This window comes from Dryobates pubescens, chromosome Z (assembly GCF_014839835.1).
Source record: "Dryobates pubescens isolate bDryPub1 chromosome Z, bDryPub1.pri, whole genome shotgun sequence".
In the NCBI taxonomy this organism is placed as follows: domain Eukaryota; kingdom Metazoa; phylum Chordata; class Aves; order Piciformes; family Picidae; genus Dryobates; species Dryobates pubescens.
Window position 1 is genome coordinate 114,038,567 of NC_071657.1, and position 121,896 is coordinate 114,160,462.

General features: G+C 40.7%; 3 protein-coding genes across 5 annotated transcripts in view; 1 reads left to right on the top strand and 2 right to left on the bottom strand.

Annotated features, from left to right (window-relative positions):
• Positions 1–16,927, bottom strand: part of SEC61A2 (SEC61 translocon subunit alpha 2) — a 17,539-nt gene extending 612 nt beyond the window's left edge. The window contains exons 1-12 of the mRNA XM_054178155.1: positions 16,825–16,927; positions 15,449–15,516; positions 11,551–11,616; positions 9,477–9,555; positions 6,319–6,450; positions 6,066–6,175; positions 5,337–5,490; positions 4,246–4,406; positions 3,047–3,244; positions 2,064–2,255; positions 1,838–1,914; positions 1–625 (exon numbers count right to left, since the gene is read on the bottom strand). The exon at positions 1–625 is cut by the window's left edge and continues 612 nt beyond it. Coding sequence (XP_054034130.1) covers positions 439–625; positions 1,838–1,914; positions 2,064–2,255; positions 3,047–3,244; positions 4,246–4,406; positions 5,337–5,490; positions 6,066–6,175; positions 6,319–6,450; positions 9,477–9,555; positions 11,551–11,616; positions 15,449–15,516; positions 16,825–16,831 — 1,431 coding nt within the window. The 5' untranslated portion in view covers positions 16,832–16,927 and the 3' untranslated portion in view covers positions 1–438. The remainder of the gene's footprint in view (positions 626–1,837; positions 1,915–2,063; positions 2,256–3,046; positions 3,245–4,245; positions 4,407–5,336; positions 5,491–6,065; positions 6,176–6,318; positions 6,451–9,476; positions 9,556–11,550; positions 11,617–15,448; positions 15,517–16,824) is intronic.
• A 3,015-nt stretch (positions 16,928–19,942) lies between these two features.
• On the bottom strand, positions 19,943–40,329 carry DHTKD1 (dehydrogenase E1 and transketolase domain containing 1). Its single transcript, XM_009900262.2, has 17 exons — positions 40,162–40,329; positions 36,529–36,684; positions 35,585–35,796; positions 33,740–33,934; positions 33,199–33,468; positions 31,686–31,857; positions 29,879–30,077; positions 28,719–29,031; positions 27,605–27,689; positions 26,821–26,960; positions 26,334–26,484; positions 25,015–25,121; positions 23,786–23,950; positions 23,382–23,464; positions 21,981–22,150; positions 21,388–21,473; positions 19,943–20,807 (listed from the first exon to the last, which is right to left on the bottom strand). The coding sequence occupies exons 1-17, from the start codon at positions 40,313–40,315 to the stop codon at positions 20,706–20,708; spliced, it is 2,760 nt and encodes a 919-aa protein (XP_009898564.2). The 5' UTR covers positions 40,316–40,329; the 3' UTR covers positions 19,943–20,705.
• A 6,176-nt stretch (positions 40,330–46,505) lies between these two features.
• Positions 46,506–114,129, top strand: UPF2 (UPF2 regulator of nonsense mediated mRNA decay). 3 transcript variants are annotated; one of them, XM_054178130.1, is made up of 22 exons: positions 46,506–46,669; positions 51,770–52,149; positions 53,134–53,913; positions 58,512–58,672; positions 59,581–59,778; positions 61,496–61,645; positions 69,160–69,263; positions 69,780–69,865; positions 76,438–76,546; positions 77,707–77,820; positions 78,902–79,018; positions 85,473–85,658; positions 86,158–86,361; positions 86,930–87,205; positions 87,483–87,666; positions 91,240–91,379; positions 93,098–93,202; positions 94,058–94,156; positions 95,327–95,494; positions 100,512–100,653; positions 104,259–104,379; positions 113,876–114,129. In XM_054178130.1, the coding sequence occupies exons 2-22, from the start codon at positions 51,788–51,790 to the stop codon at positions 113,883–113,885; spliced, it is 3,816 nt and encodes a 1,271-aa protein (XP_054034105.1). In that variant the 5' UTR covers positions 46,506–46,669; positions 51,770–51,787; the 3' UTR covers positions 113,886–114,129. The 3 variants fall into 3 exon arrangements, with proteins under 3 accessions (XP_054034105.1, XP_054034106.1, XP_054034104.1); XM_054178129.1 differs by having other exon boundaries at positions 46,507–46,666; XM_054178131.1 differs by lacking the exon at positions 113,876–114,129 and having other exon boundaries at positions 46,506–46,666; positions 104,259–104,383.
• The last annotated feature ends 7,767 nt before the right edge of the window (positions 114,130–121,896 follow it).

Sequence of the window (121,896 nt, forward strand, 5' to 3'; positions counted from 1 at the left end):
AACTTAACATCAAATACAGGCTACAAATTCATTTTGTCAGGAATACTGGCATGTGGCAAATCTGAACTCAGATTTTGAATTATTTTTTCCTGTTAAGGACAGGGAATTAAATTTGACATTTTAATGCTGCATGCAAAAATTTTTAACTGTTACCAAACTGATACATTTTACCACCTCACTGTAGTGTTTGAACAGTAAGGTAGATGAACTGGTTTCCAGCATTACAGGCAACACCAGATAATACTTAAACAAGATAATGTAAACTTGATTCTTAAGGCAGCTGGTACTAATGCTGCACACAGGCATTGCTCGATGCCCATTACAGTAATGGGACACGTAGCACTTAAAACCAAGTAAAAAGAAGAGCATTATTTGACTAAATGATGCATATTGTCAAAATACCTTCTCTTTCACACAAACCATGAAATATTTGGACACCTAGAAAAATAATGCACCTACTCCTCCAACTTCAGCTTGTTCTTTTACAAAGATTTCAAAATACTGATAAATAATAGTGACCGCCAGCAGAATGCCAGTGCCTGACCCAATGGCTCCTAGAAAGTCAGCCAGTACTGAAAGTGCACCAATGCACAGACCACCAAATGCAGCTGCTGTAGGGATGTACCTGTACCAAAGACAAAAAACATTCATAAGCATTAGTTTTCATCCAAGTGTTCTAACTATACCTATACTTCTAGAACAATGAGAATATAGAGCAAGAAATTCAGTGCTGCACACACAATTCTGCCATTAGCTATCACCATCTTCTGTATTTACAGAGTCGTAGAATTGCTTTGGTTGGAAAAGACTTTTAAGATCATCAAGTACAATTGTTATCCAACTCTACCAAGGCTGGTGCTAAATCATGTCCCTTAACACCACATCTCTGCATCTTTTAAGCACATCCAGGGATGGGGATTCAACCACCTCCCTGGGGAAGCTATTCCGGTGTTTGATAACCCTTTCAGTGAAGAATTTTCTTCTAATGTCCAATCTAAACTTACCCTGGTACAACTTGAGGCCATTTCCTCTCATCCTATCACTTGTCAGTAGGGAGAAGAGACCAACACCAACCTCACTACAATCTCCTTTCAGGTAGAGAGTGAGAAGGTGTCCCCTCAGCCTCCTTTTCTCCAGACTAAACAACCCAAGTTCCCTCAGCTGCTCTTCAGAAGACCTGTTCTCCAGGTGCTTTTACCAGCTTCACTGCCCTCCTCTGGACCAGTTCCAGGATCTCAATGTCCTTCTTGTAGTGAAGGCCCCAAAACACAGTACTCAGGGTAAGGCCTCACCAGTGCCGAGTACAGCACACAACAGAAGCTAAAATAAATACTCACCAAAAGGTAAGCTGTGTGAATACCTGAAGACTGGCAAAGCTTTTCCATTCACAGTGTAACGATTTTATGTATAGGTGTGCTATGGAACCTCCACAGGACCAAGAGTAACTGCTTTGATTACAAGGGATAGGGATAAAACTACCTGTCTACGTAGGTCGGCAGGCTTTGCCCACTGCATAAAATCCTGCTTTCATAGTGTCATCTTAGTAACGGTAAACTGAACACCTACAAAATAACCAAGGTATCTTCCTTTTACAAACATGGAGGAGATTCAACCCAAGTTCCTTCATTATGCCACTTAAACAACAGGCACTACAAGTTAATCTCTTGCCTACCGCTGTAAACATCTGCATTGCTAGGAAAGGCAACAAGCTAGGACAGGGGAAGAATCTTGACATTTGGCAGTCAAAACAAGTTTCAGATTTTTCCACAAACACCTCTTCCAGCTAACACCTCCCCAGCATCCCTAACCACCCTACTGGAAGACACAATTTCCTTACCTGTTAAGCTCATGCACCATTGAAGTATCCCTGTGGCCTCTCATCACCATTTGCTGTTCTTTGAGTTGCTTGGCAACCTGCAAAAAACCATGATTTTATGTAACTGCTGTGGTGTTTCATAGTCACCTGATGCTTAGTCAGTGTAGTCACTGGTCAGTTAGCAGCTAGTCAGTGCTCAATTAGAGGCAGCTTGAAAACACTTAGGCACGTTTAGCAGAACACCTACATCCTTTGCTGATGAGCCAGACACCTCAATCCAAGTCTTCGAGAAGAATGCACAAGATCCCAACATAAATATTATATAAACTATTACATGGACGGGATCCTCAAATATTGCACCCATGGATTCTGGTGGGGACAAGTAGTAGCACAGGCCACCAACAGGGTAAGAGCGAGCAGGACCACCACCACTGACGTCCTGTGAGAGAGGAAGAAAAAGGCAAAGCAGTTATTTCTCACGGATCTCTCTCATGCCTGTCCTGTATTTACAGAAGAATTCTCCTTCAATATTTGAAACAGCTTTTACACACCAATGTTAACAAGTTTAGCATTCCAGTTTCCTGCTGGCAAAATACTAAAGGCCAATGGCGTCCTGGCTTGTATTAGAAATGCTGTGGACAGCAGGGTCAGGGAGTTGATCATCCCCCTGTACTCAGCACTCATGAGGCCACACCTATTGTGTTCAGATCTGGGCCCCTCACTATAGGAAGGATACTGCAGAGCTGGATCATGCCCACAGAAGGGCTAGGAGGCTGGTGAAAGGCCAGGAGCACAAGGCCTACAAGGAGTGTCTGAGGGAGCTGGGGTTATTTAGTCTGGAGAAGAGAAGGCTTAGGGGAGACCTCCTTGCTCTCTACAGCTACCTGAAAGGAGGCTGGAGTGAGAAGGGGGCCAGCCTCTTCTCCTTGAAGACAAGCAACAAGACTAGAGGAAACTTTTACAACCTGCACCAGGCGCAGTTTGGGCTGGATGTTAGGAAATATTTCTTCGCTACAAGAGCTCTCAGACATTGGAATGGGCACCTGTGGGCATTCAAGTGATATGAAGACCTGGTGCTTAGGGACATAGTTTAGTGTTGACCCTTCAGTGCTAGGTTGAAGGTTGGACTGGATGATCTTCTAGGTCCCTTCCAACCTGATATATTCTGTAATTCACGACAAAGCAATATAGCCAAATTCTGTGATGGTAGGAATGTGGCGAAATACTTACTGCCCACTGTCCTAGTAAGTTCACCAAGAAATTGCCACTAAACCGAACAGACAGCATCTGGGAAATAACATAGAGGTTTGAAACTAAGGCAGACTGCAGAATGATGGGAATGTTGGAGGTATAGAAGAGCTTGATAGGATAGCTGCTGTACTGTCCACGGTATCGTGCAGACTTGATGGGTAAATCGACACGAAATCCCTATAGGAAAGAACACAAATACACCAAGTTAATTTCCAGGACAGAAGGTATTCCTGCTATGGCTAAAAGCTATTCCTGACCATAAAGTTCTTGCCAGGTAAAAGAAGGAGTATGAGGTTGGAGACAGAGAAACCCAAAGGCTTTTGCTACAGTCTGGATTACAGATTTTAAGGGTTTATTAGTGTTAGGGTGGTTCTATTACTTTCTTTTTACACAAGCATTAGCTCTCATCTGTGAAATGATATTCCTTTAAAACACACTATAAAATAGGGTTTGAGAAAAGCCTTTAATGGCTTTTAACTTAACTTGCCAGTTAACAACAAGCTGTTGTGTAGCACACCCTGCCTTCTGTTTTCTGAGGCAGGCTTTTATCTGAGTAGAGCCAAGAAAAGCCATGTGGATTTGAAAATCAGGGAAGTCAGTTTTTTCACAGCACTCTTAACTACTCAACAGCTTTAAAAAAAGAAAACAACAAACACACACACATTTTAGCCACAAAAAAAGCCCCAACCATATGGGTCTCCTTCAGTGTCCATTTTAGTAAATGGACAAATTTTAGAAGAAATATTAGCTGTCTAGATTAGTGAAAACCCAGTAAGCTCTGCATTCATTACACAGTTCCTTTCTAGAACAAATCTGTATCATGCACACCTCAAAGCAGCAAGGCCCTAAGCTCTGCCCTAAGGTATTAAGTCAACTATGCATGGCACTGGAGATCTAGAATCCATTTTCAGTAAATATACTCTCCTGATGTGTATAGCATTTAACAGAATGTGGCATCACTGTCTGAGGGGCTGGCTGTAAAATGGAACAGCTGGACTGCCACAGAGGTATGTTACTGAAATAACAGCATGGAAACAAAAAGGGTTTCTTACTCAAAGCCAAGATACTTTGGTTACTCTAACTTCTGCATTTTTTGCCCCCAGGGACTGCAGTGTCTAAGGTCCCTGCACTTCTACTTTTGCAGCTGCAGAGCTGCTGTGAGGAATTTTTCATTTTACCTGGAAATAAATGACTACAGCAAATACAAACACGGTAGCAATCAGATTCATAAGATTGGGCAAATTCTGTCGGTAAAATGCTTCCCGCAGAGCCCGCACTTTGTCAGTTCTTGTAGCCAGAAGATGAAATAATGCAATGACAGCACCCTCAAACTCTGTTCCTGCATGAGGCAAAAAAGGGAAAATAAATTTTAATCTGTAAATTTAAAGTATCTGAAAAATAGCATCTTTCTTTTGGAAAGAAAAGACATCAGATTAAATGGGACATAAATCCTATTACAACAACTATATCACAGTACAAGAGGCTGCTTTATTTCATAGAATGTAGAATAGGCTACCAAAGCATCATTCCTGGTTAAAGAATAAACAACAAGAACAAAAAAGCCCTCCAAGCACACACACAAAGGAATATTCTTTTTCTCTCTCCTTTCTGAGGGCAGGAAGATGAATAGAAGAGAAAATAAACAAGGCAAAACATAGCTTGAGAAAAACAGTCAGGTCCAATAGCCAGAACTGGTGAACACCATGTGAAAATGATAGCAAACTGAAAACACCCCAGGATTCCAAACGTATGCATTAAACAAGTTAACTTTTTGATGCCAACAGGCTGTAGCTTAACTTGGTATTTGTATGGTGTCAGGACAAACAGATGTTGTCAAGGACTGCAGAGATGGAAACCTCTGAAGAATCAAACTAGCTTAAAGTCATCTAGAGACACCAACTATAGCCATCAACAGCAGCTGGATCACAAATTGCTCCTCTGAACATAGAGAATTTCTTATCTTCTCTACTTCTATAGGCTAAATGATACTAAAACAAGACTATTTTAGTTTGGAAATCAAAAAATCTTCAGTCAATGGGCTCCAAGTCCCGTTTTAACTACCACAATTCAAATCAACATGAGTAAACTTGTAGGTTATTAACCTTCATGTGTCAGACAACACTTTCATCTTCAGTTGTAGACAACCAACTTCAGGAGTTAATCGTGACACATTAAAACCTTTATATTTTTAATCTGATAAACATCTGATATTTTATGTATAGTACACTTCCACTGAACATGTTATAATTAACTGCAATCACACACATACCTCTGCCAGTGTTGATGGTGGTGGGACTGAAAGCCTTCCAGACGATGGTTTCACAGATATTGGTAGCAATGAACAGGGAAATCCCAGACCCCAAGCCATAACCTTTCTGTAGCAACTCATCTAAAAGCAACACAATCAAACCAGCAACAAACAGCTGTGGGGAAAGAAACAAAACTGAGCAGAAGCAAGAATAAATCAAGCTGGAAATTATGTATTAATCCCCTGCTTCAATATTTTCATTACAATGGTGAGTGATCATTATGGTTTTCATCTAAATATCACTCATGCAGTATTTTTTCCCTTTCATGTATAAATACCTGTGCAGCTCACCTGGCAATGATCTCTTGTGATTTGTCAGCACAGATGAAAGTAAGCATTACTCAGCAAGCGCTTTTTTCAACTGTTTATGTTTGTGTATTTACAGCTCTGCTCCACAGCTATAGTGAGAAGTCTTCCACAGTACTGCACAGCAACTACTGCTTTCGAAGTCCATCAATTCCTCTATTTCAAAGCAAACAGCCACTCCTATCTGAAACATTTCTGCTATTAACTATCCCAACTTTCTTCTCCTTTATGGATATTTAGAATTTTTCATATAGACACAGAAAGCTACATAGGATGATGCTTTTACAGCATTAAATAAAAGGCAACCAGACATAGGAATATTTTTCCTTCTAGCTATACTGTATCTTATGGCCTCAGTTACACACAAAATAGCTCATTACAAACCTGAATTATAATAAGAAGACAAATTCCAGCACCCATTTCAGCAGGATCTCCATACATTCCAGTCATAACATACACAATGGCTTGCCCAATGGTAATAATCATCCCAAATACTAAAACAAAGAGAGAAAGCAAATCCTTTTAAAATTCTGCTGAAATCACCTACCAAAGAGAGCTCACATTTACTATCACCTAGGTGCACTACTTTCCCCAAAATGAAACTATGTTCATTAATTTTAATTGGAACACTGCTTACATTTCTGAGCTCCATTGAACAAGGCTCTGTCTTTTGGCGTATCTCCAACTTCAATGATCTTCGCTCCAGCTAGCAGCTGCATGATCAAACCAGATGTCACAATGGGTGAAATACCTAATTCCATCAAAGTACCTGAACAGGGAAAAAAAAATAAAAATCAGCACAATTGCCATTCAAGCATCTCTCTCCTAAAGAATTATTGTCTGAAGATGTTGGATCCGTGCCCTGCTTTGGCTGGGATAGTATCAATTCTCATTCAGGAAAGCTGCATTTTTGAGAAGACTGCAGGACTCAGTTGGGTGAGAACAAACTTGGCAAGGCACTTTTTTTTTGTTTTGTTTTTTTGTTTTTGTGGCCAGCCATGGTATGTGAGTTGCCATAGTGACCAAGGACTTCAGCAGTTTTGGAGTTAATCAAATGCTAAAGCCAGGAGGAGAAAAAGCCAGGGCAGCTTACCCAAGCTAGCCAACAGAAGTACTCCATGCCATAAATCAGAAATTTTACTGAGGATGGTCTCTCATCCTGATGGCTATCATCCCTGGGTGGTCTCAGCTGTCATTCTGCTCCTGAGGCCAACTCTCCTGTGGCCATGACACTTTCTGTGGGACTGTAATGCTCACAGTATTTGGCATCCAGCAATCACCGCTGGCACTGTGCAGCTCACAACTGCTACATGGGCTGGGTCTGATTTTTGTGTACTTTCTATTAGTATTAAAGTAATCATACCCCCCCTAATATTATGTTACTAAATGTGTTTCCATAGAAAAACAGGCTAAATGACAACAGTCTGTTGAAAGGTTTCTGACCTTAAACATTTTTCATAACGCTTCAAATGTGTTCCAGCACAGATATGATCAAAACAAAGACTGTTACCTACTCACAAAAGAAGGTCGCTGTCCTTTCAAAGGCAACATAAAAAATCCTATTCACATCTAACTTATTTATCTTAATTTATTATCTTTGCTGGTGTAACAAAATTTTCCATTCCTAAATAATTCATACCTTCGCATTAGAGGGATTGGCTGATTTTCCTACTTTCAGCTAATTTTCCAAGACACAGATGAGGTCAGTGTCCTCATTTAGTGTCATGCATGCCATGTCACTCATCTTAAGTTTCAGTCTTCTAGCATTAGTTTAAGTCTTCTTACATATTTGACCAGGATTCACATGTCTATTCTAAAATAAGTTAGTCTGGCTTTGCTAAACCATAAACCTAATTATCTCATTATGAGGCATTAAATTCATTGCACATGTTTAATAGAATAGAATAAACCAGGTTGGAAGAGACCCTTCAAGATCATCACGTCCAACCCATCAACCAATCCAACCCACCTAAACAACTAAACCATAGCACCAAGCACCCCATCAAGTCTCCTCCTGAACACCTCCACCCTGTTTCTTGTCAACATTCTGATACTGCAAATAGTGCTGTTTATAAGAGGATCTTCTGCCCCACATATTCATCAGAAAGAGAATGCTCTATAATTTGAAACAGAATCATCCCAAAAATTGAGAGGCAAGATTAATCTCATCTCCACATCAAAGGAAACTCCATTCCTAGGACGAAGTAGTCATAGAATGGCTTAGGTTGGAAGGGACCTTACAGATCATCTACTCCAACCTCCCCACCATGGGCAGAAACACCTCTCAACTAGACTCAGCTGCTCAAGGCCTCATCCAACCTGGCCTTCAACACCACCAGGGAGGAGGCATCCACAGCCTCCCTGGGCAACCTGTTTCAGAGTCTCACCACCCTCATACTGAAGAACTTCTTAAGATCCAGTCTAAACCTATTCTGCCTCAGCTTCAAACTATTCCCCTTGTCCTATTGCTAGACGCACTTATGAAAAGTCTCTCTCCAGCCTTCCTATAGGATCCCTTCAGGTTTTGTAAGTGTTACCATGTGCTCCAAACCCTCCTTCCCCCATTTCCATCAGGAGAGGTTTGAATGGGGAAAGACATGAAATTTCCTTCCAAGGTGCAACATTGCCTGGGGACAGGTAATTAGTGCCCATTCTTCCTGCCACTGCAGAGGTTCCTTCCCCATGGGGGAAGTCTGCTGTGTTTGGGAACTGTAAGTGGGGTGCTTCACACCCATTATATATTGGTCTTGGACACATTGTCTAGAAATGCCTTAAATAGAGTGACCAGAAAGCAGTCTGGGCTCTCACCATCATCCTGCTCCTGTCCTGCTCTGGCTCTCGCCATCACCTTGCTCGCTCCACTCTGACCTGGCTTCTCCCCACACCTGCCTGCCGCAGAGTGGACCTGTCTGCCGTGAAACCTGCAGCTTTCTTGCACTGTCAGTGCTGCGGCTCACAAGTTTCCCCTTGCAGCAGCCATGTCTACAGACACTAGGATTCTGGTGGGTCCTTTTCCTTTGGATCATGCTGGATTATCCACGAATTGGATTATAAAACCTGCAGTTCCTGGAGCCTGCCACCAACAAGACACTGGGGACCGATGCCAAATTCCCGCTCCGTCCTTGTGAGTACAACCTGGCGTTCTCATCAGCTTTCCCTAAGGTTCCTGGCTTGCCTCTGATTATAAGTGGGGAAAACCTATTTTGTAGCTTAGCCTTTTCCATTTTCTGAATTCTCTGAATTGTACTAAAGTTGCCCATAAGCATCCTGGTGGAATTTGCGACCAAATAGAACCTGTATATAATTTAGTAAGTTTTATACCTAATTTGGGGGTGGGGGTTCAGGAAAAAAATAAAGATAACTGTATTTTTATAATTCAGTTAATTCAGTCTCTATCAAATCAGTAAGGCAGCTATAAGGATCCCCGGAGTCTTCTCTGCTCCAGGCTGAACAACCCCAGCTCACTCAGCCTATCTTCATAGCAGAGGTGTTCCAGCCCTTGGATCATCTTTGGGGTCCTCCTCTGGACTTGCTCCGACAGCTCTAGGTCTTTCTTATAATGGGGACACCACAACACGACACAGTATTCAGGATGGGGGTCTCACAAGAGCAGTGTAAAGCGGAAGAATCACCTCACTACTCCCAAGTCTCAGTCAGTTTCAATTGTGTGTGTTAAGAACTTCACAAACTGTTGCAACATGCCATCTGGGTTTCATGAAATTTAGCAGCCAACCATTTTTCTCCTGGTCTGTTTACACCACCGCAAAACAGAGAAAAAGAAAATAATCTACCAACCTCTGTTTGACGCAAGAATGACTCGCATCCAATAGAACGGATCTGCCGAATCCGACGACATGATTCCAAACAAAGGTATCTGTCACCACGCACAGCAGAGACACAGAGAAAGCTTTCATTAATCCAAACAGCTTAACATGCAATGAGTCAACTGTTTAATATAATTTATTCCAACTTTTTATTAAATTACAGCAGAGCATAACAATAACAGAGATAATGGCACCACTTTATTTCAACTCTCCAACTGGGGTATGACTCAGAGGACTAAACTGAGTAAACTAAGACCCTTCTTTGGCAAGAAGCAGAAAGCCCTAGAAAGAAGAGGCAGTTCAGATAAACCAGATTGATGAACATGTAGTTCAGAAGTACTACAATCCCCCCCAAAAGAACAGAGAAGTCATAAAATAAACAGGTTAGCCATCAGGAATCATTAACAGAACTGGGAAAATATCAGATGATCATCTAATTCTTTCACCTAAGTTATCTCAGCAATTTTTAGGGGTTTTTGGTTGGTTGGTTTTTAAATTTAAAAAAAAAAAATGTATCAAGATCTTTGAGAAGACAGAAGAAAGCAGGGTTTATGTTTTTCAAATAGTCCTCAGAGTTTGTTTTCAGTGCAAACTAAAGATACAGAATGAACTACAATGTAAATGTCTTCTTCCAGCAAGTTTAAATATTCAAATTCTACAGCTGGAAATTTGTTTTAAAACATCTCATATGGAACTGTCAAAGTTAGCCACATTTATAAAAACCCTCCAATGTTCTGTATGCCAATACTGAGAGATTTTGAGCTCTTTGAAACTCTTCTTAATCACAAAACCAGTAAACAAAGAATGCAGGCAATTTTAGAGATTAATCTCTAAAAACTCGAATCTGCACCAACTGATTTCCTACTCAACTGCTATAATCTTATGTATAGATTTAAAACCTTAATGATGTATATATCCCACAGCTACAAAACACAGATGTTCTTCTAGTTCTGGCATCATTCCTGCCTCCTCCTCCCCGCCCCAAAGGAGAAAAAAAAACAACAGGTAAAAACAAGAGCCAGGTTTTAGCCTTTCAACAGTCCCTCAGAGTTTTAAAGGAAGATCATTAAATTACTGCTCCAGAGTCTAGAATGGGTAATTTAATAAATACAACATAAAAAGCCCACTTCTGACGCTGTAGGGTTCATCTTAAATGTTCTAGGAGGTCTAGAAGCTCTAAAAATATACATATGAAGTAAACATGGATTCTCATCTTCTGTAATATCTACGTACTCATTAAAAAAACCCCAACCCGGTCTGTTTACAACCCAGGTACAGGGTACAAGAACTCCTGCAATTCTGAGTAATAAAGACCACGTAGATGTTTACAAAGACCTGTGTTTTGGAGGGGTTTTAGCTAACATTTTGCCAGTTCTAAATGTCAACTTAAACATCTCAGAAAAAACACTTTGCAGCAGGTCACGACTCACCAGCTTGCTCAAGAGAACTCAGGTCAAAACAGTAATTTGATTTCACTTTTAAGATTGTTATTGCTGAAATTTAAACTTATCTATGAACAGAAGGTAAAGAATGCATAATAGTGTTCAATTTTAGACTACCAAATAAATAATTAGCTTGGCTGTTTACCCTACAGCCAGCATCAGAGTTTGGCCAAGTGCACTGGACTGGGATGCCCAGAGAGGTGGTAGATGCCTCACACCTGGAAACATTCAAGATCAGGTTGGGTAGGGCTCTAAGGAACGGGATCTAGTTGTGGATGTGCCTGCCCATTGCAGGGCAATTGGACTAGACCACCTTTAAAGGTCCCTTGTAACTCAAAACATTCTATGATTCTATAATAGCAAGAAAATATATGATGTATTTTAGACTGCATAAAAAGCACTAGTTTCTGAAAATATTCAACCAATAAAGATTTTTACAGAGAATCACATTTCTTTAGCTGAACTTTGAGAACTTAGCCATAAAAACACACATTTCAAACTGGTAGGTCAACATGGAAACAAGAACTACTCACTCTTTGAGCATTCTATTTTAGATGGACAGAACACACATTATCTGAAACACAGATGACATCAATGACCTACCTGGCAGCATACTAAGAAAATGAAGAGCGTGATGGCCGTCCATAGCACCTTCTCTCTGAACTGGATCTACAGAGCAGATTGTAGAGATTCATGTGTTCATTGTATATAGAATTTCCACTGTGTTCTCACATTAGTACTAAACACTGCATCATTCAGAATTAAACACAAAGATACCAAACCAGAAGGCATAATTTCTCATTAAAATTTGTTTTTAATATGATTTCAGATTTGAGAGAGAGAGAGTCATGGGCTTCCGTACAAAGAGCTTATATGGGATATGAAAGACAGCATGGTCAGCATTCAGTCAGTAGAGTATCTTTTCCATATAGTGTTCTAATACAGTGTGTATTTACAAAAAGCAACAGCATGGCTAAAACCATGGACACAGCAGGACAAATATGAAAGATTAATCCAAAAAAAATCTGTTGAAGTCTCAAACACTAAGACTGGAAGCACTGTTTTGTAAGGATGGCAGTTATTAAACTAAAGCACTAGGAAGTTTTAAAAGAGACTTCACTGCTGTGAAGAGAACTGATAAAAGAAATTCAGAATATTTAGAATAACATTTTTTGAAAGGTGATAAAGGAAGCTTAAATTCACCATTATGTGTTATTGACAAAGACCATAAAATATCTTCTAAAGACTCCTTTCCTTCCAAAATATTTCTACCCATGCATATTATGCATTCCTTAGAGAAGAATGTCAGAACACTGAGGTTCACAACACTGGATGCAACTGTAACTTCTGCCAGGTGCAAAAATAAAAGAATCACAAGATTTAAGTTTGAACCAGAGGATTGCTCCAAGCATGAGAGAGAAAGAAATGCACTTGAGCCCACAGAGAGCTAAGATGCAGTGTTATGTTAAATTGCCACCTCTCCTCCAAGGACCACAAACATTAGAACAAGTGTGTTCACTGTAGACAAGAGTACAGCACCTACTAAAATATGATGTGACCTAACTGTAAGATAGCACGGAAACAGTAGCTTTTTGCCTGCAACCACTGAATTTGTCTGTAGAGAGGTAACAAGAAAAAGGATTAGTGCCTGATTTTATAGGTGCTGAACACCCACGAGATAGCACAAAGCAGTGCGGCAGTACAGCTTCTCAAGCAAAAGAAAACCCAGAAACAGTCTGTATCTTTGTATGTGAAAGTATGCACTTACCTAGAAACAAAGTAATCCCAGTAACTGAATTTACTGATATCACCTCACTCTTTTAAAAGAGGCCAGATGCTAAATACACTTTCACTACAAAGTTAAAGAAGAAAAATGTGACAGCAGCAAATAAATCCAAACAGTATCTTCTGTTCGACTTTATGAAGTGCAGACCCACTTTACTAGGTGCTGTTTGAATTTATAAAAATCAGATTTTCAGCAGAGACTTTTTAAAAGAAAACTGCTTAACCAAATTTCTCTGCAGTGCAACAGTTAACCGTGGCTTCAGTCAAGCTCTACAACTGCCCTGGCTTGCTCTGTAAATGCCATGAATGCCAGCATCAGAGAAATTCTGCATCACCCAAATCACAGCTATTCACAAGGAAAACAGTCTCTGTGACTCAAAAAGAAAAAAAAGGCAAAAGAAGGCATCCAAATTCCTATGCCAGGAACAGCAAAATACAGATTGGTACCAAAATATTCCAGCCACAAATGGTAACAAGCACAGGGACAGTACATTTCATCATTTGATGAGATTCACTTGGACATTTTATTCCTTTGACATTTTTCTTAAAACTTGTGAAAATGAAGGGACTTAAGCATCATCTCAGTGTTCTGAACAGTGTGTTCTACACAGGAAAATCTGTGCATATGAAGGAAATGTGAACTGATACTACTAACTACAAAAGCAGCAATTGCTTCTGTTATCAAATTGGCCAAAACACAACAGCAACATTCCCCAGTGACAGAAAAAGCTCCTTTTCCTCATCAACAATAATGGCAAAGTGATTCAATGAGAGCCCAAACTTCATCTTCACCTAATCAAGAGAGAAAATAGATTATTTGTTCTTTTCTATTTTGTTATCTTCATTTCATATCCTGGCCTTTACCAACCCAATAAACCCATTGCTAATAATGTCTGCCAGTGACAGCTTGCAAGACAACAATTAATAACAAAGAATTACAGTGATACAGAACGATCTAGGTCACTTGATAAAATATGGGTAAGGAATGTAACTTTAAATGGTCAAAGGGCTCTTCAGTCTAGGAAAGATCTTCTCAATTTTATTTTCACTTCACATTTGTACAATGCTGGCAACTGGCAGCCATTGCCTAGACAGTGACCTAGATAGTAATAAAGACAAAGTGACCCAAATAAAGAGGACAGGCATCTCGGCACCTCTCTAGTCATCCTTCATCTGCTGATGGAGGACACAGATCAAGCCCCTCTTCCTCTCTGGCAAATAGAGAGAGGAGGCAAAAACCAACCAACCACACACCAAAAAAAAAAAAAAAAAAAAAAAAAAAAGAGAGAGAGAGAAATCACAACTATCAATGAGCTTTACAGAAACATCAATATCTGTAGATTTGTCCCAGCTTCTTCATCTCCTCCCACTTCATTAGACAAAGCAGGATGGATGTAGCCAGCTAATCAGAGCACATAAATCAGCAGCAGAAGACTGCACTAAGGTTCACTGCTGCAGAAAAAAAAACACAATTGGGTACCTTCCACTTACATATGGTTCATCCAAATCTTAGCACAAGGCATGGCTCTGCAGGTTCCTGCTCTGAGGATGCTTTTGTCTGATCTAAATAATTTGTCTGGAAACCTGTCTCAAGAGGAAAGATGCTGGAAAGCAAGAAGGAAAAATAGAGGGAGCAAAATGCCAGGATTAGCCTCAACCTTTTCAATAATCAATTTCAGAGGGGAATAATCAGCAGTTTTTATTGCATCTTCTCCACTCAATCCACCAGGCTCAGCTATGGGTACTGGCACAAACCTCTCTGCATCCAGTTCTAACCTTAAGGAATCCGTCATCAAGTAAAGAGGATTCTCTCATATGGTGTCATGTTCCCAGCTACACATTCCCTTGTAAGAATATAAAAGTCAGCATTTTGGTCTTCAGGAATTTTCATGTCAGTCAAGACAAGGAATACTAAGTAAATTTCTTACTCTAACTAAATTCTTTGTCACCTAAGTGCTATGTGATACCTTGAGTTCTGGAAGTGAAAACCAGTAGTTTGTTCTTTTTTTGACAAAGGAGCTCTCTTCCTATCTGTAGAAATTAACCAATTTTAAATGGAAATTGGAGGAAATTCTAGGGCTAGCAAAATGGAGACATCAGCTGTAAATTAACTCAGTTCATTGATTTCATAACAAAGAAAAGTGTCACATCCGTTAGGTGAACAGGGAGCAATTACCTGAACTATATTACAGATCATTTTCCTACTTCAAAGTGATTGACTGCTGTGGGAGTGGAAAGTATTTTGTGGGAAAGCAAGAACTAAATTTCTGTTTCTGAATTACAACACAAGTCCTTTCAAAGTAATATATAAGCCAGTTCAAAGCCCAGAGTTGTGACCAGTACTGAAAGCCAACACTAGTATCCAAGAAGACAACAGTGGTATCCACAGGGAAGAAAAAGAAAAGGGAAAAAAAAGGCAAAAACAAAGAAAAGGAGAGGTAAAAAAAAAAGTTTGAAAACTTTTTTCAGGTATATCAAAGTAGATTCATTCACTTAGAACTGCAACTAAACAAACTACTTAAAAAAAATAGCATAATTACCAAGTGGATCACCTTATCAGAGGCTGTTAAAAATTCATCCGCATGGCAATCTTCCACCATAACATGGATTCCCCATCATCCAAAGAATACATCCCACTTTGGAGCACACTGTCTGTATATTGGAGCACAGACTTGAACATCTGTGAGCAAGTAGAGTAACACAATGTGGCACTCACCTTTCTTTCTGGTTTCTGGATTTCAGGTAACACTGCACAGAATGGCTTAATAACTTCTAAAAATTTAACTGCTCCAGAAAAACAAACACATGCAAAAGAAAGGAAAAAACACATTAATGAACCTTCTTTAATTTCTAAAACTTCACACAACTTCAAGGAGAAAAGTGACAGTTTACGAGTGAAATGTCTGAAAACTAATGCCCTCTTCTTAAAACAGAAAGAGAATTCTTGTTCTAATCAGATTTGGCCCATTCTTTTTTCCACAGCTGGAACCATTTTAAATGAGAAGCAGCACTGTGTATTTCACCAGAAATGAACTAAATTGTATTCTATCTAAAAATAAATGACCTAGTATCAGTCTGTGCTAGTTAAACACAGACACTGACATCCAAAAGCGTCCACACAGAGATTAGTATCTTGTGTTTTACAGAAGCATTTAGCTGAGAAAATAATTCAATCTCTAAATATGTTTAGAAACCCTAATTTAAATCACTGCAGTCCTAATCACAACTTTGGAGACAATTCTCTTCACAGAATCGAAGAATGATGGGGATTGGAAGGGACCTCTGGAGGTTATCTAGTCCAACACCCCTGCTAAAACTGGTTCACCTAGAACAGGCTGCACAGGATCATATCCATGAGGGTTGGGAATCTCTCCAGAGAAGAAGACTCCACAACATCTCTGAGCAGCCTAGTCCAGTGCTCCATCACACTCAAGGTACAGAATTTTTTTCCATAAAAAGACATAAAGGCTCAATAGTTTGAGCTCTTTTTCTGGAATAATATTTATTTTTTTTTAATAATAAAAATCAAAGCATATATGCTTGGTGCGGAGTACGTCCTGCAAGGCTCCTACGTTACTCCCAGCCCCGGGACATTTGGATGGCCATAGAACATAATTACCAGTATCTCCTCAAACCAAAAAGCACTGAGCGCCAAGTTAAGTAACATTTTGGTCGAAATGCTACGTTTACTTTCACACTTTGCTGGGACATCTTTCTCCGTTGTTAACTCCAAGCCGTGAGGCATCTTTCTCCCTGACTACTCCAGTCCCTCAGACAGCACACCAGAAGGTACGCCTTGCTCCACAGAAGGCGGCGCGTCTCCCATGTTAAAAAACTAAAGCCAGAGGAGAAAAAAATAGCCCAGCACAAAGACGTGTCAAGCGGCGACTCGTCTCACCCTCTGCCCGGGAGGCGAGTGCCCCGCTGCCGCCGTCCCTACGGCCCTCCTGGGGCGGCACATCAGCCCCGCCGCCACCTCAGCCGCCGGGCCGGCGACCAGCTACATCTTCCCCTGACAGAGGCAACGACCCCACGGCCCGGGCCCGCTTCCCGGCCCGCCCCCGCCCGCGGAACGACACTGTCCGTACTCACTGCCCATGGCGGCGGCGGAGCCGGCCACTGCCTCAGCCGCTGTCACCGCTGCTCCCCTCTGCCGCCGGCCGGCGCCGTGACGTGCCGCCGGCCGCAGGGCCCCACCCCCTTGCGCGCAGGCATCGCTCCGGACTCCTATTCCTGCCCCGAGGGGACGGCGCTACCGAGGAGGTAGGGAAAGCAATAGCGCCGCTCCGCTGTCTCCTCCGAGGCGAAGGGAGCGGGGTACGAGGCTCGCATGGGAAATAATCACCACCATGAGGCAGATCAGGCTGTCAGCGGACAGCCACAACTGGAAAGGACCCGTAGTAGGCCGTGTACCCAGAATGCTCTGCGAGCGCTGGGGAGGAGGCGGCGGTGGTTGTCGCCCACGGGCTGGCGAGGTGTTACCTCGGCGGTGCATCGAGGTGTTCTTACTGCCCAGCGGGTCCTTTCCATCGGAAATGATCTTTAAGATCATTACCAAACTCATCTACAACTTCTGTCCCTGTCTCTGCATCTCGAGTCACACTACCTGTGCAAGTGCAATCACCCTTTCTGGCTCACAGCACATAACGCCTCGGTTTTATTTTCATGTCCCACAAAATTCTGCCCAAGGACAGACCTGCAATGTTACCACTCACACAACTTGTACATCATCTCATCTGGCTCTGTCCTGAATTCCGTTTCCTGCACACATAGGAAACTTGCTCACTGTCAAGCAGCACCCTCATGGGTTTTTGAAATTTGTTTCTCCTTTTTTTAAATACTTTTTTATTTTTCCAAAAGAATTGGCACTCATGCAGCAAGAGCCCAGTCTGCGTGCAGAGCACAGCATAGCACACAGGCTGAAAACAACCAGTGGTGTTTAGTGTCTTCCCCAGTGACACGGTGGGATCAAGTGAACCCTCAGCAGGTTTACAGGGGACACCAAGCTGAGTGGTGCAGTTGACACACCTAAGGGAAGGGATGCTATCCAGAGGGACCTAGACAAGCTCCAGAAGTAGGCCCATGTGAACATCATGATGTTCAACAAGGCCAAGTGCAAGGTCCTGCACCTGGGTTGGGTCAAGCCCCAATATCAATACAGGTGGGGAATGTACTGATTGAGAGCAGCCCTTCAGAACAGGACTTGGGAGTACTGGTGGATGAAAGCTGTGTGGATGAAAACTGAAGCTGGATGTGAGACAGCAATGTGCACTTGCAGCCCAGAAAGCCAATTTTATCATGTGCTGCATCAAAAAGAGTGTGGCCAGCAAGTAGAGGGAGGGTATTCTGCCCCTCTACTCCACTCTGGTGAGACCTCACCTGAAGTGCTGTGTGCAGGTCTAGGGCCCTCAGCACAAGAAAGAGATGGACCTGTTGAAGCAAGTCCAGAGGAGGTGACAAAAATTACCAGAGATCTGGAACCCCTCTCCTGTGAGGAAGGCTGAGGGAGTTGGGGTTGTTCAGCCTGAAGAAAAGAAGGCTCTGAGAAGACCTTATTGCAGCCTTTCAGTACTTAAAAGGGAGGCTGTAAGAAAGATGGGCCTGCTGCAACAGGACAAGGGGTGATGGTTTTAAACTACCAAAGGGGAGATTTAGACTAGGTATAATGAAGACATTTTTTACAAGGGTGGTGAAACACTGGTACAGGTTGCCCAGAGAGGTGGTAGATGTCTTGTCTCTGGTAACATTCCAGGTCAGGTTGGACAGGGCTGTGAGCAACCTATCTATTTGAAGATGGCCCAGATTGCTGGAGGGAGTTTGGACTACATGACCATTAAAGGTCCCTTCCAATGCAAGGCATTCTATGATTGTATGCATCCAAAATTGGTGGGAGAAATGGCATTAACTCCTAACTCAGCAAGTGCTAAGACTTGCTCCTGGTATCTGTTAGCCATTGTGGAACAGCAGTGTTCTGCAGGCCATCTGCATCAGCAGTACCAAGGAGAGCTGTGTTGGAGCCACAGCTTCCCTGGAGGGCTCCATGGCACAGCAGTGCTGGCCTGGGGACATCTTGCTGAGTAGCACCACAGAAATAGCTGAATCTGCTACTGGGAAGATAAGCCAGGCTCTGAATACTGGACCATCCTTTATGTGGTTAGATAACCAAACCTGCAGAGCCTGTGTGCAGGTGGTGCAGAACAAGGTTTGGCTCAGGCCACATGAAACTCAGCATACTGGGTATGCTTTTCTTCCTTTTTGTGTATTGTCAGCATGACAGAAGCGTGGGTTTATGTAATCACCAGCTTGGAGTCAAGGCTGATGATTGTGCTTTACAATCTCCTTAGCTACAGCTGCAGCCAAAACAACGTTACTCCTTGGCCTCCTTTTCCTACTTACTGAAGTGGAGGTTCGCTGTGAGCAGAACTTTTACTGCACCTGACCTGTTGGACCTAGATGGGGTGAATCTATCTAGAAAGGACAAGAGGGCCCTAGCACTAGCGTTGGTAGGGCTCATTGGGAGGGCTTTAAACTAGGTTTGAAGGGGGTGGGTGGTGAAACCAGTCTCTCTGGAGAGGAGAGAGAGGGACATAAACTAGAGTTAGTTGAGAAATCAGCAGCCCAGCTGAACTGCATGTACACCAATGCATGCAGTACGGGTAACAAACAAGAGGAACTGGAAGTCTTGGCTCACCAGTAACACTATGATGCAGTTGCCATTACAGAAACATGGTGGGACAACTCACACAACTGGAGTACTGCACTGGATGGTTACAAGCTCTTTAGGTGAGACAGGCGAGGGAGAAGAGGAGGGGTGGCCCTGTACATTAGGGAATCTCTTGATGCCACAGAACTCGAGGTAGAGGATGAAAGGACTGAGTGCCTGTGGTTTAAAATCAGAGGAAAGGCTAACAAAACTGACATCCTGGTTGGAGTCTGTTATAAACCACCCAATCAGGATGATGTTGCTCTTACTTGGTCACAACTTCAGCTTTCTTCCAGCAAGATTGTGGCACTAAGGATCACTGAAGGAAGTAAAGTCTCAACACATGCTTGAGAACTGGTGAAACAGAACAGCAGCCTGCAACTGGAAAAGAGGGTTTATTAAATACACTTCTCTTTGGCTTTATTGATGAGAAGCTGCACATTCCTTGTCAACACAGTAGACTAAACCAATGCAGAAGACTGAATACAACCCTAGGATTAAGGAAAACAAAAGAAAATAACAAACCAGAAGGACAATGAAAAGAAGACCCTCTTCAGGCTAGCCTCTAAAAACTGGTTCAGCCTCAATAAAATATGGTTTGAAAATATGGCACAATCCCTGCAGCAGGCTTCCACTCTGCAAGCTTCATGTGAAAGCACACCTCCTCCTGGCAAGAGAAACAGTGGTGCCTGAAGCTTTCAGGAGCCATCCTGAAGCTCTTCTGCCACCCCAGGAATTTTGCTTTAAGAACTACTATGTTGAGAAGAGCAGCAGTAGCTGCAACAGATCCATTCCTGGTACATAGGAAAAGAAAAGAGAAAATCCACAACACTCTGTTATAGAAATGGCTCATTCCCAGGCATGGGGAAGCATTTATTGAACCAAACAGCACTAACACTTCTGTGGAGAGAAACTGTCCCCACACATGCATTACTCCAGAGAACTGTCAGGTGCAGATAAGTAACATGTTACAAGGTACTTTATAGCCACCTCACTGATCTGCCCCATGAACTGGATTTTTTTTCCCACTCTTAAATGATGTTTTGTAGAAAATACTAGAAGAGAACAAGAAGTATTTAGAGTAAACAGGCATCAGTGTTCATTTTCAGGTGTTCTCCTACATGAAAAAATAGCTTCATCGTTACAGAACTTGTTCCAAATATTTTTTTCCATTTTGGAGAATTAAGAGTCTTAAGGGTCTGGGTTTTGTTCTTCTTCTCAGGAGGAGGCACCAAACATGGCTATCAGCAGAAGTCTGTCCATTGAAAACTTAGGTAAATGTGTTGGTAAGAACATCTTCCTGCTGCTGGTGGTGTAAGGTTCCAATGCCAACTGCTGGAGCCGGTAAAGGAGGTCTACTCACAAGACGGAGCTGAAATTTGAGTCAGGAGGAAATGATTAATGAGGTGCAAGCACAGGACTGTACCTTGAGGTCCTCTGATGCCATGGTGACAACTGCTGTCATATACTGGGCATTCCCAATTGGAAGTAATGCAGGAAGTCATCCTCCATCTCCCAAAGGCAATGTCTCCAAGAACATTTTAGTGCATGATCCTTGAGAAACCTGGTCTAATAGGACATGTCCATGTCCATAGCAGGGAGGTTGGAACTAGATGATCTTTAAGGTCCTTTCCAACCCAAACCATTCTGTGATTCTATGATCTGCCAAAGTGAATGACAGCTTTGCAATCTCCAACTACTCACTCTAAGCATGTTGTTTCCCATCTGGGATCTTTCATCATCCTGTCTATTTTGACCAAACACTAGATAAGAGAAAGCTCCAGCTCATCACCACTAAATAGTGCTGCAAAGAACTTAAGTAGCTTAAATTAGAAGACACATTTGGTTATTGCATCAAGATTAGTTATTTTGTAGAAGCACCAGACAATTTTGCATTCAAGGAGAACTTAAAACTTACTTTTAAAAACTAAAACACCATGGGGACATCTTACCTTAACCCCCAGCTGCTTTTCAAACCGTGGTGACACAAAGGACCATGGCCCCATGTTCTGTGGTTCTTCCTGACTCCAGATGAAGACTAAAGGAAGAATAAGAGTACATCACAAACACACTCAGCAGCTCCAGAAAAACAAGGTTTTTTTACTTTTGTAGCACCTCTACCTTTTTTGTTTTGGCACTAACTTTGAAATGAAGGCTTTCCAGGCTGAATTCCCTTGCAACCACAGCTTGCTGAAGTCAAACTAAAAGGATGTCCACCATTAGGGTATACAGTGGGCAGATTCTGCTTTTCTACTGCTATTTATCTGTTTAAAAGACTGGACTGCAAAAACTAATGCAGGAAATGCCCCAAATGGTTCACTCTGACTTTCACTAGTGCTTTATGGAAGCTGACAATGGCCAGGAGACAAGTTCTTTCAGCAGAAGTGGTAAACATTTGTATTATCCCACCTTAGAAACACTACAAGTACAGGGGGAAGTGCAAAAAGGAAAAAGCCACTACAAGTCTTCATCCTAAAAGGCAGGCAACAGATCTGGTTCGGTACTTCAAAGAGTCTAGAAACACAAAAGTTGAAATCTGGCTGACCTTTCACGTGGCTGTATTTGCTCAGCTCTTGCTGTAGAGCTTCCAAGGGGAAAGGACACAGTTCTTCAAGTCTCAGAATAGCTGTATTGTGCTGTTTCTCTCCTAGTGTCTCTCTCTGCTTCACCAAAGCATAGTAATGTTTACCAGAACAGAAAACCACCTGGGTGACACTAAAGGGAAAAAAATTAATGTTTCTAAGTTCAGTGTTTTAAAGAAACTCTGAACAGAATAGTTTCAGCCTTCAAACAAAAACAACCAGCAACAACCAGCCAAACTTTAAAGACAACTTTGAGAAGTTAAATTGATACCCTCGACCATCTTTTCTCTTCTCTCTTCCACTCCCTCCCACCTCTCTCCCACTCCCCTCCATCAGGTGGCAGAGCTCAGAGGTCCTGTTTCTTCAGTAATCCTGGGAAAGTTACCTTTCAGTGGGATTCATCTCTCTCATCTAAAATCATCTACATCATCTAAAATCATCTTAATCATCTAAAAATTAAACACCTAGTTGAAGCAAGTCATCTGTGTGGTCTGTACAAAATACACCAGAGAGGGACAGAAGTATCTCCAGAGGACAGTTCTGTTCCCTGCCCAAGACTGCTTTCTGGAGATATGCAATGCCCTCCAGCAATCAGAGAGGTCTTGGCTGCCTAACCATACTGGAGATAAACCTCAGCAGAGATAAACCTCACCCCTTGTGCATCACCATCTGATTTTAAAAAACCACAAGATGCTAAAATGCTTCTAGCCTTTCAATTGTGAATGAGGATGCAAACATCAGGGATGCTGTCAGACTCTGATAATACTGGGACAAGGACCAGACAAGAACCTTAGGAGGGAAAAAAACATGGGACAGAACTGCCCCTTGTGAACAGGATTCTCTAAAACACCTGAAGGGATTGAGACAGACACACACCATTTATTACTACCCTAACTTCACTTCATCAGCTCAGGTGTTTCAACAACAGAGCAAAAATTCTGCATCTCTTTGGCAGCCAAGTCTAGCTGAGGGCCATCCTTGTCCATGGTAGGGAGGTTGGAGTAGATGACCTGTGAGGTCCCTGTGCGAGCCATTCTATGATTCAGTTAACAGCTGCTCCTAGTGACTGTGAGCTAATGGGTATGACGCAGAGTAGCACCCAACAGATCAGTAACTATGGTCACAGCCTCCCTGTGGGGACAAAGGATGAAAGCCTGAACGCTTTACTATTATGCAAAGAGATATAACTACCAACAAATAAACAGATGAAAAGGAGAGAAACAAATAAAACTTTAAGTTATCCAGCATAACACAATGTCTTCCTCTTTAAGTCACCTCTTTCATATTACCTCAAACTTGAGCCCTTAGGCAGGAGAAAGGGACAGGACATCCTTTCTGAGCTCTTCCTCTGAGAAAGGAGTTACCTTTTAGGATCTACAGAGGAGTCACCAATGACAGGCTTAAATGTTGTTCTTGGAGCCATTTCTTGAAAACTTGATACAGCAGCCTGCACAGGGGAGAGTTGGAAGTTACAAAACCTTGCTGCCTTTTTCCTTGGGCCAGTTAGGAATGGATAGAGACAGAGTTTTCTAAGTACAAAAGACACAACCTTCCCTCTTCCTCCCATTCCCACTCACATGAATGAAAGGTAGTATGGTAAGATTCTCAAGAAGACCACCAGACTCTGAATCAACTCTACATCTACCTCACGTCCACCCAGCTTTAATCCTCAACCTACCCTGCCCCAAACAGACAAAGCCCCATCGATCTGACCCCAAAAGAGAGAGAGGAAAAGTAAGAAAAAGGAGAAGATAGTTTTTCAGCTTACAGGTAGTCTGAGTAGCACTTTGGGAGAAGCAACAATGAGCGGTTTCCTGAAGTTTCGGACCATTTGCCGACGGAGTAAATGGAAATATTGTGCTGGGGTGGTGGGATGCACAACTGACATGTTGACCTGGTCCCCATCAACTCCTTCTTCAGAGCTGTCACACATCTATATCAGGGGAGCACAGCAACACCTTGTCAAGAAGCAAGCAGTGAGCCAAATACAAGACAGAATCCAAGCACACGAGCTGACTAGAATGAGAAGAGCAAATATACCAATCCAGACACTGCAATGGAAGAACAACTTCAAAGAAGAAATGGCTTTAGCTTTTGACTGCTAAGATTGTATCTGAACTGCTTCCTAGCACACAGTAACCAGGGCATGACAGTTTGAATTTTTCTAAGAGTGGAGAGGTCATAATTCCATCGGAGTGACAGCGCCTGTGTTGCAAACCCCTCCTTAAGCCACTCCTCAGATGCAAGGGCTTTCATTTACTTACTACAGTCATAAGGGCACAACAATGGATTTTTTTTTATCCCTTTTTTGGTAAAAATGTGCCACAGATTTACTACCTGATATTTCATAATGTCCAGCATTCAATTTGTGTGCTTTGCGCCTAGTGGACAGATCTGTGGGTGGTTTGCACAAGATGGTGGCTGCCTGCTTCAGATGCCAGCCCTCCAGGTATGTTCTATTAGAAGTCTGCTATTTGCAGTTCAGCAGTTTTGACTTGCTACTGGACTCACTCTGGTACAGTGATGTTGCTGAGGAGGAGCATCCAGAAAACAGCAGGAAGTAGTGAAGCATATCCTACCAAGGCTGTCTGCAGAAAGCATAGGGCCTCTGCAAACACCATGCAGATCTCACATTAGGAAATTCCATGTTCCCAGACACTCACTTGGGCAGGTGACAGAGATGCAAGAAGAACAGCAAGCATTTATTACAGGGTTCAGTCAGAGTCTTGCATCAGAGCTCTTGTGGCAGCATTCAAACAAAACCTCCTTCCTCACCATTTCTAGATCAACACATTCTCATCACAGTCCCCTTTCTTCCTCTAATTTCAGCCCAGCCCATTCCTATCTCATCATGATAGATGATACTGGTATGCATCCAGCTTCTGATGTCACTAGCAGGTACATAAAGAATGGGGCATTTTGTGGCAAGACTCCCAGAGCATTGATTTCCAGTGCTGTGACGGAGGATATGTGAATCTGAGATGGGTGGTGGAATACCTGTAAGAAGCGTTCCATCCGGCAGGATGAGTGCTCTGGGCCTGCACCATCATAGCCATGGGGAAGGAGGATTACTATCCCACTCTGCAAAAGCCATTTGGCCTCACCTAAAAACACACAAGGAGGAATAAAATAGTAATTTCCACAGGACATAAAGCACACCCTCCCCCCCCCCAAAAAAAAACATAGTACTTTGCATGAACTCCACAGGAAAAAAAGCCTAGTTGATTTCCACACCATTAAATACAACCCTAAAACCTGCTACTGGCATTTAGCCACAAGATTCACAACATGCAACATTATGCACAAGATGACCTGAAGTTTCTGACATTACCATATAACTTTGGGCTTCCACAAATCATAAACTTCTATGTGAAGCATGTGAAGCAGTGAAGGTTTCAAATCATTCCCTAAACCACCATTGTATGCAAGAATCCTCTAACAGAATTGTCCTCTTAACTAATAGGCGTGCTCAAAGGTAACTCTCTTCAGTAAGAAAGTACCTGACCTCATTGCATATTTTCTGTGTCCCTTGTCATTTGGTCCTGTGCAGGTGTGACCCAGGGAGCATCCTTTAAGGCAGTTCTAGCTAACATGGCAGTACTAGCCACAAACTAGTTCCCCTGGGCTCCACCAAACCTCCTATACTATTTAAGGGATTACAGTTAAGCCCTAAAGGTAATTCATCTCAGCATGAACTATGTGTTGAGGAGGCGTGGGATAAGAGGGCCTCTGAATTTCCATTTATGAGTACAGAGAAAGTGCAGAGGCCTAACAGAGGCTAGATGCCAAAACTCTGGACACTTGCCTACAAAGAATCCCACTCTAGAAATCCATCTCAGCATTATCTCAGCATGCTCCAGCTCAGAGAGGTCTTTTGCCAGTATCTGAGCACTGAGAAAACAGCAAACTTAGAGGATGATTTTAAGGCATTGTGGTAGGCTTGTTTGTTTAAAATAATCACTATTTTCTTTCTGCAATGCTTCAGGAATTTTTCAGATACCTCATGAAGGAAAGATACAACCTAAAAAGCTATCAACTATTTATATAAACAGTAAAATAAATGGGGGGAGAGGAAGAGAGGTCATTAATATAATCAAGTGTCCTTTTGGAATGACTCGTCTTCCAAGGGTGGGATGTCTTTCATTTTAGATAGTCCTCAGAGAAAATCTCCCCAGAAGTCAGGCAAAGTCACAAGACTTATTGAGAAAATAGAATTCTTTTCTCAACATGTTACCCTTTGAAAGATGAAGGATTTGCTAAATATGTGCCAGTACAAATGATTCATTTTTAAATATATTAGCTCCTTGTACACTCACCTCCAGAAATGAAAGTGTCAAATATAATCTGGGCTCCGTTAAAAAAGTCTCCAAATTGAGCTTCCCAAATTGGCAGTAACTTTGGGCTCTCAATACTCATTCCATATTCAAAACCAAGCACAGCTTCTTCAGACAAGGGACTGTTACTCACCTAACAAAAGGAAATTATTGGGAGGGTTGGGTGAGGAAGATGACAACCCAGGGTTAAGAACCTTTGGAACCAGGCACATCAGTGCTAGGTACACTGAGGACATGCACTCCTAGAGGCAGCTGATGGTCACCTCATTCTTTGCTTTCGAATGAAGACACTGAGAGGAAAAGAATAGCAACTGATCTCTCCAGGAAAAGCAAACTCCCCCCTTATTAAATTTGTCAAGTTTTTACATCTGTATCTGTGCTGTACCAGAATATGTCTCAGCAGCTTTAAAATATATGTTCTGTTTCAGCACAGTTTGAAGAAGGTTGTCTTGTGGATCACAGAACCTACCTCTAGGAAACCTTTCTGGTCTGGGGACATATGATTCAGAGGAATGTAGGTATCATCTGTCTCTTGGCAAACCAACATTGCATGTCGCTGGCTAAAGGTTCCTCTGCCAACATCTTGTCCACTTAGTCTGATATTAAACCCTTGCCAAGCAACAAACAAAACACTGGATCAGCAATTTGTGTGAAAAGAAAACATGTAGGACATCATCTCCTCTATTCTAAAATGTTACTTCTCCTGTTATGTCTCTTCTTGGCTTTCCCCTCATCAGCAACGTAAAATCTGATGGAATTCTTAACCAGAAGTGGCTCCAGCTCACAAGCACAGAAATGTTCAGACATTTCTCTTTTCTCCTCTTTGCAGCCAAGAGTTATTTTGTGGTAAACGGTTCCATTTACCAAAGCACACTGCAAAAGATATACATTCTGTACCATAAGTAAATGGAGATTTGAATTCATGCTAGAGAGGAGGGGAAAGAAATAGTAGCATGAAACACACTAAGTATTTGTGAGGCCCCACTGATGTCAGCTGCATTGCTTATGTGCTTAGCTCCATGCACAAATGTTCTGGAGGAGTTGGAAGGAGCAACAACTCCTTGAAGACATCTAGTACACAGTCTACAAATTGTAGTGGCATACAGGATTCCTATTTACCTTCTCTGCATGCTACTAACGCAAAACCAAATTGTCAATTTATACATCATATCAATCTTTAGAAACATCTAAGCCTAATGTTATACTTTATTGACATCAGAGTAAATATACTCTGCCATCCAGTTGCTTCTTACCTTGACTCATCAGGGAACCAAAAGCTAAAGTTTCAGCTGTTGCCCAGTCCAGCTTTGTTCCTTCCTCCATTTTTTGAACTCTTGACTAAACACATAAACAACAAGCAGAAGTTACTATTTTGCCTTTTTCAATCTGTGGCACAGATCAGTGTTAGAAGCTAGGAAAAAATAGAACACTAGACAGAGAAATGCTCTGTTTCTGCAGCCAGATTAGGTTGGTTTGGAATACACATTGTCTTGTTTCAGCACATCCTGAAGAAGATTGCCTTGAGGGCCACAGAACCATGGATAACCCCTGTGTTCACTTACCAGTCAAGACACTGTGGAATGACAAATTAGATCATAGTCTGAAAATAATAAAGACCTTGACAGAGCACAAAGTATACTCCTGACAGACTCCTGGTTCATCTGGTTAGCAGTGACGGAAGATACTAGGTCTAAGTATTTCAGTCTCCAGATAAATGATCATACTCAGCAGTGGTGTTCTTGCTTTGGGCTGGGAAGACAAGAACGCCAGTCTTCTGAACTATTCAACTCAAGGCAATAGGGCTGCCAACTAGACAGCTGCACATGGTCATCATTCATCAAAGGGAAATGTTCACAAATCCAAACCAGTCCAGTTATCACACACAAACTTATGAGCCATCAAAATCTGTCAGACTTGGCCACATGTGCGTACTTATGTTTCTGTATATAAAATATAAACATTCACTGCTGGTTTTAGAAACTGTGTGCACAATTACCAAGTTCCTGACTCGTTCTCTCACAAGGTACTCATTATAATCATAAGGTACATAAATGACAGTAATTTTTCATAGTAGTTTCCATTATTTGTAAAAGTTAAAAAATGTATTTTCTGTAAGCTTTTTTCTTCATTGCAAGAGAATATTGTTGACATACCGAAATTATATGGTCATATTTAGGGGAGGGGGCATGTCTGTCTTCAAAATTGAAATAAAAATGGCATAATCTTAGGCCTGAATAAGAACAAGCTGCTTTCCTAGAGAATACTACATTGTTCTTTACCTGGCAGCCCTGCTGCATTTGGAGTTTTTCCTGCAGCAGGTCACATCTTTATGCAGTAAGACTAGAAGCATCATTACGTTCTACTGACCTGTGCATAGGTCTTCAGAAGATGGCTGTGCATCTGGAGTTCTTCAGGCACCTCTACAGACTTGACTCCGATAAACTGCAGAAGTGGTACAGGCATACCTGTGTCCCAAGTGGTGATTTTAGCAGAGGGCTCGACGAAGCCTTTCCAGTGAGCCTGCAGGTTGGTAGGAGGTGGACTATACAAAGTCATGTTGGCAAGATGGTCATTCAACTTAGAATAGTATGCTGTCTTTATCTCAGACACTTCAGCCTCAGTCATGAGTCCAGCAGCTATTAGGTGTTCTGCGTATGTGTCTGGGATACTCTTACGGGATCTGTCAGAGAGGGAATCAAACCCCATAGTCATTAAGCCTGAAAAGTGTCACTGTAGAACAAGGAAATCTCATCTTACTACTGTTGGTACCATGGGCAACTAAAATAAATGATGTCCTGGTGCATTGCATTCATTTGTAGTATTTACTGTCCTGGCATTTCCAGAACAACAAAAAGTCTCTTGGATATCTGCTCTACAGTCTTTTTTTTTTATTTAATTAAAAAAGTGCTTGCAGTTGGCAGGTACAGGTTAAAGCAAGTCAAACCCCACTCCTAGTCAGACTGATTTTGTGCTACCATGCATATTTTCTTCAGACAAATGAACTGTAGGACTTCAATGTTAGCTGAGAACCAAGCCATCCATTCCATAAATGCTTCACCTAAAACAGTAGAATTCACTGGCCAGTAAATTTTATGTGCATTCTTCTTTGAGGATAAAGATAAATTCTGAATACATAAACAATGACTAAGTCCCTGCTGGAACCAGTAGGACCAGACAAAGAAAACACAAATATCACAGTGGCTTCCTGCCCATTCTCCCACATGATCCCATTGGCACACAGAAGACAACTTTGCAGTCTTATTACTACTGATCATGAATATGAAATCCAAGGTCTATGTGCAAGATTGTTCTCTAGAAGGCATCGAGCTGCATATCCAAGAACCAGCATTAGTGGTTACCTTCAGGTCAAGGCCTGCTGACAGTGTGGCTGCAGTTACATAAAGACTTGTTGGTAAGCCATGGGATCTTCATTATGACTTCTATGACAGTAGCAGGCAATACTGAGTTGGTACAAACACAAGTACATTTTGGGTTTCCCCATCAGGGGGTGTTAAAGGTACCATTACCTGATGATTTTGTACATGGTGGGGTTGGTGAAGAATGGCTCATCAAGCTCATTGTGGCCCCACTGCCTGTAGCACAGCAAGTCTACTATCACATCCCTGCGGAACTGGCGTTGATACTCGACAGCCAGTCGTGTGGCACGGACAACTTCTTCAGGATCATCCCCATTCACATGGATAACTGCACATCCAACAATTTTACCTGCCCAGAGATTCAAAACAACATCAATAATCACATCCAAACCCTTCCAAAGAAAGGGGGATGCACCAACTCTGCTGCAAACTACAGACTCATCTGAAGTGCATTTAACAACAATAAATCTATAAAAGATGCTCTTTGTGATAAGAGCAGGGGTACGGTGTAGGAGTCTTCCCTGAGACAAAGGCAACTTGTTGTGTTTGTCACCAGTTTGAGCACAAATTCCTTGGCAGCACTAAATTCCCAGAGGACTTTCTATACACAGTTCCTGCATCTCATTAATCTGGATAGAAGTCTGCAGGGAATAGGAAAGAACTATTTGATCACTTGTCTTTCAAACAAAACCTGAGTTTTGTTTCCTTCTTATACTAATCTGTCATTACTATGAACTCCTACAGGCTAGAAATAATCTTCTCCTTTGTCAGTAGTCATTCCATCCACTGAAAGAAAGATTCTATTCTCCAGACAGAAAGATCGCTTCATTAAAAAGAACACTGTAAAATTCAAACATCTTAACACTGTCTCCTTATAAGACAGTTTGGGTGCAAATCTTCCCAGCAAGAGAATGCTGCTGCTCCTGTGCCTTATCCTCCCAAATTCTGGGAAATTAAGATATTCAGCCATTCCTAACCCACACCAATTTTTTTCTCTATAGTAAAATCCTGAAGCTCACATGGATCACACACACCGCCTTACTAGCCAGAAGAAAGAAAACTTAGAATGCAGGGGCAGGGGGAGGAAAGAAAAGAAAAGGGAAAAAAAACCAAAACCACCAAAGCAAAAAACTTCCCACAACACAAAACCAGCCCAGGGAAAAAGTAACAATAGCATAGTCTATCTACCTTATTACCTTATCAGATTGAACAAATCTACCTGTTCAGTTTGATGAAACTATAAGACAAACAAAAACACTTGATGTCATCTTGAAATCATGTATTAGTGTATTTTTAATTATAGGAAACACACACAATGGAACTAACTACTACATCTCTGATCTTGCTGATTGTAATACACTTTATCACTAGGAAAGAACAGTCCAAAACAGAAGACTTCTAGTTTAAGCATAGAAATGGCATGAGCCTCATCTTTCAAATACAAGCTCAACAAACTCACTTGACAACAAAACAGAAAAATAAAGGAGTATCTGACTTATAAACCTTGCTCAGAAAGCACACTGGAATGACTGTGATTAAATTTAACAAGACAGATTTCAAATACATCTATTATACACTCTATCACAACACATTTTTAAAAGCTGTCAATGACATGGAAGAAATGAGATGAGTAATAAAGACTTCACATTAAATCTTGCAAATATTTTATTACATCCTGTAAAAATGTGACAAGATTTTTTCCTCACTATTTAGTCTTTGCCATAAAGCAGATGGGAGAGGGCATATTTTTAGCATCTGAATTTTTGCTAGTGGCAGGTAATAATCAATAGTAATTTTCATTTCTACTCTATCATGAAAATGGTGCTATATTAATCTAACCCCTAGAGTTGGTAGGAACTTGCTATAAAAAGCCCATAGCAAAGCAAACATACACACTGGAGTTGAAAATCCTTTCTGACACAACAGGCAACCTCCCTTCTGATTCAACCATACATACCAATATCACTGCAGTACAGAGATGATCTTCCTCGCTCTGGGGGAGTGGTATAGCCTAGCTGGTTATTAACAATCAAATGGATGCTACCACCAACTCTGAAATGTGGTAGATTAGAAAGGGTCAGTGTTTCAGGAACAATCCCTTGCCCAGAGAAAGCAGCATCACCATGAACCTACATTAGGGAAAAAGATGGAAAAATCTCATTAGAAAACACTGGAGAAACAGAAAAATCAAAATCATAACTCATTAAGCAAGACCTTTTAAATTAAGTAGTTAGAAACATAGAATCAGTAAGGCTGCAAAAGACCTCTAAGATCATCAAGTCCAACCATCAACCCAACACCGTGATGCCCACTAAACCATGTCCCTCAGCAGCACATCTACACAGCTTTTAAATACCTCCAGGGATGGTGACTCAACCACCTTCCCAGGCAGCCTGTTCAATGCCTGACCACTCTTACAGTGAAGAAGTTGCTTCTAATATCCAATCTAAAACTCTTCTGGACAAACTTGAGGCCTCTTCCTCTCATCCTGTCACTAGTTACTTGGGAAAACAGATAGCTTCAGTTGGATCCACTTCTCCCTTTCAGACCACTCTTTTCATGGTTTGAGAGTTTACATAGCTTTACTGCTCACACAAAGTCATAACAGCCAAGACTTGTGTGTGACTGCCTGATGTAACTGGAATTCACCAATCATCTCTTAAAACTGACACACCAGAGCGTAGGTGACTTTGCGTTCCCCAAAGTTGGGGTTCTCATTTTTAAAAAATGAGAACGATAAGGACTTGCCTCATGTTTTCTCAGTAGTTTGTATTCTCCTTTTTGCTTTCTCTCAGTATCCACAAAACATTTGTTTAACTGAAACATGTTTTCACTTCTATCTGTAGCCTCCTTCATGTTTTTTACACTTCAGATGAGAATAGTTCTGCCCCAAGGTACTTTTACTCCTGGCTTTAAAAATGTTTAAGAGATTGACTCATTTGTGTTTCCAAGTTGAATACAATACAAGAAAAGAAGATTTATCAAGGAACTATTGAGGATTGCCTCTACAGCTATAAAAGACAGTTCAAAGAGCAAAAACTGATTTCAGCAGATTCTTAAACAGTACCAAGATAAAATAACAAAATTTTAAATCCTCTTGCATATTTTGCAACATTGTTGATAGCTCTTCTCCAAACTCTTTTAATTTAGAAGGCAGCTAGCAGTAGTGGTTTAAATGCAAAAGTGGGCTGTGAGGAAAGGCACACATATCTCTCTAAGCAGAGTATTATAAAAATAAAGGGTATCAATCAGTTCTTCAGCAATCTTAGAACTGGAACTGTTTAAATGCCAAATCACATATGCCACCTGGAAATCTTTCTTGTCCTCCTTCTTCTCTATAAAGGGGATCCCAGATCTTGATATACTACATTAATTCAATTTTGGTTGATTATTTCTGCATACACCACTTCTCTTCACATGCTAGTCTGGGAAGTCCTATAAAGATCAGTTTGGTATTACAAGCAAAATACCTGCAGGCAAATAACTTTGTCCCCAGGCTGCGCAGAGCTCTCTGGGGAGTAATCTCCATCAAGCAGAGTCTGTTGCCTTCCTCGCGTCTTGCCCACAGCCACTGGATTGACTGCTTCTAAGTGTGAGGGGTTAGGTAGCAAAGTGACGTGCACAGGCCTGTGGGAACCGAAGTCAAGATCTACAGAAGATGTCAGGTGGGAGAGAACATCCCCAATGGCTGCTGAATTCTCTGGAAACTCACTCAAACCACGCATCTTACGGAACATGAGCTGCATGGAAACAAATTTGGTTAAAACTTCTTTCCAATTCATTGCCATACTGAAAGAAGAATATTTACTGAACTGTATGCTCTCCTAGTCCTGAAATTACAAGGATGCTTATGGTAACAGCGCATAAAGCCCTTCACTAGAGTTCTTCTACCAGTCTCCTGCAGACACATGCACACAGGTAACCTTTTTATTGCTCCAGCATTTCCAATATGACAAGCTTTGGTAGTTTTATTTTATTTCAAACCAGGCATAAAGATTATAAATCTCTCACCTCAGGTGGCAGCTGAAGTAAACCAGTGAGAAGATTAAGTCTTCCACGATGAGGCATTCCAATAATGATATCTGTCACACCACTGTATGCACACATTTTGAACAACTCATGGAAGAAACCCATCATACTCTCTGCTCCTTCGCCACCATACCGCTTCACTGTGGCAAACTTTGTGGCTAAGAAGCGATCAAACTCCTATTGAAAACAGAAGAACTTCAGTATTAGGCTATTTTAAGCAGCAATCTTCTGTTTATAAACTTGAAATGCAATTTATGTTTGTACCTTCAAAGTCTCAGCTCAGCCTTCACCCACACAGTCCGAGACCAAGAAATACAGCACCGGAGCAATTCGCAAATTCCTTGATAGTTTGCCTTGGAAATCAAGGAATGGTCTTCTTCTACAGTATAAACCTGAACTACCCTAAGATGCAAAGTGCTAGAGAAGCAGAGTGTTTCATTTTGATAACTGTTAGACACAGTCCTTAGTACACAGGCAGAGGAAGGCTTGAGAGAAGGAAAATAAACAAACCTATATTCACTTTATTTTCCTCTCACTCCTCCCACTTCATCTACTCCTAAATAGCTCTCATAAGTCGCAAAGTTTTGGAAGTGCTGAAGTGTCTGTAGTGTTTTGCAGCTAACAACTGAAAATAAATGAAGTCTGTAACTGAGAACCAACTTCTGAATACATTGTAGTTAAGCAAAGTTTAGTGCTAAGGATTAATATATACAAAACTATTCATATAGAAGCGCCTTTTTTTTTGCCTGTCGGGATTGAATTCAACACTTTAAGTATAGTTTTGGTCATATTGAAATTAAAATAGGGTACATCAGAGTCCCAATTTCAACCTCCTGTGTCACTGTCAAATTCCTCTAACTGCCAAAGAGGCAAAAACACAAAATGTGCCATATACTTCCATGTGGTCATTGGTAAATATTACACTTAACACTTCTTCCACTTGTAAAACTGGAAACAGGGACACTTCCACAGATCCTGCTCTTCTACCTTTCTGTCCTTCTGGATAACATGGGGTGAAAAGCAGTGAGGGTGGGAAGAGAACATTTTTCACAGTATAGATGCATTAGAATACATTTTTTCTATACATTTTGCAAGTACATAAATCTTTCACTTCCTTACAGAGTGCATTGTACAAAGGTTCCTTTGCTGAAAACCAGCAAAGTTAACTATATTATACAGCAAACACTCAGTCCAGATCTGTCCTGTTCTCCCAAAACCTTGAAAGATACATTTTGAAGCTAGTAACACAGACTAACGTAAGTCTGAAAGGGAAACACAAAACGTTTACAACAGAGCACAAAATTTCATAGAGCTCTGTCCAAGGTAGCATTCCCAGCGGTAACATTTAATATAAGCTGTCATATCATTAGCCTAAGAGAATCTCCATTTTGAAGAGTAGATCTGTAGGGTCATAATTTGTGTTGCCAGGTGATAAAAGAATATATGTTACAAAAGGTGATAAAGAATACATGTTACAAGGATATATATTACAAACAGTCTATGTTCTATTTAGTTGTAAAAGCCTTTAGAGTTCAAAACAGGCTGGAAATATTTTCCTAGAAATAATTTCCAAAGTAGTCAATCCAAATTAAAAGGTTTGCTATTTGTTTCAATAACAGCTGCTAAGTAAATTCAGCAACAACCTCCACTGAGATTTGTGTATTCAACTTTTTCAGGTAAATCTTTGCACTGTTTCCTTTTGCACAGTGTGAAGACCTTTCAGGATAAGCAACTGTTCTTTTGCTGCATGAACAACATCTAGAACAGCAGAGGACTCATGACAGACTCCACAACTCTATTACAATCCTGCAATAGTGAACAAGGTACCTGGGACTCCAACATCAGTTTGCACAAGTGTTTTTTCTCTTCAGGTGTAAATGCTTCTTGTTTTAGCTCTTCGAATCTTTTAGTGAACCATTTTCTCTCCTCCAAAGCTGGAAGCTGGCTTGTTTCTATGGAAATATGCCCGCAGTATATATGGTCAAGGTAAGCCAACACATCCTCTAGGGAAGCTTCTTCTTTTCCCATGTTTAGAAGCCCTGGCGGGAAACAGATATTATTAGCTACTTTGGGGAAAGACAGGAAAACACAAGACCTATACTGTTGTCTTGCAATTACGCTAATATTTTAAGAGTACAGTTTCATGTCTTGTTTCCTTCACTTAAAGACAAAACTCAGGAATATTTTTCTAAGCACAATTCAGTGTTATTAATACAAGAGTCTCAGGCTTATTTTTAAAGTGCTCAAAATGCCTTTGTGGAATGAATGTCACTGTTTCTGTGACTTAGCATAGCATTCAGTATCTTGTGGTTTCAGTCCCAGATGCATCACAAGTAAATAAGCATCTGTTTGGCAGATGGAGAAAATAAAGCACAGAAAGAGACCCTCCTTTGTTAAAGGCCATAGCAAGTGTTCAAGAGATCTGAGAAAAGCCAAGTCTTGACTTCTGGCCTTGAGCCCTGGCAGCTTCACAAGTATTAAAAGTACTATGGTAAATCAGAATGTTACAGCAACAGGAGAAATTAATGTATAACCTCAGTAGTTTTAAGAATAAGTAAAAATTGTTGTGGCTTCCAAAGGTGCTAGAAGGTCACCAGCCATCCATTACACGATGATTTCTCAACAAACATAAAAGTAGGCTGAAGCAAACAATTTTCTGTCCAACAGTTCATTACTGATTGAACTGCCACTCAATATTTGACTCTTACCCAGCAGACACAGCCACTCAATCATTTCTGAAGACAACTGCTATGATAAGACTTCAGACTTACCTGTAGTAATGAGAGGCCCTTGAAGAACTTCAGCTAACTCTTGGATTTCAGGTACCATGTTCATAACAGCTTGGCCAGAGTACAATGGGTTTATTTTGGCTGCTTTGTGGCCATGTTCAGCATATGCAGTTATTAAACGAGCAAGAGCATGGTCAACTAAAACCAAAAAGAAAAGAGAACAGTAAGACAAATGCTCACTTTCAATCCCTTCTGAGCACCAACACAGTAGTGTTCTGTCCATTGATAATCCTCAAGGTTCTGTCTGGACAGATAATTTTTCTAAGCACTTGTTTTTACCTTATCACCCCACAACAGCTCCCATCATTAAGTCCTAAATCTCCTCACTCATCAAATTTTCAAGCACATGCATGCTAGATTTCTCCTAAAGCTTCCCTTAGATTTAGACTCCTATAAACATACGCAAAGCTACTGAATTTTTACAGAATCACAGAAACATTCAGCTCAGAAAAGACCCTTGGGAAAACCATGTCCAACCGATAACCCTAGTCTACAAAGTTCACCCCTAAACCATATCTCCAAGCACCACATCTAAATCTTTAAACACATCCAGGGCTGGTGATTCAACCAGCTCCCTGGGCAGCACATTCCAGTGCCTGACCACTCTTTCTGCAAAAAAAAATTTCCTAATGTCCAGTCTAAACCTACTCAGTCACAGCTTGAGGCCATTCCCTCTTGTTCTATCATTAATTACCTGTGAGAAGAGACCAACACCAGCCTCTACGCAACATCCTTTCAGGTAGTTGTAGAGAGCAATGAGGTCTCCCCTCAACCTCTTCTTTTTTACACTGAACAGCCCCAGCTCACTCGGTCATTCTTCATAAGATTTATTCTCCAGGCCCTTCACCAGCTTTGCTGCCCTCCTCTGCACTTGCTCCAGCACCTCAAATACCTCTCTTGTATTGAGGTGCCCAAAACTGAATAATAATGAATAAACAATACTTGAAGTGTGGCCTCACCAGAGCTGAGTACAAGAGGACAATCACCTCCCACCTGCCTGGTACCAAGATCAGACTGATAGGTCTATAATTTCCTGGATCCTCCTTTCCTCCTTTCTTGTAGGAGGGTGTTACATTTGCTACCCTCCAGTCCATTGGGACCTCCCCAGTTAGCCAGGACTTCAGGAAAGTGGCTTGGCGAGCACATCTTCCAACTCCTTCAGCATCCTAGGGTGTAGCCCATCCAGCCCCATGGACTTGTGTGCACTAAGCAGCACAGCACATCACTGACCGCTTCCTCATTTCTTGTGATGACTTCATTCTGCTTCTCTTCCCTGTCACCTAGTTAATGAGGCTGGGTGTCCAGGGAACAGCTAGTTCCAGTGGTAAAGACTGAGGTAAAGTAGGCATTGAGCACCTCAGCTTTCTCCTCATCCTTAGTCACTATGTTTCCCTCTTCATCCAATAAAGGATGGAGATCTTCCCTAGTCCTCCTTCTGTTGTTAATGAATTTATCAAAACATTTTTTATTATCCTTAATAGCTGTAGCTAGGTTGAGCTATAGCTGTGCTTTGGCTCTCCTAATTTTCTTCCTGCATATCTCCACTAAATCTTTATAGTCCTCATGAGAGACCTGTCCCATCTTCCAAAGGTTTCAAATCTCTTCACAACAGGTGGCATGTCCAACTTCACAATGGCATAGTACCAGTGTGCAAAGTCTTATTACCGCAAGACAACTGAAGTTATACCACATGCTTCTCTGTGCCTTGCTGGAATGACAGGAAGACAGAGTCTCAACACTTGAGGTCCTACAACCCCAAAACACGTCTGTGTCTGCTGGAGCCACAAGGCAACAGCATGTGCACAAGCTGAGACAGACATACTAAAAATTTAACTATGTGAACTTGTTTTCCAACAGACATCAGAAACATGCTGCTGCAGACATTTTGTATTGAGGTAAAAAAATGATCAACATTAACAGAACTTGACCAGCTGAAAGGTTGTGCACACGACATTACTGTCATTGAGCACATGCCACAGTCAATAAATTGTACACCAGTACAATATATTTGCAAGCACAATCTGCTACGAATTAATTCTATGAAACAGTTTATAATGCATTTCTAATGGGAGGAGGGGGTGCCCTAATGAAGCTGCAGTGCTGACATTTTCCAAAACAATGCAATTTCTGAGACCACTTCACAAAGTTTTTTCTCTGACATTCGTATTTCCATTGCCAGCAGCTGCAGCTGTTATGTTCACACAGTCAGCCTGTTTAAAACAGGCCCTTTTCTCTAAGGGGTTCCACAACAGAAGAGTATAGCCTTAACATCTCCCACAACACTCTCAGCAAGAAAGCCATTTAAAGCAATATTAAAAATCACAGTATCATAGCATAGTAGGGTTTGGAGGACACCTCTGGAGATCATCTAGTCCAACCTCCTTGCTAAAGCAGGTTCACCTAGAGCAAGTAGCACAGGAATGCATCCAGGTGGGTTTTAAAGATTCTACAAACTCTCTGGACAGTCTGTTCCAGTGCACGCTCAGTGTCAAAGGAAAGAAGTTTTCCCCCGTGTTCCTGTGTTCTAATTTGTGCTTGTTGCCCCTTGTCCTGTTGCTGGGCACAGCTGAAAGCATTTGGCCCCATCCTCTTGACACTTGCCCTTCAGATATTGATAAGCATTGAGATGATCCCCTCCCAGCCTTTGTTTCTCCAGGCTAAACAGCCCCAGTCTTGCCTTGTGGTCCCCTCATCACCTTTGCAGCCCACAGCCGGGCTCTCTCCAGTAGTTCCTTGTCTCTCTTGAACTGGAGAGCCCAGAACTGGACACAATACTCTAGATGTAGCCTCCTTAGGGCAGTAGACAAGAAGCAGAATCTCCCTCAACCTGCTGGCCACACTCTTTTTAATGCGCCACAAGGGCGCATTGCTGCCTCATGTATTGTAAAAATATATTAAGCGGACACTACTACTTCAGGATGGGACTCTATGTCCAGCACCTAACAAACCAGTTTCACTCTTGCTTCTGTGAGGCAGGATCAATTCCTACTGGAATCTCCAGAGGTGTTAATGTCGAGATGACACCTCGAGTTTTCTGCCTGAAATTATTTTTCTGCGCCACAAAACCAAGCTAAAGGCCACGCAGTTATTGCTACAGTAAACTGATCTGCACTTAGCTAGTTCAAGCGGCATACCGAGCAGTAAAACTCTACAAGAGCACATCGCTGAAGTAACTCCAGTAGTCGATGCGCTCACAGTCACTTCGGCCCGTGGAGCTGTACCACATACCAGCGGGCTTTCCGGGGAACCGAAGAGGAGGATTTTGCAGTCTCAGCCCCCGCAGAGCTGAGGGCAGGCTCTGCCCTACGGCGAGAGAAAGACAGCCAGGAGCCCCGGGCAGTGGCGACGGCTCCGGACAAGAGAGCAAATTATAAAGCGCCTCAGATCGACGCCCTCGGACTTTGGGCCCCCCCCTCAGTGCTCAGTAGCCGTCGCCGTCCTGAGGTGAGTGTGGGGCTGCCGAGCAGAGCCCGAGCCGCCGCAGCGGGAACCCAGGCTACCCACAAGCCGCGGCGGGACCAGGAGCCCCTCTGCTCCGGGGCAGCCCCCGCCGCCCTCCCCTCAGCCCAGCGCAGCCCCTGTGGGAAGTGTGTTGTGGAGGTGAATGTGTCCGACCTGCTTTGCCGCTCGCCCCAGCGCCGCGCGGCTCTGCCGCTCGCCCGCTCTCCGCTTTCCGCGGTTTGTAGCCATAGACACCCCGCTCGGTGCGGTACCAGCGCCGCAGGCCGACCCGCCACAGCGCGCAGCGAACCGCGTTCGCCGCCGCCATGGCCGCCGCACTGCCGACCGCCAACCGACGGCCCCGACGACGACGACGCCCCCGCCACCGCCCCCAGCCAGGGTGGAGCCGCCGCTTCCCGCCCCGCTCCAGCTCCCTGAAGGGTGAGGTGGCGCTGGCGGCTCCAGGGCTGCGAGGAGATAGTCGAGGGCTCAGCCGCGTGTACGTACTTTAATTCGGAGTGTCCAGGCTGTTCCTCTGAACTTTTCCTCCATTTCAGAAGTACATTGAAGTGTCTTGGTATTTCCTATTAAAAGGCTGCCTAAATTTCCTATTAAAGCGTCTCTCCTGAAACATATCAAATATTCATCTTGTGCATAGGCCATGCGGGACTGTGGTTAGACTGAGGAAAGACACAGCAACCTCATCACCTCTGGAAAACCTACCATAAAAAGGCATGAGTTATCAAAGAATGACAGAATACCAAGTTGGCAGAGACCTCATGGATCATCTGGTCCAACCTTTCGTGACAAAAGCACAGTCCAGACAAGATGGCACATCACCCTGTTCAGATGGATCTTCTAAAGATGTCCAATGTTGGGACCTCCACCACTTCCCTGGGGAAGTTATTCCAATAGCTGATTATTATTGTGAAAATTTTCCTCTCGTGTTTAATCAAAACGCCTGCAGCAGTAACTTGTACCCATTACCCCTCCCCTTTTCCACGTGACTCCTTGTAAAAAGGGACCCTCCATCGTCTTTGCAGTCACCCTATAAATACTGGTACATGGCAATAAGGGCTCTCATAAGCCACCTTCTCAAGGCTGAACAGGAAGGTCATCAGAAGTAGTCAGCCTGGCTTCACCATGGTTGACCAACTTGATAAACATCTACAACAAAGTGACTGGCCTGGTGGACAAGGAGAGAGCAATGGATGTTGTCTACCTGACTTGTACCATAAGATGCTTTTATGAGATGTTGATGTGTGGGCTGCATGAGCAGACAGTGAGGTGGGTTTAAAACTAAACATCCAGGTGCACAGGAAGATGATTAGGGGCACCAACTTTAGGTAGATGCTGGTAACTAGTAGTGTACTCCAAGGGTGTATAGTGAGTCAACAGGAATTTCATGAAGGTCAACAAGAACAGTATACCAGTACATGCTGGGGGACACTCAGTGGGAAAGAAACTTGGCAGAAAAGGACTGAGGGGTCCTGACAGACACCAAGTTGAACATCAGCCAGCAGTTCTGCTCTTGCAGCAAAGAAGGCAAATGGTATCCTGGACTGCGTTAAAGTATTGCCAGCAGGTCCCCTCTACCTAGCACTGATGAGACCACACCTGGCTTCACCTGCATCCAGTTCTAGGCTCCTCCATACAAGACAGACATGGACATATTGGAGAGAGTCCAATGAAGGGCTGTGAAGATGATGAAAGGACTGGAGCATCTCACACATGAGGGAAGGCTCAGGGAGCTGGAACTGTGCAGCCTGGAGAAAGGGTATGGGTATCTTAGAAATCTACATAAATACCTAAAAGGAGGGTGCAAAAAGGACAAAGCCAGGCTCTTCTCAGTGGTGCCCAGTGACAGGACCAGCAGCAATAAGCACAAATTGAAACAATGGAGGATCCCTCTGAACATCAGAAAACACATTTTCACTATGAGGGTGACTGAGCACTGGCACAGGTTATCCAGGAAAGTTGTGGCATCTCACTCTTTGAGATATTCAAAAGTTGTCTGGACATGGTCCTGGGTAGCTCTCTGTAGGTGGCCCTGAGCCAGGGGAGTTGGACTAGATAGAATAGAATAGAATTAACCAGGTTGGAAAAGACCTTCAAGATCATCAAGTCCAACCTATCACCCAACACCATCTAATCAACTAAACCATGGCATCAAGTGCCTCATCCAGTCTCTTCTTAAACACTTCCAGTGATGGTGACTCGACCACCTCCCTGGGCAGCCCATTCCAATGGCAAATCACTTTTTCAATGAAGAACTTCTTCCTAACAACCAGACTAAACCTCCCCTGGTGCAGCTTGAGACTGTGTCCTCTTGTTCTGGTGCTGGTTGTCTGGGAGAAGAGACCAACCCCCACCTGGCTACAATCTTAGATAGCAATAAGGTCTCCTCTGAGCTTCCTCTTCTCCAGGCTAAACAACCCCAGCTCCCTCAGCCTCTCCTCAAAGGGCTTGTGCTCCAAACCCCTCCCCAGCTTTTTTGCCCTTCTCTGGACATGTTCCAGCAACTCAACATCTTTCCTAAACTGAGGGGCCCAGAACTGGATAATCGTCAAAGATCCCTCCCATTCTCAAACATTCTGTGATTCTGTAGGCTGTGTGAATGCAGGCCTGGGAGACAGGAAGGGTAATGGAAAATTACCTTTCCATAGGCTTGGTTGTGCTCATGAACCAACTTTGTAGGCCTCTTTCATGATGGGGAAATCAAAGAGCACTTTTTCTTCAAATCAGACCACAATTATATGCTTTTGGAACTGGTGGAACTGGATTTTGCAATGGAATCAATTACAACACCACAGCTGCCTAGGGATTTTACATTTACAATTGTTGGAAAGGGTCCATTTATATTTCTTGAAGCCTGTATGGTTGGTTTTATGCAGACTTGTAACATCCAATTTGGGAGAAAAATCAAAGTGATTGACCTTTAAGGTGTAAAGAAGGCAAAAGGATACAGCTGCAAAAGGACAGCTGATGTGGCCAACAGAGTAAAGTGTAGTAGAAATGAGGCCTTGAATATTGATTTTTTTTCAATGTGTATTAGAACAACAGAACCTTGAAAATAATGCTGCAAAATGATGTGATTTTGTGGAGTTGGGAAAGGCAGAAAATATTTATGCAGTTAAATATTTCCATTCTGTGCCTGGGGGAAAGCCAAATATTGCAGGCAGATCATAAGATGATGAAATATTTTTCCCCAGCTCTTAAGCAAATGCCAATCAAGTAAAAGATCCCCATGTGTTTTTTCTTTAAAGCAGATAGTTGAGTATTTCCCTATTGGCACTGGTAGGAATAGGTTTGAACATTAAAAATTATCTGGAGTTAATAGGGACTAAATGAGATGGTTCAGTCACAGTGTGTGGATCTTGGAGAAGTAATGGAATATTCGTATATGCCAGTTTAGTCTAATCATGGATATATGGAATATATACCTCATCAAGTCAACTTGTTGGGGTTTTTTTTCTGTGATTAAAAATTCAGTTCATAGATATTTAAGATACTTTGCAGACTTTTGCCAGCATAACATTCTTTTGCAGGGCATGATTACACGTGGCAAAAGCCTTACTGGAACTCTGTCTAGGTCAATATAAAGTTTTGTGACTTTGGTTCATGTCTAAATATGAGAAAGTGGTACCTGTGCCACCAGAAACACTGCTGCTAAGAGCATGTGCTCTGGCTCTCCAAGGGGGGTTACCTGGTCTGACTCCTCTGCCACAAAGATCCTGTCCTAGAGAAGACTCCTATGTGATGCTGACTCAGTACTACTTGATGTTCTGGCTAAGAAAACTAGAAATGCCTAAAAATGAAGGTTGTATATATTAAATAGCATGTGGATCATGAGCTAGCAGATCTAAACTTGCCAATTTTAAACAGAAAATTATCATCAGTGCTTCTAAAGGGATTACAGCCCTGGCTACTTTAGTGGCTACATCATCCCAAGAAAACTGCCCACAAAGTAAGTCCTGAGGAAGTTTGTGAAGAGAGGTCATCTGGGATCTGAGGGCCAAGATGGATTGTACATAAACAAATGTGATTTATCCTACCAGGATGAGACACAAGCTTGTGAATGTACTATAATATAGTTCCATTCTAGGAAACAGTGACTACAGACAACCCCCAATAGTCAGAGGAAGAAAACAGACTGGTCTAAAAAAGTTGTATGAATATTGGCTTAGTTGGCAAAAGAGATCATGTTCTGGATCTGGCTACAAGGAAATACTGAGTACATTAGGCCAGTATTTGGCACAACAGTGATTCGTCTCTGAATATTGTGTGCATGTTTCGTGCCAGCAATAGAGGAAACATACTGGGAAGCAAACCTTCAGGGATTAAAATAAATTGAAGATGTACTTTATATCTGAGACTTGGGAAATGAGATCTATCTGGATTTCTTTTTGGTAAGTAGTATGAAAACTGAATCAATATGTAAGTAGCCTTAAAAGAATCAGGTGCTTTATAAGTAAAACCTTTCTGAGATATCAGATCAAAGTGAAACAAGATTTACTTGCATGGTCTTTACAAAAGACAGTTTCAGCATAGTCATAGGTAAATGGAAATGTGCTATAAACACAGATGAAGCTTTTGTTTCCTTTCAAAATTGTAAATATTTTATTCATGTTAGAGAAGACAGCAATATTATGCTCCAAAAGAAAATAAGCCAACATTTGACAAAATGCTGCTGAAACGGATACTTAAGCCTAATACAATGCCAAGTTTGCCTTTTCAACCCCAAAAAGGAGTAATTCAGAGGCATCCACTGACAGGATACAGGATTTGTGGCTTTGGAAAATAAAACACTGACACTAACATGGAGTTACCCTCCCCATTTAGACCTTTTTTTCCTCTATTTAGCACACAGATTTTCTCCCCCTCTCTAGTGAATCAATTTAATCAATCTGGTAACTCAAGATATTTTGGCAAGTACATGAAATCTTTGTGTATCAGGGACACTTGAACGATCTAAGTCACAATGACTTTGTCCTTTCAAACAACAGGCAGGAGAAAAAACAAACCTGTCTAGTCTTGTACCAGTTGGCAGAGGACAACTAAAACTTTGCATCAGTAAATGGAGTCTTTATAGTTGGGCTTACTCTTGCCTCTGAATAAAAGATGGCTTTAACATCTGAATAATATCATTATGCACATTCAGGCCTGTGCTTGCTGTCATAGCCAAATATTTCTGTTTGCTTGTTGTAAGTCTAGAGGGATGTAAAAAATCTTTCCCATACCTCAGAAAAAGATTGTGTTGGTATATGCAATCTAACTGGAAAATAAATACCAGAGTCATACTCTGAAATTCTGGGTTGTGCCATCTTTCTCCAGCATGAACAACTTTAGGGTTGCTCAACAGCTGACACTGTGCCCAAATACAGAGATCATCAGTCTTTCAAATAACTTGTTTTGTACAAATAAATTAACCATTGTAAAATGCTTTCAGATGTCCAGACAGGAGTGAGGGCAGGACAGGATGATGAAATTGAGGTACCAGATTTAGTATGCTGGGCTGATTTAAAAAAATGGAAAAAAAAAAAAAAAGACCAGGAGGTCCAGGATTCTGCCTCTCTCTGGTGAGCCCCCCACCTGAAGTGCTGTGTCCAGCTCTGGAGTCCTCAGCACAAGACAGGCACAGACCTGTTAGAGTTGATTCAGAGAAGGCCACAAAAATGATCCAAGGGCTGGACCACCTCTCCTATGTAGAAAGGCTGAGATAGTTTGGGTTGTTTATCCTGGAGGAGGCTCCTGAGAGACCTTACTGCTGCCTTTCAGTAGTGGGGACAATCTTTTTAGCAGAGCCTGTTGTGACAGTGTAGGAGTGATGCTTGTGAACTGAAAGGTGATTTAGACTAGATCTAAGCATGGAACTTTTTTAGAATGAGGTTGGGCTCTGAGCAACCTGATCTAGTTAAAGGTGCCCCTTGCTCACTGCAGGAATAATTGGACTAGATGATCTTTGATGGTCCCTTCCAACCCAAAGCATTCTGTGATTGAATAATCGATTACATAATAACGTGATAATATGCCACTGCTATTCCTAGTATTTATCATGGTAACATCAGAGCAGATCAGGGAGCGCCGTACCTGGTGTTCACCCGCACACTACAGCCCCCTCAGAAAGGCCAGCCTTCACATGACAACTAGAGTAAACGCGCCGTGACGCCTCACAGGTGACACGTCACGACAGGGCGAATCGTGCTTTAGCCCACCAAGGAAGAGCTACTCATCGCCCACTCCGCCCCGCTGCTGTGAAGGACACGCCCCGCGACACCGCCAAGCCCCCACCCTCAGCCATAGCCACTTCCGCCTCCGCAGCCTCCCAGTAGTCCGAGCAGAGTCGCTCTGAGTCAGGACCCGCCTGGGGCTGCCCTTGGTGCTGCCTGACCTTCGCCCGCTGAGAACTGCCGCTCATAGACCGCTCAGAGCTGCGGCAACGGCTCGATTAGGCGGTCGCATCCTTTCTATCGCGACTGAACGTCGCGAGGCGGGATTCACGGGCCCGGTCGGCGCAGTGCTGTCGGTCAGGCAGCGCGGTGGCCACCTCCTCAGGGAGCGCGCCGGGCGTCGTGAAGGGAGAAGAACGAGGGGGCCTTGCGCGTCGGGGAAGGGGCTGTGGTGAGCGGAGGAGTTGGTACTCCCCGGGAGGCCGGGCTGATGTCCGCACCGGGCGCAGGTAGCGTTAGCAGCCGGTTGGGAAGTGCGGGATCGCCGGGTGGCCCGGAGGGTAGGGCGGTGCCGTGCCGTGGTGTGTGGGGAGAAAGGGCCCCGGAGGAGACAGTGGGAGGGCGCAGGGGCCTGTCAGAGGCGGGGGCCGTGAGGCGGCGCGAGGAGAGGCTTCCTCGGGGCAGAAGGTGTCCTGAGGCAGAGGAGAGGAGACCGTCAGGGTGAGAACAAGGGAGGGCTAGTGTGAAGGTGCCTGCAGGGCACGGGGAAGCGGTGACAAGGAGAGGAGCAGGTGGCTGTTGCGTCTTAGGCTTGCAGTGCGAGCGGGGAAGGCAGAGCCTGAGAAGGCGTCTGGGTTGAGGAGCCTGCCTACGTGGATTGACATGTGTAGGGGTGTCCCGACGCGTGCGAGGAGGGTTATTAGCTAAGAGGTCTTTTGTGCCGCATATTTTTAGTATCTTGTTTGTAGGCCACTTTTTCTTACTGAAAAGTGCCCTCTTGCAGGTCTAAGAGCAAAACGCTTTCTCGAGATGTATGGAACCGAAAGTAAAACTGCCCGTCTGGTTAGGGAGGCCTGCCTTCCCTGCTGGTGTGTATGGGGACTTCTTTCTCTGCACTGTGTGTACCTGTCTCTGTCTTATGATTCAAAACTTGTGGCTAGATTTATTTTCTTCTGATTGGCCATGGTATTTTTCTTCCCTTATTTTCAGAGAAGGTTTAATTGCATTTCCATTCTTGAAACTTAATTTCTGAGTGGTGTGGTTTCTTATGATGAGGATGTTTGTTGCTCGTTGAGGTTTTTCAGCCAGTCAGAAGTGGAGCATATTACCTACATTCCTTGTCTGCCTTACCTCTTTTGTATTATCGTAGCTGCATTAAGGAATTTTTTTGTGTGGTCAATTTCGTTTCCAGTAGCAGTAAAAAAGAATATTAAAAATATCAGTAGTCTCAGTTTAATAAAACTGCATTTCCCCCCTCTCATACTGGTGTTCACGAGGATTTAGATTCTGGTTTATAGTATGGCAGTGTGTGGCAATGGGCTGTTTTTGTTGATTTAAGAAGATTTAAGTATATCAGGCCAAGATGTTGATGTTAATCCTTTTATTTTGAATGGCAGCTAGATTCATTTTATGAATCTTTGGTTTCTCTGAAAGTAAGTACACAGTTGCTTTCTCTTAAATGTTGCCTGTGTATTCCAGGACCTATTTGTTAGGGTTTTTCAGCCTAGAGTTTTCGTGAACCCACTCCCTTCAGTTTTCAAATTTTGAGATTGGCATGAAAAAAACCCCTTAGTAGACGTTCAGGGACAATAAAAAAATTCTTGACAAAGAGTGGGTTGATATAGGTTAAATGTGAAAATAAATAAGCATAATAGTTTTCGCTAAAAAAATAGCATCTGTAGGTGGTGAAACTGAGAAGCTAGAATGTGAAAAGTATCTTAATGGCTGCCAAGAGTCCAAAAGCATATGGAATTATTGTCTTGTACTTGTCTTTTCCCTTCTGTGTAATTTTCAATTGTTCTGCTTCACCAGTTCTCTCTGCTGGCTTACAAAGCTTGACTTTGTTGTGCCTTTTCATCAGTACATTCATATAAACATTAGGCATTAATAGATGTTCTCTTAATGATTAATTTTCTCTTAATGCTTCCTTACCATTCCCTTAATCTGGACAAAACTGTGTATCTTCAGCCTCATTACCTATGGAAATAACATGTAGATGGGCCTGCTGCCTGTATCCATTTTTCTGTGCTTCCCACAACTTTTGAACTTTTCAGACAGTTTCAGTCAAATTAGGCAGATGTCATGAAGGTATAAGATTTCTACCTATCTTGTGGTAACTGGCAGCTGAGGAAAAGTGATGAGGTCTGAATTAACATGCTTGCTGAGGGAAGGGCAATAGCATGCACTCAGTGGGCAGCTCTGTCTGTGCTGTTAGCTGACACTAGTGTGCTGACCTGTGAATCAGTCTATGTACAGCTTGGAGGCAGCAACCACACTGCCTGCCTCCCACTATCAGTGGTTGATAGACATAAATGAACTGGCAGTGCAATCAGAAGGGCTTATGAGATAAGGAGCTATATACATAGCAGGTAGTGAGGAGTATAGTAACACACCACAGGGCAGAAATCTGTTCTCAACTAGGTTGTTGGGTTTTTTGGGTCACCCAATGATCATAATGGAAAAGTGGCTAATACAGCCTTGTGATCAAAGGCACAGTGTACGTGATGGTGCTTCATCTCTTTTTGTTCTGTCTTCTCTATTTTACTTCTACACAAGCAAATGTTGGAAGTGTCTTTAAAACAGAATTCTGAGTTCTTAAATTTAATAAGAGTTTGAATACCGTAATAATGTTGGTAAGTGGCCATGTTGTAGAAGCTACCTGTGTAGCTGGATATTTTGTTCAGTAGCTTGTTTGGTTTTCCAAATTGTAATTTAATTACCCTACTAATAGCAAAGTATTGGAATTATTACATGCCTTTCCAGCATTTCTTTAATCAAGCAACCCTTTTCTCGCAATGTTTTTCTTTTGAACTTAGCCCTCAATTTATTATCTTCCAGAATCTAACACTTTTTTAAAAAAACACCGAAGTGTTACTCTGGTCTATTTTTGTTTAATAGACTTCTTGGTAAAAACATTTTAAGACAGTTACTGGAGAGTTTGTACTCTAATGGACCTAAGTATACTACTAAGGTATTGCACTGATGTTTAAATGCCAAAAGTTTCCCTTTCAAATTTCTTTTGTTAAAAATGATGGGAGGGTGAGTTTTTAGCTGTCTCAAAGTTAGGAAATTTCCAATATGGATTTGCAGTGAGAAAAGATTAATAAAGAGTTATCACTGTGAAACTTTGGCTCCATAATGCACATTTATGACTAAAGTTGCTAGTACTTTTTCAAGCAATGCTGATTTGATTGGTCTTGCCTCCATAAATCAAGTATTAGAAACATGTATTTATTGGTGCTGTTGCCCATTGCTGTCAGAGAGGCTGAGTCCTGAGCAGGTTCTCCATTAGCAGGTTGTCACTGCCCATTTCTGAATACGCTGTGAATTTTTGCAAGCAGTTTTCTTCAGAAGTCCTGGACAAGCATCTTAAAAATTGTAACACAGCATTCCATACAGGAAAGTCAGTATATGAATCTCTTGGTGTTTGGATGGGAATGTGTAATACTTTGAGATTTTCTTTACCATTATATCTTATTTATAAATATCTTCAAAGTATTATTTTAGCTACTAGAAGCATTCTACATTAGGTTGGAGTGCAAGTCATTATCTGTTTTGTTGAGTGGATGTAGGTAGCATGTGAATCTAGACTATTTTCATCATCTAGTATGAATAAAAGAAAGGCAGGAGTAAGGTCAGCAATTTGGAGTCAAACTGGTGTCAGTAGTAAAACCTACATGATGGTTCATTAGGAGGTACTACCTGCACTTGTATCCCATCAGTCCTGCCTACATATGCATTTAATGTGAAGCACGTAAATATGCACACATTATTTATGAAGAAATCAATTTAGCCTGAAATAAACAAGGCTTAGGTGTTTCTAATTGCCTTTTATTCCATTCTGACCTTATTTGATCCTGAACATGAGTCAGCAGAATGCCCTTGGAGTAAGGCCAGTTCCATTCTAGACTGCTAACAAGAGTTAACCAGTAGGTTGAGGAAGGTGAGTTTTTTTTTCTTCCATTTAGTACCAACAAAACCACATCCAGTTGTGGGTTCTCGGTTCCAAGAAAGGTATTGACATGCTGGAACAAGTCCACTGGAGAGCCACTAAGATCATAGAAGGCTGGAGAACATGGTGTCTGAAGAGAGATAGAGAGAACTGGGTTTCTTACTCTGTAAAAAGAGAGTGGGAAGTCTTATTGCTCAGCTTAAAGGGAGAGCATAGTGAAGATGTGGCTGAGTTCTTCTCAAAGCTGTGCAGGGGTAGCATGAAAAGAAATGTACACAAGACAAGACATAGCAAATTCCAGGCTGGTGTTAGGAAAATCTTTTTTGTGATGTGGTTATTCAGATTCTAGAACAGGGGCCCAGAGGGGTCCACTGCACTTCCATCCTTGGAGATATTTAAAACATAGCTAGCCAAGTCCCTGATCTGATTGGCCCTGCTTTGAGCAGGGGATTGAACTAGGTGATTTTCACAGTTTCTTTCTGATCTAAGTTTTTTGGCAAGTCTACCCTGTCTTGCTCAAAATAATTTTTTTTTTCTTGGTGTATTTTTAGCCAAATGAAACTAACACTTAGAGGACTAGGAACCCAAAAAATCCTAAACCTCTTAAAAGCCCCAGGAGAATATTGGGTAGAGAGTGAGACCTTTCAACTCTTGGTAATTGCCGGTAGAACAGGTAGAAATAACAGCAGAAATGCTACAGAGAAGTTTGTGCATACACGAGTCAGCATAACATGCTCTAACTGGTACTTGGGCTATACTTGGGAAGAGTCCTTGAGATGACTGGGGAAATCTTGGGAGGAGTGAGGAAAGAGGGGAGCAAGATGATGCCTTTTCACAGTGAGGGCAGTTGGGCATTGGAACAGATTGTCTGAGGAGGTTGTGCAGTCTCCTTCCTTGGCAATTTTCAAACCTGGAGCTCAAACTTCTGTGACCCTGCTTTGAGCTCTTAAGGTCCTGTGTAACCTCCATTGTCCTGTGGTCCTGAATGAAAGAATTGGAAGTGGTATTAGGAGATGTGTAGAAAAGTCTGTGAGGTACTGGTGCATGCTGATCAATCAAATATTTACTTGTCTTGAAGTTGGGGGTACTGTGCTCTCATCCATCTTAGGTTTTTAATATTTTTTTTTTTCAGCTGGACTTCTGTTTATGTTCTAAGATCGTGTATTCCTCAGGTGGTAGAGACTTCAAATGCTTCACAGTTCATGCTGAAGGCAACTTTGCAGTGTAACAATATAACAGAATGATTTAGGTTTTATCTGGTGTTAAGTCCATTCCTTAGTTCAAGAAAACTTATCTTAAACCTGCATTTTTATTCTGAGTCAGGCATTTGTGAGTTGTCTTACTTGGTTAAAACTGGAGTATGGATGGGCTGGGAAAGGGACTAACATATCAACAAATTAAATATTTAATTAAAAGTACTTATTTTCCTGTGATTCTGCAGACTTGCCTGGGTAGCACAATGCCAGCTGAGCGCAAGAAGTCAGCAAATATGGAAGAAAAAGAATCTCCATTAAATAATAAAGAAAAAGAATTCAGTGAAAGGCGACCAGTGAGCACTAGGGAAAAGCCAAAAGATGATGTCAAGGTTGGCATGAAGAGAGACACTTTAAAGATTCCTGAAGATAAAAAGAAAAAAATGGAAGAGGACAAAAGAAAAAAGGAAGACAAGGAACGGAAGAAAAAAGAAGAGGATAAAGTAAAGGCAGAAGAAGAGCAAAAGAAGAAAGAGGAAGAAGAAAAAAAGAAACTTGAAGAAGAGGAGAAAAAGAAACAAGAGGAGGAAGAGAAAAAGAAACAAGAAGCAGCAGCTGCTCAACTGAAGTAAGTTGTCTTTTTAGTTGCACCAAATGCTGTAGTCCTGCTATCAAGTGGGCAGGGTTATAAAAGATGAACTGTTTGAGTTGCTTATAGTAACTTGTATGTAGTGTTATAAAGTTTACATGACTAGCTGAGTGTGCTTTATGAATTCTAGGTAGGTTTGAATTTTCACCTCTAACTCATTTAGTCTCTCAATACAGGTTTTTGATCGCATTCTCTATGTGATGACCATTATGCTTGAATAAAGAAGTAGTTCCATTCAAGATGGAGAAGTTTTAGCATCATAAATTTGGGAATACAGACACTTAATGGGTCCAGAGACCATAGCAGGAGCAAATCTATTGTGAGGGTTGGCTGTCATTTCTTCTGATCAGTCACTGACAATTGATAACCTGATTGGCAAATTAGAATACAACCTGTAATGTGTGATATTTCCAAAACGGTGTTTCTTAGGAGGTTATCAAAAGGTGCTACAGTGTTGAAAGTAGCATCTTCAGACCACTAAAGGAAGGATTCTGGATGTTGTTTTGATTTGAAATGCATCATTTTGTAAGGCTGAGGCAATGTCATAGCCAAATTCTAGCAGGGACAGATCTACTGCACCTGTTGAAAATTTTGTATGTGATTTCAGCAGATCTGGAATAGATTGTGTAATACAGTAACCTGCTGAAAGCTTGTTACACTCTCCTCCATGGAGTTTTGTGTTTGTATTTTCTAGATCTGTTGTGATTAATATCTTCTGCATAGAAATATTTGAGAAATTTCATTCTGTAACAAGTAGTACTTGCTTTTTGCAGCAAGAAAAGTAAACAGGCTTTATAAAGCAAGTGCTTGAGGTTTCTAGCATCAACTTGTTAAATATTTAAAGAGTATTAAAGGGAAATTGTGTTTAGAGCTACTAGAGGCTTTCCAACTGACCTTTTATTCCTTTGCATTGTTAACCTGAAAGTAAGATTCTGTGATGCAAATGGCTAATTTTTCTTTTAGAGAAAAAGAGGAAGCACATCAGCTCCATCAGGAAGCTTGGGAACGCCATCAGGCAAGAAAAGAGCTTCGCAGCAAAAACCAGAATGCACCAGACAATCGCCCTGAAGAGAACTTCTTCAGCAGACTGGATTCCAGTCTGAAGAAGAACACAGCTTTTGTGAAGAAGCTAAAAACCATTACGGAGCAACAAAGGGACTCCTTGTCTCATGACTTTAATAGCCTGAATTTAAGCAAGTACATCGCAGAAGCAGTAGCCTCCATTGTAGAAGCCAAACTGAAAATATCAGATGTGAACTGCGCTGTGCACTTGTGTTCCCTCTTTCACCAGCGCTATGCTGATTTTGCTCCTTCATTACTTCAGGCTTGGAAAAAACATTTTGAAGCAAGGAAAGAAGAGAAGACTCCCAACATTACTAAATTAAGAACTGATCTGCGTTTCATTGCAGAATTGACCATAGTTGGGATTTTCACTGACAAGGAAGGTCTGTCTTTAATCTACGAGCAGCTTAAAAATATTATTAATGCTGATCGAGAATCCCACACTCATGTTTCTGTTGTTATCAGCTTTTGTCGGCACTGTGGAGATGACATTGCTGGTTTGGTACCAAGGAAAGTAAAAACTGTTGCAGAGAAGTTTAACTTGAGCTTTCCTCCTAGTGAGATAATTAGTCCAGAGAAACAACAGCCCTTCCAGAACTTGTTGAAGGAATACTTTACATCTTTGACCAAACACCTGAAAAGGGACCACAGGGAGCTACAAAATATTGAAAGACAAAACAGGTGACACTTGAATGTTGCTTTTTATTATGAAAACAAATAGTGCTTGTATTAAATGCCTAAATTTGTTGTGGTGTTTTTAAACAGTCTGCTAGTGGTGTGTAGAAGGTGAGAGTATTCTGCAGTACATCTAGAAAAAAAAATCTAAATTGAATACTTAAAAAGCAAAAACCAAGCAGACTCCTTGAGTACCTTTAAAGAAAATAGAAGTTGACTTTTAGCTTGAATTCTCTTAACTCTTATTATTTTGGTGATGCTTCCTTAGCAGCTTGAGAGTAATGCTTCTTTCCCAGCTGGTGCTGTCCTTTTGCAGTTGGCACAATCCATTTTCTCCCCTTCCACCCACAGATATCTAATGGAGCATATGCCACAATGGTTTTGGTTTGTTTACTTTCTTCAGTGTACCAGGATGAAGGAAAAAGGAGATTAACTCTTATCCTTAATGTGGGCCAGTTTTAGGTATTCAAATGTTGGAGAGTGTAGACAATTTAGTTCACAAAATGTTGATATGAAAAGCTGTGAAGAGTATCGGTATACATGTGAGATCTGAAAAATGTAATTTCTGCTATGATTACATTGTTTAGTAATTTTTAAAATTTTCCTTTCCTTCTGACTTGTCATTATTTGGGCCAGCCTAAAACCAACTGCTGGTTTTAAAACACATTCTTAAATCCTCTTGGAAGCACTCCAGACAGATAGAAATTAATGCGTTGCTGTGTGTGAGCACAGGCATAATTACTGTGTGTCAACACAGGTTTCAACTAAAAGGCTGAATGTCAGTCCAGAGCCAAATATATGCCTGGAATACATTAAAACTTCATGTTCCCAAGACAAGGCTTTAGGCTTGGATGTGTTGTGCTGCAGTCCTATCTGGCTGCAGTTAGCAAAGTGTTGTGTTTCATAGGACCATAAACTGACTTTAGAGCTACTATTATTTCTACAGCTACTTTATTACTTTAAAGTGTGCTATTGTCTTTGTTTCTTTAACAAATACAAACTTTTATAGACAATTAGAGTTGGTTCTGGCATGTTCTAAACCCTGTATGATACAAAATAACATGGAAAAAGATTTCCAAGAGGGAAAGAATGTTAAGCTGTGAAGAAAAAGTAAGTGTTCTGGTAGAGGGTTACACACTTTAGTGATTACTTGCACAACTGAAAAAAATGACTGGATAGAGCCCTGAGCAGCCTGGTCTGAGCTCATCATTGAAGGTGCTTTGGGTAGATGAGACTCAGGACCACTTTATGCACCTTTTCTTCTGAATTATCCGTATGAACTTGGGTGCAAAGCTGTGTTTGAGGAAGATATGTGAAGAATTATCTTTTAATTATTTATCTTCATCTGAACTTTAAGGTGCTTATTTTAACTACTTAATAAAGAAGGCAACAAGGCTAGTGAGAGGCCTTGAGCACAAGCCCTATGAGGAGAGGCTGAGGGAGCTGGGATTGTTTAGCCTGGAGAAGAGAAGGATCAGGGGTGACCTCATTGCCCTCTACAACTACCTGAAAGGTGGTTGTAGACAGGAAGGGCTTGGTCTCTTCTCCCAGGCAACCAGCACCAGAACAAGGGGACACAGTCTCAAGCTGTGCCAGGGGAGGTTTAGACTCGAGGTGAGGAAAACGTTCTTCACTGAGCGAGTCATTCGTCATTGGAATGGGCTGCCCAGGGAAGTGGTGGAGTCGCCGTCCCTGGAGGTGTTCAAGAGGAGCTTGGACATGGCACTTGGTGCCATGGTCTAGTTGTGGGGTCTGTTGGGACAGGTTGGACTTGATGATCCTTGGGGTCTCTTCCAACCTTGGTGATACTGTGATAAAAGTTGAAGAATAAGTTTTGTTAAAGAAACAAGACATGAAAAAACTTCCCTGACTAGTTGCTTACCATATGTGTATAATAGAGAGTGGTTTGGCATTTGCATGCTATGGAAGTGCAGGGCATGAAATCAAAGATGGAAACTTGCTTAGTGAGAAACTACAAAAATCTTCCTGAAGTGTGGGTTTGGGGAATTGTGTGGTTGGTTGCTTGTTTTTTGGCTGTTTTCAGTTGGTTGTATTGGTTTGGTTTTGTTTGGTTAGTTGGTTTGGGGCTTTTTGTTTGATTTCTGATTTACAAAAAAAAATTTAAAAAAGGGTAATAATCTTGCTGAAGAAAACAGTCTTCTGTGTTTTAAAACTGATCCACTTGGCTGATAGGAACAGCTTTTATTCCTAGTGTTGTTCTAAAACCAGTGAAATGAAAAGGGAGTGAACTGTTCCATCATGTGCATCAACAGTGTCATATGTTTGGTTATGTTATTTTATTAGGTAAAACCTATTGAATTTATCTCTCTCAGGAGAGTGACTGAAATAACTGAAGCTGTACAGACGGGTTAAATTAATTGAAAATCAACATGCTAACCTTAACAGTGCTTCAATATTATGTTACCTGGTGAGTCATTTAGGTAAAATTAAAGCTTTATTGGACAGAAGGATTTTGGCAAGTGGGTAACTTGGAAAACTACTCTGAGTTGGGCTTTGAAAGTAGAACCTGAAGGTACAGCAAAATCTGTGCAGGTTGTGCCACTGGAATTAAACAGCTTGATTCCTAAATTCTAGTTTGAGTTTTCAAAAATGAGTGTTAGATACAAAACCTTCTTTGCCTAAATAAGGATATTTTTAAGATCTGCTTCATGTCACTTGGTGAAATTCTGAAGCGATGTAAAGTAAGAGAAATAACTGCATGCTGTACTTCTGATTGCATTCAGAAATGAATTGTGTTTTTTTAAGTTTGCTTGGTATGTTTTAGCCTTGAATTTTTTAACACCTGCCTTTTGGGAACTGAAACTCTTACACTGTTGTTACAGCACTTTGCTTTTTAGTAATAGCACAGAGCTTCAGTGCTCATGTTTGAGGCTGCTGGTATATTTTAAGCTTAAAATATGTACCTAATGGATAGGTGTCTCCATGGAAAGGCTATGAATTGGCACATAACATGTTTCCTGAATCCAGACTGAGCAACTGCACTTTGGAAATTGTCAGTGGTTACTTAATTTGTTCATCTTTCTTGCCTTGCTTTGCAAGAGAAGATAAAACATGTTGTCTAGGTGTGTTTTGTAAGAGGGTCAAGAAATAGAATTTTTGCTACTCTTGCTGCTTCTTGCCCTCTAGCAAGACATCTGTGTCAAGTTTTTTGTTCTCAGCAGGTATTAAGAGATTTTTGTTGCTCATCCTGTGAATGTGTTGTGTACAAAGATGACTTCTGTTTTACAATTAGCTCAGAGTTAAAAAACCTAAGATTGATATCCCTCAACTTACATTACTCAAACTGGTTTAGAATTTTTATGCCTTAAAGTGTTTGAGTCCTTTGCCAAGAATGTGACTGTATACTTACTGCTTAATAAAAAACTAATGATAATGTAATGCTACAGCCTGCTTTAGGAATTATGACATTTGCACCTTTCTTAAAATTTCTAATGTTTTCTTCTCAAGGCAGGGTGCATTGTCAGTGATTACAGTGAGTTAATCCAAAGTTACTAGCATTATTCAAGCTACTGTAAAACAAATTGGAAACTTGCTAGACAAGCTCATCCTGTTAACTTCCCTTTGCAAGTTTTGTATTTCATCTGTGCCCACTTTTACTTTTGCTGTAGTGGGCCCCCAGAAAGCTCAGCCAGTCCAAAGTAAGGAGCTTTCTCCGTATAAGAACTATTGAAGCAGAGTGAATCAAGCCACAGATGGGGGAAAAAGCACTCTCAGGAGCCCTAATTGAGGACAAACTAGGACATTGCTGATGAGCAACCATCTTATTCTTAGTTAACCCAAAATCAAAGATGACAGTCTTTGATTAGTCTTGTGGCAAGCTTTGTAATAAGAGATTACCTTGTTCTGCATGTTTGGTTCAAACTACTGAAAGTTCTTGATTTTGTTTTTTCTCTAAAATCCCAAATCCTTAACTGTAGCTTGGCAAGAAAATGGAATTATATTGATCTGCATGTATGCCTTTAGTGTGCACTTCTAAGTAGTGAGTGAGTTCCTCCAAATGCAAGTCGGTTTTGACAACAGATTTAAAATGAGTGTGGATGGCTTCATAAAAGAAAACAAATAGCAAAACCCAAATATATGCTCTAAATTTAGACTGTTAGCCTTGAAAGAGTTGAATTTATTAGAAAATTAATGGGCTGGTTTTAACACAGTGTTTTGAGCATCCTGGCAATCAACACCCATTTAATTGTTTGAGCATCATGGGTATGTACTGTTACAGATGCTAAGCAGCTTTTATCCAGTTTTTTGTAAGTTGATTGTTTTAACTTAGTACAAAAGTCTGTTCATAATGCAGGACTGTTACAGGATAATTATAATTGTACTTGAAATCTGTGTTAACCTTCTCTGGTCATTGAAATTAGAACTATGACTGCTTTCCTTGGTTACATTGAAGGCTGTAGTTCAGTATGGTTGTTTGAGGAAAAAAAGCATTGCTCAAGTTTTTGCTATTTCAGTATAAATTAGAATTATCACAGTTGCCTCAAAGAGGGAAGATTAGTTGTGCTTAGAAAATGGTAGTAGTTCAGCTTAGTTCAAATGTTTTAAGGAAAAAGGTTGCCTTACTGTAACTTGGATTTTTGTAGGCGCATTCTTCACTCCAAAGGAGAGCTGAGTGAAGATCGACACAAGCAATATGAGGAGTTTGCAATGTCCTATCAGAAGCTGTTGGCAAATTCTCAATCTCTAGCTGATCTTTTGGATGAAAATATGCCTGACCTTCCTCAAGAGAAACCAACACCTGAGGGTAGGATATCATTTAAAGCAAGTCACCAGAATCATAAAATAGAATCACAGAATGGCTTAGGCTGAAAGGGACCTCAAAGATCCAACCTTCCCACCATGGGCAGAAATGCCTCTCAACTAATCAGAACGCTTGGTTGTGGTGGGAAGGCTAACCCAACCTTATTACTGATGTTTTCTTCCTGCTTAAGGGTGGTATGAATGACTAACATGTTTTGTAATTAAACCTCATACATAACCATAACTATTGTATGTGCTGTGTAGTTATGGCATTGATGTGCATACAACGTACTTTAGATTTGTTTCAGGTAATACAGGAATAAATATAAAATTTTAAAAGTTTTTAACCTAATCTTATTTTGGGTGGTGATGTTATGAGTAGGACATACTATTAAGCCAGATAAGTGGTACTCTGCTCTCCACAGCATTTATGTGGCAGAGCTGTCCAATGCCTTAAATCTCAAATTTTAGTTTTAGAGGTGTTGAAATTATAACCATACCTTTTGTGTGAAAGCTGTTTCTTAAATGCCTTTTTCTGTTCTGAAAATACAAGGGGGTGCAATTCATCATACTCAAAGCAATTACTTCTTGTGCTGCTATAGTTAGTCTGTTACTGCTTTCCTTTCTATTACTTAATGTGCTGCTTGATTTTGCTTGATTTGAATTCTGATACTGTGTTGTCTTTCAGTGTTAAATTTACAATTTTAGGGTAACTTGCTGATATATCTAATATCAAGATTGTGTTGTAAGCACTTTATGCATTGCAACATTAAAGTGAAAATGGTAATAAATAGCATGTTTCTAAAAGTATTTTTAAATCTTTAAAAGTGCCTCCTTTTAGAGCAAATCTGCGTAAATAATTTTCATTGTTTCATTGTTTCATAAATTTCATGGTTTCATTGTTTTTTGCAGAACACGGACCTGGTATTGATATTTTCACACCAGGAAAGCCTGGAGAATATGACCTGGAGGGGGGTATCTGGGAAGACGAAGATGCGAGAAACTTCTATGAGAATCTCATTGACTTAAAGGCTTTTGTGCCAGCAATTTTGTTTAAAGACAATGAAAAATGTTCCCAGAACAAGGATTCCAGCAAAGATGAATCAAGAGGTAGAATGCTTAGATGAGTTTGTTTTTTTTAACTTATCTTATCCAACAGATATGCAAACTTAATAAAGTATTGAGTTTCTAATATAGTAATTATAGTGATTGGGACAGAATACGAGTTAAGATTAATTTTTAGGGAAGAAGTTTCATCTGGATGTGGTATTTAAGGAAAATGAATTTTAATATTGATATAATTTGAAATAATTGCAGGTTAACCAATGTGAGTAAATATTAACTTCTGTGTGGGAAACCTAAATTTCTAAAGGTTTACATATTTTTAAATAGTGTTAGCCTGGATGATTCCTCAGATCTAATTCAGCCAGGCATTGGTGGACTAGCTATGATACAATACAAATTATATTCACTACTACTGGCTCAAAATGTAACAGAAGGGTTGTGTTTGGGTAAGAGCGGTGTTTTGACTCTTACTCTGCTGAGAAAATGCCAAAAAGACACAGGCTACATGGTTTTCTTAAATACATGCAGTAGGTCAGTGTTGAATATTAATGGCATTCCATCTTTATAGCTCATGACCTTCTTTTTGATTGCTAAATTCTGAAATTGCCCTGTGAGGATAATTATATATTGGAGCAGCTTGCCACGGGAGGGTGGAATTTCTATCTTAAAGAGATTTCTGAAGACAGATGAGAGAAGTCCCAGAGAAATCTGGTGTGAATACAGCGCTCATCCACTTTGAGCAGAAGCTTGAACTAGAGACCTCACCAAAGTCTATTCCAGAGTCATTTAGTTTGTCATTCTAAACAGGTTGCCTGGTTTGAGTCTACTATTTTCATGTGATGTATGCTGTCTGTACAAGTTGTCACACTTTTGCTTGAAAAAAATTAAGTGTTTAAATAAGATTATTTGCCCTGAAAATCATATTTTTAGAAAGCTTAGTCTGCAAGTGATGTGCGAAGGAGACCATAGCAAAATGTTGTAAATACTAATCTCTTGAAAAAATACTTTATGCTGGACCAGTGGTGTTGTCCGAGAAGAATATTGACTTCCTTAATGAATCTTACATTAGAGATTGTTTTCAAGGAAAACAGGACCTTGGGTTTTTTAATTTGACCTTCTGCATGGTATGTTATTTCTTCAAGGCTTCTTCCTCCTCTTCTGATTTCTGATTTTTAGTTTTTTTTTCCCCCCTTTATCATGTGAAATGCTGTTTTCCTCATTTTGTCAGTTTTATCAGTTGAGCTATGAAGAATATGCAGTGCAAACATTAATTTGTATCTTTGAATCTGGCTCTGTTTTGAGTTATGTTTGTGATAATAATTTACTGGGGTTTTGGAGGATACTGTTTTTCTATCTGATCTTACCAGTGTACAAGTTTTTTTATTGCTTATACTTTCTATGTGACAGCAGCTCTAGACTGCTAAATTTTTGAGTATCTTGTTCATTTGAATGTATACATGTCATCCAATGAAGACATTCAAGGTAGACTTCAGAACAAACCAATGCACTAAAACCTGTTGACAGTTCTTAACTGATTCCAACTGATAGGTAAATGTGTGCAGTGTTCAGATGTATGAGTAAGGCTATGTGGAGGACATCTGACTTTTGAGACCTAAGAATATACCCTCAAGAAGCAGATATTCTTTGCCACTTATTCTTTTGACAAGACTAAGGCTCTAAGACATAGGTCCAGCAATACAAGTTTTCCTGTATTCTAATCATGACTGTATTTATTAGATGTTTCTACTTAACTTCTACTTAGATTCTAAAGATGCCAAAGATAATAAGGAAGCATCTGGGAGTGAGGATTTGGAGTTGGAGCTGGAGAACCTGGATATTAATGATGACCCTCTGGAGCTGGACTGTGGAGATGAGGCAGAAGATCTTACAAAAAAGCTTCTTGATGAGCAAGGTAAAAAGAATTGGATTAAGAATTGTTTCTTGACCTTTTTTTAATAAAAAAAAAATATTTTTTCACCTTTTTTGTGGGTTTTAATTAGTGGTGTCAGGGAGAACAGTGTATTTATTTATAAAATAGTGGATAGAAACTGTTAGGTTGTGCTCAAAAATGCTTTTGCAATGAGACATTGATACAAGTGAGAAGTATTATAAAGATTTATGTAGTGAAAGTTACTGATGCCTTTGTATAGCTTTTCTAAATAATCAAATGTGGAGGCAGTTGTCAGAAAAGAGACAGGAAAGCAGTATGTAGACTTCAGGGCATAAATTATTTTTCTCATCAACTGTGCTTAGGGCACTAAAAGTATTTTCTGTTCTTAACTTCTAATGTAAGGTTCAGCTCTGCCTTTATCTTGTTAATTGTTAGAAACTTTTCTCTTGATGTTACGGATTTACAGAGCAAGACATAAAAATCCTAACCTCAAATTACACGTAGAAGGCTGCAAATGGCACCTGTGAAAAATCTGCCTTAGCTTTACTAAGAAAAACAGCATCAAAATGTTCATAAGTGTTTCTGAGGGGTTACAAGGTTTTCTTCAGTGATGATAGTGAAAGAACAAGTAACATCAAGTGTTAGGGGTCAAATTCACTGCGGGGCAAGTGAGGTGTTTTCTGTGAGCCCATTTATAAAACACATCAGTCCTGCTGCTTTTGATTTCCAAGGACCAGTGCAGACTTTTTTTCTTTCATTTCTAAAGCTGGAAACTTTTTCTGTGTCTAGAATGGAAAAAAAAATAATAAAATCACATCTGGAGTCTGCTGGCTGGAGATCTCATGGCTTAAAAGTGAAAATCCTACTTGATCTGGTGGATTTATAATATAATCGCATCCTCTTGTTTAAAACTGTATTGGGCTTTAAAAGTGAGCAAGTTGAAGCCAAAGCTTCAAGCCATGGAGCTTAACTCAAAGCTAACAAGTTCAGGCCCTAGTAAAGATTGTTTGAAGAGTGGGTTTGTGTGTCCACACTCTTGTATGGGTCTCTGGTTTTTGAGTGTTGAGTAGATTGAACAACTCCTGGAAGTGCCAGTCTCGCAGCTGACAATACTGATGAGTTAAGGCATGTGAATCTTTTAAATTGGGTGGCTCTTGTGTACCTAAGGGATAGCTGAGCTGAAATCTGTCTTGGAACTATGCTGGTCTGTGACACCTCACAAAGTCAAAGAAATTAGCCCCCGAGTCTAAATGTTTCAAACTTCTTCTGAAAGGAAAACTATTAGGATAATTCTATGTAATATTTCCTCAGGTTTTTCCTTTCTTTACTTAGGAAAAATCCACACTTTCTTTGCAATAAATTTTCCTTTCCTTTACGTCCTTTTTGGAGTAGTCATCAGCTCATTAAGCTAGTTAAGAAACTAAGTTTTAATTGCAGGATGTTCACCTTCAGTGAGTTGTTACTGTCTGGTCAGAGATCTCAGAACAGTGAAGAGCTTAGTTCCAGATATTTACAGGGGAGATAGCCATAGGTGTTCTCTTGGAATTGCAAGGAAAAAGAGCAGTTAATTCTGGCTTGGTCACAGCCTGCTAGGTACACCAAAAATTCTTTGTAAATAGACATCTAAGGAAACATGTCTATTTCCTTATCTTTTTTTGAAGGGATTCTTAACTTGGTAAGAGGATGAAGATTATTCCAAACAGACACAAATAATAGAAGTGTGACATCCTATAGAAGTGAGGAAGGAATAACAGGAGATGAGATCAGAAATAGAAGATAGATTCTCTGTCTAGTTCAAGCTCACTCGGAGACAATGACAGTTTGAGTAGGCACAAAAGGGATTGATGGTCATGCTTTTGATTGCAAGAGGAAGATGATGAGTTGTTGTCATAATCCAAAATGTCAGTCATCTATGACTATGAACTTTACTTACAAACTGTAAATATTGTCCTGGATTGGATGGACAGAACGAACAGCCAATGAAATTGTTTAGAAAGGGGTGGACTGTGACCATTTGAGGCTGTGCCTTTAAGAGAGAGACAGTGTTGGGAACACTCTGGCTGAATGTTTTTGTATCAAAATGAAAACATGATATTCTAAACGAATTTCATTGGTGGGAGGGCAGAATGCAACTTTAAGTTGTAGGGCAGTTGGAATTTTTTCTCATTTTGGGTTTCAGCCTGTCCTCCATGCCAGCCTGATCTGCTTCTCTCCCTGCCTGCTTCTCGGCAAACTAAGCGGAACTGACCTTGAGATAAGCAAACTAATTCCTGCATGGGCTTTTGAAGCTTAGTAACAACTCTTTTCCTTAATAACTCCCTTTCTATCTCTAATCCCTTTCTGGGAAAAAAGGGAGGTAGGAGGGGAGAGAGGGGGTTGCAGGGAGGAAAACCCTCCTCTTGAGGAGGGAATTTTGTTGTGTTATTTTTCTTTGCTGTATATTTCTGTATATATATTGTAAATACCTGTATATATTGTGTTTTATATATAACCTGCTTTCTATATATGCTTGTAAATATAGTCTGCTTCTCCGACTGAGTTTAGCTGTGGTTTCTTACTCTGTGGGGGAGGGAGAGCTAGGCCCTCTCTCAACCTACTACAACTAGTTTAATTTTTTAAGCCAGGTATTGACTGAGCAATAAACATACTGTCATCTGAAAGGTTAATATAAAAGGTGTCAGTATAGGGTTTTTTAATCATTAAAGAGCTAGCCCTTAAAGAAATCCTTTTACATTCTGCCTTAAAAAGGTACTGTCATTTGTTTCACAGTGTAGGCTTTTTCTTACTGGAGAACAACTGCTTTATGATTATCTTTACTCATTGGTTTATTTTTTTAATGAAACTTTCTTTCTGAATTCTGTGACAAATTTCTTTTGCTGACGAGTAGCTTTATGAATTAATGATGGAAATTAAAATAACCACCAGATCCTTGCTCTGATAGGAAACTAGGCTGTAAATTAGCTGTTTCAAGTAAAGTAATACAATGATTGTTGTTTTTCATGTATATGGAATTCTGAACACCCTGAGTTGGTGTTGCCAGATACACAGAATTAACAATTTTGAATTTAGATTTTGTTTCAAGTCGTGGAGCATTTCCATCTAGTGAACTGGTAGATTGTTTTGAGCCATTCTATTAAGTAAAATTCAGTTAGGTTTGAAATGAGGGGAATTAAGTGTCCTTTGGCTGCAAAATATATCTTTAACTTTTCTTTATATGGATTGATTTTTCTGTACTTGAAGTAAGTTAGTCACGTTTTGTGCAAAGCCAGTAAAGAATGAAACCACTGTGTTATGACACTTCCAAACAGAAAACAGAATATTCTAGGTTGAGATGGGCCTTCAGTATATAAAGGGAGGATGCCTGATGTATAACAGTATCTTAGAAAGATAGAATAATTTGAGTCAGAAGGGTCCTTTAAAGGTCATCTTGTCCCTGCTCAGTGCTGAGGAGGGTGGACATCTTCAACTAGATCATGAAGAGCCCCCCATGAAAGAAAAGTAGCTTTAGTTATCGTGATAATCTGTCAGAGGCAATAAGTAAATTATAGGGGGGAAGATAGGATTAACAGGGTAGACGGTGCAGTCAGACAGTGAGTATTGCATATGTTTTGGAGCTTTTTACATGTTCTTGTGTCACTTCATCATTTTCTTCTCTGTCCAAAGATGAAGGAATCAAGGCAGTTTTCCAAAATGTGTGTTCTTAAAACAGGTCTGCCCTGCTGTAGCATCCTTCACATCATTGCAGTGCCTGTTTCTGCTGTGTGTTCTGGAAGGTTGCAGTCTGTAGTCAACTAAGTTTAACTTCCTTTTACATGCTAAAGTTAATCGAAGCGGTTAGTTTACCAGGAATTCACCTAACTTACTTTGTTTCTGTGTTAACTTTGAATCTTAATTTTCTTATTTTCAATATGCTCAGGGAAAAGAGAGGGAGCAGATAGCATCGGAGCTGAAAATAGTGACGGAAAACATGCTGAAAGAAGTGAGTGTTGAGGTTGTTTTTAAAAGAGAAGATGAAATGTTAAAAATGAAGCCATTTGAATGGAGAAAAAAATGTTAAGTAAGCAATGACCAGGGTGGAAGACATCAAGGGTATTGGGAGTAGGAGGAATCTAATATATCTAGCAGCAGAGATGAAGTGTAGAAGTGAGTATTAAATCGACCCTTTTAATTTTGACACACTGTTTAGAGTGCTAGTAAATTTCCTATCATATCACCAGGAATTAAAAATATCTGAAAATATTCATTAGGAAATATATTTTGGACTTGTGAGAATAGACTCTGAACACATTCCTCAGTGAGGCTTTGATTCAACAAGATACTTAAGCATAAACATACTATTAAGTGTTTTGCAGGGTTGGGGTGGGTCCAGGCAACAAATTGCTCGCGTTCTTGGCTTACACCATCTGAATGTGAGAGCTCCCACATGATCAAACTCATCTCACAGAGGAACAGCACTTGCATGGCAAAAGCACTTCTGTTATTTCCACTGTCTGGGTCATGCTATACAAAATGGACTGAAGCTTTCAGACAATGCATTTTCTAGGAGAAAACCCTCTCTAAGGTTATAGTTCAGCAAAAAGAGAGATACTGACAATAAGGGAGTCAGGGCTTTCTCAGAAAGCTTGTGTATAGGGAGAGGGGAAAGCAGGTAACTGTTGTTGCTGAAGTAGTTTTACACCAATTGTACTTTAGTAATTACTTGAGTAAACCTTTAGTGCTTTCTGATGCTTTCTCAGTTCTCCCTGAGAAGATTGCAGGCATTCCTGGCTAAATAAAGGTGTTTGTTTTGGTCCCTACAGTGATGATACTGCATGATGTGAGCTGCATCCAGACATACTATTAGAGTCTAATTGTGCATTACTACTTGTAGTAAATTTTTTAAAAGAAATAATACCATTTTAAAATATAGTGGTAATAAAGGACTGCAGCTTGAGAGGATCAAAGTGAAAAGGAAGTGGGTGAATTTTTTACATGAATTGCATACTTAGAACCATTGTTTGTCTTAGGGAAGGAAGCCCTGGTTGTTTCATTTCCTGTCACAGTAAAAATTTTCATTTGCCTTATGTCCTAAACCTCCCTCAGGTATTACAAGAGAGCATCTCCACTTAAGAGAGGATTCACATACTGTGATAAGAAAGAAATACTTAAAAATGCACTGTGAGAATATCTGTGAAGGGGAGAGGACCAGTGAAAGAAGATATCTTTGGAAACTGTTGGAATAGAATGTGATAAAGTGACAAAATTGTCAAAGACTTAAGATTTTTAATTTATTTCAAGAGTGTTGAGTCAGTTTGAATAGAAGACTGATGTGAGACAACCAATTGCTTTCAGGGAAAAGGGGGAAGATAAAAGAACATCAGAAGGAGACAGGAAGGTGTGGCTGTAAATATATTGAATGAGAAATGCATTTAAACTAAATTTGTTAGTAATAATTGTCTAGTTTGAGCTGTTACATGCATCCTACTAAACTGAGTATATGGCTAATAAGAGTCAGTGTTCCATTAAGCACTTAAAACTTCATGGTCTGTCTCAGCATCTGAATCCATCTTCCTTTTATTTATTTTTCAGTTTGTTCTCCTTTCTTAATTCGTCTTTCTCTTGTTCTATTGACTTCTAGTGCAAGACAGGAGGCAGTGTCATCTACTTTAGCACCTTCAAGACTAGGTAGCTCCTTAGAGCAAGTCTTAGTGTTTCTCTACCTAAGCCCAGCCCCTGCCACTATAAGATTTCAAAACCAAGGGAGAAGTCCTATAGTGTAGCATCTTTGTTGTCTCTTTGCCTTTCAGTAACTTGAACTTAGCCTGGAGAAGAGGAGGCTCAGGGGAGACCTTACTGCTCCCTACAACTACCTGAATGGAGGTTGTAGCCAGATGGGGTTTGGTCTCTTCTCCCAGGCAACCAGTTACAGAACAAGAGGACAAAGTCTCAAGCTGTACCAGGGGAGGTTTAGGCTGGATGTTAGGAAGAACTTCTTTACAGGAAGAGTGATTGGCCATGGGAATGGGCTGCCCAGGGAGGTGGTGGAGTGACCATCCCTGGAAGTCCTTAAATAATGACTGGGTGAGGCACCGAGTGCCATGGTTTAGTTGGTTAGAAGGTATTGGGTGATAATCTCAAAGGTATGTTCCAACCTGGTTGATTATGTGAAAAAGGAACTTGAGTCTTTCATACTAGCTTATCTTGCTGTGTAGCCTGTAAAGACATAGAGGCTTTACCAGGTGTAAGACATTTTATAGTTTACTTGGGTGTGATTTCCACCACTACCACCACATTTTGCTCTTTGAAATATGTTTTCCTTTCAAATACCTCCTGGGTATTACTGTTTGTGCTGAAAGAAAACCAAGCTTCATAATGTTCCTTTCTCAGGAAGCATGTTCTTTCGTGTAGCTTTAGGGTTCTTTCCAGCTGTTTGCATCTATAACTAATTTTGACTCTTGTGCTCTATAGCAAACTAGGTTCTTCTCTAGAACTTACTGAAATCTGGGAATTTTTTGAAGCATACCATGAGTTCTGCAATTAGAGAGTAACTGTAGAAGGGTTGGTCTGGTGAGATCTCCATAGCTGATTGCAGAAAATCTACATTTCCGTGGTAGAATTGTCCTTCAGTCTTCTACTTCTGCAGTGTTATTGACTCAATGAGTAGACATAGGTCACTGTCATTGCTTGTGTTGCAAACCACATGGAAGTATTTGCTTGAAAAATATGTTGTCGCATACCTTACAGTTGCAGCATGATGAACCTTACATCCTTGTTGCTTTATGACTATAGTTTCTGTACAGCTGAAAGAGTTCAGTTGGTCTCTAGTGTTTACAGCCTCTAGTAAAAAGATGCCAAGAGCACATTCTACCTCATGAGAGAAATTTTTTGCTGTAAAGGTGGTGGAGCACTGGAATAGGATGACCAAAGAGGTTGTGGAGTCTTTTCCACTAGAAACTTTCAGAACTCACCTGGATGCTTCTCTGTGTGACTTTCCCTAGGTGATCCTGCTTTGGCAAGGTGGTTGGACTCCATCTCTGAAAGTCTTTTCCAAATCCTTCCATTCTATGATTCTGTTATTCTGGGAAAAACTTACTTTAGTGGACACTTGAGTAAACATTCTGTTTCTCCTGCAGGGCATACATGTCTTAATTAAAACCCAAAAACAATCTGGGGAAAAAAAAGCCAAACAAAACCCTAGAATCCGCAATTGTATTAAGGTGTGTTGTTTTCCCATATTGTTTTCTCCCACAGTTGAGCCTTCCTGTGGTCCTTCTTCCATCAACTAAAAAAATTACCATAGTTTTCTAGGCATATGTTTGTTGTTGCTCTTGACAGTATGAATTAGGAGGCAGGGAACATTATGAATAGCAAGGCAAGTTTAAAGATGATACTTTTGTTGGTATAGACACTCAGTGGTTTCATTTTCTTTTTTATTTAATCTGCAGATGAATATTAAGTGCTAATCATTAAAAATGCACTGCTTAGGGAATGTGACTGCAAATCCTTATATTTCATAGTTTAAAGATATGTGCTGCTTGTTTATTTCACTCTGTTAGAACAAGAGGATGAAGAAGCCAGTACTGGATCTCATTTGAAACTTATAGTAGATGCTTTTCTACAGCAACTTCCAAATTGTGTCAACAGAGACCTCATAGACAAGGTATAGTCATAGTGTTGTGGTTTTTTTATTTTTTATTATTCTACTCTTAAAAGCTGGTGTCAAATCAAATGTATTTGAAATAAATATTCAAAGCTTTGGAATCTTGCAGTAGATTCATGCTTAACCTGAAGGATATGTTTTGTTTTTCTCACTTGGCTATTGACAAATACTGTATAGTATTTTTTTTTCATTGTCAGCCTGTTATGTGTTAGTTTTCCCCTTTTCTTCCCCTCATCACTCCCTGACAAATTACTCCCTGTCTTCCCAAAGTTGGTTTCTTCTTTGTGTTTATCCAAAGAATCAGTCTGTGTTCCTGTAGCTGGACTTGTTTTGCTAACTCTTACTTGTAAGCAAAAATTAAGATTTTTATTTTAAATATTTTTTTCTGTACAGTTCTTTTTTTTAAAACAGCTGCATGTAGTGAGAACAGTTTTGTAAAGATGCTTTTGAAAAAATGCTTTAAAGAAAAACCTTCTGCATTAAAGGTGAAGTATTGTGTTGACGTTTCTCTTATAGGCAGCAATGGATTTTTGCATGAATATGAATACAAAAGCCAACAGAAGAAAACTAGTACGAGCACTTTTCATAGTTCCCAGACAAAGGTAACAATTGAAGGGGAATGATCTAGATCCACTCCTTGGTTATTTAACTTACGTATGTATTTTTTAACTCTTGAAACCCAGTGCATATTCCAAGTTGCATTTGTTTATTCCTTCTGTGTGCTCTGGAGTGATTGGTGCTGGAGCACCAAACAAATACTATTAATGATCAAGAAATTAATTGCAATATTTTGCCGTAGTACTGTGAATTTTCTTAATTAGTTTCTCTTTCTGGCATTTGTTTGTAGTACATATTTTCATGACTCTCTTTAATTGAAAATAATAGCAAAACCTACCTTCTGTCAAAGGAGGGGTTTGCATTTCATTCAGGAGAACTTGCACTTTTTTTTAATATAAGAACTTGTGTCTGGTGAGAGCACAGTGTAGTTTAGGAAGGAAGATTTCTTGTGATATATTAATTCTGATATAATGCAGAGCCATTGTAATAGCTCTGTAACTTCTGGGACGGAGATGGTTCTAGGTTAGGTGGTTTAGAGAAAGCCATTGGAGTTTGATTCTGGCCCTCTTTTGTCCATGTAGAGTTCCACTATTTCTCTTTGTGTAAGTGAGGGCTCTGCACTTACAGGAAGCACCTTGCTTACAAAAATCATTGCACATTTAAAAATGTTTAATTAGTTGGAAGAAAAATACATCTCACTGCTCTCTGGTAAATTTGTACTTTAAATAGGTGCAACTTAAATAGGTGTAATAATGGAGTCGCTTTTCTTGCTCCACCTTGCAATATTTCTCCTGAGAGGTTGTTTTGTTGCTGCTTTTAGTCTCAAATGTCTCATCATATTGGACTTCCTGTCAGAGTTCACACCACTTCAATTCCATTCCCTTTTAACACTGGGGGACAAAAAATGGTTTGAGTGTCTGTTTTGTCTCAAGTCTTGCATAGACTACTGCTTTGAATAAATAGACTTTGCTGTTTCCTCTGTTTAATTCTTCCTTGCACTGCGTTTTCAACCTTAATTCTAGCCTTTTTCTAAATCCCATCTGTAATATGCTATGCTAATAACCCTACTCTTAGCTTTCTGTAAACCAGTGTTTGGTTTGCTGACTATGCAGTGTTGACCTGATGCTGTTGATAATAGTTTTTTGCAGTTAGAAATGCACATAATCTATCATAGAGTCATGAAATGTTGGGGGTTGGAAGTGACCTCCAGAAATCCATTGAGTTCAACCCCCCTGAAAAGCAGGACCACTTAGGGCAGGTCACATGTACATGTCCAGGAGGGAATTGAAGATCTTTAGAGAAGGAGACTCCACAATCTCCCTGGGCAGCCTGAACCAGTGCTCTGTCACCCTCACAGTAAAAGAGCTTTCTCACATTGCAGTCGAATTTCCTGTGATTGAGTTTATGGCCATTGCACTTCATCCTATGACTGAAAAGAGACTGGTTCTCTTTATGAATTCTTCTCTCTAAAAATTATGGGTTTGATACCTCAGTTTTCAGGGACTTAGGGACCTGATTGTGCCTGAAACATAATTACTGACACAGGAGGCAGTTAGTATCATCTTTGTTAGGTGTAACAATGCACTCTACATAATCATAAATTTGGGCTGGAGAAATACTACTTTTGTGTATCAGCCTGTTTGCAATCATGAAGTGCATCAAAACACAGTTTGAGAAGCCTGGATGAAACATCTTTAACACTGTAAATCAGAAGGGCTCAGCTCTCCAGCCAGTTCCTAACCCAACGCAGAGTGCTACTGTCCAAGCCACGGGCTGACAGCTTGGCCAGCAGTTTGCTGTGGGGGACAGTGTCAAAGGCCTTGCTGAGGTCCAGGTAGACTACATGCACAGCCTTCCCCACATCATAGAATGAGATCAGATTGGTCAGGCAGGACCTGCCTTTCCTAGATCCATGCTAACTGGGTCTCATCCCTTGGCCATCCTGTAAGTTGCTAGAAACTTGCATAGTCTCCATATCACCATTGCTTGTCATCTTCCCAGTAGCAGTTGCATTATCACACAAATATGTTTTAAAAATAGTAACAATTTTAAGTTACATCTTTCCTGTAGGAATTCACTAAACTAGTATAGCTGGTGTGATTGGCTCAAGGAGCTGCATATCTTCAACAGTTGAAAACAACATTCCAACACTCAAGTGAATGACTTCTCTTATGTCACTGTTGTTCTTCAACTATAAATACTAATTATTCTTAAGAAATAATCTTCCATGTCCATTTCTTTCCTTTGATATCTTTTTATGCTGTGAAACCTATGGAACTAATGAATGCTCCAGCTTCCAGTTCTGTCTGCCTGTATTGGTGATAGCCATCTATGGTACTCAGCAGGAGATAAAGGATGTTGATTGAGCTGCTTGTTCTTGCCAACAAACTGTTGCAATGAATTCCCACAGATAAATTTTAAAGGGCAATCCATCCTAATATATGTTACTCTATTACTGCAGTTGGTAAAGGAGCCATTCTGCTTTCTATCTTGAAATCAGCATCTATAATCCTTGTGCATATATGACACAGTACTAATGTGTGCTATAAAACGCCTCAAATTGATTTAGAAAATAGCATAATGCACTGCTTCAGAGCTTTTTATGCTGTACTTTAACAGTGTTTGCTTCATGTCTCTTCACTGAGCCATAACTATTTCATGCTGGTTTTTACTAATTCCAGGATAAGTTGCAATACTTCAGGAGTGGGAGAAGAAAACTTCTTGTGGTTATGTTAATGAGGAGGATTTTTAGTTGGTGTGGGGTTGTTGGTGGTGTTTGGGTATGGGGTTTGTTGGTTTGGTTTTGGTTGGATGGTTGGTTGGGATTTTTTTCCTTTTTTTTTTTGTTTGTAAGTTCTTTGCTTTGTGGGTTTTTTTTTGTTTTGTGAAAGGTTCAGAGTACCAGTGTCCTTTTATAGCATGTAGGTAAGGCAGTGTATTTTCGAAAAGTATGCTGTCTACTTGTAACTATTATTCACAGCCATAACAAGGTATTTCAATACCAGAATAAGTTGTTTCTTTTCTTGAGAGATGAGTTCTGTGCAGGCACAGCAGTATTACCAAGGAAGTACAAAACTCTTTCCATATTTGAGGAGTGATACAGACACTGAAGTAAAGCTGAAGTCATTATGCAGTGGTGCCAGGAAGGTTTCTTGCTCCCGCTAGGGTTGGATTGGTTTGGACAAATGCAGGATTCTTCAAGACAGAAAACTTAATTTGACAAAAAAAAACAAACTTTTTTTTTTCCTTGACTCACCTTAGGTTAGTGTTAAAATACAAGATCATTGCAGTGTGCTGTTGAGTACTTATGAGTGGGTTGCATTTATCTTATCAGGTGCAATTCAAAGCTCCAACCCAACATAACAGAAAACCTTTTTCAAAGATTTTTCAATAGTAATATACAAACAGCTTTCAGATTTGCATTGAAGGATTGATGTAAAACTAAATGTTAGCCTTTTAATTCAGGGCTATGTAGTTTGCACTAAAGTCAGTACAGTGATTTAACCGATACTGCTCATGGCCTTAGGATTTGTGTAACTCTTTGTTATCTAATTGAATTATTTCCCTGTACAGATAGAGGTAATTATTTATGTTTATCTGCATACTGCAGTTTTGTTGTTTGGGTTTGGTTGGTCTTGTGTTGTTTTCTATTGTTAGATTGTTTGGGTGTTTTTACCCCCGACTTCAATACAAGAAGTTAAAGTCTTTTTAGGCTTTGAATTCCAGACAGAAGTGACAGTAAATAGGGGATGTTGTGGTTTCTGATTATTTTCCCCCCCATTCCTATCTATAGTGATCTTTGGCTTTGCAAGTTTACTAAACGAGATCTGTTGTTCATCATATGGAATTTTTTTAGAATTATCACTATTTTTAATTCAGAATTTAGCTACTTGTCAAGTGTTAAATACTTCTCAGCAGTTTAACTCAAGTTGTATACCTCTTCTTGTATCTTCTTTTGGCTCTTTATCTTGAGAATCCTCAGTAGCAAGGTCCTTTTTGTTAAACTGAACTCAGCAGTATTTCAGTGGCCTATCTCACTTGAAGATGAAATTGAGGGATGTGCTTGATATAACAAGTTTATGCCACAGCTAAGAAACAAAACCAAAAAGTGCTTATCTGATAATACGTCAATTCCACATCATTCTCTTCCCACTGAGCAGTGTGGCTGGTAGTTTATACCTGTCCAGGCACTGCAGATTTATCTGGATTGTGATTATGCTGGTGAAGCGGGATTTAGTCCTCTGTTTTCTCATTCTTTAAGCTGTCTTTCTTGTAGAATCCCAGTTAATAAATTTACAGAATTCTCATTTCACTTCCTGGGTATAAAAAATTGGATGTTAGATTGCAGTTAGGATTTAATTGAGCAAAGTGTTTGTTTTAAAAATAAACTAACATTTGAAATGCTACACCAAAAAAATTGCCCTTAGATGGGTCACTGAAGTGCGGTCCAGTGTGATCCAGTTGACTAGATTTCAATCCAAGATACCTGGTCAAAATTACAATGGTCAGAAGATGTAGTTTTTTTACTATGTTGTCAGGGTGCTTAAGGCAGGCTTCAGCGAGTAACTGAGTCAACCCTGGTGCTAGACCTTGCTTCATAGTATGGAAGAGCAGGAGGAGAAAGCAGTACTGTGTGGATTTGGGCTTTTTTCAGTTACTTTCTGCTCCGCTTCTCAAGAAAGATGCTTTTGGAGAAAACAACAAATTAGCCTTAATACAGGTACCAGTAGATGGTGCCACTGATACGGCAATCTGCTTCTGAACTTGAATTTTTGTCTCCTCTGTGAGAGGAGGAACAGAAACAATCTCCAGTTGCCAGCTTCACAGTAACTGGCCCAAGGCTTTTCCTTATTATATTTCACCTATTTAGAAATACTCAGCCTTTCTTTTCTCCTCTATGAAGAAACCTTTTGTGTTCTGTGAGGGAGTAACAACAATGTGCTCTAAGACTTTAATTTTCCCCCAGGTATGTTCGGTTTACAGAGGTGAAATTATTAGCTCTCAGCAGGCAGGTACTTGTTCAGCCCAGAATAAAACTTTCTGCTATTTGTCTTAAAACAGATGCCATACAGGTGCATCCCCTCAGTTGAGCATAAGTCCTTTTTTTTTCTTTTTTTAGTTTAGCTTTTGTATGTGTGTGAGAGGTAATGAGACTTTCACCTCTTCTGAGAGTTAATAGCTAAATGCTTAATAATGTAGTAATTTGCTGTAGCTAGTCAGCCTTGACTCTGTGTTCCAACAAGCTTGAAAAATGTAAATGCTGCTTTGGTTATTGATTAACAAGAGATAACAAAAACTGTTAAATAGGTAACTGAGATCTACAATGTTTCACCAGGGGTTTCATGTATTATCAGGAGGCTGCCTAGGTATGTCTCCTTCATGTAGTAGTATATTCTGCTGCTTCTAATCCACTGCTGAAATGCATCATTATCCTCAATCTGGGTGTGAAAGTGTGCTCTAGTGACATAGCAGTAGGAAAGGAAAGGGAAGGCAAGTTTTGTATGCTTTGTTCTGAGCTTTTCCTCTTGATGCTTTTCCAGTTTTACTTTGTGCCAGGGCAAGCTCTCTGCTTTTAGATGTTTTTGGCAGCATTTTTTCTTTTCTTTTTCTTTTCCCTTGCAGAAGGGAAACCCCTAATCCTTCATAAAGTGTAAACTGAAGATTGCTGTTCTCCCTTACAGGTTGTTTCTCACTTGAAGCATACAAATTTGGCGTGTTACTTTCAGTTTAAAACAGTAGAGTTGTTCTACAGTTCATCTGTTTGTTCTCAAAATAAACAAAAAATACTTTCTTCAGTTTGTAAATGCTATAAGGCCTCAGAGCACAATTATTTCTCTGCATTTAGAAGTGATACATGCACACTTGGGCAAAGCTGCTCTCATATGTTATGTGTCCTGTTGTTACATGATGCCATAAACCAGATTTAAGGGCGTTTATCCCATTTTTACAACCAGGTATTTTTTATGAAAAGAAAGAAAGTGCAAATTAAGGAAAACACCATCCCAAATCCCGTAAGGGAAACAAGGATGCAGTGAAATGAGTATGAAATCATATAATCAAGGAAAAAGAACAGACTAAGCAAAGCTCTATTGGAAATTTTGAAGTGATAGTGAGAATACTGTTTGGGTTTTGGGGAAAAAGAGTTGCCATATCACATCTACTGAGCTTTGTTTTAATAACTGCTTCATTCATTTAGAAGATCACTGCTTTAAAAATAAAGACGTTCTAGTTATTTCTGCTGCTCAAAACACCCAAGTGCAATAAGAGATGGAGTTGTGCATAAGAATGTTTAATTTCACATATTGAGAGGAAACCCAGTTTTATTTGTATCTGGTAATTTCTTAAAGGTCAAATTCTGTACTTAAGCTGGTGTTTGGCATTTCACCTAAGGCAGTAATTTTGAAAGGAAATCAACTGTGAAGGATTCCAGTAGTGGTAGTACACCTTGTGTTATTTGTAAAAGATATTGTAGCCTGCAGTGTGAGCGTGTAAAATTACATATACACAGTTCTGTCAATATATGTGCATTGTTTTCATGAGTAAAATGATACCCATGCTTGTAGACAAAAATACATATATGTTGATAAAAGAGACAATTTATTGTCTTTTGTTGCAGGTTGGATTTGCTACCATTTTATGCAAGACTGGTTGCCACATTGCATCCTTGTATGTCTGATGTAGCAGAGGATCTTTGTTCCATGTTGAAAGGAGATTTCAGATTTCATGTATGTTGTTGGTTTATTTGAATGCAAAAAAATAAATCAACAGTCTGATAATACTCATCCTTTGGGGAATAAAATATTGTAAAGTATTATTTGACTTTATGTAGATGCCAATCCTTCAGTGAATATTTCTGTCATCTGAGTCATAATAGATCTATACACTTTTTATTATTTAGCATATGTCTCTATTTATATATACTAACAGGAATTATGAAACAGTGTAAGTTGCAAACATTAGAAACTACTCGAACTGCAAGTGTTAAGAGTTTTTGGTAAATTAATAACTAGCATTTAAAATGAGAACTGACTTAGTGTAACATGTTCCCCATGACAAGGTTACTGTTGTAATATTGTGGCTACTTTGACAATGTAGCACTCTTATTTTGTACAATTACAAAGTGCAAATTACTTTTAACTCTTTTCATTAACCAAAATTTTCTGTTCCTCTCAAATGGATTTCTCAGAGTTGTTTTGTTCACTTTGAAGTTTTGTAATCAAATTTGTTATGGTGCACAATGATGATTCCTTCACTAAGTTTTATGGCTTTAATTTAATGGATTTAAATTAATTTTTTTTCTCATGTTGACATTAAAGATGCATGTGAACTGCTCAGACTAAGTCTTAACTATCTGAAGCTGACCTCAGAAAAAATTGTATCTTTGGGGAGAAATACAATTTTGTATTTTGCATATTATGTTTAGACATTGATACAAATTTGTGCTTTGGTAGTCAAATCATGCTGCTTGTCAGTAATTTTGAAAAGGAAAAAATAGTCTGCATTTTATTAAAGCTGACTTGAAAGCTGTCAGTGTGTAATTTCCTTGGGGACTGCACAAGTGGTCCTGTTCATACAGATACTGCTTATTGATTCTAGAATACTTAACCACTGCTTTGGTGGGATAGAGGCATGGGTGGCCAGGTTGATGTTTGTCTATAACTGTAGATGTTACAGGACTCTGGGTGGGGGGAGTAGGAGAATGGGGAAAGAAATTCAGAAGCTTCTGAATAAACAATATTGTAGAGAGACTTTTAGGAAACATAAAGGTAGGTTAAGATAGAACATAAGGAACCAAGCACTGCTGAGTTCCCAAGCTTATTCTCCATGTTCAAGTCAGTCAGGTATTTTTGAGAGCCTTAGATCAAATGCTGCTGCTTTTTTTTAGGTAAGAAAAAAAGACCAGATCAACATTGAAACAAAGAATAAAACTGTGAGATTTATTGGTGAGCTTACCAAGTTTAAGATGTTCTCCAAAAATGACACGCTCCACTGTTTAAAGGTTAGTGTTGTGATAGTCTTACGCTGTTGTATATGCTGTCCCTTCATATGTCTATTGCTGGAGTAATCAATTAAGTCATTGCATCTGATGTTTTAAACCCTAATGTCTCTGCCTACTGTGCCTAAGGAGACTTTTAAGCTGTTCTAGAAGTTAGAACATTAAATTTTTTTCTGATGGTAGGATTATATTAAATTCTACCTTTGAACATAACCAAATAACTAACAGCTTTCTTTGTAAAGCTATGGTAGACATTGCTACTTACTCATCTGTTCTACATTGCAAATCTTTCATGTTCATTTGAATTAATACTTTTACAGAGAAAATAACAGTAAAGGGGAGAGGTTAGAAGCAGGAGTTTTTTTTAGTGATACAGGAAGGGGATTATATGCTGTTCTAGCAGGTGCTTTTGTTTGAGGAACAAAATTAATCTTTGGAAAGCATTAATCTCCAGGTATAGCATCTCAGTTTGCATGCTGATAAACGTTCAAACTTACCTTTTGATGTTAATTCCCTAATTAAAAATGGGGTTTAAAAAATGAGAGTGCCTTCAATAAAATTGGGTGAAGACTCCTATGGATTAAGATCACTTCCTGTGGGAATAGGTTCTATTCATTGACTCATTTAAGTATCAAAGTTGAGTGTTAAAAAAAAAAAATTGTATTCCCTCATCACTTTTTCTTCTCCCACCTATAAAATATCATAAAATGCAAAACTTAGTTATTGCTTCACTTCATACATTTAAATTAGATGTGCTTTGAGGTTATTGTGTCCATGCTTCTCAGTCTAGCAACAGGAATTTGAAAGCATGTGTGACTTAGGTGGAAGGGGTATGGCAGAGATTACAGTATTTATTTTAATGCTGTAGTCTTTTTATGCTAGGCTTAGTAAGCATCCTGTTCTTGTTTCTGGAGCCTGCATTTGGGGTTTAGACTGTTCTTATGCTTTTAAAATTAGTGAAATCAATTAGCATTTTTTTCTTGAAGTCTGTGGAGCACCACAGTAGTGTAAAGTCTGATTTACTGTTTTCTGTAGTTGAAAAAGGTGTTTTAATGTGCTGTGTTTCTATATGAATATATACCAGATGCTCCTGTCAGACTTTTCTCATCACCACATTGAAATGGCATGTACTCTGCTGGAAACCTGTGGAAGATTCCTCTTTAGATCACCAGAATCTCACTTAAGAACCAGTGTCCTTTTGGTAAGAGAAAACTTGCTGTCTTACAAGGGAGGGTGTCAGGCACTGAATTAAACCAATTACTACTTCTATTTTCTGGCTTTGTGATGTGGTCTCACCATAAATATGATTGTGACTAATAGTTTAATTGTCAGTTACAATGTTTACTAGTAAGTGAAAACTTTCATTAAGTTTTACCTTGAGTGCTCTGGAAGAATAAAGTTCTTGATTCTTTAATAAAAACAGAGACAAGTATGGGAGCACAATGAATCAGCTTTTCTGGAACCTTGTCTCCTTACTGGAATGGAGTTGAGGTAGACTGGTGTTCCAAGTCTTGGGCTGCTTTGGCACTGTCAGCCTTGGTTTCTAGTCCTGTGAACTTACATTGTGTTATTTATGAGTGTTGTCTCAGCTCTGACACTGTATCTGCTATGCAAACAGTTTTCTGAAAATATTCTGGAGAACTTCAGTTGTCTTCAAATGTAATTGAATAAAGCTACTGGTTTTCAACTACAAATAATTCAGAGAGTGGGCAAAAACAGAGGATGAGGATGAAAGAATACAGTAGATGTATCTGTCATGGTAGGGCCAAATGGCTCCAGCACAAACCCAGGCAGACACTAAGGTGTCTAGACATGGTCCCCTTTTCTGCCCCTGCTTCCTGCAGAAGGCCAGGGTAACGTGGGAAAAGGAGCAAAGGGGACAGGACTATGCATGTCTGGTAAAAAGCCCTGTATCTATGGTAAGGGCATGTGTTCTGGCCACAGCCTGGCAGGACCCCTTCCCATTGTGCTAGTTTCAGTGCCCTATTGGCCCAATCACTCTTGGGCAAGATTTATATGCAGGCTGATTTCTAGTTGCCTGTGCCTTGCTCAAGCGTTGCTTAGCCTTGCTCATGCCTTGCGTGCTTGAACCTGTTTGGACCTTGTCTGGCTTGAAGTTGCCTCAAGTTGCCTGGTCCAGCGCCTGGGATAAAGCCAGGAGCATACACACCGCAAGCTATGAGAGAAGCCACAAGCTTAGGAGTCAGAGCAGACAGTGGTGAGAGAGGTGGTCTCTGTGCCCTGTGTAACAATCTGGAATTCCAAATTTGAAGAAAATTTAATGAAGACAGCAGAGGAAGAGGTTTTAGAAACAGAGATTGGTAATTAGATTAGGTCTAGGTAAGTATTGGCAAAGGTTTAAAAATAACAGAGGCTAACTCTGGGTCATCTTTAGTGTATCAGTTTGAGCCGTGGCTGATGTTTAATGGCTTGAGAGACAATTATAAAACTGTGTCCAAGGCAAAAGACTGAGTCAAACATGGTTTGACTTGCAAGTCTTTCAAAGCAATACTGGCAATAGGAAATGGCATTAAATCAAGCAGTTTAACCATGTGCAGACCAACTCATAGACTGTATTGTTGTATTGAAAGTCTGCCCAGATGTTTGCATGTTCCCTTCAATCCCTGCGCTGCAAGAAGAATGCAGATGTTTATCTACAATAAATAGTCTGGTTTAGGGAGAGAAAGTGGATATGGTTTGCTATTCTGTAAGGGAGCAGTTCAAATGTTTGCAATATCTTTGTACATAGCTCTCAGCTGTGAAATGTCCCTCTCTGTTGTGGTTGTGTCCTTCTCAAATCATGGGCTTATACTTCACAGGTCTCTTTCCTGAATCTACAGCTACCCTTCTCATGCTGAAGAGTTAATGGACAAGCAGTTGTTACCTTCTTGAGCATATCATGTAATTTATTTTCCACCAAATGTTGTTTGTTTCTGAACCTTTTTGTTGCAGCATTCATTGCAGTGGTGTAGTCAAGGGGCAGAGGAAAGAGATGGACAAATTAACTTCAAGTTCTTGCCTTGTGCTTTTTGTTGCAGTATACTTTGTGCCTTGAAAGGTTTGAATCTCTGTTTCTTAAAGGTTTGCCAGCTGACGTGTTTTGTGTTAAATATATTCCTGTCCATAATCAGTCCCTAAAAGCACTGTTCCATTATCTTTAAAAGAGACTTAACTCATTGCTACCATTTTCCAGTAGTTAATAAAAAATTTAGTAGTCAAGAAAAATTAAATACCTTTACCAGAGTGGTTTTTCCAAACTGACTACTTTTAGTCTTATTCACTGCAAAAATACTGCTTGTTGGCTGCATTGCTGAAATCTGCTGGATGAGAATGCAAAATGTGACTTAACTGGGATGCATAAGACGAAGTACAAGCACTGTTTCAGTAACTGAGGCTTAAGCCTTGCAAGGTTTTGGATAAATAATCTTTTCCTATGCACTGAGGAACCAGGAGAAAAGATAGAGGTGGCAAATCAGTTTTGGAGTATCTGTTGATTAAGATGTAAAACAGGCTAAAGAGATCTGTGTTCTACAACCATATTAATAGCTGTATCTTCTACTGTTGCCCTGTAGAAATGACAAAGATGAATTTTGATTTAAATGGTATTATACCAATTGGATCATAATCTTAAGGTGCCAGTTGGTGTGAACTGTAGAAAAGATTTATTTTTTATTTTATTTCCTTGGAGCAGGGGAGCAATCACTAATCAAGTTCTTGTGGTAAAAATCTACATCAATGCTTATCTTATCAGTGACTCTTAATGGGTAGAAACTATGTTTCAGTATCTGAAGGGGACCTACAGGAAGGCCAGGGAAGGACTCTTTAGTGGTTTAAAACTGAAGCAGGGTAGATACAGGTTGGACGTCAAGAGGAGGCTCTCTGCAATGGGAGTGGTAAAACGCTGGAACAGGTTGTCCAGGGATGTGGTTGAGGGCTCATTGCTGGAGACATTCAAGACCATACGTGATTTGGCCATGGGCAGCCTAATCTAATTGGAGGTGTCCCTGCTTGCTGCAGCAGGGTTTGAAGAGGATGACCCTTGAGGGTCAACCCAATGCGAATCTGTGAATTAAAGTATGTCCATCTTCCAAATAGTTATTGGCCTTAATCTTTACTGCTGCTGAGATATTGTGGTATAGAATGCCAAACAGGCTGTATGTTTCCTGTTAAAGACAGTATTGCTTTGTCTTGGTGTGGAAGAAAGTCATAGTTAAGAATGGATTTTAAAAGCAATTAAGGGGAAATTGATTATGAAGTGTTCAGTAAGAGTGCCACAGACTTACTGGTGCTAAGTGACTCGTTCCAGAGGAACGTTTTGTGATTACATTATGGTGTTGTAGAACTGCTGTCATGTTTTGAAATTATTTAAAGATTCTTCTTTTATCAGCACTGTTTAGTTACGTTAATAATTTTTTGGGGCAAGTCTTTAGAATTCAGTGTCCTTCATGTGATTTAAAATATTAATGCAAAACTAATGTGGCTTTAGGATTGGCTTGTTGATAAATGGATTATTTGAATTGGATTATTTGATGAACTGATGCTTTGGATGTTTCTGTAATGTAATCGTGTTAAAACGTCAAATTCCTGGGTTACGCTGTTGTGGTCTTGTTAAAAGAATATTTGATGTTCTGCCATTAAAAACCTTCTCTTGCATTTTTAATCCTTTAAGTTAGATAACCGTGTCAAATTGTCTTCTAAGCTTTAGGGCAAGATCAGTGGAACTTCTAAAAATGGCTCATTTCTCAGGGTGACTCCTTTTACAGATGGAGTTGAAACTGGGGGATAGTGTGGTTTGTACAGAAAGGCTGTAACAGAGTGGTTGTAGTTAAAATGAGACTGTGTTAATTCACTGCAACAATGTCTTGCTTCCAAGAACTTTTGATTGTGAACTGTTGAAATGAGTAGCAGGGCAAAGTAGTGTAGGTAGTAAAGGGAAGGAGGAGCGGACTATGACAGTCAGTCATGGTGAAATAGTTTTCTGAATTGGGCTTTTCCTGCAGCTTGGGTTGTTTGTTGTGTTTTGTGCTGCCTTGCAAAAATTCTATTTCTTGCAATGTGAACTGGTGTTACTAGGTTTGAGGTGGGGGCAGGAGCATGACTACTAACCAGGGGGGCACCTCCTAAGTCTCACCAGATTTTCTGTTGAAATGCATCTGCAATATATGTTACCTGGAGAGTGGTTTTAGTGCTCACTGCAAAACAACAAACCCAACCCTGGTTTAACTTGGGCGTTCTAATGTTTGTGATCCCTTTATGAAAGGGAAACCAAAAAACCTAATCTTCAAATGTAAAGCTTTACTTTTGTAGTTCTTTGTTTCAGCCTAGTAAAATGAAGACCCAAAGTATTTAATTAGCTCAAAGTGCTTTAGATTGCAGGTCTTGCTTTTTCCTTCTGAAGGATGTCAAGGTTTGTTTTATTGTAGACAAGGTGGCTTCTCTTTCCAGCTTGTCCAACTGACTTGATGCCTTAAATGAAAAAAAAAACAAACAATTGAAACACACAAAGCTCCTTAAAATTGTGATGATTTTTAGTGTTGCATCTAATACCATCCACTTAGTTTACATAATTAAGATTGTTCAAAATGATACGTTACAGTGATTTTTTTGAGACTTAGGGTAGTGCATGTGGTCTTTCCTGGGAAGAAACAATTACAACTTATTTAGAATACAATGTGCAACTTTTTATAACAGGACAATATACAAATTATGTAGGTTTAGGGGGGGTTATATTTTATTTGCAAGCCTTTCTGTAATTTTTTTTTAACGCTGCTTTACTTCACCCACTTAATTTTTCAGTTTATAGTAAAGCATGATAAAAGTTAAGGCAGCAAAGATGTATTTTCTCGTGCATCTAGAGAAGGTGGAAAAAATTGCCAAGGTAATATTAACATAGTAAGCTCTTGGAACTTTCTACTATAAGTGGTTTTGTCCCACAAAACTATTTGTGTGCTCAATTATTAAAAGTGCTGGGCACCTGTTAAGTACCTGTAGGTAAATGTGGCACCACTTTCCTGGTTGGAAAGAAAGATTCTCAGGGAATCAAAGGGCATGCCATTTGTGTTATGGGAAAGGTTAAAAATGAAATTACCACCATATAGCTTTGTTTGAAAGGGACCTTAGAAATCACCTACTCCAGCCTGCCTACCATGGGCATGGGCATCTCTCAACTAGACATGGCTGCTCAAGGCCTCATCCAACCTGCCTTTGAACACCCCCAAAGATGAGGCATCCACAGCCTCCCTGGGCAGCCAATTCCAGAGTCCCACCACCTTCATAATGAAGAACTTCTTCCACAGATACAGTCTAAACCTACTCTCCCTCGCAAACCATTCCCCCCTTGTCCTATTGCTAGACACCCTTATGAAAAGTCCCTCTCAGCTTTCCTGCAGGATAGGTTGCATACAGGCTAGAAGGGAAGATACATTATTTGCTGGGTTACTCTGTTACACAAAATGACTGTTCCGTATGGATTTAGCAGCTGAAAGTCAAGGAGCTTTTTGAGTACACTTGCATTTCAGCTGAACTGAGCCATTGCTATGTAAAAGACACTTTACATTATTCTAATTTAGTGGAAGGTCCACCAGCGTGAAAAGTGGTGAGTGAAGAAGCACAAATGAGTTTACTGGGTTGTGTGAATGTGTGTACTAACATTTGCGTGTGGTGATAAAGTGGTACTTAGCTTTTAGTTTTATCTGTTTGATAGTTGAATTACTGTGTAGCCAACCTCTGTAAAATAGTAAAGGCTAAACCAGTACCCTTTTTTTTTTTTCTGTTAAACCACCTTGGAATGACTCAGAACATAGTGTCTTATACATAAAAATTTAATGTCGCTTAGAGAATATATAGATAAAAATACACATGCACATAAAGATTTTGTAATACTAATTTTTAACTGTAAAAAATCAGCAAATTAGAACTGCAACTTTAGTTCTTGTACAGAATTTTTACATACAAGGAATTTTTCAAACAGACAAATCCTAAAGTATATATCCCAAAGGCAGTATGGACTTTTCAGTGAGAAAAATTAGGTCAATCCTCAAAATTTAAGCACAGTAATCAATGTTAGTGTGTAACTCTTGTCTGATTCCCCCCCCCCCCCCCCCCCCCCCCCCCCCCCCCCCCCCGCCATGACATACTGTATGCTAGTTTCTGGTTTTCTTGCAGTCTATTCTGCTCGGGTAAACAGCAACAATGGTACATGTAATAAGGAAAATACCACTGCCTAAATAGTCTAAAAATCCATATGAAACCACTAATATAAACTCTAGAGTTGCATACTGATGTAAAATGTAGATTGCCACTCACAGTTCAGTATGCTTGTGTCAAGACATCAATATTTCAGGTATTTTATTTAAATAAAATTGTTTTGAGTGGCATCTAATGATCTTACTTATCTGAATATTAACATTGATATTTCAAGTTTAAATACTTTCCTGAAACCTTTTTCACAGTGGGTGAATCATTCTAAAAATGGAGATTGTCAAGAAAAATGACCTTGGAAATAGCAACCCAGAACCAGTATCTATGCTTCATCCTTTCTTTAACTTTTCTGCAACCTTTCATGTTTCCTTTATCCCACAGAAAACTGTAGAAGCTTTTGGCTTGAAAATGTAGTATGCCAACATCTTTTACTGATCATTTGCATTTACTTCCAGGAACAAATGATGAGAAAAAAGCAAGCAATGCATCTGGATGCACGCTATGTCACAATGGTAGAGAATGCCTATTACTACTGTAATCCTCCTCCAGCTGAGAAAACTGTGAAGAAAAAACGTCCTCCTTTGCAGGAATATATTCGTAAGCTTCTTTACAAGGATCTCTCCAAGGTCACCACAGAGAAGGTAAATCCTTTTTGAATCTGTGACACAGATTTTACTGGAATTGGTGTTGTGCTAACTTTCAGAGGCTTTGGGGAAGTTTATAATTTATTTATTTTTAATTGCAAGGAAGAGGGATCATTTTTGTATCCCAGATTAAGGTAGTTTCACTTATTTTATTGTACTGCATAGAAGCTCTGGTCACAAATCTGCGTTGTCCACAGCATGAAGTGCCGAACAAATAGTGAAGGAGTAAGAGACAAAAAGCAACAGTTATGTACAGACTGCAAGAGTAAGGAAATCATGTAACAGATTTGGACAACTTGGTTAGCTAGTGAACAGCACCTGGATGCTACATGTATGAAGTTTTCTGTACCTACAGGCTGTGGAGGATGCTTGAAGAAGAATGAAGTTGCTTGCAGGTGCTTACAGGGATTTCATTCTAGCCATGAGAAACAAGGAATGAAACTGAATGATATTTTGCCTACTAAAAATGTTAAGCTTCTCTTAAAATTTCATTTAGGTCTTGAGACAGATGCGCAAGCTGCCTTGGCAGGATGTAGAAGTAAAAGACTATGTTATATGCTGTATGATCAACATCTGGAATGTGAAATATAATAGTATTCACTGTGTAGCCAACCTCTTAGCAGGGTTGGTACTTTACCAGGAAGATGTTGGAATTCATGTTGTGGATGGAGTGCTAGAGGATATTCGACTGGGAATGGAGGTAAACAGCCAACATTCTTACAAAGCTAATGCATCTGCTTTTGGCAGAAGGAAAACAGTAAAGCAATCTTGCTTAAAGAAGGGAATCCTTGGGTTCTGGATTTTTGTTTGACTTTGCCTCAGTTGTCTGTGTTTTGCAGGTTTATTTAAATTAAGGAAAATCACTTCCCCAGAAACTCGGACAGATAACTGAAGATAACTAGTACAATTGTTTTGCCCCATTGTCATAGTGAGGACATAAAACTTACTCTTTCACAGTGTAGTCAGATTCAGGTCACTTTGGAGACTAGTCCTTATTTTGGTAGATGTTACAAGAAGTCTCTAGGCAAGGAATAATCATAGATGCTAGATCTATTTGTACTGCTAGTTGAGCAGCTTTCATAACTCCTTTATGATACTTCATTTTGTTTAATATAGGTAGCCATAACCAATTTTTTTATTATGACAAATTGTATCAATTTTTATTTGTATTACTTTTCTTTCTTTAAAAGCAAGGAATTGACTTTTTACCAAGATTCCATTGTGTCTGGCTGGTACAGTGAAATTTTTTTTGTTCTATTTTGATATAGGTTAACCAACCAAAGTTTAACCAACGGCGTATCAGCAGTGCCAAGTTTTTAGGGGAGCTTTACAATTACCGAATGGTGGAATCTGCTGTAATATTTCGAACTCTGTATTCTTTCACATCATTTGGTGTGAACCCTGATGGCAGTCCTAGTCCACTGGACCCTCCAGAGCATCTTTTCAGAATCAGACTAGTTTGTACTATCCTTGATACCTGTGGGCAGTACTTTGACCGAGGATCCAGCAAACGAAAACTTGATTGCTTCCTTGTATATTTTCAGGTATTCTGAACTAAATTTTTTACAGATCTGTAGATTTCTTTAGCACACTCGTGTGTCTGTTAGGTATTTCTTTCATTGTTCTTTAGCACTATAATTTTTAGAATCTTGTCTGTTACCAGATAATGTTTAGTGGTACCAAAATATCTAATAGTTGTATGATATAATCTACATTTTTCTAATGTATGGGCATAGCTAGGCATTCTAAGCTTATTAATTTAAATACCCTATAAATGCCAGTGTACATGTACTTTAATCTGAGTATTTTATTACTTTTCAGAGGTATGTTTGGTGGAAAAAAAGCCTGGATGTTTGGACAAAAGATCACCCATTTCCTATAGACATAGACTATATGATCAGTGATACACTCGAACTGCTGAGACCAAAGATAAAGCTCTGCAATTCTCTGGAAGAAGCTATCAGACAGGTGCAAGACTTGGAACGAGAATTCTTAATCAAATTAGGTAAGAAAATGTGCAAGGGGAATGAAGTCTTCTGTATTTCTGAAAACTTACTTTCGTATGATGATCGGTAACTATTGTTTTTCTCATGGTATGGTATTTTTATTTTGTGATCAAAATTTTTTGGTAACTTTGCATTTTCTGATCAGCACAGAGATCATACTGAATCCCCATAACTCTAAAGTGATTGAGTGGATAAAAAAAGTAAGCAGTATAGAATCATACAACTGTTGAGGCTGGAAGAGACCTTTGAAGAGTCAATACAATCACTATTAATATAATATTATTTGGAGAGGGGGTGTGTATATGGTATATGTGCAGATAGATTTATTAGTATAGGGAGTAGTATCGTGCACATGCTGAGAAAGAAAACTGAGTTTCATCAGAAAAGTGTAGAAAGCACTCTACTATGTAAAAACAAGGAGTATCTGCATACTTAATTACTGCAGTCTATTGGTTGGCAAGCACTGATGCAAACCAGCTTGGTCATTCTGGTAGGTTGATTATTTGAAACTCTTATGTTCCTTCCCCGGTTCTGGATTCAGCTAAAGCAGCAGAGTCAAAGTGAGCATTAGTGTAAGACAACAATAAAAGGGAGAACATGCTTTTTCTTCTTGAAATTTATCAGTGGTCTACATTCTGTGCTAGCTTGTAGTTCTTTCTAAGATTACATCGCTTCATATATCTTTGTTAAAAATCAGTTTCATGAGAAGAAAGTTGAGCTTGCAGCACAGCTCATCTGACAAAATACTGGTTAGTCCGTATCTAAAACTACTATCATATTAACCTTTCAAACTATTCTGCATATCAGGTCTTACTAATTATCAGCTACTACTGTGCTGATTTCTCATTAAATTGAGTTGTTTTCTAATCTTCCATTTTTATTTGGAGACAAGCTTTTTCATGGCAAGCTTTTATATGTAAATTTTATACTTCGTAAGTATTAATTAGAGCTTTAATAGTACTTCCTTTAGTTAAACAAGTGCAATTTTTGAGAATAATCCTTTAATCCAATGAAATGAGTATGTGTAATTGCCAAGTAAAATGTTGCAACTTCTGTTTTAAGAGAAGTTGCTTTTAATACACTGTGCATTTAATTAACACACCTTAAAATTATTTACCTAGTAAGTGGAATACAGATAAAAATTTCCCTATTGTGTGATATAAATTGCAAGCTTTTATGATTTCAAAATGATAACCAAGAAGTAATTTACAACTGGTTAGTGAAACTAATATTGGTTTGGAAGATTCTCAGTACTTTCTTATTACACAGCATAAGTACTTTTATTTAAATCACCACCACTGTTACAATTGGATTTAATGTAGTTAAGGGGGAGATGTGGTCAATGAATGTGAACAACATTGGGGAACATTTTGTTGTTTGCTTTATCAGAAGCAGAGCCCATCAGCAGCACAGCCTTTACTATAGGGTATTGTGTACTGTTCATCTGCCCCCAGAATATGTTTCTTGATACTAATATTCATTGCTTACTATTCAAGATCATTATAGGTTGGGATATTTCTTAGTCATCCTGTTAGGACTGTTAGACAGTGGTCTCAGGAAGGTTGTCATCTGCCTTTCTGGTTTTTCAAAGGTTATACTAATAGAGGCAATCATATCTGAAAGAAAGTATCTTTTAATAGTCAGCAAAAGCTGAAGTGAACCTGAGTTCTTGATCAGTTTGTCCCCGCAATTTCTTGGCCCATGGCTAGTAACTATGAGGTTGTGTGCTAGAGACTCTAGTGTGCTTTGCTTGTTGTCACTGTAATTCTAGGTACAGCAGTGGGGTGACCTGCCTTCAGGCCTTCTGTTGGGAACTGGTTGTTGGTTTCTGTGCTGCTGTGGTGATTTGTGTTTCAGTGAGAATACAGAGTGATTCAGAAGACGCTCTAGCATGATTATGGAGCTGGACATATTTTGAAGAGCACAGTGTTTACAAAAAGGTGGGGGGGGGAAGTGCTTTAAAACCATTAGAGTATGAAGAAGGGAGTATGTGTGTTCATACAAATGAAATCCTCAGCAATTACTGTAAAACCATATATACCATTCATTTTATTTCTGAGCTTTGTCTCATTTAAACATAGCTCTAAAAAAATTTATTTCCTTCTAAAGTTAATCTTTGTGATCTTAGCCAATATCTCTGTAGAGACCTGGCTGTGTATATCTGCATATTACATTTCTTAAAGGCATCTAGAGGTGAAGGGGGGGCGGGGGGGGAGGGGTAAGGGAAGGAAAAAATAAAATCTGCTATGCCCCAAACCACCTGTTTATTCCGAATCTAGACTTAAGAATTGTGTATTACTGCATTTGTTTTTTGCATATGGCAGAGAACAGAAAGAATGCCACAAGCGGAACTGATGTGTTCATTTGCTGGCTAAAAAACTGTATAGTAATGGCCAGCCCAAACTGTGGTTGGTGTAATGTCAAAATACAAATGACAAAGGGCGTAGTGACAGTATTAACTCCTTAGTAAAACCTTTGAAAAATTACTGGCTTGTATCAGCTGTGTTGCAAAAGGCTGTCATCAGCATCACTCTCTGCTAGCTGAAACCATGGTCCTCTGGAGAATTAAGAGGCTTTGTAATTCACCAAAAAACAAATACAGTATGAGAACAGTAGTGTATGCTGGAAGTTAAGGGTGGGGTTTTTTTTGCATTGGATTACTTTTTTGCAACAGCTGCTCTCTAAAAGTAGATCTTATTTTTTTCCAGAATCATGCTCAATTCTTAAATATTTTCTAATAATATTTTCTGTATGTAAGACTAAATTAGACACTGAAGCACTGAATGAAAATAAAACTTAGCTTTCGCTACTGTGGGAATGGTATGGCTAAGGGTGTTAAACTGGAGGATATCTTACTGAAAGAAAGAAGAGGTTCAGGGATCTATGCTTGATACTTTACAGAGTAAATTAAAATGTCTTGAGGGTTAGAGCTGGCAAGCAGCTCAGTAAGAAAAACTGCAAAATGAGCTAAAACACAGTGAAAGAACTGTCAGTCCTGTCTACAGGTAGGATGAGCACACTAAGTAATACTTTTGGAAGACACTCAGACTTCCTAAAGACTTTATTATAGGCACTTGCATCCTTGTGGGTTCAAGTGCAGCTTTGGAGAAGAGAACCAGAAAGGGTTGTTATAGTGAGAAAACATGTTTCAAAACTGTTAACTGACAGTAGTTTGAAGTACCAAAACTCAGACTGCAGGGGCTTGGTGTCCTCTGGGCTCTGCTAGTTTCACAGAGCATCTGTAATTTAGTACTGTAATCTGTAATTTTCAGTGTATGCTTCAGTAAGGTTGCACTTTTAGTTTGAGGATATTTTGATGCAGTTTGTGCCAATGCATGTCCTCGATGGCTCTTCTATGGGAGACTTAAAACATTATGGAGCATGTTCTCCTCTTTTTCTAGCAGGGAAATGCTTACCCTTTACATGTATGGTAACCGTATAGACAATGTTTTATTCAGGAGTCAAATATTACAACCGCTGGAAGTTTTAGTGTCCAGTGAAAATGGACTTCTAGAGTGGTTGTGTTCTAATTGTCCTACAATTATATTTCTTTCTCTTTTCCTATATTTTAGGCATTGTGAATGACAAAGAATCCAAAGATTCCATTACAGAAGGAGAGAATCTTGAAGAGGATGAAGAAGAGGAAGAAGGTGGAGCTGAGACAGAGGAGCAATCTGGAAATGAAAGTGAAGTAAATGAGCCAGAAGAAGAGGTGAACTTAGTAATTTACCTTGCTTCTCATAAAAAGAATTAGTAATCAATATTTTGATTACTGATCACTTTCTGAAGCTGTCCTAACCCATCACAGAGTTAGCAGGTGAAATGTGGCTGTGCACAGTCCAGTCAGAACTCTGAGGCTTATTCCAGAGAAGTTATGGCAGAAGCTTGAACCTGACAGCTTTGCTCAGGGTACATGCTGCTTCTCAATAAAAATATGCCTTCAGTTTTTTGGCATAAAAACACTTTCAGTTAATTTTCTTTATCTGTTGTAGAAGCAAATGTATTGACTAGATGTCACCGCATTCATGTAGGAAAAATACCAGGTGTTCTGAGTATGCCTGTATAATCTGAATAAAGAAGAGATTTATGGAGCATAACAACCTTCCTTGTTTACTGTGCCAATATTTTGAATAAGAAATAGTGGAGCCAATAAAGAAAGACATTACATAGAAATTCTAACTTGTCACTATGACACAGCAAAGTTGACAGGATAATGGTAGCCTTATGAGAAAATGAGTTCACCGAGGAAACAGGAAACACCTTTTTCTCCTTATGCTTGGGTTGATTGGTTTACCAGTAAGCTTTCTTTCAGCTTTTGTTTCTCAGTATTAAAGTTCCTGAAATTTGGCTTTGTTTGTGCCTTGCCCAACATGCTAATATGATTAGAATCTTAAGTGGTTGGGCAGTTGGGAAGAGATCTCTAGTGATCTTGTCCATGCTCCTTCTGTCAAAGCAGTGTCACTTACAGCAGGTTGCCTGAGGCTGTCCAATTAAGTTTTGTGTATCTTCAAGGATGCGGACTTGTGTTTCAGTGTTCAAACTCTTACCACAGTCAAGAAGGCTTTTTTCCTTACATTTAAATGAAATGTTTTATCTTGTAGCCATTGCCTCTGTATCTGTCACTGGGCACCAATAAGAGAGTGACTCCATCTTCACTCTCTCCCTTCAGGCATTACACACACTGAGATCTCCCCCTCCCCCAAGCTTTCTGTTCTCCAGACTAAACAGTGCCACCCCTCTCAGCGTCTTCTCCTATGGCAGATGCTGCAGTCCTTTGATCATCATCGTGGCCTGTTACTGGACTCATTCCAGTATGTCTGTGTCTGTCTTTTACTGGGGAACTCAAAGCTGGGTGCAGCACTCCAGGTGTGCCTTGCCAGTGCTCATCAAGGCAGTTAGGCCTCATTTGACCTGTGTACAGCTCTGTGGTGTTGACAGCACTTTTCCTAATGCAGCTCAGTCAGCTGCCTTGGTTGCAAGGGTACACCGCTGGTTCTTGGTCACTTGTCCCACCAGGATGCCACTTCCTTCGCTGCCAAGCTGCTTTCCACAGGGGCAGCCTCCAGCCTGTCCTGGTGAATGGAGTTGTAGCACTTCAGGTGCAGCACTGCATTTCTGTCCATTGAAATTCTTGAGTTCTTGTCAGTCCATTCCTCCAGTGTGCTGGTTCCCTCTGAGACGCAGCACACCCACCTGGTGTATCAGCTACTGCTCCCTGTATTCTGCTGTGTGTTTCTGAAAATGTCAGATGAAGCTAAGTGAGTTCACACAGAAACATTAAATACAGGCCATAGCAAACACATCTGCTAGAAGTGAACTTGAACAGAACAGGTTCTGATTGGGAGAGGGTAGAAAATGAGCCTGAAAGAAATCAGATGCAAGTTCTCTTTTGTTTTAAAACCATCAGAAGTTATTAATTGAATGTTTCAGGAGGGCTCTGACAATGAGGAGGAGGAAGGTGAAGAAGAGGAGGAGGAAAACACGGATTACCTTACAGACTCCAATAAGGAAAATGAAACTGATGAGGAGAATACAGTATGTATTGCAGCTTCAGATAAGGGAATTGACTTCTGACTCGTTGGTTTGGTGTTTGTTGGGGTTTTTTTGGTGTGTTTTTTCTGAATGTTTTTTGCCTATGCTACTTGTAACATATCTGAAGCAAGAACACTCCCTGTTTATAGTTTATTTTTATATTTGCAAGCTTCGTTACTACCTTCTGCAAATATTTATGCTGTCAACTTTTACTGCTATATTTTTTTTCACAGGACCATGCACTTGCACAGGTTGATAGATTGGAATAGGTTGCATAAATGATGGGTTTGCAGTGCCAGTGTTGGTAACAAACTAGATCTCAAAACTGAAAAGGACACAGACCAAGAAGTGCAGAAATTTCTAAAATATGAATTTGGGATTGGCAGATGCAGAAGAACCCATCCAGTTGAGCCTGAATTGCAGTTACATAGTGAAGGAAGTAATAATTGTTACAGAACAATGTGGTGAGGTGCTGACCTTAAACATTTTTGTTGTCGTGTGCTCTCCAAATAGTGAAGGATAGTATTTGTCCTGAAAAGACTATTTGACTTAATGGACTTGAGGGGAAAAAAATAATTAGTTTAGATGTGGTAGTGATGGAGAGCTTTCCTTGTAGTGTTGCTGTATCTAGAACGTGTACATACAGCTCTGTACATAGACGCTATGATGTGAGAGGTTTTGTGAGTGGCCACAATAAAGTTAAAATCAGGAAAAAGTTCAAGGAAATAATCCAGGCTGAAAAGATTTCTTTTATGTATCATACAGAAGCAAAGATATTTTTCCACTTACTTCTAGGCTGAATATTTGTATTTCTGAAACTAATGTAATTAAAGTTGGTTGTTTTTCCAACTGCAATAGGAAGTAATGATTAAAGGAGGAGGACTTAAGCATGTCCCTTGTGCAGAAGATGAGGACTTTATTCAGGCACTGGATAAAATGATGCTGGAAAATCTTCAGGTATAAATATTTACTTCCTGAAATTAATGTAGTTTGTGGTAGAGCTGACTGTATTAGATTATTTTTTTATTATTATTACGTAAGTGATAAATGCTTAGCTTACCACATTAAAGAACATGGTTGTGGCCTCTTCTCTGCAATTGACAACATTGGTCAAGTGCATTTTTAGTAAAATAGTTAATTGTATTGTTTACCCAGTGACTACAAGACATGCTGCCATATATTTTGCTGGATGAATAATAACTGCATCAGATATTATCACAGAATCACCAAGGTTGGAAGAGACCTCAAAGATCATCAAGTCCAACCTGTCACCACAGACCTTATGACTAAACCATGGCACCAAGTGCTACGTCCAATCCCCTCTTGAACACCTCCAGGGATGGTGACTCCACCACCTCCCTGGGCAGCCCATTCCAATGACTAATGACTCTCTCAGTGAAGAACTTTCTCCTCACCTCGAGCTTAAACTTCCCCTGGTGCAGCTTGGGACTGTGTCCTCTTGTTCTGGTGCTGGTTGCCTGGGAGAAGAGACCAATGCCCTCCTGGCTACAACCACCCTTCAGGTAGTTGTAGACAGCAGTAAGGTCTCCCTTGAGCCTCCTCTTTTCCAGGCTAAACAATCCCAGCTCCCTCAGCCTCTCCTTGTAGGGTTTGTGCTCGAGGCCTCTCACCAGCCTTGTTGCCCTTCTCTGGACATGTTCAAGAGTCTCAATGTCCTCCTTAAACTGATGCACTACTTTAGACTATCCAAGCCCAGGTTGCAATGTATTTAAAATGTAGCTGAATTTAAATTTATGTAACATCTGGTAAATAATTATGAGCATATAACAGGCTTTGTATGATAAATACATTAGTAAGATGCTGAAAAGTAAATCTTGTATGTAGAGTGTCCATTCTCAAGTGTGTCTAACCAAGCCTCTAGATTTCTTTTCTTAAAAGGTTATCTGAAATTTCTGTAGAATGTGAAATAATCTGTCCTGTAACTTTCTTCACAAGCAAGGAAACCAAAGGAAAATGTGATTAAGGCCTAGTACACTTACTTATATACTATCATGTTTTTCTGAATGTGTAGACTTTTCTCAGTCATGAAAATATGAATGTTGGCAGGATGACATTTATAGCATTTGATCATTGATAGAATTATCATGTTTGCTCTTCTTTTAATAGCAACGGAGTGGTGAGTCTGTTAAAGTACATCAATTGGATGTCGCTATTCCTCTGCATCTCAAAAGTCAGCTCAAGAAGGGGCCACCACTTGGAGGTGGGGAGGGAGAGTCAGAATCTGGAGACACAATGCCATTTGTCATGTTAACACGTAAAGGCAACAAACAGCAGGTAAGAGTTTATATAAGGTATAGATATTGCTTCACCAAATAATCCTTCTAGTTTATTGCAAGTCATACTCTGACTTTTGAAGTCATGGATTTTTTTTTATTTCCGTATGTTTTTCTAGGCTGAGATTCAGACAACTAAACTTTGATAAGTAGAAAATACCATACATAGTTTCTTGGACTTCTTGATTGTTAATAAAATCACATAGAATTCTGTGGTTAAATGATGCCAGTTGTAGTGATTACACCAGTAGGTTGGTGCTGTGTCTTGTATATATTTTTAAATACATTTGTGGAAGATGCATAGATGCAGTTGGTGGACTGCTGGTGAATGTTGAAAGGAGTAGGATGTATAAACTAGTTTTCCAGAACTGTCAAGATTATTTAGATTTTTCCAAAAACACTTTCCACTTCAAATGAAGATACATGGCATTTGCTAAATTCCATTTCCTATATAACTGCCACGTGGCTGAATTTCTTTAAACATGCAAAAAAAGTCGTCATGTCTTAAGACATTTTTAGGGGACTATTTTAGGATGTATTGAGTGAATCTCTCAGAGAAACTTGAATGTAAATTATGTTAAAACAAATCAGCCCCTTGTGCCATGCAGCCAAGCTATATATTTGTCTTGGCTCTCTTCTCCAGTATATGTTTGAATTTTCCTAGGTCAGCAAATGCATAGTATACAAATGAATACCCAACACATTCCACATACATTCCTAGTCATGATTTAGGTATTTTAAAGAAAAATTTTGATTCTGTAAGTAGATGATGAAAACAAATGTCTGAGTTCCTATGGAAAGCAAAACCAAGGGATTGTTCAGTTCTGTACCCTCCAAGTGTGACTTTTACCTCAGTTGTGACAGTAGTGTAACATTTCAGGTATACAAACCTAAAGTAGTCTTTTTCTGCCTTCATGTGAAAGAAGTATCAAAAATCCATGTAAAGAGGGAGAGGGTCTCCTGTAAAACACTTGAACTAGTGAGTGTGTGCTGTGCTAAGTGCTTTGAAAGGGTAAGTGGTGGTACCTGTTTGAGTGGACACATACATGTTTGCATTTAGCAGCAATGATAAGCTGGTTTCCTTACTACACTTATTTGGTTATTCTGTTTTCCTGGAACTTGTATATTATACAGAAAGTCCTACAGAAGTTTTGAGTGGGGAATTTTAACTGTTGCCATTGGGCTGAGGAGGAGTTTAGGAGAGCTCTATTAAAAAAGAAATTGGTTAGCTTTTTCAAGAAAATTTACTGGGAGTACTGGTAGTGTACAAGAATTTTAGGATCTTCAGTGTGAGGGGAAAATAGTGCCAACGTGTGGGTTAGGAAGAAAGGAGAACTTGTTCAGGAGTTTTTCCTGCTCCTCCCCCAATATTTGGTTTTGGGAGTAGGCTCTTCCTGCCAAAACTCCTCTCAGTGTTTCTAGAATCGTAGAAAACAGTTGCTTCATAGATTGCTTCAGTTCTTGAGTGAATGAAAGGCTTCTTTGTCCAGAATTTTGTATTAAGGAAAAAAAAATCTTGGTAGTCAGTTTTAATAGAAAAAATAAGCAGGAAAGAGGTGGAGTTGAAAAGAAAATTATTCCTTCTCACAGTACTTTATTTTAAATCTGTAAGCAGAATATGCACAGAATTTTGAAGTAAGGATGCACACTTTACTGTGAAGTTGTGGTAGTTTTAGGCTATGTCTTGAAAAATGTTGGGGGGAGAACTTTCAACTCACCACAGAAGTTACAGCTGTAAACTCAGTCAAAAGGAGTTTACAGACAACCAGGAAGGCTGTAAGTAACTTCTCATCTGCACAGTCACTGCAGTGATAAGCATTGCCACCTCACTATGCCATCAACCCGATCACCTGCGATGTTAGCAGTTGCTTTGGTCTTTGTGTTCTTTGTCAACAGTGCTGTTGAAACTAGAAATTTTCACCATTAGAAAGTACTGATGGAAATGAAACATTGGGTGCTTCTTTCCAGAGGATAGTTGAGGTCTTGTCCCCAGATAGCTAGTTTGCATGTCAGTGTTCAGCCAGATGTTAGTGGCGTACTGACAACTAGTTTGGTTTTTTTGAAGCAGCTATTTACCAACAGGAAGCTAATAGTAACAAGTACATCATATATCATCTTTTTTTGTCACAGTGGAATTTACAGAAACAGGCAGTAGCAAAGATACTGTGAGGGCCTGTGCCTTGCAGTAAATGGCTGGGGCGTTCCATCTGTCAGCTATAGAAAAGAGGTTATGTGACAAAGCTTACACAACCCATAGTAGAACTGAACATGGTTATTGGCAATTAGGCTACAGCTCTGAGGCTTGTTCGTAAGCCATGAGAGAGCAAGGAGAAATAAATGTTGCCGTCCTAAGGGATCAGAGCTGAGATCTATCTAATATCATTTGGTGTTTTCTGAATCAGTTCATGCTACCTGGCATAATGAAGCTGAGATTTAGTGGGGGGAAAAAAGCCAGCTAGTGTCAAGAAGTTTGGTTAGTACCCAAGACAGAAGATTTCTTCTTGTTTAAAAGATTCTTTAGCAAGGTCCCATGAAAGAACAGCAATATCTATGGAATGGTCAAGACTGTCCTTGAATGTAGAATTTTTTCTTAGTGATGCTTTTATGAAACTTGTAATCCAGTCCTCTGATCATTTTTCATCTTCAGTTGCCATGTTCTAAGTGAAGCCCTCAAAAATATCCAAGACATGGGGACAGAACATAAGGGCTTGATGCAGCTTTTCACTATTGGTAAATGGGAAATGTTTTGTTTGCTCAGAAATCATGTCCTTTAGTAATTGTCATCAGTGACTTGATTACAGATGGCAACTGTCTGATTGCCTTGAGATAGTGACTCAGTGATATTTTGTTAATTACCAGTCTGGGGTTTGTATCAGTTTTTTCTTTTGCACCCTTCTATGCTTTCCTTTTTTCCTACTCACAGCCCCCTGTATATAAACACCAATCCCATTAAGCTGATAAATCCATAAAACAGATCAAATTGGAAGGGCATACTAAGATGGCTGAGATGCTTAATGGTGAAGCTAAAGACAGGGTTTTATCATGAAGTGCTACAAATGGGTTAGTTATTTGTGCAGTTTGCTTAACGCTCATTTGACAGTGTCTGGGAACATGCATAGCATGGTCAGTAATAAGTAACTAAAGCTTAATTTTCCACAGGCATTTCAGGAACTTTCTTTTTTTTATTCTTCTCCACACACCTTAACAGCAAACTTGTTCAATACAATATGCTGTTACTCTTTCTCCCTCCCAAAAAAACCAAAAAGCAAACCCCACAACCATTTGCCTGGTTTGTGTCACCTAAATAAGTCTTGTAGTTGATAGATCTGCTGTTATACCCAGGTTTTTCTCAAGTCTTTGCAAGAGTCTGTGTTAGTAATTTCAACCAGCTTACTTTCACATGTTGCATCATCTCACACTCATTTGCTGCTAGTTGGGTATCTATCTCATAGATACCTTGAGATTTCTTATAATTAATTTCATTAAACACTTCTATACACAGTGAGGATTTTACTGTATACCTTCACAACAGAGGTTTTGATAATGTAGCTTTATATCTGTGGCTTTTGGCATTGTAGCAGGAAAGAACAACAGAACAAGAGGACACAGTCTCAAGCTGCACCAGGGGAGGTTCAGGCTGGATGTTAGGAAGTTGTTCTTCACAGAATTATTTGCCATTGGAATGGGCTGCCCTGGGAGGTGGTGGAGTCACCATCGCTGGAGGTGTTTGGAAGGAGACTGCATGAGGCACTTGGTGCTGTGGTTTAGTTGATTAGATGGTGTTGGGTTGGACTTGATGATCTTACAGGTCTTTTCCAGCCTGGTTAATTATAATTCTAACATTGAGAAACTTAATTCTTTTTCAGTGGAAATAGATCTCAGATGACAAGAGCAAGAAGCAGGATTCAGAGTAGTTCATGGAATATTGAGTGATTATTCTTAAATGCATTTCTTCCAGCACAGAAATATTTATTTGTAATGGATGTGCAGTTGAAGGAGGAAGTTAAATTCTTCTAAGCATGTTCACACAGGGATTTTGGAAAACAATCATTTCAGTTGCAGATGAGGTGAAGAATCACTTCTGTTTCAGAACAATTGTAAAAACATTTTCTCTGAAAATAAAAACTTGGGGTTTTTCAGTCTGAGTATCTCAGCTGTTGAAGGAGTATGAAGTTTGTCTTTAATGTAGCTTATGGCAAATAACAATGTGTTGAATGTGTGGTGTGGGGGAGGAGGAAAATACTGAATTTGACTCCACAGTTGTTTCCAAACTAATAAGCAGTGCTGTGGAGTTAGAATTACTCTAAAATTACCCGCCAAGGAATGGTGGAAGACATCTGAAATACTTGGAGTGTTTCTCCTCTCTTATCACAAAAGGTAACAGTAGAAATTCTGGTTTGGGGCTTCATCTCACTGTAAGTTAGAGACCTTTGGAAGGAGGTGCAGCTTTCTGAGCCAGTTATGGTGCTTTTATCTCAAGACTGTGGTAACTCACTGTGAGGGCATTGGCTTGTATGCAAACAGGGAATAAAGCATATAGCTATGAGTTGTGGGGAAAGTTCATCAGTTTAGTTCCCACAAATACTGTGGGTAATAGCCTTTTACCTTAGCAGTACATCCTTTTTTCTATGTTCTCTGTCTTCAGGAGGTCTTGTATTTGCTTATGCTTGTTTAAAAAAAAACAAACACAACAAACAATGCAACAAAAACATGAAACCAAACAAAAACCCCCAACAGAACTGAACAAAGCAAAAGCACCACACCCAAACACAAAACAGACCAGAGCAAACAAAAGCAACAACCACCACCAAACCACAAAAAAACCCCCAAAAAACCCCCCCACAAACTCCAAACCAAAACCACCAACAAATAAACACGAAAACCCCCAACCAAACCAACACACTTTCCAGTAGAAACTTGCAATAACCTAGAAATAGCCATAACCCATCTGTATTTCAGATTATTTTGTGTGGCGTTTATTTCCCTGTGATGTGCACTTAAATGTCTTTTCTTTACAGTTTAAGATCCTAAATGTACCAATGTCTTCTCAACTTGCTGCAAACCACTGGAACCAACAGCAAGCTGAACAGGAAGAGAGAATGAGGATGAAAAAGCTCACTTTGGATATCAATGAACGGCAAGAACAAGAGGACTACCAGGGTAAGAAAAATCGCCAAATATGTAGTTACTATTTTCTGGGGACCTTTCTTGGCTCTATGGAAATGTAATTTGTGATAATTTGAAGGTCAGGTTCTGAATAGTGATTTGCAATACTGTGTTTTAGCCTCCGTCATTAATTATTTACTCCTTAGTCTCCTTGCTTAGAGAAATTCTCACAGATCTTCCATAAAAGGGAGTTTTCAAGTAGGCCTCAAATATCAGCATTCCCATTTATTTTGGGAAAGGGAGAACTGAAATTGAAAATAAGGTAACACAAAATTATATGGATATCTGTGGTATTGTCTCCATTACTGCAAGACAGTAGAGTTGGGTACAAGAGGAACTTAATCTGTGCAACTTAAACTTTTTTTAGATATTATTAATATTTTAAATACCTATTATTATTATGCAGAATCTTCATCAGTCCAAAAAATACTAAGAAATAACTTTCATAAATAAAAGCTGTCAACTCAGCTTCATATTGTGAAAGGTTCTAAGAGTGCTAGAGATGTCAAGTGTAAGAATACATGAAGACAACGAGGTGTCATACCTATCTTTAAAAATCAAATGATCTGATTTGTAAATGAGACATTTTGGAACCTGGAGACATTGAAGCAGACAGTTAATACAATGTGGCCTATAGCCCCTGAACTGGTGCTCTCCATGTGTTTTGTTTTCAAGTGGTTTGTTGTTGGTTGCTTTCTGTCACACAGATTTTCTTGGCTTGTGTGCTTGTAAACAAAACCAGACCAACAGATCTGCTGGTATTCAGTTCTTAGTTTAGTATTTCCATTTCATGTCTCCATAGTTCTTGCTTTTTTTAAATTTTTTTTTTTTTTTAAGCTGCTGTAGTCTGGTGTTAATCACAGTATAAGTGATGAATTAGCAGGAAATCTCATTAAAAGTATTTAGTGAAAGGTCGTTGTTCATCAAGAAATGGGAAATTTAAATTAAACCATCTCTAATTCTAAACCCACTATGGAATCTAAGACGGGTTTCAGAACTTTGATAGTACAAGAGCTGAACTTGGAGTATTTTTCCAGGGTGTCCACAGAGCTTTGAAATGGTAACTCAATATATTCTTAGTATTAAATGTTGTAAGCAGCTTAAAAACTTCTGAGACACTTCCCTCGTATAAAGCCCACTTGTGAAAAAGGAAGAGAAGCAGTAGACACTAGAATTAGACTTGTAAGTGCTTCTCTCAGACTTTCTGTGTTGGTGTGTGTTTGTTTTTTTCTCCTTTATGATATTTCAGATATTTTTACTGGTCAAGCTATTTGGGGGGTTTATGCCTTGTCATTCAACTTTGTTGCTATCTTTAAAATTGGCCTATTTCATGTAGGATGTTATTGTCAGGAATTGTGCTTCTCACGCAGAATAGGAGGATCACTTGGATTTTGTCCAGAAATCAGACAACTGCTACCAGTTGATAACCAGTAACAGGCAGTTATATTTTGTGTTTTTTAACTTCCTCATAGATTGTTGAGATGCTGTGTATAAAGTAGGAAAATACCTATGGGAGAAATAACTTCTTCTTTTTTAAAAGTAGATATCAATTATGAAAAACAGTTGTTGATTATTTTTCTTTATTAACTTATACAGTAAAACCAAACTAAAAATGACCTTTTTATCAGGTTAAATTAAATGAGCCATGGTGCATTCCAATTTGGAACTATTCTTTATTTAGATTTGTATAGCTGATTTTATCTTTTGAAGAGCCAGCTTGCCTGTAACAAGTTGGTGCTTACCCGTTGAAAGAAAGAGTTGGTTTTAAATTTCTGTTTCAAGCTTTGAAGTTTTCAAGGAAAGAAGTCTCAATTTCTGAAAGAATGCCTCAGGGTTATCACATTTACAAGTACATTTAGGTTTGGTGTTTTTGTTTTGTTTTCATCTGCTCAGGGTAGCTAATAGGTGAAAATTGACCAATATACCTCAAAGTAGTATCAGATAGTAATTAAATATTTCATTGGTGTTTATTAATGATTCTTCATTTAGACTACTATTTTTCTGTATAGTTTTTTTAATCACCAGAGCCAAAGATGAATGACATACTTTCCACCTAGCTAATACACCCTGCTTTTGCCACTTCTTCCTTTTGTCCTCTGTATTACTCAACTTCTCAGTAACTGACTTTTCACAAACCCCAATGCTTTTTCACCTGCGGTGTGGAAAACGGGAGACAGGCATGTACACACTTGCTTGTTCTCTGCTTGCTTCTAGCACCTGGCTGGCAATGTCCCATAATACCTTCTTATTTTCTTCCTGGGTCTTGTCATTGGCAGCAAAGATCTCTCCTGGCACACAGAATTGTTCTGAAGGATGTTGTTTCATGTTGTTTAGAAAAGTGGAGTGGTGGTGTGTTGAATGGCTTGCTCTGCTGTTTCCAGCTGTTTATAGGGGAGCATACAGAGCATGACTGCATGGTTTATTAACTGTTGACACCAATATTGTATCCCCATTTTCTTAATTTACTGAAAGCTTCATGTGCATTTGGTAAATGGCAAGAGAATCTCATTAGTGTCTCTGTTTTGCCCTGTGCAAGTCATTGTGAAACTAGTGGAAGTTTTGTTTCTAGCAGGTGATGGGTATGTGTCCCTGATGAGATTACCAGAGATTAGAGAACCAGACAAAGCAGACTTTCAAACATAATCTGTTTAACAGCTTATTCCACTTTTCCCCTTCATTTATCCCATCTGTTTGCTGAGCAGTGTAGTTTCTTGCACAGGTGGACTGTCAGAAATACTTTCCATTAGATGCACTAACATATGGGCAGAGGTTACATGAAGGTTCCTATCATGTATTTGTATTTCATAAAATATATATTATATTGGGTGTTTAATGACCATATCTTGACCTGGTAGAGAGCCATATTTATCATTTAAAAACAAGAAACTAGAATTTAGAAATCAAGTTGTACCAAATGTCAAAACATAATGCTTGCCTAGTGTAAACTGCCCAGAAGTTGTCCAGGGCTAAACTGGGGAGTGAACTGTTGGGCTTCTTTCTGTGTCCATCTATTTATTCCCACCAACAATAAAGTGACAAGTTCCATCCATGGGACAGCTGGTGCAATGTAGGTCAGCTGAGTCACCCTCTTCTCTGTGAAAGGATCCTATTATGGCTACCTTAGGTTTAAATACCTGTCTTGTCAATGCCTAATTTTAGGACAGGTTTCTTGCTGAGTCCTTAATTGGCAGCAACATTGTCCAACTGTTACTATTTCAGGATAGTTTAATGTTGTGGCTTCTCACACTGCTGTGAAGCTTTGTCCCTGGTCATTCATAAAGTGGTGGCTGATATGTTAAGAGGAGAAAAGATCACAGCTCATTTCTTTAAGCACCTGTGATGAAAACTCTTGCTGGAAGTTCCTTCTGTAAGAATATCTGGAAATCAAGTAGATATTCTGGGGTACCTTGGATTTGTCAAAGCTGTCTGTGCGATTTAGTAACTTCTAAAAATTCAGCTGTTATGGAATAACCCTAAAGTATAGCAAAATGTAAATGCAGTGCTGTTTTATTACATGGCAGTGAAATGTGCTTGTGGAAATCTCTTTCAAAAGATGTACAGAAAATGTAATTACCTTTTTTTCCTGTATGAAATTGCAGAAATGTTGCAGTCTCTGGCACAGCGTCCAGCTCCAGCAAATACTAACCGTGAACGACGGCCTCGTTACCAGCATCCAAAGGGAGCACCTAATGCAGATCTAATCTTTAAAACTGGTGGGAGGTAGGACAGTCTTCCTTTAAATGTGGTAATTCTGGTTGTAGGCAGGTAATTACCTTCATAATTGAAACAGATAATGATCTGGGTAGTGCAAGTGCATGTGTTAGTGGTTTCCATTCTAAAGCATTCTGTTAAAATACGGAGTAATGTTTTGTGCTTCTACCAGTGTCTGTAAATATGCCCTTGACAGAAGTTTGGAAGCTAGAGAATTAATTTTTTTCAGCTGTCAAGTGGCTGGTAGTCCAAGCCTCTATTTAGGGGAAAAGATGCAAGTCTTGCTTTCTCAGTGAGAGTGGGGAGGGGATACTCTGAAATACCTAGATTAATTCCTATAGTGCTTATTCAGTTCAGTGAGTCTGTGAGGTCTACCTCTGTGTTTAAAGCTCTGAATGGAAAGAAAATAAAGGCGGGGAGGAGGACATTTGATTTATGCCATGCAAGAGCATACCAAAAACAGTATTAACATGAAAAGAGCCATTGCAGGTTGCCTAATAGTTCTACAGCTTTAATATATGATCATGTGTCTCTTCTCACTCAGAGTAAGCTTGAGACTAAACTATTAAATTAACCCTCCAGCACAAATTTGAATAGAGTTTCAGGTGAAACACAGACTGCTTTCATGTTTCCCTTGTCTTTGCAAAGTGAATTTTGGAAGTGGATAGATGAGAGAGTTTACCTTCTAATGGGTCTGCGTTGTAAACTAGAAACGAGTTTATGTAAGAATCTTGTGTTACAATAGCATTGACCAACTTCTGGGTACATTTTCGTAGGCATTTTATAACTTGTTGATGATCACTCACTCTACTGGGATCCTGTACAGATACTGCTTGCATTAAAAAAAAAAAAACAAAACAGCTTTTCAATTATTTTTTTGTAAAGATTACTTTTTTATTTAACCAGATCTAGCTAAATAAAATGAGCAGTGCTGTCCACTTTGCTTTTTCATACCACTGGCCTAGTAATGTGGTAGAAATACAAACCATTCAGTTATACTCAATTGCTGTAATGCTTGCAGGTGTTTTATAAATTACTATGCAGTTTCCTCTTTCGTAGGATCATTTAGGTTGAAAAAGACCTTTAAGATCAAGTCCAACCCTTAGCCAAGCACTGACAAGAAACCCCTAAATCACGTCCCTTGGCACCATGCTCTCCAGGGAGGGTGACTCTACCACTTTCCTGGGCAGCCTGTTCCAGTACTCAACAACAGTTTCAGTGAAGAAATTGTTCCTCATGTTCAACCTAAACCTTCCCCTGCTGCAACTTGAAGCCATTTCTTCTTGTCCTATTCTTTGTTACCTGGGAAAGGAAATAAACTTGCACCTTTCTACAGCCTCTTTTCAGGTAGTTGTAGAGAGCAAGAAGGTCTCTCCTGAGCCACATTTTCTCCGGGTTAAACCACTCCACTTCCCTCAGCCAGTCCTCTTAAGATTTGTGCTCTAGACCCTTTGCCAGCTTTGCTGCCCTTCTTTGGTCATGCTTCGGCACTCCATGTCTGTCTTGGGAGGACCCCAGAACTGAATACAGTATTCAAGGTGTGGCCTTACCAGTTACCAGTACAGGAGGACAATGATCTCTCTACTCCTCTTGGCCACACTATTTGTGATACAAGCCAGGATACTGTTGGCCTTCTTGGCCATCTGGGCACACTACTGGCTCATGTTTAGCTGTCTGATGACCAAAACCTCTGGGTCCTTTGCTGCTGGGCAGCTTTCCAGCCACTCTTCCCAAGCCTGTAGTATTGCAAGGGGTTGTTGTGACCTGGCACTTTTTGTTGAACTTCATACAATTGGCTTTGTCCCATCAATCCAGCCTTTCCCAGATCCCTTTGTAGTGTCTCCCCAAGCAGATAAACTCTTGCACCTGAGTTGGTGTTGGCAGCAAATTTTACTGTGGGTGCATTTGATCCCCTCATCAAATCATTCCTAAAGGTAGTTAAAGAGAGCTGGGCCCAATACTGAGCCCTGGAGAACACCACTTGTGACCCACCACCAATTGGATATAACTCTGTTCACCACCACTCTTTGGGCCCAGACATGGAGCCAGTTTTTTACCCAGTGAAGGGTACACCCATCTGAGGCATGAGCAGCTGGGAAAATGCCATGGGAAAGTCATCTCTCCCAAATGCATCTGGTATGAGGAGCACACTGCAGTTTCTCTTAAGCATAGTAGCAAGACCAGTAGATGGGATATTGCAAAGGTTTTGGGTTTTTTTCGGTGGGTCTTTGGAAATCTTTTTATTTTCAAGTCTTTTAGGGAAAGCATAGTTTAAGACTTCAGTGTAAACAAGGACAAACATTGTCCAGCAAACACTTTAAGCAGTGTTTGCTTGCAAATAACTGTGCCATGCACTTGCAGTTCTGATGTAGTTTTGTATTATGTAATTTACTCTTTGTTCTTTTTAATCTGTAAGCTCCTTAGAGCAGGGACCAGGAGGTTTGCTTTAGCAGGAATATTTTATTTGTTGACTAGGGCAATGCTCAGGCTTGCAGTCAGGTTGAGCACGTAGTAGAAGGGCCGCAAAGATGATCCAAGGGTTGGTACACTGCTGTGAGGATAGGCTGAGGGAGCTGGAGTTCTTCAGCCTAGAGAAGAGAAATCTCTGGGGGAATCTTATCACTGCCTTCTAGTACCCAAAGGGATCCTACAGGAAGGCTGGAGAAGGAATTTTCATAAGGATGTCTAGCAATAGGACAAGGGGGAATGGTTTGAAGCTGAGGGAGAGTAGGTTTGGACTGGATCTTAGGAAGTTCTTCTGTACAGAGGTGGTGAAACTCTGGAACAGGTTGCCCAGGGAGGTTGTGGATGTCTCCTTCCTGGGGATGTTCTAGGCCAGTCTGGATGAGGCCTTGAGCAACTGAGTCTAGTTCAGAGACATCCCTGCCCATGGTGGGGAGGTTGGAGTAGATGATCTCTAAAGTCCTTTCTAACCTAAGACATTCTGTGATAAACCCACAGTAAATGGAAAAGTAATTTATTTATTTTTTTTTTTAGTGATTGTCATGAAAATTCTAATTTGCAGTACTGGAGAACAGCCTCTGACTTCAAAAAAGTGTTTTCTCTTTGCTTCAAGAGGCTTGAGAGCCATTAAACAGCTCACTTATAAAGGGAAATATAATTAACCATGTTTTATGAAATCTGTTTAAGAACACTGATTGCCAGGAAAGAAAAAAAGATTGCAGTGAGAAATGTGACTCTAGAGAAGGCAACCTTACCACATAGTTTTTAATGTTGTTAAACCTCTTTATTAAAAGCAGTACCTCAAAAATCGATGCTGTTTTGAGAGTATAGTCAAGAAAGACCTGTTCTTGTCTGAAGGCCTATTGGGATGCAGCCACAAGCTGCAAAGTAAATCATATTCCAGTTAGTTCCAGGTCTCCTATTTGCATCTGGCTCTTACTACTCTTTAACCAATTTAATAAGGAAAAATGAAACGTGAAGTCAATAACAGGATGCTAGGATTTTATTAGCTAAATATTCCTATAATAAAGAGTAATTAATGGTGAAAAAATAGAATATAGCTAATAAGGAAAAATGTTAATTTAAAATTTCTTGTTTCAGCTGCTGAATGAGCACATTTTATACCTCACCTTCTGTGTAGTTGTGCTGGGTTGAGGGAGCCCCCTCTCTCCCCACCACGGGCAGGAATAAAACACTCAGATAAACGGATTGCAAAAGTGATGAAAGTTTAAATAGAGAGCAGTGAATGTTACAGAGAACCCAAAGCGCAGTGACAAAGAAAGATCCCAAAGCAGACCCAGAGACATCCCATCCCCACCTGAGGGTACACCCGAGACCCTCAGGGCTCCTTCTTCCCCCTCCCTCTGCTGGGCTAGTCTCAGCTGGCCAGGCCTGAGACTGCCCATCCCCCCGTGGCCTTGGGCCTAGCCAGGCCCAAAGCCAGGAGACATCTCCCCCAGTTACCGGCTGGCGGAGGAGGAAGAAAAAGAGAGAGTGCTAGACTCCGCACTGGATCTTATAGTGGTGCAAAGAATTATGGTAGGAAATACACAATTTCCTGTGTCCACCCCTCTGGGCTGGACTTCTGGACACAGGAAGTGAACACACCAGGGGGGCACCCAGCTCAAACTGCAACATGCCACCCCTGTATTTCATACCATAATCTTTGCACCTAAACACATCATCAAATCAGAAATCTCCTGATGACGTGTCCGGCGAAGTCCACATCTTCATCTGGGCGTCCACTCAAACAGTCTCTCATTCAGGCTCAAGTGTCAGTCCGTTTCAGTTCTTCTCCTCTCATCTAATGGAGCCTCCCGCGATGCAGAGTTCACTCTTCTGCGGTGCAAGCTCTTCATGGATCCGTTGGACATCCTGGTCACCTGGAAAGAACCTCACAACTTCTCAACCAAACCATCATTCCCATCTCTATCTACTCAGCGGCATATTTCCACCCCTGGGGCAAGCCAGTCAGAACAATCAGGGTCTGCTGCTTCTCCACCCCTCCAGGAAAACAGCACGCTGAGCCTCTCTCACCACCGCACGGACCTATCCCAAGCCCAGTGCTGACCGCTTCCAGCCGCGGCCCGAGGCTCCACAGATGCATGCCACAGGTACACGGCCCCTCCACTGGGCGTTCGCGTACCGCAGATGTGGCAGCTCCAAGTACACAGCCCCACCCCAGGAGAGGGAGGGGCCGCTCCACAACCTGCTGAGAAGAAGGGAGGTGGAGCCAGGTGCTAGGCGCCATTTTCGGAACTCGTCCGAAAACGTCGGGGAAGAGAACAGGGCTGGCCCCGCCGCCGCTCCGAGTGCACGGCCCGAGCCGCCGCCGCCGCTCCGAGCGCACGGCTCGGCCCTCAGCCGCCGCCACCCGAGCATACAGCAGGGCTCCAGCCACCTCTACCGCCGCGGTACAGAATCAAAATCGCCTCCACCCCTCGGGCATTCAAACGGCTCCTCCAGCGAAAACCATAAACGCGTCCCCAGGGCCCTTGAGAACAGCTTTCGAACTGAGTTCCCGTTCGCCCTTCCTGGGTATCGGGAGCCGGGCTCGCCCGCTCCGCCGCGGCTGGCCCTACCCCGCAGCGAGAACGGACCTGACTTTGATCTGCTCGCCGCTGCCCCCTCCGCCACTTCACCCCCCGCCGCTTCTGCCGCTCCGCAGAGAGTAAAGGATGGAGGAGGGGCAGGTCCCGCATTCTTAAGCGATGCCCCAGTTCCGATGGTTAAGAGCCACCCCTGCTTGAAATAGCAGGAGGGGCTCCGTGCCACCGGCTACGCACCAGGTGCCCCCCCGCAATCCAGGAGAACTCGCACAATCGCCCCAACAACAACAACACTTGAGCCCCAACTGCCAGAGAACCAGAACGATGCCCAGAACTAAATTTAAACTCTCTTATCTTTTGCAATCCGATCTCCAGAATGCACACACTAACAAACTCCTCTCCTGCCTGGCTCGCCAAGAATGTGGTGGGTTTAGAGGCAGACCCCCTCCCCACAACAACCATCCTCTGCTACCAAGAATGTGCTGGGTTGAGGGAGCCCCCTCTCTCCCCACCACGGGCAGGAATAAAACACTCAGATAAACGGATTGCAAAAGTGATGAAAGTTTAAATAGAGAGCAGTGAATGTTACAGAGAACCCAAAGCGCAGTGACAAAGAAAGATCCCAAAGCAGACCCAGAGACATCCCATCCCCACCTGAGGGTACACCCGAGACCCTCAGGGCTCCTTCTTCCCCCTCCCTCTGCTGGGCTAGTCTCAGCTGGCCAGGCCTGAGACTGCCCATCCCCCCGTGGCCTTGGGCCTAGCCAGGCCCAAAGCCAGGAGACATCTCCCCCAGTTACCGGCTGGCGGAGGAGGAAGAAAAAGAGAGAGTGCTAGACTCCGCACTGGATCTTATAGTGGTGCAAAGAATTATGGTAGGAAATACACAATTTCCTGTGTCCACCCCTCTGGGCTGGACTTCTGGACACAGGAAGTGAACACACCAGGGGGGCACCCAGCTCAAACTGCAACAGTAGTTGATGCATTGAGTAATACTGTATTTTGGAGCTTTACTTTCACTTTTTACTGATGCACCAGAAGTTTGGGGCAGCCTAAATCCCATGTCTGTTAGCCTCAGTCTGACTGATTGTCACAGACTATCATTGTCACAAACTGGATGAACTTATGGGTGTTGGTGTGGCACTGTCTTCAACTGACAGATCTGTCCCATGGTATATTTTAATTCTTACCTTTTCTCAGCTGCCGTTCTTCACCCTGTATTATGTCTTTTTCCTCACTACATGCATATGCTAGGGTAGCTTTCCATGAGAGCCATTCAACTCAGCAGGGAAATTCCAGCCTCCCTTTTCAGCTGTTATGTGGGAGGGTGTCTAAATCCTGTAGCTTCTTTTGGTGGACTGCACTGGGGTTGGAATAGAAAAGAATAAGGAAAGCTAGCTCCTCAGGTTTTTGTCTTGGTGACACGGTGCTGTGGTGGTTTGAGCCTTAACTGGGATTTAAGAGCTCAGATGGGGGACAAGAGTGAGAATCCCTCCCCAGCTCCCCCTTCCCCTTCCCTGATCAAGTTAAAAAAAGGGAAGGGGGAAGAATGGGGAGAGATAAGGGAAGGGGGGGAAAAATAAAGGAAAGAAAGGGGGATAAGGAAAAAAGGGAGGAGGTAAATCTACCAAGAAATAATTTGGAGTCAGTTTGGAAGTAGAGAGGTAAAATTTTCTTTAAACAGTGTGTGTATATATATAACAGTAACAGGAAGAGTTCAAAAGGGTAAGGAACAAGGATGGATTTGGACATATACAAAAGCAAGTCCTTTGAAGAAATGTGGATGCAGCAGGGAGAAAGACCAGGCCCAACCACGTGGCAGAGAACCAGGAAGTCAGCAGCAACTCTTAGTCCTTTTGTCCTGGTGAGGCAGAAGCAAAAGAGAGCAAATGGCTGCAGTGTCTACCTTTTTATAGGATTGCTGGACAGGGAGGGGAAGTGGAACAGACTAACTCAGTTTCCTGAGGGGAAAACCCTGCTCCAGGGAGAGCAGGGCTCTCACAACCCTTTCCCCCCGCTTTCAGGATGGGCTTAACCCATCACAGGTGCTTGTTTGACTCTGAAAATGTAGGTGCAAGTCTAGCCCTTATAGCAAAGGTGAAGAGACCTGAGCACAATTGCAGTTCAAGGGGGAAGGAAGGCAGGATTGTATTCATTAGCATACTCATTGATAAAGAGTTTGTTGAAACAACTCTTTTTAAACAATAATAATACCAAACAAAATCCCCTGCAGCTTTGTGGCCTTCTGGAAGCTAACTACTGAACTTCAGAGTGTTTTCTTAATAAAAGCCCACTGGGCTTACTGTGCCTTTGATTTGATTTTGTCATAGTATTTCATTTTTTGTTGAACAGATGAGAATATAAAACCAGCACAACTTAAGATTCTTTTACTTAGGTGAGCCTAGCTTTTGTGGATATATTTGAATTTGTGAGGTTTACCGTATGAAATTTGATAGTTCAGATCCTAGGAAACAACATGGGCACTTTAGTGTTTGATTAGTCCAGATGCACCTGCTCTGAAATGTGATTCTGCCAGAAAATATATTCTTGTGTGGCTAAGTTGATAACAGCTATTTAAAATCCAGCGCTACTCTTTCTTCCCAGTACAAAATGGCTTGGCTAATGTTCTACAGAATATAATTTCCAATTTTGCTGTCAAGAACTTAGTCATGCCAGCAGTAGTGAAGTGTTCAGAGTGGGTCTATCCACCTGTACATTTGTTGAGATTTCTCCCCAGCACTATGCCTGTAATCTGCTACCACATTCATTACTGTGGAATCCAGTTACCTCATGGTCTGACACAAGAACACACTCACTCCCTTGTGCAAGACAAGTGATGTTCTGTTCAATTCCATAGATCTATGAGACAGGAAAGAAGCTGGCTGTGGCATGACAGATACTTAAGTTTCTCAGGATTGAAGTTGGTACTCTCCAGTGTGTTTCTTCTCTTGCCAGTATACAGAAATGTGTATGTACTGTTTATTCTCAAAGGCTGGTTTTGTGGCAGGAGAGCTGAAAGCAGAGATCAGTCTCTGAAAGTCATTTCTGCTGTCTATGCAGGGAGCAGCTCAGAGCAGTCTGAACTTCAGATGCCGTTTTCCTCTTTGTCTCCCCCCTCTACAGCTTATGCATCGGGGGGGGGGGGGGGGGGGAACCATTCAGCAGAACAACACACACAAAGAACTGTTCATAAAGGAGCATTATGTTTAAAACAAAAATTCCAGGTGTTCATTGTTTCATGTTCCTGGTGAATGTGATTAGGGGAGAGATAACAGAGCAGCAAAGCTGAGATTAGTTGTGAAAAGTGGAGCAGGGAGTGAGCTTTGAGAAAGACCTGTTCGGAGGAGAGGGAAGGTGCTTGGAATTTGTGAAGAAATGCAGAACTCTAGAAGTGCAGAGAGCATTGTGGATTGATGGGGGGCAGGAAGGGATTAGTAAGAACTGTGAAATTTAATTTCAGAGATCTGACATGTTCAGAAATACTGAGAATTTTTTTATCACCTTGTGAGCAATGTGCAGAAGGACTCTCACATTCTCCTGGGTCCATTTCAATTTAAGTCCTGATACTGTCTTTCTGTCCTGGATTCTACCAGCTTCACTTATGCAACAGATCTGTTATCTTTCCTGGCTTACACAATGGTGTTATGCTTCTGTGCATTTTCACACGTTCCAGCTTTCTACTGCAACTATAGTTAGGTAGAAGCGTGTCTGTTTCTCCTTCATATGGAGTCAGTAGAGGCAGTGTTGGTCCTTAGGCAATGGTGTTGAAAAGATGGCTGTAAGATACTTATACAAATTAGTTGGTAGGAGGAAAGGGAGGTGGGGGAGTAGGTGGCAAAAAAAGATTCATTTTACACATACAGTTCAATATGTCTTTAATTACAGATACTGGCCAAGATTTGACCTTGCCGAATATCAGCTTGGATCAAGCGTACTGATTTGGAGAGAAAAGTGATGTGAAATACCTGGGCTTTGTTGAAACACTGCTACTAAGTTGGTTTTTTACCAGCAGTGTCTTGCCCGAATCCACTGAAACACTGTTTACTCTGCCTTATCTACCACCAGCATGCCAGGGCAGCTGCTGTTTTGGATGCGAGTCATTTTTACAAGTTAGCTACCTGCAGCTAGTACTCAGCCTTCTCCTTCCCTCCCTGTCAACAGCAGATTTATTTATTTTTTTTTAAGGGAAATGCAGAGGTAAAAGCATAATTAGGTAGCCAGGGTTGGATGGAGGAAGGCAGCTCTAAGGTCCCCCCAGAGTCTTCTCTTCTCCAGGCTGAACAATGTCAGCTCCCTCAGCCTATCTTCATAGCAGAGGTCATCTGCCTTCATCTGTCTGTCTTTTGAAAAGGTCATGCAGATAATAGAAACTTTTAACTTTAATATGTAGAGGATAAAAGAATATCAAAATCATTAATAATTGATTTCAGTGCTTGCCAACCTGCATAGTATTCGCTGTATGATACTAAACTTTTTCTCCTTTCCCTTCTTAGGAGACGTTGACCCAGCAGCCAGTGTCATTTCCTTAGGTCCTGTATCTCTGATGTTGTGGATAGTGGAGTCCTCCAGCGATTAAACGAGAGCAGTGGACACATCTCAACATGTCAGTCTAAGAGCGTTCAGAATCGAAACTTGGGACAGGCTGGGGCTGTGGGCCAGAAATAGCAGCTCCCCTCTTCCCCCCAATCCCACACAGAACAAGTGGAAGCTTCCAGTCATGGCCTACCAAAAAAACACAAAGAAAAAAGAGAAGAAAAAAAAAATAAAGAAGAAAAAGGAAAAAAAAAAGGTCAAAAAACCCCAAAACAACCAAGTGCTTTTTGTTATGGGAACCGTGTTGAGGGTTAATTCTCTCATAGGAGCAGAAGTAAATGAATGAAATGGTTAACTTGGCCAGTGAGCAGCTCAGTGAAAGCAAAGATCAACCGGAAATGCAGATGGATTACACTGGAATGGGAAAGGTCTTTGACGGCTCAGGATGTGGGAGAACAAAGTTTTGATCTTGAGGCAAGTTACATTATCTCCAGATCGAGCGCTTGGGTTGGAAGGATGCTCTCTGGGGCTGCAAATCTACAGAAGAAAAATGTGGAGCAAATGGTGAAATCTCAAGGCTAAGTCCTGGCAAGTAGGATAACTGCTTATCAAACACTCCTCAGCAAGAAAGTTCTTGATTAAGGAATAGCCTTTGCTGCTGCCTGTTGAGCAAGAAAAAGGGAGTGGGGAGGGATGAAAAACTGAAGAGCCAAGGAAGTAATGTCTCTTAAGGTTTAAAACAGAATGTGGAGTTGATTAGTACAGGGTGTTGACTCGTACTGCTTGGAACAGCCTGACACCAGCCTAAGGACAGGGATATAGTTGAACCCATTGTATGTATCATTGAAAACCAAAATGTGCCAGTCAGCATAATAGGAGGATGTCAAGGACTGGATCCAAATACTTTGTTGATCTTCATGGGTTGATAAGCCTCTGTTTAAAAAAACAAAGCAAAAAGAGAGAGAGATTCAAGTCTGGAAACAAGTAGATTTTTTTTTTTTCTTCAAAGTAGAAATGAGGTTTCTTGGTCTGTTTCTGACAATCTGTTATTTATTAGCATTAGTCTTCTGTTTGCTTTCAGGTAGAGGTAGTTAACTGAGTTAAGGAGCTCTTCTGTATGTTACTACTAATTGGTTTTTCTAGTTCTTTTAAAAGCCTTTTTACCACTGGTTTTGGTTTCTGCATGTAGGAAGAGAGACTTGTAAAATTGTAACATTTCATACAGAAATGCCTCCCGATCTTCACCAGCTTCAGAAATCTGACCTTTGCCAATGCTGCAATAAAGTGTTGTAATTTAGAGTTGCTGTCTGTCTCTACATTGACTCTCTTCTGACGTGATGTTTTGAGGAGTTTGTGGTACATTATGGGGCTTGGACACTGCTTCACTTGAGCAGTGTAATAGCAGATCATGGCATTTTACCAGTGCAGGAGGACTCCTGCCCCAAGGAATGAAGCACGCTTAGTAAATGCAAGATTTTCTTGCTGCTTATCAGGGAGCTGGAAACCTGCGATCATCATTTCACATAAGGTGCCATGTGCATGTGGTTTGACCTGAGTTGAGTTAACCTGGATTTGACTAGATTAATGAAGTTTTCTCTCATGGCTCATTGCATTGGCATTTCAGTTTGTGCACGTAAAAGGGTGCAATGCTGTGGTGGACCATACATGGACCAACAGCAGAGAGAAGCAGAACTCTTGGTGATAATTTGCTTGAAAGCAGTGAAATTATAGCCATATAGTGCTTGTGTTGTCCCCACACAGTCCTGAAATGAAGACAACAGCTACCTTCTGCTTTGACAAGTGATATTGTTAGCTGAAGCAGCTACAGAGGATTTTGAACTACAGAAGCTTGCCAGTGATGCTTTGGAGAGAAAAAGTCAAGATTTTTAAAATAGACCTGCTTCAAGTCCTGTTCTTTGATCACAGAATTGAACACAGAGTGGGGAAAAACTGCACATGCAGCTCTGGATGTTCTTTGATCCATGTGCTGTGACGACAAGTCAGGGCTGGAGAAGTGCTGGAATCGTTACCGTATGTTTTCCTCGAGGACTGCACTTGTTTGCATTGATTGTGGACAACTTCCATCCTGCAGAGCATGGCTTGGAGATTCGTTAAGCTCACATCCAGATGTCTTCCTCTGGATTTCTGACAGGTCTCACTGTAAGGAGGTCAGTACCCCAAAACCTCCACCATGATTTCACAACTGTCTCCAGGTGTGGCTGTCTCTGTGCTTACAGAAGGTACTTCCCTTGCTGTGGCAGTGGGCTGAGCATTCCCTACAGCCACAGAATTTCTGGGGCTGGACTATATTATCAAGTCCAGGCTATGGCCTAACACCACCACATCGACTAGACCATGTCACCAAGTGCAACATGCAGTGTTTCCTTAAACACCTCTAGGGACAGTGACTTCACCTCCCTGGGCACTCTATTCCAGTGTCTTAATTACCCTTTCTATGAGGAAGTGCTTCCAAACATCCAATCTAAACCTTGCCTGGTGCAGCTTCAGGTCATGCCCTCTCGTCACAAGTTGCCTAGGTCAGGAGCCTGACCCCCACTGTACTACGTGTTCCCTTCAGGTAGTTGGAGAGTGTGTTAAGGTTGCCCCTGAGTCTCCTCTAGGCTCAACAATCTCACCTCCTTCAGCTTCTCCTCCTAAGACTTTCCCTCCAGCTCCCTCACCAGTCTTGTTGCTCTCCTCTGGACCCCCTCCAGAACCTCAATATCCTCCTTGAAGTGAGGGGCCCAGAACTGCACACAGTACTTGAGGTGAGGCCTCACCAGTGCCAAGTACAGGGGCAGAATTACCTCCTAGTCCTGCTGGCCACACTATACCTGATGCAAGCCAAGATGCCATTTGCCTTCTGTGCCCCTGGGCACACTGCTGCCCCACGTTCAGCCATTGTCAATGAGCACACCCAGGTCCCTCTGCGAGGCTGCTCTCCAACTACTCCTCCCCCATTTGTAGTGCTGCATGGGGTTCTTGTGGCCAAAATGTAGGACCCTGCCCTTGGCCTTGTTAAAGCTCATACTGTTGGCCTTAGCCCATCGACCCAGCCCATCCAGGTTTCTCTGAAGTGTCTTCCTACCTTCCAGCAGATCAACACTCTTCCCCAACTTGCTGTCATCTGTGAATTTACTAAGGGTAGACTCAATCCCCTCATCCAAGTCATCAGTAAAGATGCTGAATAGAACTGGGCCCAGTACTGATCCCTGGGAGACACCAGTGGACACTGAGTGGATGCCACACCATTCACAACCACTCTCTGTGCTGGGTCATCCAGCCAGTTTTTATCCCAGCAAAGGGTGCACCTGTCCAAGCCATGGGCTGCTAGCTTTTCCAGGAGGATGCTGTGGGAGACTGTTTCAAAGGCTTTGCTGAAGTCTAGGTAGACCACAGCCACTAAGCAGCAGTATACTGTAAGGAAACCAGGCCTTTGTTTCAAGTCTTGTGTGATTCTTTTCATGTAATTTTTTTTCTACACAGAATTTATGGGTACATTTATTAATCACATTAGCTCCTTCAGGAATGTCTTCTGCAATGACTGTACCCATTGGTCAAATCTAATTTCCTCTTCCCTGATGAAAAATGCCTACCAATTCTTAATAGCAAATTAAACATCTAATTGTGGTTCAAGCTAAAGTCAACATCCTCTTCTCAATGTGCTTAGTTTCAAAAGCATTTATTTTATCCAACTCGAATAACTGCCTAAAAATAAAACACAAGTTCACCTTGGTTTTATTTTGCATATGTCAATGCAGTGCTTTGGATGGAATGTGGATCAAGGAAAAGGTCTTTAGAAATTTGCAGTACCGCATCCAGCTCTGGAGCACCAGAAGGACATGGACTTTCTTGAGGAGGAAGGCCATGAAGATGATGGAGGGCCTGCAGCACCTCTGCTACAAGGACAGGTTGAGGGAGCTGGGGTTCATCCTGGAGAAGGCTCTGGGGAGTCTTAATAGCAGCCTTTCAGTACCGGATGGGGGCCTGCAAGAAGGCTGTGGAGGGACTGTTTAAAAGGCATGAAGTGATAGGACAAGGAGCAATGGTTTGAAATTAGAGAAAAGTAGGTTTAGATTGGATGTCAGGAACAAGTTCTTTACCATGAGGGTGGTGGAACACTGGAACAGGTTGCCCAAGGGGGTAGTTGTGGTCCCATCCCTGGAGATAACTCAAGGTCAGGCTGGACAAGGCTCTGAGCAACCTGATCTAGTGGAGGATGTCCCTGCTCACTGCAGGGAGGTTGGACTAGATGACCTTTGAGGGTGCCTTCCAACCCAAACCATGCTGTGATTTGTTGAAAATAATTTGAGGTCACCTGGAGATTTCCTTGAGTGCAGGCAGAAATCAAACAAGGATTCAGTGAAACCTTTGAATTTTATTTTTCAAATCAGTTATTCTAATGTTGCAGTGAATGGAAATATGATGTCAGAAATTGTTCTGAGTGACACAATCGGTTGAATACAAGCAGCAAATAAAACCATTCCCATTTATTTCTGCTTTTCCATTTGCTGGCCCCACAGCCTGGTGGTGTGGCTGGATAGTATTGTGTTGCAGAGCAGTTCTGACTTGTTGCTCTAGGGATTGCATGGCTTCATTTTATGCTTTTTATTTTCCTTTAATGAATATTTAATGGAAGTGGTGAGGTGGGCAGCCTGGTTTTGATATAGGACCAGGGGATTAAGCTTTATTTTGATTTGCTCTTGCATATTCTCTCTGAGTAGTGCTGCATTACCAAGATTGCAGGATGTTTAATTAATGAAGTTATGTTTAATATCACTGCTCTTCTTTTCCTGCAGTACAGTGACCCACAGGTGTGACAGGTCAGGGGGGAAATCCTGCCAAATTCAAGCCATGGCATCCTTTCTGGGAGAGGAGATGCTAGCTGAAAGTGCTCTCATGGAATATTCTAAACCTGGGTTCTTGAGCATCCCTGGAAGTAGCTACCTGTGGGGGAATGTAGATACATGGAGAAGAAATTGTTTCATGTCCTTGATGGTATAAAATATTTCTGTTATCTTATCACTCTCTGGAAAGAATTTGAATTTCAGTCAGGCCCAGGCATTTGAAGTTGCTGCTTCACTGATGTGAGGCTTGTTGAGCTGGCTTGCTGACAACCAGAAAATGTGTGGCATGATTGTAGTCAACAACTTCTTGCTTCAGCTTTTGATAAGGTCTCTTTCCACATCTCTCAAGCCCCTAAAAGTCAAAGTAATGATGGGGGGGATTAAATCACTCCCATTGTAGGAGATCAGGTTCATGACCACTAAGTCTGTGGGACCTGATGTGATGCACCCTTGGTCATCCCAGATGCTGGAATATCTCTCTTGTGAAGAAAGGCTGAGAGCTGGAGTTTTCCAGTCTTGAGGAGGCTCCAGGGAGACCTTGTAGCAGCCTTTCAGTACTTGAAAGGGGGCCTGTAGTGATAGGATGAGGGGTAGCAGTTTCAGACTGAAAAGGATTGGATTTAGATTGGACATACAGTAGAAATTGTTTACAGTGAGGGTGGTGAGACACTGGAACAGGTTGCCCAGAGAAGTTGTGGCTGCCTCATCCCTGGAAGTGTTCAAGGCCAGGTTGGACGGAGCTTTGAGCAACTCAAACCACGTTCCTCAGCACCATAAAGAGTGGACCAGATCAGGGCACAAGACATTTAAAGACACACTTATGACATAGCACTTGAACGATTTTTTCAGTACATATTTTGTCTGTTTCACTTAGTACCCAGTCTGCCCAGTCTTGTTGCACAGGACAAGAGCGAGCATCTGCACAAAAGAAAAGAGAAGATCTGTGAATGCCATGTGGCCTCATTTCCTTGCTGTCTCCTAACAGCAATGTGGTCATTGTCCAGTGCAACCATAATAGAGGTCATTTTATATGTATTATGGCTTAAAAAAACCCATCTCTGTAGTGTGGAGACCTTCTGATTTGCTCAGCTTTTTAGTTTTGCTTTTGTTTTGCCTTTCCAGCAAAGCAGCAATTGTGTGCTTGGCAGGGCAGCGTGATGAGAGCTGTGAGGAGTTGCCACGTTCATCTCTGGTGGTTTGCTGATGCAGTCTTCTCTGTAGTTCACATGGTTTAACTTAAGTGATGTAGTGCCATGGAAAAGTGCTGAGTTGGATAGATGGCCCAGCATGGGCTGTGCAGGCTGGCAGCATGGCGTTTCCCAGCTCGCCCAGCTAAGCAGCACCAACCCAATGGCCAAGGGCAGGTGAGTAACAGTCCATGCACGTCTCATCTGAGTCATGGAATGATAGGGGTCGGGAGCACGTCCAGAAAAGGGCAGCAAGGCTTGTGAAGGGCCTGGTGCATAACACCTGTGAGGAGTGTCTGAGGGAGCCAAACCAATTCTATGGTTCTGTGTTGGCGGTGCACCTGCAAGGGAGGAGTGGACGGTTCAGGTGACCCTAAACTGACCAATGAGCCATTCTGTCCATGCCCTATTCAGTATACAGCTGAGAGATCACAAGGCTCAAGCTCTCTTCTTTCAACAGCTGGCATCCATGCAGGACTCTCTCTGTGCTGCCCCTGGTCCCAGTCTGTGAGTTCCTGAATCCAGTTCCAGAATCCAGCTCCTGAATCTGGTTCCTGTCTGATGCTGAGCCCATTCTGGGATTTCTGCCACATTATCAGTGGTGGCAATGCCTAATTGTCATCAGGGGTTGGGTTTGGTACTGGGTTTGTATCTATTTCATCTTGTTATTTTCATTAAAGCTGTTCTATTTTTCTTTTCCAACCCCAAAGTCTCTCTCCCTTATTCCTTTTCTCTTCCCTCTGGGAAGGGAGAGGGATTAAGAGAGAGTGTCTCTCAGTCATATAGTGGCCAGCACAGCCCTAACCCTTGGCCCTAGGGAAGTGAAGTATTTTCAAATTAAAAACATGAGCAATGATGATTGTATGAGCCTGCTCTTGCTCCACGATAAATGTAGTACTTTTGTTTTTCCTTTTCCTTTGAGCTTCAGCACTAATTCTTTCCACACCAAGGGTGTTTTTTTGTCAGTCAGAAGCCATTCTGCCCTGCTGAAGATGCTCATCTGAAAGGACACTTTGCTGCCACTCCTCAGAACTCAGCTATAAATAGGTTTTTCCAACCACTCCTAAGGAGATCCCAGCATGCTGGGAGTAGGAAACTATCTGGGCAAGAGTCAAACAAGTGAGTAAGTGTCCAAATATTTACTTCTATTGTTTGAATTATAAACTTTGCTTTTAAGTTATTATTGTCAGGGTAGGATTGTGGCATTAAAAAAACTTGGTGTTTCTGATCCTTGATAGAACAACAAAAAGACTCCTGCTTCCTTCCTTTCCTCCCACCATTACCTGGATCCAGGCCACTGGGCAAATAAAAACCATGTCTGACACACTTAAAAAGGAGGTAGAAATTTAGATTCTGTTGACATTTTGTTCTTTGACATTTACCTGCAGGAAAAAAAGTTTCTGTCGTGACCTTTTTGGCTGGAAACAAGTCATAGTTGGCAGCCCAAGAGCTTGAAAACTTTGTCCTGTTTCCCCCTTCTTGTCTTTTTTCCTCTTTTTTTCCCCAACTTTTTGGTAGCACCTCAAGGTTATCTTGGTGAAGACAGCCCTGTTGCATGCTCATTAACATGTTTCACATCTGTACCTCTCACAAGTGGGACCTGGGAAGTGATCTTTGGCTGCTGGTGATGCTCACTAAAGGTACTGTCACTGGACCAACATTTTATCTGCATCATAGTTGCTGGCATTATTCTTTAGCTTATGGAGGCTGTAGTTTTGTAACAGTTTAACGACTATTTGTTGTCCTTCCAATGAGGTGGTGCAGAGGTGGGTGGTGGAGACCCTGTCTCTGGAGTCTTTCAAAAGGTAAGGCGTCATGGGGCTTTGAGCAACCCAATGTAGTTGGGGCTCTCCCTGCTTACCTCCAGAGGTCCCCTCCAGCCCAGTGCATTCTGTGATTATGTAGGTAAATCAAGACAATATCACTGCTGTCCCACAAGCCCCAGTA

What these genes read in the sequence shown, in the direction of transcription:
- DHTKD1 (XM_009900262.2), bottom strand. Translation starts at nt 40,315, where the DNA reads ATGGCGGCGGCGAACGCGGTTCGCTGCGCGCTGTGGCGGGTCGGCCTG. An exon ending in ACCATGTACAAAATCATCAG is followed by an intron (nt 29,032 to 29,878) that starts GTAATGGTACCT and finishes CCTCTCTGACAG; the next exon opens with ATCCCGTAAGAGTATCCCAG. An exon ending in AAAAGCAGCTGGGGGTTAAG is followed by an intron (nt 20,808 to 21,387) that starts GTAAGATGTCCC and finishes CTCAAATTTCAG; the next exon opens with CTCCGTCTTGTGAGTAGACC.
- UPF2 (XM_054178130.1), top strand. Translation starts at nt 51,788, where the DNA reads ATGCCAGCTGAGCGCAAGAAGTCAGCAAATATGGAAGAAAAAGAATCT. An exon ending in CCAAGGTCACCACAGAGAAG is followed by an intron (nt 85,659 to 86,157) that starts GTAAATCCTTTT and finishes AATTTCATTTAG; the next exon opens with GTCTTGAGACAGATGCGCAA. An exon ending in TGATGCTGGAAAATCTTCAG is followed by an intron (nt 94,157 to 95,326) that starts GTATAAATATTT and finishes TTCTTTTAATAG; the next exon opens with CAACGGAGTGGTGAGTCTGT.